Raw genomic sequence first — 144,179 nt, forward strand, 5'->3', positions numbered from 1 at the left:
ATTGATGGTAAGTATTTCCAGCCAGAAGTTCCACCAAGTTCTAAGATTTTTTTTTTTCCAGAAAGCCTTCAGCAGATGGCTCTACCAATGTTTTGAATCAGTGATGCTTTTTTGTTCGAGATCTTGGGTCCAAATGCCATTTCTAGATTCAAATGAAGCCACTGAAGACTAATTGACACAACAAAAAAATGTTTCTAGAGACTCAAAATTTTTGTTTTTCATGAAATTACATGTTTTATTTTACCTACCAACTGCATTTGTTTGTTTTCTTTTCCATGTTGAATGACAAGATCTTTTTATTCTTTTGCAGTTCTGCCCAAAGGAGTTCATTCAGCGTGTTACACTGAGGATTCACCTCAAGAAACATGAGAAAGAGCACGAAGCCTTGCGTGAAAGTACTGGTCCTGAAGGCAATGTTGAAGTCAGTTTAACCCTTGGCCATGATTTGCCTGAGGACGCCTCACAAATAACCAACAGTGTTCCTGAAACTATGGCTGATACTTCTGGTTCAAGCTTAATTACCAGTCATAATAGCGGAAACTCTATCAGAGACAACCTTAATGATCCCACTAGTTCAGATGTTAGATTAGCACAAAATTTAGTAGGAAGTGTAACAACATCAGAAGGCATATCTGTTGAGGGATTTCCTGCTGGAACAATAATTCTGGCACAAAGTGAAAATGAGGAAACAGGTACCACATATCAGTTTACTAGTGATCCTAGCACAGTAGTAACAGGTATGGATGGTGACTGCATAGCAATATTTGTACAAGAAAATCTGAATTAAAATTAAAATTTTAATTTATTTCACTTGAATGTCTTCCACAAAATATAAAAATCAGCATGGGACGTTACAATTAAAATGTTGAATTGTCATGCGATTGTATTACTCCTACTCTCCTATTTTATGTAGTAGTTCAAAGCAGAAAAAACTCTTCAAAGATCATGTAAAAATACTGCCTGATCAGTGAAGTCACTACAACTGTACTTAATTAAGTAATGTAGTGTCAAAGACATATGCTTTTCAGTCTGTGATGTGTGTATACATACATATGTGTCATATTAATGTAAACTACACACTTACTGCAGTATTGCTCATCTCTCTCTCTTTCTATACAAAGAATATCCAAGAAAGAAAGAGAGAGATAAAGAGAAAGGTAAGCAAAATCACAGTAAGTACATGGTTTAATGCGATGCGCAAAAAAGGGATTTTGACAAAGGAAAAATCTATTTCTGGAGAGGGGACCGTGTCACCCGGTGAAAAAGTCCATTCAGCACTTATTTCTAGGTAATTCCGTTGCTAGATACCAGAGAAAGCTAAATGAAATGCTGGAGTTACTACCCCAGAGCGAGCTCCATTAGATGGAGTCGTGTATGGAAAAGGGTGAACTACAAAAACACGGAACCTTATCCTATAGAGATCCCAAAGTCAAAAGTCCCACAGAGAGGTGCCGTTACAAACCCATGCACCACTCATGGACAGTATACAAATCACCGCTTAGCCTCATTCCATGAAAAAGCAACACCCCACCAGAATGATGTTTACTATGGGGGGACACAACACATGACAGGTGGGTCACCTGTGACACGATCCCCTCTCCAGAAATAGATTTTTCCTTTGTCAAAATCCCTTTTCTGGATCGGGTCCCGTGTCAGCCGGTGAAAAATTAACAGAGAAATAAATATCATTCTTAAACTGTAAGAGATAACAAAATGAAAGAGGAACAGAAGACCAAAGGTCCACCAAAAACTTTAATTGCTAGCAATAATAACAAGTAATGTACAAATGTAACTGATGGGAGCTTAAAATTAACATGACAATATAAAAAATATACTTAAACAAAATAACTATACAAAATTGAAAACATTATACAGTAACATAAATGTGTCATTTAAACAAATATACAGATAACACGGTCAGGTGATAAAGTCAAGGCATGCCTGACTGAAATGACTGTAAGGGGATAACTGAGGCAGTGGAGGAAGAATTGACTAGGAATCAGAAAGGGTACTAGAGGGAGGGACAACGTTCCCTGCCGCGACTGCTGAGAATTTAAGAGCTTCTAAGGATTTCAAATAGTGACGTTTGAAAACCAAGGGTGACTTCCAACCAGTGTATTTGGTAAGATCTGCAAAATTCATGTAATGGAAGTAGTTAATGGAGGTGGCCACAGCTCTAATATCATGAACTCTTGGGACTGAGTCAGTATTAGCCTGCTTGATGAAGTAAAGGATTTGCTGTCTAATAGCAGACATAGAGATATTACCCCCCCCCCTTCCCTGATAAAGAGAGGCCCAGATGAGATCTGAGAGGACCTGTCTAAATAAGCCCTCAATGTATGAACTGGAGATAGGGACAGGTCTTGAGGAAGGGGGAGAATTTTCCAAGGCGACCACCTATTCTGCGGATCTTCATTTTTGGCTAGGAATTTAGGGTGAGGAATCAGCAAAACCTCCCCTGATGGAAGGAAGTCGACATGGTTGGATTCCCTAGAGAGAGCAGACAGCTCTGAAATTCTAGCACCCGAAGCTAGGCTAACTAAGAACAACGTTTTCCTCAATAAGGAAAGGTAGGGACAAGACTGATTATCGATATCTGAGGCTAACTTCAACACGTCATTCAAAAACCAGGAAACCGTATGTGGATGGATTACTGGTCTCAGTCGTGCACAGGCCTTAGGGATGGAAGAAAAGTAAGGATCTGTGAGGTCAATTTTGAAACCGTACAAAAATACTTTCCGTAAAGCCGACTTGACTGTAGTAACAGTACTGGAGGCTAAACCCTTCTCAAACAGTGACCTAAAAAAGGAGATTGCCAAATTTATGGTCATTACTGTAGCCTCAGATTCTTTCAAAAAGAGTGCTAGCTTCTTAACTGCTGAGTCGTACTGCCGAAGAGTAGAGACCCGCTTATCTGATTCGAAGAACATGGTATTGAAAGGATCAACATTAGCATCCCTTTGAGCCGCAAATTTCATAAAGTCCACAAAGCCAGGGCATTTTGAATTTTTGAGGAAGCTGACACAGTCTGAGTTTGTACTACTTGTGTTAGTTTCGGACTGGGGATTTGGATGTGGCGAAGTTTCAGTTCCAATAGAAGTGGAAACCAGTTGCTCTTTGGCCAGTATGGAGCCACTAGAGCTACTTGACCCTTGAATGTCCTGAGCTTGTGAAGGACCTTTTAACAACAAGTTTTACTGGAGGAACAGATAAATCTTCTTCCACCTGTTCCAATCCAATGACATTGCGTCCGTGGAAAGAGCTTGAGGGTCCAGGTTGGGAGCTACGTAATGAGGAAGCTTGCTGTTGAGCTTGGTTGCGAACAAATCTACCTCCAGGCCCGGAACTTGGTTGCAGATCCAATTGAACGAGACCCTGTCTAGGGACCACTCCGACTCGAGGGGAGTTGTCCTCGATAGAGAATCTGCCACGACGTTCCTGACCTCTGCAAGATGAGTGGCAGACAGGTGCCACTTGTTTTTGCACGCCAAGGAGAAAAGTGCAATCATTACCTGGTTGATCCGGCTGGATTTTGAACCTCCCCTGTTTATGCAGTGGACTATCATGGCGCTGTCCAGAACCAGCCTTATATGAATCTTCTTGGGAGGAAGAAGCTTCTTTAAGGTAAGGAAGACCGCCATGGCCTCCAGAACGTTTATATGGAACTGGCGGAACATGGGGGACCAAGTCCCCTGCACTTCTTGGTGTTGAGAATAACCTCCCCACCCGCTTAGGGAGGTGTCTGTGTGGATAACCAACGCCGGAGGAGGAAATTGCAGGGGAACTGACTTGGACAGGCTCTTGACAGTCGACCAAGGCCGGAGTCTCTTCGTCAAGATGGGAGGAATCAGAAACACCTTGTCTCTGAGGCTGATATTTGCTCGACTCCGCCACACTCTGTTGATATCTTTCAATTTTGTCTTCAGCAACAGATCTGTCACTGAAGCGAACTGAAGGGAGCCCAAGACTCTTTCTTGGGCCCGTCGAGAGGCTCGTTTGGACTTGAGAAACTGTCTGGTTGCTCTGGCTATCTCTTTCCTCTTGGGAGGAGGAAGAGAGAGCTTGTGAGAATTCAGATCCCACTGGATTCCTAGCCATTGAAAACAACTGCTCGGAACCAGGCGGGACTTCTCCCTGTTTACACGAAAGCCCAAAGATTCCAGAAAGCCGACCACCACGGATGTAACCCTCCGGCATTCCTCGACGCTGGATGCCCAGATGATATAGTCGTCTAGATACGCGGCCAGCGTTATCCCTTGAGACCGGAGTTGTTGTACGACCGTGTCTGTCAACTTGGTGAAAATCCTTGGGGCTACGTTGAGGCCGAAAGGCATCACCTTGAAGGAATATGCCTGCCTTCTGAGCCTGAACCCCAGAAAGGGGGAGAACCTTCTCGCAACCGGGACGTGATAATAGGCGTCGGAAAGATCTAAAGAGGTGGTGACGGCTCCACGGGGCAGTAGGGTCCGAACTTGGGAGACTGTAAGCATCCGAAACTTGTCGCAACGAATGTAGGAATTCAGACGGGACAAGTCCAGAATTACTCTCCACTTGTTGGAACCCTTCTTGGGAACACTAAAGAGCCTGCCTTGGAACTTCAGTGTCCTCACTTTCCGTATTGCCTGTTTCTGCAAAAGATCTTCCACAAAGTCCTCGAGATCCTTGGTCGGTGTCTGATAAAACTTGACTGGTGGAGGGGGACCGTCGATCCAACTCCAATCTAGGCCCTTGGAAACTATACTCTGAGCCCAGGGACAGAAGGTCCACCGGGCCCGAAAATGGTACAGCCTCCCGCCCACTGGATGTATGTCATCGGTCCTGAGTTTGCTTCCTCCCTCTGGAGCCTCTACCTCCTCTGTTCCTGGGAGAGGAGCAGGGGGCTCCTCTTCCCCTAACATAGCCTCGGGGCCTGTTGCTTCTGGTTGACTGCCCAGAGCAAAATTTCCCCTGGCTTTCATATGAAGCATTGAAAGCCGGGGAGGAGATGTAGGAGGGGGCAGCAAGAGACTGATGTGACGGGTGCACCAGGACATACTGAGGCGGAGGTTGGGAGGAAGAGGTTGAAGGCTGATCCTGTAAGGGAACCTGGATGAAGGACTGAGCCGGGAGGCATTTGAAATGCTTAAATTTCTTGCCGGACTTTGGGGAAGGCCCGGCAAGATCAGGCTGCTTCCGTTTATAGGGCAGACCCCAACGAGAACGGAGACTCTGATTGACCCTAGCCGCCAGATAAGACTGCGTCAACTTCTTGTTGGGGGAAAAGATTAGCTCCCAGATAGAACTCTTCAGAAGCTTATTTGGTTCATGCCGAACTGTGGCTGCGAAAAGATATGCTTCTGGCAGGCCAGTCGGGCAGTCATAAAGTCAAACAGGTCTTGTTGAAAACTCGCCAAGAGAGATTTCGTCAAGACCTGGAACAAAGAATCTTCCCTATAAACCAAAGAAGTTGCTTCTGCCAAAGTCAGAGAGTTCAAAGACCTGGCGAGCCTATCCTTACTATCAGCTTCTGCTTTCAGGAGCGACTCCGGGATCTTAGGGAGCTGCTCACTGAACAGGTCAGAAGCGCAGTCTGGGTCAAGCCGAGTCACCGTAACGTATTAGGGGCTCCCTTCCAGAACTCGGTGCCCCCGGGAAAGACGAGAGATGTTGGGTCCGTCTCCGGAGATGAGGAGGGGTTTACCTTCTAAGCAAGCCTGACTAATCAGAGAGGCCACTTTCGAAAGTACAAGGAGGAAGGAGAATATCACCTAAGGTGAACATAGTGAACACTCCCTTGGCTGGTGTGAGCCTAGTGTTCTCCGCTTGCCACTCCGTAAGTGTCCTCATCAAAGACGACTGGGCTTGGTCCCTAGGATAGATAACGGTCTCCTTAGGGACTTTATCAGACCTGTTCCAAACCTCCCCCTTCAGCCTGGCGAAACCTGTGTAGGGGGATGTCAGGTCCGGAGGATAGAATTCCCATTCCTCCAGTCTCCTTGTGCCCAAACCCTCTATGGTGAGAGTACCTTCGTGCTCGGCAGCATAAAGGGCCAGACGCCAAGGATTCCCCAGATCGAAGGGAGGGAGAGTGGAAGGGTCAGGAACAGAATGAGACCTAGAACGAGGTCCGCTATCGGCCAGTCCTTGGATCAATTCCTGCTGTGACTCCACCTTTTCCGAAAGAGATTGAAAAGAATTGGCAAGACCAGAAAGCTTGCTGTCGACTCTCGCGTCGATTCTCTCAAGGAGAAGTTCGATGAAAGAGTCCGTATCAAAGGCAGGAGGAGGGGGAACCACTTGCCGCGACTGAGACTCTGCTTGTATCCCGGAGGGGGAGGCTGTACTCGTTGACGGAACGGGGCTTGCCGCCCGTGCCGCCGCCGGAGGGACCTGAGATCGACCTGCTAGAGTAGGTAAGGTTTTCTTCCTCACAGACTTCACCTTAGGGACAATAGATCCAGACCCGTCCGTAAGGTATGAGGATTTAGAGAAACCTTTAAAGGAGAAACGGTGGAAGAAGGAGAGCTAAACAGTGAAGAACCTGCCTCACTTACCCCCTTACCTGCTTGATGCTCCGGGACAATGTTCGGAGATTCAAGGCCGAGGTGAAGCTCCGCCGCGTCTTCAGAAACGCCTCCGCTCAAGGCCGAATCGTCTGGAGAGGGCTGGGTCAACTCCCAAATCCCGGCAATCAACGGAGCAGCAACATCGTCGGTGACTGAAGCTGTGATCCAGGCGCCGGGAAAAAGGACATTGCAAATGTCCTCAAGAGTATATAGGGATTGCCAGCTCCTACGTTGCATCCGAAGCCGCTAACCCAGACTTTAAGGGCCTGGAGCGAAGCATCGCGAGATTTGCGGTCAGCCTGCCGGAAGAATAACATTATTGCGGTTTACCGAAGGGGGGGAAATCGGTATTTCGTATAAAATACAGTTTGGCTAAAAAGGAAAGATGCATGACAACCTACCGAATCATCGATAGCTTGCTCGTAAAGAGCGTAACAAACATCACATCCGTCAGGGTGCCAAACTACGAGATCCCCTACGTGGACCGCACACCCGGAGTGGGATCTACAAACTTCGTGGCCGCTGGCCTGGTGCAGGGCTGCGGAGCACCCCTGTTCTTGGCAGCGCACCACCTATAAAAGTATGAGATTATGAGTACACCGTGTAAGGTGCCGGAGTAGTGTGCCGGAGCAACACATCAGTATATATATTAAAACCGTGAAACCTGCCGGAATGATCCGGAAGGCAACCGGATTAAAATAAAATCTCATACATAAAATACATAATAAACATAATAAATATACCGGAATTAGCCGGAGTAACATGCCTTAAAAGTATGTGACGGATACAAAATAAAATGGGAAGGTTAAAACTGTCCGGAGTAAGCATTCCCGGCAACTGAGAATGAAATTCTGAGACTAGCGATAACGGAAGACCGGTAAACACTAGAACCGCCGGAGCGGGAAGCAAGGAATGCGCCTCGAATAACAGAAAAGCGGACAGTGGTTAGCTAAAGGAAGGAAACGTCAAAGGTCCGGACACGAAGACAGTCAGGTGGAAAACACTAACTGGCCACGAGAGTAGGACTAAACTGGAGTGCCGCCTAATAAGAAGACACGCCGGAGAAAAGAGGCCTGACGTAAGGAAGGGAGGGATGAACAGACCAGGAGGAAGAATCGTAAAGAAGCGACCAGAGAGTGGGAATGCACAATCCGGGCGCTCTGGGCCCTCACGTCCACTCGCTGACTGAGATAGCTACCCAGCAAGTGCGAGAGAAGCAGGAGAGGGGGATGAACAACCTCCATGGTCAGAAGGGAGGGTAGAGGGGGGGCAAAGAAGGCCAAAGATGGTGGACGGGAGAGGGGGAAGCTCCCCCGGCCACCAGCAGCCCCTGGAGGGGTTATAGGCTGGTAAAGTCAGAGACCGTACCAAGGGCAGGCCAAACAATGCAGAGGAAGGGGACATAGGCTATAGGCTAAAGGATAGGAATGCTCCCAAGCCTTGATAAGTTAACAAGATTGAAAACGAATCAAGGGGAGAGAGAGCACTCGGGAGGGGAGGGGTAAGAGTGTGTCGACATAACCAATAGCTGGAAACTAACCTTAAGAAATGACAAAACTAGGGTAGGCTACGTGACGTTCCTCGCTATCCCAGCTTAACCAAGAGGCTTATTAGCCTAAGCGAAAAGCCGAAACAGGGAGAGGGAAGCTCTGCGACATCCCTGGCTATTTCAGCTTAAACAAGAGGCTTATTAGCCTACTCACGCGAAAAGCCAAACAGGGGAAGGAAAACATAAGATGAAAAGACCCCAGCCAAAACTTAAGGAGAGCGCCATATTGGAAAAAACGTACACAAAACACAATGATGGTCATGCGAACAAATATGAATGATTGACCACCCCCCCTTTTTTCATAGAAAAAAGGGGGGGGCAATAGCCTAATGCCCCAGAAAAGGTAGGATGGAAAAACTAAAGCTAACAACCAACCCATGATAAATGGATAAATAACTAAAAAATGAATATAAGAGGAGGACCAGACCCAACCCGATGTGGACGTGAAGGGAAATGGCCGCCCTCTAACAAAAGAAATATCCATAATAATCAACATATATCAAATGCATCCGAACACAAGGGCAAAGATTAAACAAATAATCTTAACAGTACCAATGAAAATAAAATTCCCAGAAGCTAAGAGAAGTGAAGGGCAAAATTAAGGCATGTTATGGAAATGATAAGAGGCGAATAGGCCCGAGGGGGTAGCCCGAAGCCTAAACGACAGCCTTCACTCTCGAAGCAAAGGGACACAAAAAGTTAATCAATCAAAATCACTAATTAGGCGTCACGAATAGGAAATATATCCTAAACATGAAGAGGAACAGTGAAAAAGATCGAAAAACAAGGCGACCCAAGACCGCGAACCTCACATGGAGGTCATGTGAGGCCGCGAGAGGAGATCGAGACGGGCGATATAAATCCCCTTAATTACTAGACTAAAGGGAAATAAGGAGCCTCAATCGCCTCAAAAAAAACTTAACACTGGTACTCAACTTTGATGAAGAAAGACCTTGCAGGATGCCATAATGATGAAAATAAGCACAAAATAAAAGGCACAACGAAAACACGTGTGACCGCAGGTGCTTGCTGAAATGGAATGCGGCTAGCGGTGATTTGTATACTGTCCGCGAGTGGTGCATGGGTTTGTAACAGCACCTCTCTGTGGGACTTTTGACTTTGGGATCTCTATAGGATAAGGTTCCGTGTTTTTGTAGTTCACCCTTTTCCATACACGACTCCATCTAATGGAGCTCGCTCTGGGGGTAGTAACTCCAGCATTTCATTTAGCTTTCTCTGGTATCTAGCAACGGAATTACCTAGAAATAAGTGCTGAATGGACTTTTTCACTGGCTGACACGGGACCCAATCCAGAAATATAAACTGAAAAATATATGTAGTAACATTACTGTAGTAAGTGCAATACTGTACTGCATTAAGTAATTTCAATAAAAATACTGCACTAGAGTAGGGGGGCCACAATAAATGCATACTTTTATAGCATGAAGCTCACATACTTACAGTACAGTACATGCAGACATGCACACATGAAAACTAAAACATAAATTACTGTACCCACAAAACAAAATCTTACCTAGAAGATGACAAAATATAAATGACTATGCATTAAATACAGAATAGAATAGAATATAGAATTTAGGCCAAAGGCCAAGTGCTGGGACCTATGAGGTCATTCAGCACTGAAAGAGAAATTGACATAAGAAGGTTTGAAAGGCGTAAGAAGGAAAACCTCACAGTTGCACTACAAAACAACTGTTAGAGGGAGTGGAAAGTAAGATGGAAGAAAGAGAATATGAACAGAGTTGCAGTAAAAAGAATGAAAGAGGTTGCAGCTAGGGACTAAAGGGACGCTGCAAAGGACTTTAAGTAATGCCTACAGTGCACCACGAGGTCTACAAACAGCACTATCCCCCTAGGGCATAATTAAACACAGCACAGTATATATGTAAGTTAAAATACCAAATAGTATTTGATAATTTACAATAGAATTTTGTGTAATCTTACCTTGAAGATGACAACTTAAAAGTGAATTGAGGCGCCATTGTGGTTGTGGTGACTTGGGACATTTTAGTTTGAGTCAGAATCACAGAATTCCATGGTATAAAACAGAGTAAAAAGGAAAAGTTTCAAATGTATTGGGTGTGGAGGTGATAGGCTGAGGCAACTGAACTTCTTTTACCACAAATCTTGGACATTTCAAGCATATGGTCTTGCACTGAAAAAAAGAAGCATGGCACAGTCACCAAAAATAAAAAAAATTCCTGTAAGGAATTGTTTAATATTTTAGATTAACATTCCTATCCTGCAGTAAACATAGAGTGAAGTTACACTCTTGACCACAGATCTTAGAATTTCAGACCTTGTGCTCACATAATGAGGCAAAGAAGCTTGTCCCAATCACCTTAAAAAGAATATTAATGTAAGGAACTGTTTTTATGTGTCTGGTTAAGAAGAATTTGCCGTAGTGTGACGCCTATTCTGAAATGCAGCACATATCATGCAATTACGCTTTATTTACTCAAACATTTCAGAATTTCTGAGCACACAGTTGCCAGATGAACAAATTCCCAAGTATATCTATATAAAAGATGTACCAGGATGGGGAGATGTAGTACCTTTTAGCGAGTTATACATTTTCTTTCTGTTTCCCTGGACTGTAGACATTACATACTTAAGGTTCTTTGCAACATTATTTTCAGCACTGAATGGCCTCATGGTTCCTAGTGCTTGGCCTCTAATCTAAATTTTATATTCCAACTCCAATATTTTTTGCACTTATTTTGGAAAACAATTACAGCTTAAATAATATTGTAAAAGATGAGAACTAAAACCAGCAACAATCCCTGAATATATTTATGGACAAATATATATGAGAAGTACTAGAATGGGGAGATGTAGTACATTCCCCCATAAAATCTCATGGGGAGATGATTCTCCTTTATCACTGAGCTGAGGTGTGAATGTTGCCATAAGAGTTGCCATATCATCATTTATGGCTCATTCAAAAGTGATATGAATGTTTTCCCACAAAATTCATTCAAATATCCTGGAGCGTAATAAGGATTATCACATGATATGTGCTGGTAGTCCTCCTATGCTGTTATTGCACATCAAAATATGTGCGCTGCTACGAAAGGGTTAAAATGCTCGACCTCCTTCAACATGGCCTCAAGGAAGCGAGTCTTGTGAATGGAGACAATTACCTCCTTAGTGTGCTCTTGCCAGTCAATTAACTGGCGCTCCATGCTCCAGCAGGACTTCTTTGTTCCTACCATAGCAGAGGAAGCATTCTTGATCTCTCCCTCAGTGTGTTGGACTAGCTCCAGCCTCCACAGTCTGGTACTCCTCCAAGCATACCTGCTGATGCAATAAACATCAAAAGACTGCAAGAATTTGGGAAAATTATCCAGACTCCAAGCCATAGATCTCAGACTTGGGACTTCCACATCTATCTAGGGCACTCACTAGGTCTTCCAGTTAACAGTTATGGAGTCAGACCAGACACTTCAGTGGGCTTGTGCTAGAATTTGGCTGTCTTGTAGCCTGCTCTATGAAAATTAGAACTTGGGTTTCCTTTATGTGACAAGAAGATTAGTTCAATATTACTGCAAGTAATCCCAAATATTAATGCTCTGCTCTACCCACTACCGATATGTCTTGTAGCCTGCTCTATGAAAATCAAAACTTGGGCTTTCTATATGTGACAGGAAGATCAATTCAATATTATTGCAAGTAAACCCAAATAATGCTCTGCTCTACTCACTACCAATAGATAGTCAGAGATAGGATGCTCCTTTGTATAACTCACATGCACACAGCTGTAGGGTGGTGAACAAAAGAGACATAAAAGGAAGTAACAGTCACCTTTCATTCACCTGACCTTACACACCTTGTGAATCTTATTCAAGAAAATGTTCGGTCCAATGGAGCTTGGGTAGCTACATGCATCCAGCAGCTGCCACAGGTCAAAAGGAGTAAGTATCCAAAGACTTGTTGGTGATATCCCTGAGGCAGAAGGGTGTAAAAATGTTCTAGTTACACCAAACTTGCCCTCTATACCTATTTACCAATCAGCAGACTGATGGGTCTACTTGCAAGGGGAATGTCTCTACATCATCTGGGAGCTTGGAAGTGCAACTAAAAGGAGTTCTTTGATCTGGAGATCAGATATTCCACCTCTTCCAGTATACTCTGCACAGCAGAAACAACAGTGAAGCCTTTGAAAGAAACCCAAGATTTTCTCAATGGAGGACACCTGGAGATGAGGAGCCCTGGTCACTTCCCTAAGGCCATCAAATTCACGGATGAGACTCATAACCTTTTGGAAGTGCCTTCCCAAGTCAGCCTGAAGCAGTTCTACATGCAAAGGCCCTCAGGTCCTACAAGATCCTTGTTTGACCAAGAAGGAACCTCAACCACAGCAGAAGAGGTAAACATATATAGGCCCAACCATGTGCCAGCTCAGTGGATTGAGAAGACCAATAATCATTTCCAAGTACCATGTAGGCAACTTATCAATGTGTGGGAGAAATCCAGATTTGTTTCAATTTTAAACTGTGTAAACAGGTTTCAGAAAGCTAGTTACAATCCAAGGGTGTCAGATGAGGCCCAAGCACAATTCTCCTTTTTTTCTCCCCTCTGACCTAGAGTCAGAAACAGATCCAGCCAGGCTGGCTTCACTAAGGGTTCTAGGTGAACAGCAGCATGTACCATTTTACCTATGCTGCGAGGCACCAGACTTAGCATGGTCCATGATGGTTCCAGACCAATCATATTACCAAGTTGAGGAGTGCCTTCATGCTCCTAGTAGTACAGGAACCAGTCATAAGCATATCCCAGGATGTACAACTCAGCTCCAAGCAATCAGAAAGGCTGATAGTCCAGAGAAGTGCAAACTATTCCTTCCACACCCCAAGAGATAAAAAGACAGGAAGAGTCAGGGTCAGTCCTCCTCTCACAAGAAGACTGAGCACATGACTGGGCACGTGCAGCCTTGTGCAGGGGTGACTGGTCTTGAGTGGATCATAACCTGATCTACTACTTCACAGGCAGTCAACTACTCATGCTAAAGTTCACTAAGATTGCTGTCACTTTTGGCAGATGAACAATGTCAATAGGAAAACTTCCTACCCTTCTAAGCCTTCTTCCTACACTTCTGCCAGTTCAAGGACAGAGAAGATGAGGAGGAAGGTGACGAGGTAGAGGAGAAAGATGACAGAGATGAAGTATCCCTGTGACTCTTCTGACCTCTTATGACCATGGGCCTCTCCAACCTCTCCAGAGCCCATTAAGGACGAAGTCAAGGCAGGTATCCCTGAAGGGACAGGAATGGTGGCAGGTGCTATTGAAACAGCAGCGACATGAACAACATACACAAGAGATATAAGGGTGTTCTTAGACAAGAGAGGCTACTACTATAATTGACATCCGTTTAGACTGAGGAGGGTGTAAAGCTTTTGGCTGTAGCCAAGTGGTCAAGAAAGGCCACATGGACCTGATCCCTTAAGAACTCAAGGGCAAGCCAAAGTGTCTATAGCAACTCCTTAGTATCATGAGGACACCTCAGAGCAGAGGAGGCAGAGGTGAGAAAAAAGGGTTAACGGAAACTCCAGGAACTACCATCACACCATCTAATGTCCATCTCTGGAAGAGTCCAAGCTGGTAAGGTACCATTATTCAAAACATAATCATACTCAGTCACAAGACTTACCAAAGTAATAAACAAACAATCAAACAACAAATCTACTTCAACAATGGAATTCCATCTAGAGTTCTAGACCCTAGTAGGAGCATAGATGACCAAACACTAGTGTGGACAAGGAAAAGGTGGTGCCAATGGTAAAGTGATGGGGGGGTCACCCACCCCTCACTCATCTGCTGCTAGTAAACTATTTTATTATCAAGCTTAAATAACTGAACCAACTTTCACTAAAGGTATTTCCATAAAAAGGTGCTGGGTTGTATCCCAATAGGAAAAAAATACTAAAAGAAATATACAATGTTACAAACAGCAGTAAAAAACAATAAAAAAAAAGGGATGACCAATTGTATATAACACAAACTCTTTGAATTATTTGTGATATGGAACACTCTACAGTAAGCAATTCTTACTTGTTGATAGAAATTTGAACATCAAAGTAGGGAGTCCTGATAACATCATTGCATAGCCCACACTTACCTCAGACTTGAGCTTTCAATAGCCAATGCAGTAGAGCATATTTTAACTACAAAATTCTCATCTGGCTGTCTGCCTGTAATGTGTCTGGGTGAGTTTTCCATAATAATGCAAACTGGGTCAGACATCACTAGTTTGGAGCAGCTCTTTTTATCATTTCTGGAACATGAGGGAGTTACCACTTTCTTCATTTAACTGTGGACATTTTTGGCAAAAAAATGGTTATGTTGTATCTAAGTGGAAGGTTAAAGCTCAGTTCTTTAAAACAAATAATGTATTGCTTACATCGTAATAATACCCAGCAAGCCCGTCTTCTGAATGTTACAGGACAATATAAATTTCAGGTGCAGCAGTTAACTTACAATGGGAGAGAAAAAGGTTACTTAAATCAAATTCTTAATTCCTAACTTAGGGGTCCAACTAATGAGAACATAACATCAATAACAAGATTTCTAATATGAACTTATCATCAAACAAATACTGCAATATAAAATATCCTGCACTCCTTATTTATGAAAATGCAATTAATTATTTTTAAGATCATGGTGTTCAACTACACTCCTCAAGAATACCATCGGCCACTCTACCATGTTCATTACAAGACTACCGTAAAAGATTTATTTTATAAATGGAAGCTCTGCATATACTTAAAAGCATGGCACACTTTGGGATTACTATAGCATTATTATAAACTAGACTCCCATGGGTGACTCTTAAGATTTTCATCTTGAAATAAAGGTGAAAAATACGAACAAGGTAAATTTCAAAAAGTTGAATAGTGAGGCGAGATGAGGCCAAAGAGAAGGGAGGGAAAGTAAATGGCAGAATGCAAAGCAGCTGGGAGACAAAGGGATGGTGCAAAGAACCTTTATTACTTTGCCTCACTATGGTAACCATTACAGAGTGACTAATAGAAGTATTAGTATAACATATAAGAACATGTACAGACAAAAGATAATTTTGATAGGCGCTAATTTACCTATAGAAGGTGCAGGGAAGAGAGAAAATGCAAATTTTAAAAAAACTTTCTACAAGGGGCTACATCAAAGGCAAGTCACAATGTTATCAAAACATGGGTGTGAAGTTGTCAAGACTACCACAAACATGCAGACCCAGACCTAGGAGAAGGTTGCAGGCTAAGGTCTTACAAGTACTTCCTTTACCTTCAAATAGTCCCAGTTTTGTAAGCTTCTCACATGCAGATAGGATAGTAGAGGCAAAATCCTGATGGTCTACCATAAATATTGACAAATTTGTCTCAGAAATTACCTGTACATCACAGTGCTCCATTTCATGGCATACAGCTGATATCAAGTACATAACAGTAAATACAGATGCTAAAGTAAATGACCTCCTACAAAAACCACATTACCCCATCATCCACCTGTAAAGATATCAGTATTAATAAAATAATAATACATTTACAGTATTTACAAACATCTATTCCATAGGAACAAGCAAATGTCTATTGTGGGGCTATCTTAAGATATGGGTACACTGGGGTGTTACCATTTATACAGTGAAATGTTTGTTTTTGTTATACTGTTTTAAAGTTTATGGTGAATAATTTTTATTTATAGCTTATTTTTCTCTGTATAAACATAATTTTTTTTAAGTAATTTATATTATTCATGGGCATACAAACTGAAGCCTTTTATGTAGAATTATTTCTCAGCACAAGCTGGAATCAGTCATTAAAATTTGGTACTAAGGTAGGTTAATGGTGTTGAAGGAGGGTAACTGTGGGAATATCTCTCTATCACCTGTTGTCACTAAGCACTTTTTCCTTCGGCATTAGGGACAAAGTGGGACAGTTTAATTTATGAAAATTTGGCTATAAAGCCAAGCATTGGGGCACTTTCAGCCCTTCAGTGCTTACAACAGTGAAATGAGGGAGCCGGAGTGGTTAGACAGCAAGATGGGAGAAAGGAAATGGAAAGGGAGGTAGAGTAAAAGGCTCAACAGTGACTGCAGCTATCTCCCTATAGGACAAAGTGGATTGGTTGAGGTGGGTAATTATAAAAGGCTCTGGTTTGTCTGCCTAGGAAAAATACAAATTACTTTAAAATTTGTTATTTGTTTGTATGGAAATACAAACCATTACCTTTTATATAGGAGACACTCCTTAGATGGGAAGTCATCTCCATCCACTGACTGGAAGTTGCAAACCCACCTAAACATGTTATCCCAATCACCAATGCGAGCAAGGGGAGTAATGACTCCAGTTACCTACTCAGTCTGTTGCAGGAATGCCAAAGCAGTAGGGCTCTGAGCTTAAGTGAAGGTATTGAGAGCCTCACTCAAGTGAGGAAATGTACAGAGAACAGCGATGCTACCTCTGTAAGGGTTACACAAGATGGAAGGTACCTGCATCTGGCTGTAGCTCTAACACTCACTACTTCCACTGTCTTAAAGGAAAGCACAGTGGGAGACATCTTAAAGACATGGCCCTAAGACTAGGTGATCAACCATTTACCTTACCTGTATTGGGCAATCCAGCAGGTATTTGGCCTTAGCTGCTGCTCTGCAGGGGAGAATGGGGACCAGTTACTGTATATTCAACCCCAAACTTACACTAAGCCAAGTACATATTTAGGTGAGTACTGGGATTTGGCACGATACATATACACGTGCTACCGGGGTCTAAGCGATGTCAGGCAGGGCAGCTGATCGAGGCTACGGCCTACCCCAATGCCAAATCAAAGTAGCTTCAAAAGAAGTCATCGTGCTTACCCCATATGAAAAATGGGAAAAAAGCACGTTAAACGAAGAAGACTATAATATCTGAACAGAACTGGGTGGCTGCACAACCTGTTGAGCATCCACCAAAGGTTGAATGAGGTGAAAGTCATCTGATGCTTTCATTACCTGAAAAATTTTAAAGTTCCTCCAAAAGGCAAGAGATGGTCCCCAAGCCCTGATTTTGTGAGCTCTTGCTCAACTAAATGAACGTCGTCCTCACGTTATGAGTCGCAAGCTTGCCTGATAATTCAGTGAAGGTGAAGAGAACAGGTTCTTTTAAGATAGTACCTTATGACTGCATCAGGTACAAAAGCAACTCCTCCAGGTCACCACAACAATTTCTCAGAGGGAAAGATCAAGAAACTTTATATCTCTCATCAGGAACTGACAGGTTCTGAGATTTTGCCACAAACTCAGGAACAAACACAAACATGAGATTCCTCAACCCTCTGAGTGCTGGGCTAGATGGTTTAAACCATGAAACTCCCTGATATGATTACCAAAGGTAAAAGTTAGCAAAAAACAATCCTGAGCATTAGCTTCTGGTCTGAGGCTTTCCCCAAGGCCTCATACAGTCCTTGGGTTAGGCTGTGGAGAATAAGCCAAATCCCACTCACAAGAACAAAGTTCTTGAGTAGAAAAATTGTTAGCATGGATAACTCTACTGACAAAGAGAGAGCCATATCCTTCAGTCTGGGTACCTAACTCGCAACAAACCAATAGCCTTTTACCAGAGACTGACAGGAGCTTGTCTTGGCAAAGGTAAATAAGGAGGTCCACTGAACAGAAGCTGCAACCTGAAAGAGACCCTTTCTATAACACTAATCACAGAATATGGTTCAGTTTCCTTGGTACACATTTGCAGAGGGACAATGGAAGTACCCAAACATTTCCCTCGCAGTTCTAAGAGAAAAGCCTGTCTCTCACAGGATCTGCTGGATAATCTCCACACATGAAACTAGAGGGAATGAACTGTCTGCTGATGCCTCTGAATGTGTGGCTGATAAAGGAGAATGGGCCAAATGGGAATCTCAATGTCCTGACCAGGAGAGTCAGCAGATCAGGATACCACTCTGTATGAAAAATTGCACACTTGTGCCTCTGCCTTGCCAACTTGCAGAGCAGAAGCAAAACACTTAACCAGCTTGTTGAGATATGTCGCTACAGTGATGTTGTCACTCACTGTGACTTAGTGACCTATCACACATTCCTGGGGTGCCTGCAGGGCTAGCAACACTACCATTTCCAGAATGTGTATATGCAGATGAGGTTCATATTTTGCCCAAACATGAAACAAACGTTTAGTCATATGCCCCAATTGTCTTTCAATGTGTCTGTGAATGGCTGCACCTTATGAGCTGAGAGCTCTGCAGAACTTCCACCTGAAACTTTCTGTTGTCCAGCCACCAAGAGAGATCCCCTCTGATCTCAATACTGTACTAAAAAAACATGAACTGAAAGAGAAGATATTTTGGTGCTATTTCAGGTGCCACTAAAGTAAGCACAGTTAGAACAAGTTTACTCAACGACGATACGTGACTGAGGACAACCTGCCAAAGCAAGCTGATTGTTCCTGCCAAGATAGGAACTACACAATCACCTCCCTGAGCCTGCTCATGCAAGAGTCAAAAGGAAAGACTCACTGCTACAGAGTCTATAAGCATGACCTGGTACTTTGCCTGTTGCTTCTCCCAGTTTATCACGATCTCCAGTACGTGACATAAGGAGAGAAGGCAGTCTCTTCTGGCTAATGCATCTTAGAGGACACTAGAACAAACTAACAAGCATATCCCTTGCAAATGGGCCCAAGCTGAAACAGGTGAACACTGTGGGGACACCCCAAGCCAAAAACACAGAGCTTTAAACTGGTAGACAGTCCTGTAACAAAGAGGAGGTACTTCCAGGCCTGATGAACAGGCACTTAAAAGAAAGTCCTCAGATCTATCAAAATTATGAAGTCAACCATGCTGATGCCACCCTGAAACAAGTCTGCAGAACAAACTTGTTCAATGGCAAGAGGCTGCTGGCCAGTCTCTAGACCCCAGTTGCTTTCTCCATTAAGAAGAGACGACTGTACAAGCCAACAATGGGCATTTGCAACTTCCAGCACATTTTTTTCTATCATTCCCTCCATCTCAGCCAATAGGGCTGGAACTCAAAGAGAATTAAGAAGATACATCTGGAACAGAACTGGCTCTTGAGTAAGGGATGCATGACAGTCCTTGGCATTTATACATTGCTGGGGTGGGGGGAGCATGATCACAGGCAAACCAAAGATCCTGTAAAATCACCACATCGGCGCCAGGATAGTGTTTCGGCGGCGCCATTAATTAAGTCTCCGCTGAGCTTGTTTTCTTTGGTGACTTCCCATTTTCTTCAAGCTCAATTAGTCACGCCTAAAACGTGCCAGGTCATGCATTTTAATCATTTTTACTTTATGCGTATTTATACAAATGTCACACATTGTGTATCACATGTTTCTTCATTCACAGGCATCAAGACTGTATCCATATTGTAGCTCTGTATGTTTTGTATTGTAATTTGTACTCGTTCACTGCATATTATTGTTTATTGTTTCGACCTCAGGTCACAGTCAATTCCATTGTCTCTCGCGGCCCGGCGTCAGTCGGGCCGCAATATAAGCTGCCTGGATCTGTAATAAAGTAGCAGTAACTTTTACCTGCTCGTTTCTTTGACACCTTACAGTGGTGACCCCGGAGTATCCCGGGCCATTAGTGGACTCACACGGCGACTTAGTCTTGGCTCCAGGATTTCTCCAAAACGCTCTTAGCGGCCTAAACACGGCGCTGTAACCAGCGTTTGAGCGTGCTGACTCGTCGGCGTACCCCACCAGCGTCACTAGCGGAACCACACGGCGCACGAAAGTGCGTACTGACGCGAAATACCCCACTCCAGTAAGGGGTCAAAGGAGCGAGCATGGACGCGGATATCCCCTCCTTCAGGCAGTTAAACGTGGACCCAGCGGACTCGGAGGTTTACCTACCTCCCATCACACCCGCGCCTGCCCCGCGCCGAGGCCCTCCGCAACTCCACACCAGCGCCCGAACACACGACGGCCGGGCAACACAATCGCGGGCCGCCCTCACCGTAAAGCTGCCCCGTTTACGCAGGGGAACCCATCGATGTGGCTGCGCAGGGTGGAGAGCCACTTCAGAATCGCGGACCTGGCGGACGAAATCCTACAGGCCGACACAGTGCTCAACGCCCTTCCGGAGGACGTGTACAGAAAACTCATCTCGCGAGTACCAAACACACACCCTCACATACAGCACCACAAAAAGTTCCTCCTCGGCTTGCTCCCTGCCCATCGCCGAGCGGGCCGCCCGTGCTATCGACCTTGCCATAAACCCACGCCACGACCTCAATTCAAGAGACGCTTGGGCATGGTCGTAGATCTCCTGTCACTACCAGACTTGGGTGGCACAAAGAAGCGGCAGGAGATAAGCTTCACACGGAAATCTACCTTCGCCAACTCCTCCGGAGGTACGCAACCAGATCGCTCACCCCTACACCATGCCTGTCGAGGACCTCATAGAGACGCCACAACACCTCACAGACTCCGTCAAAGGCTTCACAGCGGCTAAAACCGGCCACACAGCTGGTCAGCTCCGTCCAGCCTGAAGAGGAGGTAGAGCAGCCCGTCAACGCCATCGCCAACAGACGTCCACGAACCACAGCAGATGGAGGTCCCGGGCTTCTGTCGCTACCACAAGTGGTTCGGAAAGGACGCCCGAAACTGCCTGCCGCCCTGCTCATTCGCCCGTTCAAAAACGGGGGTGGCGGCCAGCAGGACAGGCCGCCATGGCAGCCGAAGAACCCAGGGCCTCAAAAACAGTAGGTTTTTACGTCCGCGACACCGTCTCCGGCAGGATGATGCTGGTCGACACAGGGGCCTTTAAATCGGTCTTCCCAGCATCCAGAGGACCGCAACCAGACACCAGACCGGCCGCTTTCCTGACGGCCGCCAACGGAACCCCCATCCTCTCCTACGGCACCAGGCTCCTGTCAATCTCCATCCTTGGCCAGAGTTACTCCTGGGACTTCATCGTCGCGGACGTAGGAACCCCACTCCTGGGGGCCGATTTTCTGGCGCACTTTGGCCTGCTAGTCGACGTGGGGCGCAAGCGCCTCCTCGATACCGACTCCTGCCGGTCTCTCCCATTAACGGCGGGACCCAGACCCACCATCAGCGCCGTCGCCCCCCACCAGTATGCACACCTACTGTCGGAGTTCCCTGAGATATTTAAGCCTGAGCTTCGCCAAGTCCCCGGGGCCCCAGCCAAGCACGGCATATACCACCATATAGTGACTAAAGGGCCCCCACATGCGAAGTTCCGCAGGCTTCCCCCTCAGCGCCTTCAGGAGGCGAAAAAAGCATTCATGCGGAGATGGAACAGATGGGCATCTGCAGGAAAGCCTCCAGTCCATGGGCCTCCCCTCCCACATGGTGCAGAAACCGGACGGCTCCTGGAGACCCTGCGGGGACTACAGGCGGCTCAACATTGCAACAGAGCCCGACCACTACCCTCTACCCAACATGCAAGACCTCACGGCCTCCTTTCACGGGGCCAAAATATTCACTAAATTGGACCTTCTTAAATCTTATTTCAGGTACCTGTTGCGCCAGAGGACATACCAAAGACAGCCATCATCACGCCCTTCGGGTCCTATGTGTTCGCCTTCTCCACCTTCGGGCTGAGGAACGCGGGGTCCACCTTCCAGCGGCTCATGGACAGCATCCTGGGGACCTAAAATTCTGCGTCTGCTACGTCGACGACATTCTCATATTTTCCAGGTCTCACAGCGAACACCAGAGACACATCAAAGCAGTCCTCCAGCGCCTCCAAGAGAACGGCCTCGTCGTCCGTTTAAACAAGTGTACCTTCGGCGTCCAGAAAGCAGAATTCCTGGGTCACGAGGTGTCTCCGACAGGCGTCCGCCCTCTTACATCGAAAGTAGCAGCCGTAGCCAAGTTCCCGACACCCACCTCCATCAAGGCCGTCCAGGAGTTCCTTGGGATGGTAAACTTCTACAGGCGGTTCATCCCGGGATCGCGCACACCACGGCCCCCTGACGGCAGTCCTAAAAGGCCAACCGAAGTCCCTGTCTTGGGGACCCAGCCAGCAGCAGGCCTTTTCCTGGACGATGGCCGCCCTCACCAAGGCAACCGCCTTGGCACACCAGGATCCCAAGGCCCCCTCCAGCTGACGACAGACGCCAGTAACGTCGCCTGCGGTGCTGTTCTGGAGCAAATCATCAACGGCGCCCCCCAGCCCATCGCCTTCTTCAGCAAGAAGTTCAGTCCCGCAGAGACCCGCTACAGCACCTTCGACAGGGAACTCTGCGCGATGTACCGCGCAGTTCGGCACTTCAAGTTCCTCCTGGAGGGGACGCCCTTCACAATCTTCACAGACCACCAGCCACTGGTTCACGCCTTCACGAAGCAGGGGACGCATGGTCTTCCAGACAGCAGCGCCACCTCTCAGCCATAGCCGAATTTACCTGTTCCGTCAGGTACCTCCCGGCAAGAAAAATCCCGTAGCAGACGCCCTCTCCAGAGTCGAGTTGAACGCAGTGCAGCTTGGTGTAGATTACCAGGACCTTGCCAGAGAACAGGCCGCTGACCCAGAAACCCCAGCATACCGCACCGCCATCACATCCCTCAAGTGGCGGACGTGACCCTCGCCCCGAAGGCCCCAGCCTGCTCTGTGACATCAGCACAGGTCAGCCCCGCCCTTGGTTCCAGCCTCACGCCGCCGCCAGGTATTCGACATAATTCACGGCCTCTCACACCCCCTCCGGCAGGACCACGGCCAAACTGCTTTCAAAAAGTTCGTCTGGCACGGGTGCAAAAGGATGCCACGGCCTGGGCAAAACAGTGCCTGCAGTGCCAGACCAGTAAGGTGGGTCGTCACACACAGTCGGGGGTAGGCGAGTTCCCACAGCCAGGGCGCCGCTTCAGCCACATCCACATCGACGTCGTCGGGCCCCTTCCCCATCAGGCAGATCCAGATACCTCCTGACGGTGGTAGACCGTTCGACGAGGTGGCCTGCCACACCCATGCAAGAAGCCACCGCCAGCGCATGCGCCGAGGCCCTGCTCTCCAGTTGGGTTAGCCGCCGCGTCCCGGACCACATCACAACCGACAGGGCCCGCTTTCCTCTCCGAGTTGTGGTCTGCCCTGGCTCAACTGCTGGGAACCACGCACCACACCACCACAGCGTACAACCCAGCGGCCAACGGCCTGGTCGAACGTTCCACAGGTCCCTAAAGTCATCCCTCATGGCCCGCTGCACCGCCGGACTGGAAACATCAGCTGCCGTGGGTCCTCCTCGGGTTGAGGACCGCCCCCAGAGCCGACGGCACCCCATCCGCAGCTGAACAAACCTATGGGGAACCCCTCGTGGTGCCGGGAGAGCTCGTGACGGATGAACGCCACTCCCCATCACTGCAGAGGCTCCGCGACGTGGCCGGCAAGTTCGCCCCTTGCAGGCGCTCATACATCGACAAAGCAACCACCTTCATGCCGCCACAGCTGTCATCCGCCACCCACGTCTTCGTCAGAGTCGGCGCCATCCGTCCACCACTAACTAAGCCCTACAGGGGACCCTTCCGCGTGCTGGAACGAAACAGCAAGGCGTTCCAGCTGGCACTCCCAGGCAAGGACGACTGGGTTTCCATAGACCGGTTAAAGCCCGCCTTCCTGTCGGAGAGTCCCGCAGCAACGCAGCACCCCTTCCGCCCAACTGCACTCCAGCACGCCCTCACCCCAGGCACGGCCGCCCCAGGAAGGGACCGCCCAACCAGCAGCCTCACAGGCGGGAGGCCCCTCCGTTATCTTCAAGGAGCCGGCACCCTTCAGCGTCCCAGCAGATACAGGGATTAGTCAGACGCGTCCCTCGTCTTGGGGAGTATTTGTAAAGTCACCACATCGGCGCCAGGATAGTGTTTCGCGGCGCCATTAATTAAGTCTCCGCTGAGCTTGTTTTCTTTGGTGACTTCCCATTTTCTTCAAGCTCAATTAGTCACGCCTAAAACGTGCCAGGTCACGCATTTTAATCATTTTTACTTTATGCGTATTTATACAAATGTCACACATTGTGTATCACATGTTTCTTCATTCACAGGCATCAAGACTGTATCCATATTGTAGCTCTGTATGTTTTGTATTGTAATTTGTACTCGTTCACTGCATATTATTGTTTATTGTTTCGACCTCAGGTCACAGTCAATTGCATTGTCTCTCGCGGCCCGGCGTCAGTCGGCCGCAATATAAGCTGCCTGGATCTGTAATAAAGTAGCAGTAACTTTTACCTGCTCGTTTCTTTGACACCTTACAATCCTCATAGTAGAAACCTGCTGTGGCGGAATTCAAAACCACAAAAAAACAGTACACAACACTCACCCTGGTCCTCGGTTGCTGGAAGATGGAGTAAGGCGTCCACGGTCGCCAACACAGCACACAGAACCACACAAACCAAACCAAAACAGAAAAACACACGACTCACGAACATACAGCAACAAGAACAACACACTAACAAGGAAAAACAACAACTCTGAATCAGCACACAAACAAACTGTTTAAGACCAAAAAAACGACTGACTAGCACTAGCTCTGACTCAAGACTGCCTCCAAAACCGAAAAATCCTCACATATATTCCACAGACAGACAGCGCCGTAAATAAAACGACCTCATCCCTCTTCCAACAACCGAAGCACTCACTAACGACAATTACTCTCTCTCTCTCTCTCACAAAACGTTGGGAAATGCTAAATAAAAACAAATTTATTCATCCCTCTATAATTCTCCCCCCTTTTAGCATTTCCCAACCAATACCTTTCACACTGCATTCAAATCGCCTTACGCAACACCCACGGATGCTCACTAGCAGGTCCTCTAGATCGCGTTTGCGGGCACGCAATCATTCTCTCAGAATCATTCTCTCTTCAAGCAACATTCAAATCCACATCTTCTCCTCCATTCTCTCTAAGATTCACGCTATCTTCTTCATTATTCCCACTCTCAATTTCATCCACAATCTCATCTATACCCTCTAACTCGTTCCCGAATACCTCCCCCAATTCTTCAACTAACCCATCCCATTCGCTCATTGACCTTTCCAATTCTTGCAACGATTCATTCATGCTTTCAATCACTCGTATATTACTGCTACGCTCTCTTACTCTTACACTTTCGCTCACCTCCAACCGTTCACTAACCCCTACACGTTCAGTCAACTCAGTTATATCAAACCCGCATGTGCTATACATTCTATTCATACCATCCCATTCATCCGTATTACACGCTTTATCACTCATTTTCACTTTGGCACTCACACCCCTATCACACAACTTACGATCATTCCGTTCACGTATGTTCTTCCCTTTCTTACGTTTCCTACCATACTCTATCAAAACAAATTGCTGATCCTCATGCAACAACCCCTCACGTACATGCATCACACGCACCGCTTGCATCCTGGAGGACCCACCCATTTGAACCCCCTTCACACTCAAGTTTCCCGAATTCGCTGTCACAGTCACCCTCTTTCGTCTACATACACTTGATACATGCCCTTCCATTCCACATTCGTCACACTTCGCTCTCGGTTCTGAACACATTCTCGCCTAATGCCCATTCTTACCACAGTTGCCACATATTACATTCACTCGGGTACCCCTACAACCATTAGCAATATGACCCACCTATCCGCACCTGTAGCATTTAACCCCCCTATCTTTCGTACACTCCCTTACCAAATGTCCCGATTGCCCACACCAAACACGCTCCTAAAGCCCACCTACACTCATTCTTTGTATGTCCTTCCTTTCCACATCTAAAACACTTCGCTCGACTTCCACTCATCAACCTTCCCCTTTGTACACTACTATCCCTAACCCATCCAACCCGTTGTTCCCTTACAAACCCACCATTCATCCTCACTGGCACCTCCACATTACTTGCTCTTACACAACTATCTATTACACTATCAGCCATTCTCATTGGGCCCCTCAACACTGCATCCCTAAAGCTTCCAAACTCTGGTACTCTCTCATCTACCCCAGCCCTTACACTTACACTTCTGCTCTCTTTTATAACCCTGTCAAGCTCATAATCTTCTACAATTTCCAAAATTTCTCCCCAAGTCAACCTTTCATTCGTCCATCTTTTCTTCTCCTTCCGCTTCAAGTTCACAAATTCTCTAACTGCATCTGGCACTGTCCCTAACAACTTCCGTACTAACTCCTTACATTCATCTATCCCATCATCCCCAAACTTCTTCCTTGCCAACGTCTCCAGCCTACAAGCATACAGTGACAAGGTTTCCCCAGCTTTCATTCTTGCCTCATCAAATTCATTCTTCCTCTTATACTTAACACTCGCTTTCATACGCCTTGCTTGCTCAACTAGTCTAGCTTTCACCTTGTCATACTCAACATCTCCCACACTCATAATAACCTTATACATATCAAGCAAAAACCCAGTCAAATATTCTCCTAATTCTCGTGCCCACACTCTCTTACTTCCCCCATACTTATCCTGACAAAACCTTTCATACTCCCTAAAGAAATCATGCACATCCCTACTTCCATACTCATTATACTTTTCACACTGGGGTACCTCCCTCACATACATAGCCTTTCTCACTTTCACTCCCACTTTCGCTACTTTCACTCTGTCCTTTCATACCCTCTTCCGAATACAAAGAGTCTACTTCCGCACTTACATTCATCTTACTCATTACACTCTTCTTCCCCCTCTTTTTATCCACTCACCCACATCCACCTCATTATCACTACTGCCTTCACCCTCTCCCTTCTTTCCTGCCTTTCCCACTTCCTTACCCTTCTTACCAATTTCCTTTCCCTTTCCCTTTTCCCTTTTTCTTCCCCTGACTTATCCTTACTTTCCTCTGTTCCTTCCCTTGCTTTTCATTCCCCTTTTCCTTACCCTGCCTCTCATTCCCTCGTTTCTTACTTCCTATTCCCATATCACTTTCATCACTCACGCTTCCATTCACTTCTTCCTCCTTTTCTTTCTCTCTTGCCCCTTCACACGTTCCAGAGAACCTGCCTCCAACAGCCCCTTCTCCAAAAACACCCTTGAACATACCTTTCACCATCTCTTCCACACCTTTCATCATTCCCTCCAACTTTTTATCCATCCTCTCTTCTGACTCTTTCATCTCCCCTTTCATTTCTTCTTTCGCACTCCTTAGCATTTCCCCCATCTCCTCCAACTGACTCCTCAACTCCTCATTCTCACCCCTCAGCCTCTCATTCTCCTCTCTTGCCAGCCGCAACTCCTCTCTCAACCTCCCCAGTTCCTCTTCCATTCCCTCCAGTCACACTACTAGCCACTAATCTCAATTGCAGCTGCCCCACATTGGGCGCCAAATATTATGTGGCGGAATTCAAAACCACAAAAAAACAGTACACAACACTCACCCTGGTCCTCGGTTGCTGGAAGATGGAGTAAGGCGTCTACGGTCGCCAACACAGCACACAGAACCACACAAACCAAACCAAAACAGAAAAACACACGACTCACGAACATACAGCAACAAGAACAACACACTAACAAGGAAAAACAACAACTCTGAATCAGCACACAAACAAACTGTTTAAGACCAAAAAAACGACTGACTAGCACTAGCTCTGACTCAAGACTGCCTCCAAAACCAAAAAATCCTCACATATATTCCACAGACAGACAGCGCCGTAAACAAACTAACAACCTCATCCCTCTTCCAACAACCGAAGCACTCACTAACGACAATTACTCTCTCTCTCTCTCTCACAAAACGTTGGGAAATGCTAAATAAAAACAAATTTATTCATCCCTCTATACTGCTGCATGTGAATACACTGTTTCTACACTCATGATCCAGGGACTGTAACACACTGAGCAAGTGGGTAGCACTGGCTCAACTATTTGTGTTTCTGGAGATATTCAAAAAGCCAGGAATAGTCCTCTCACCCAAGACTGAGTAGCAAGCATGTTTAGTGACACCCATGCTGGCTCAGCCAACAGCAGACAAACACCACCAACTCCCAGAGACTGGGAAGAGTGCTTACCCAAAGTCTTATGGGCATCTCGGATTTCTTCTAATTCTTTGGGAGGAAAAGTGAAGATGAATACAAGGAGGAGGAGGAGGAAGAAAAGCACTTTTGCTAGAGGAGGGTCGAGCCTCCTTAGTGGGAAAGCAGGAACAGACAGTACAACACAATCTTCTTCATTATCCGAGTCTGAGTGATAGAGGCACACTGCAACAGGAGGAATTCCTGGGATGTTCAGGGCCACATTTTCCCAAATACTTGATCAACAACAATGCCAATCCTAGAACAGTAGCACAATTATCAGTACACAAAGTGGTGGCATGTAAGGCACTATATAGGTCTGGGTCCCACTAGAGGAAAGACTGCCCTGGGTACCTGACTCATCATAAAAACGTAAGGTAGGCCCATGCCTTACCAAGCATACCCTCACCTGACCAAGGAGGAGCAGTATAGGTAGAGGCACAAGAGGGAGGGAAGCAAAGAACTAGGATTCAGTGGTGTCACCCGAGAGTATTCAAACCCCCTCCTGAGGACAACAGGGCACACTTCCTATCCTAATTCTCCTTGCTGTACCTCTTCCATTGTAAGGAAAACCATTCAGTGTACGTATCCTTATAGGGGGATAGACAAGAACAAACCCTACCCCTATAAGAACAAGATCATTACGGATCAAGAATACGAGGAGACATACAGTGCCAACACAAGCACTCCAGTCCCTCACAATGCCTTTGTATGTGGTTTTTTCCATTCTCATTAATTTGAAAAATGAATAAAAACAAAGTTTCCAAAACAGTTAGTCAAACAAGAGTGCCCCAAAGAAAAAGTACTTTTTGACAGCATGTGATCAAGGGGTATTCCCCCAATCACAACCCATAACCAGTTACCAATTTTCAATACTCTTAATAAAAGGCACGAGTTTATATTTCCATAGGAACAAATTTACTTTGCATCAAATTTTTTTTATTAGATGAAATTCATCATTAACTTTTCCTTTTTATTTCCATAGATGAATACATAGGAGCACAAGTGCATTGCTCTGCCCAGGGTGTACAATGCTGTTAGATTGCCCCATTTTATTGTGTTTATGCAAGGTCATTAACTTTTCATAAACACAGTATTGTATAGTCTCTTGGGGAAAACGACAGCTTTTGAAGAAATAAGAAACCATGACAAATTTTTAAAAAAATGTTATGTACACATACAAAAGTGCTATTACTATTAATTTAACCAGATCATATTTGTACAGCAAGCTTGAGGTAAAACTGACTTAGACTCATGATTTCTGCCAAGGAGGTACCTAGGACTCATCAGCTTGCCCTCGCCTTAAGTCATGCTTCAGTATTGAACGTTTGCTAAATGTACTGTATGTTAGTGAACATTATGACAAAAAGACACTGCCTCACAGACCTTTCCAGCTTATTTTCCATGGCAAAGCTTTGTCCCCCTATGCCCCTTTGATGTTTATTCACCAGGACCACTCGTAGCAGCAAGCCAGGCACTTTTAGTTGGGAAGGATTCAGGTTATGCCCCTTTCATCATAAATTGGCATATGTAAGCGCACATCCTGGAGTACCAAGCCTTTGCACCTTTTGTGCTCAGTGGATGTACTCTCGAGTCAAAAGCTTCCACTGAAAATCCATTACTTATGGATATGCGATTTTCAGCCCGACTAGACTCCTCCATCTGTTTTGGGGACACTGACCTTTCAGCAACATTCACCTTCTTTCTAATTCATCTCCCTCTACATTGTGACTCAGTGATGATGATAATATGTTTTGATCATTAAAATGACTTTCTTTACAAAACCCATTTATAAATTCCAGTACCTTCCTTTATTCCCCAAATTCCTCATGGAGAGTGACTTAAGAGTAGCATTACTTTCAGACCGATGGAGTCAGCTGGCATATGCAGTGAGGTTTCTTCTTTCAAATTTAAGTCGGTGCATGTGGGTTTGTTTTGCAAGGTTAAGGCTAGTTATATTTATAAAACTGCACAGTACTGTATTATTGCACTAACTTTGTTTTGCTCTCTTCTGTTTCACTAACCTTCTGTCCTTTAATATTCCAGTTAGGTTCTCTTTCCTTCTGACATTCACTTCATGTACTACCCTGCACACTTTACATTTTCATGGTTGAACCAAACCAGAGGGCTGACAAAACCTCCAAGGTCTAGCCTGAAGTGTTTATTCTTCATAAACCATTAGATCTTTGGCAAATGAAAACTTGAAATGCTTTCAGCAGAATGAACTAAAATATCAGTTGTACAAAAATTTAAAAATTCTCTGAATTTAAAACTAGCCAAGGTATGTACCTTTTCTTCAATTACAGTATACTGTACTGTATAGGCTTATGATGGCTTAAAGCTTCATGTGGAAAAACACAATGTTTTGGTGTATTGCTAAAAGCTCATTTTTTTTAGTAACTTTCTTTAAAATTATTTTTATGAGTTTGTTATCTTGAACTCAAATAATTATACTTTCTATCATTTTGTAGTTGATCCAGCCCACTCTAATTTAGCTCCATATTCTGGCCTCAAGGATTGATTAAACTGAAGCTTTTTAAAATTCACAATTGAGTGAACTGAAAATGGAGACCAACATTTTTTTATTGTATTTTGGACACAAAATATAATAAAACTTGAGTACTTTATTCAGACCACAGCTTATTTACTTAGCTATTCCAGGAATTGTTTTTATTAGTAACAATTTAGATTTTACGTACAAGGAGCTGGATCATGTGGGGTATTCAAGTATCCATGCATCAAATGAATAACAAATTCTAAGGCAAATAAAAATTACTTGTGTTATTCCTTTTGATGAGATGAAATTTCATATTGCAAAATAGGTTATATTAACCCTTAAACGCCGAGCCTCTATTTACAAAAACATCTCCCGTATGCCGGCGTTAGGGTGAGTTAAGCGCCAAGCGGAAAAAAGTTTTTTCAAATCACAGCATGCTTAGTTTTTAAGGTTAAGTGTTCATTTTTGGCTCATTTTTTTGTCATTGCCTGAAGTTTAGTATGCAACCATCAGAAATGAAAAAAAATATCATTATCATATATAAATATTGAAATATATGACCGCAAAAAAAATTTTTTCATATATAATTTTATACAAATCGCGCTGTGAGCAAAACGGTTAAAGCTAACGGGTTATTTTGTTTTTCTTTGTATTGTACACTAAATTGCGATGATTTTGGTATATAACAAATTGTAAAACGATCAAAGCAACACAGAGAAAATATTATCACAAAATGATGCATGAATTCGTAACGAACGGACGTATAAAAAAGTTTTTAAAAAATTCACCATAAATTGAAATATTGTGCTAGAGACTTCCCGTTTGTTGAAAAATGAAGCTAATTGATTGAATATTACTAGACTGTAAGTGTTTTTAGCTTACAATTGCAGTTTTCGACCATTTCGGTCGAGTTAAAGTTGACCGAAAGTCGAATTTTTTCTATTTATCGTGATTTATATGAAAATATTTCAAAACTGATAAAAGCTACTACCATGAGTTATTTTCTGTTGTATTGTACATGAAATTGCGCACATTTTCATATATAAAACTTTATGTAACAACTAATATAAAACTGTGCAAATATTACGACAACGTGACAAAAGAATTTCTGAGATGTTCGGCCGAGTTACCGCGCAGACGTAAGGAAAATGTTTTTTTCAAAAATTCACCATAAATCGAAATATGCTAGAGACTTCCAATTTATTGCAAAATGAAGGTAAACGATTGAATATTACTAAAATGTAAGAGTTTTAGCTTCCAATTGCGTTTTTTGACCATTTCGGTCGAGTTAAAGTTGACCAAGGCTTGAAATTTTGGCAGTTATCGTGATTTATGTGAAAATATTTCAAAACTGATAAAAGCTACAACCATGAGCTATTTTCTGTTGTATTCTACATGAAATTGCACACATTTTCACATATAAAAGTTTATGTAACGACTAATGTAAAACGATGCAAACATTACGACAACGTGACGAAAGAATTTCTGAGATGTTCGGCCGAGTTACACAGCGAGATGTAAGGAAAAAATTTTTTTCAGAAATTCACCATAAATCTAAATATTGTGCTAGAGACTTCCAGTTTGTTGCAAAATGAAGGTACATGATTGAATATTACTAGAATTTAAGAGTTTTAGCTTACAATTACGTTTTTTTACCATTTTGGTCGAGTTAAATTTGACCGAAGGTTGAAATTTTGGCAGTTATCGTGATTTATATGAAAATATTTCAAAACTGATAAAAGCTACAACCATGAGTTATTTTCTGTTGTATTCTACATGAAATTGCGCACATTTCCATATATAAAACTTTATGTAACGACTAATATAAAATGGTGCAAACACTACGACGTGACAAAAGAATTTCTGGCACGGACATAAGGAAAAAGTTTTTTCAAAAATTCACCATAAATCAAAATACTTGTGCTAGAGACTTCCAATTGGTTGCAAAATGAAGGTAAATGATTGAATATTACTAGAATGTAAGAGTTTTAGCTTACAATTGCATTTTTTTACCATTTCGGTCGAGTCAAAGTTGACTGAATGTTGAAATTTTGGCAGTTATCGTGATTTATATGAAAATATTTCCAAACTGATAAAAGCTACAACCATGGGTTGTATTTTGCTGTATTTTACATGAAATTGCGCACATTTTCATATATAAAACTTTGTGTAACGGCTAATATAGAACAGTGCAAAAATTACGACAAAATGACGAAAGAATTTCTGAAATTTTTAGGCCGAGTTACATGCGGGCGTAAGAAAAGTTTTTCAAAAATTCACCATACATTGAAATATTGTGCTAGAGACTTCTAATTTGTTGCAAAATGAAGGTACATGATTGAATATTACTAGAATGTAAGAGTTTTAGCTTACAATTGCGTTTTTCGACCATTTCGGTCGAGTCAAAGTTGACTGAAGGTTGAAATTTTATGTAGTCGACGTACGGTACGTCCACTTGGCACCCAACAGACAATTTTAGTCGACGTATGATACGTCCAGTAGGCGTTTAAGGGTTAATATAACATCTCTAAAGCCCAACTACAAAATTAAAGCAGTTCAAGCCTTCTGTTGGAATACGGAATTCCTAGGTCTTCAAGATGTTAATCATTAACCGATTATTAAATATAAAAAATGCCAGGAAAAAGGACAACTAGAGAATTGCAAAGAATGAAAACTTATTCATACTAGCTGCTATAAGAGGAAAATATTGGAAGTCATGTAAAAATATATAAATGGGTCTAAAGTATTAGTACTAAATACCTCATAACTGATGCACATTGAATTGACATCAAGTAATCTCTTTTCTTCAATGACAATTTACCATCACTACATGGATGTATGACAAAATACCATAGTCAAGTTTCTAACACCTAGACTACTCAGTACATCCAAAATTTTGAAGAAATGAAGTATGAGAGCATACCATGACTACACCTAAAAAAACAACATCCACCAAATCTTAAAATTATTTAAAATCAATTTGTATTTTCCCTAGGTATACAAACTGTAGTTTTCATAAATGGAGTTTCTCAGTGCCAGATGCTCTTCAGATGTTGTTAATGAAAAACAAAATCCTATCTGGTTGGTCTACCTTGGCCAGTGCTCTCATCCAAAATCTTGAACAGACATTACTGCATGTCAGATTATGCTTTTTGCAGACTTTTCCTTTGTGCATACAGTTCTGCATTCCTTTGGCTAGGCCCTTTTCCTCTTCCAGCTCAGAGTGCTTCATGGTAGCATAGTGTTACAGCTTTATTGTTTTGAATGGCTTGGTGTCATGTGCGCTTTGTGTTCTTTGTTCATGGTGTGTACCCACTTTGTTTGCAAGATGGCTACCTTGAGAAGTCAAATTTACGTTTTTGCTTCGGATTACCCTTACAAGAAGTTTGTCTCCAGTGGTAGTAGACCCACACTGTATTTCCTGCTGAGGTAAAGAATATACCAATACAACGTGTGGTGCAAGGCGTGGAAAATGCCACAGTGGAGTCTTTACACGAAACATACCGATACAACATGTGGTGTGAGGGGTGGAAGAGGCCACAATGGAGTCTTTACAAGAAACAGCGAACGAGCAAAGGGAAGATACTTTCCCCAAATTCTTTTTCCATCCCTCCCCCTCCTCAGTGTTTCCCCACTCCAGAATTCTCCATGGAAGCCATATCAGCAAACATCAAGCAGGTGCTTTGAAATTTGCACCAAAAAACACTCTTAATGAAAATGCATAGGTTCACATCCCCACAGGAACAACACAGTATTCATTTGGTGATATTTTTGGATTTTGCCAAAACTAAGGTTGTGTATTTGGTGTTGCTGATCCTGGAGGAATACAAAGCCTCAGAACGTAACAACCCTAATGGCATTAACAGTATGTGTTAGACCAGCAATTCTCCAAAATCACAGGATTCAAGACAAATGTTGTCAAGAATCTACTTTGTGTTTGTGATCACCAGCTCAAATAAAATACTTCTCTTGGTGCCCTTAAAATGAACAGGGATTACAAGACAATTTAACCTAGTACTAAAAAAATCATAAACCTTGTAGGATAATGAGATGCAACAAGAATCTATCAACTTTAATAAAGTATATCCATACTTATACAATTTAACATCAGGATATTTTTAGTCTTAGAACTTCCAATTAAAGGCACGCTACTAGAACCATTTTGGACGCTACAAAGCCAGATCAGCTGGATATCAATCAATTGAAGATCAAAACTTCCCATAACTGTCACTTTACCGTAAACACTGAACTTCACCAAATCCAAACAAAACTCACAAAAGTAATTATTTAAAAACAACTATGGATAATATAAAAATGAATATTTCTTTTTGAGTTCCACTTCCATGGCAAGTGTTAATGTATATAAGGGGAAGTCATGGAAAGCAGAACAATCAATTATGTCTTGACCTTCAAAATGTTACTTGGTTTCCTTTGATGACAAAATAGCTTTTTGAGTTTTGTTACATAATTTTGATCAAATAAAAGCCATAAGTGGTTGGCTGTGGTGGTAACTCTGGCTTAAGTCCCAAAATAGTTCCTTATCTTTATTAGCACTTCATCTCTGAATAATCAAAAGGTAATTAAGAAAATCAACATATAATTTGGGTGAACACCAAGGAATTTGGTTTAGCTATGGCATTCAAACTGAGGGCAGCAATTACTGGAATGCAGTACCTCTCTGAACCACATTACAACTTATTCATGTTAATAAAGATGTGATCAGTTTCAGACATATCATTGTACTTCATTTTCAGAGTAACTAACAAAACTTTGAAGGGTAACTAACAAAACTTTAAACGTAAAATTCATAAGTAACAATACACAACTGTGCTTCTTCAGAGAAAAATGATTTTGATACAAATAAAGTTTGATATATCTGAACCACAACCAACCAATTATGTAAAAAATAAAAACTTTAAAATAATGAATTATTTAAACATCTGATAAAACAAATTTCCACATTTGAAAATAAAGCCCTATCTGCATTTATATATCTTTAAACTATTCAAGCTATCATTACATACATAGGAAAAATAATGGCAGTGAATGTGTAGAGAATAGCACAGACTATTATGACTTCATATCTCTATTGGCACAAGTTTCACAAAAACTTACTTCCACCAATGTAAATATTAATGTAATTACCCTAGTTTGAATTCCTCTGGAACAAGGTTGACCTTGAAAATTGGGGGGGAGGCAAGCGTCCAGCTATGCCCCTTTTTAGATTGCTGAGACAAACATTCAACCTTGAAAGGACCTTTCAAACTAAAGTTCTCATGTCTGGGGCCTGAATTGCACACAATTCTAATACCCTCTTGTTTGTGATTTAGTAAAGCTGGCAAGTGTTAATTTTTTTTTGTTCTAATATTTAAAAAAAAAGCATCAAAAGCAAAAATAAAAAAAAGATTGACCTCGTCAGACAAACCACCAAGATTATTTTCTATAATAATCACCAACCACAATAAGCTAAAATCTTTTAATCAGAAGTTTAGAAAATTTTGGTATAAACCAAATATGCACATAAAAAAAAAAGCTCCCAGTTACCAGGTACGCCTCTGTAGCTCAAACCTTCAAAAAACATTTCACAGTCCCATTCCAAGATCCCCTAACAAACATACTTTACTGAAAATACCATATGCATGCCATGGATCAAAATTTCACTTTGGAATCTCTTCATGCAGTCTTTTTCTACACAAAAGCACTTCACTCATTACAAACGAGAATCTGAGATCTCATTTACGACAAAATCAACATACAGATATTTAAGCACTTTCTCTGACCCCCATCCCATTTGAGACAGACACTGTCTTAAGTAACTGCTATATAAAAACTGGCAATGACAACATTCAATCCATAGCAAACTGATACAATGCATTTCAGTCACCTCCCCATACACCACAATTCTTACAGCCAACATTCAACACTGAATGTATTTTGATCACTATCTTGTAAACTCTGTTGGTAGTCACTAGTCACTAAAGTATGCTCTCTTACATTCCTCACATTTCAAAGTTCCATAAAATCTTCCATGCCAACTCCTTAACCAATATTCTTAATAGCAGATCAGCTAGTTTACCCCCATATCATAGCTGTTTCAATAAACCAAGTGCAGCTCTGCGGGATGGTGGTCTTTGTACGTAGCATTGGAGGGGGATCAACTAATACTATAAAGGAGAAATGAACCAACATGATGTCACTTCTCTCACATAACACTGCACTTCTCTTGTTGGGACGTTCCTTCTGTTATTCTCTGAAAAAGAATAAAAAAAAAAATTAATGAATCCAACAGCATACAGTATATCTTTCTCCTTTGAACAGCTGACTCATCACCTGCCATTTTACATGAACCTAAAAGCAGCTGTCAGTTAATCAAACCCAAGTTTTAATGATGTGAAAAAATTTTCATTTTTTTCTGAAATGGTTAACATAAACTGGATTGATGACTTGGCATGAAGCTAGCGCAAGCTCAGACTTGGGAGCAACTTCCTCTCATTACTTACGAATTCAGGAGGAGCTCAAATACGTGGTAGGTAGGTAGGTGCTTTAAGCGAGGATGCAACCAGTGTATAGTCGCGATACCTCCTCTTCCTGCCGAGGGGAAAGAAAAATGAGGTCATCGGGGACACTGTGACGTGAACTGACCTGATCTGATCCCACAATAAATGGGAGCCCAAACAAAGACACTCAAGCACTTTATTAGAAATCCATTAAAATCAACTACAGTGTACAATGGGCTTATCCCTGACAGCTGCTCTCAGTGTAAAGGAAATTACAGTAATCAAGTCTACTTGACAGCAATTCAAAGATCTCACATTCCACTCTATAATATCACCAAAATTTAAAGTTAATCTGTTAAAGAGCTGGCTGATACGAAACAATTAAAATGGCCTTCAAAGATTGCTTAAGGCTGAAACTAAGTTAAGATAACAAGGAAAATGGCCTCCAAAACACAGATGTTTTCAAATGTCAGGTAAGCAAGCTTAGTCAAATGAAAAAACCTACTAAAAGACAATAAATTAGGAAAAACCAATATTCCTACATGAGTATTCTTAGATTTTCGGTTGTGGTTCACAGAAGACACAACTTATATAAGAATTCACATGCCAACAGTAAAATTCTTATAAGCAACGGATGAAATTGACTGTTACAATGTAATTTAGTATATAGTATTATGTAACTTTACAATAATTTAAGTTCAAAGCAATGTTTACCATTGTAATTTAATTAAATCTACATGAAATTCAAGACAAATTGCATTTCCTCTTCTGAATACAGTAAAATTATAAAAGCTCAAAGTGCACTGGTAAAGAAAATCAATCTCAAAAATAAAGTTGGAGTCTATTGCATACTGGTATGCAAGTATGTGTAAAAAATAAAGAAAAGCAGTTAAAAGTTCTGGGATGGTATGCCAACAAAGTGTGGCTACCACAATAGCCCTAAAACATTTAGGTCACACACCAGCTTAGAGTGGAATTTGAGATAACTCGTTCCACAAGAAAGGGGGGGAAAAATTCTAGGACAGAATTAAAAACCACAAGAACATCTTAAAAAATACAACTAACATTTGACAAGTTTACTTCAATAAACACAATACAATGCTAAATGAGCAAGACTGGGAAAGACAACTAGGAAGAGAATTTTCAAACATTGCATTCACAAAGCAGAGAGAGAGAGAGAGAGAGAGAGAGAGAGAGAGAGAGAGAGAGAGAGAGAGAGAGAGAGAGAGAGAGAGAGAGAGAGAGAGAGAGAGATGACACTGTTGATGAACAATCAAGTTATTAATCATTCCTATTTTCTCAATAGAGAACGAAACATGATATATTTATTCTAAATTTCATTTATCAATGCACAAAAGTTTTCCATTAACCACTAGTGATTCAAACGTCTTCAAAATACTGTAGAATATTTCCGTACAATAAAGGACCCTTCTATGATTCACTACAGATTATCCACTGAAAGGCTAATGTATGAGAAGTTTCTATTTAATTTTTCTTTAAGATGTCATTTAGTTCTCAGTATTTTTCAGCAACTAACAATTATACAAAATAACTTGAAATTCCTTCCCTTAAGCCTTGCTACTTCTCTCATATTTGGACATTATAAAAAAAGAAAAGAAAAGTGGACATTAAAGTCATAAACAGGGTACGAATTCTTTACCTAATTCTGCCGTCAAATTTATTGAGTATTTTGTTTGTATATTTTCATAAGTTCCTATGCTTAAAGAAAGTTTGATTAACATTTAGCTAACCACACTCTCCTCATGGACATCACAGAAACATAAAAGCACTAAGAAAGCTACAAGACCACAGGGGAATGAGAGAGAGAATCATAAAGTTTAGGTTACAAAAATAGGCACTGAGGCACTTTAAGTTAATCAGTGCTTATGACAATTCTGACGGGGAATTGGAGTGGTTGGAGAGCAAAGCAGATCCAGAACACAATGAGAAGCTAAGTAGTACAAGGATGTGATGGAGAAACCGGGAGAAAATCCCAGTACAGTGAACCCCCCGTATTCGCGGGCATGTGTACCACACCCCCCGCGAATAGCTAAAATCTGTGAATACTTAGAACCCCTCTAAAAACACTTAGAACTGCCCATTTTGATAGTTTTAACACAAGAAAAACCCTATAAAAATGCTTATACCTGAGTATTTAAATAGTTTTATCACAAAAAGTGCATTTATTCATGAAAATTATATGAAAATACAGTAGTTAATATTTCTCAGTGAAAAATACTGTGAATAGGCAAACTTTCTGCGAATAATGGGTAGATATGTTCCACATAGAAACCCGCGAATGTGTGAGTCCGCGAATACAGGAGGTTTACTGTATCACAAGAAATAATAGTCAGGCTGGACAGCAAGATGGAAGAAAGTGATAGGTGATGACATGGATTTACTGGGATCAACTATAAGCAAGACATATCTTTCCTTGATAAGAAAAATATAACTTCTATCAAAGTAAAGGGTTCTAAAACAGGAAAATATAACTTCTATCAAAGTAAAGGGTTCTAAAACAAAATTAAAAACTAAATAAAACCAACACATTTAATGTTTTAAGGTTTTTCATTAATCACGGTAAGCCTAGACTATGGCTCTTGATGTCAAGCACAAAGTGAATACAGTGCAGTTCAAAAGTCTTCAAAATACTATAGAAAATTTCCATACAATAAAGGACCCTGGTATGATTCACTATAGATTATCCACTGGGAGGCTAATGTATGAGAAGTTTCTATATAACTTTTCTTCAAGATGTCATTTAGTTCTCTATTTTTCAGCAACTAACAATTATACACAATAATTTGAAATTCCTTCCCTTAAGCCTCATTACTTCTCCCATATTTGGATATTATAAAAAAATGGACATTAAAGTCATAAACAGGGTACCAGTTCTTTACCTAATTCTGTCAACAAATTTATTGAATATTTTGTTTGTATTCTTCATTACTTCCTATACTTTAAAGAAAGTTTTATTAACATTTAGCTAATAACCATACTCTCCTCATGGACATCACAGGAACATAAAAAAAATAGGAAAGCTACAAGACCACAGGGGAAGGAGAGAAAATCATAAAATTTAGGTTACAAAAATAGGGACTGAGGCACTTTTAAGTCAACCAATCCTTAAGACAATTATGATGGGGAATTGGAGTGGCTGGAGAGCAAAGATGATCCAGAAAATGATGAGAAGCTAAGCAGTACAAGGATCTAATGGTGAAACTGGGAGAAAATCCCAGTACCATAAAGAAATAATAGTTAGTTAGGCTGGACAGCAAGATGGAAGAAAGTGGGAATGGATGTAAAGGAAGGAGAGAGAGAGAGAGAGAGAGAGAGAGAGTTCTCTGTAAAAGGTGATGACATGGATTTACTGGGTTCAACTACATGCACGACACATGTTTCCTTGATAAGAAAAATGTAACTTCTATTGAAGTAAAGGGTTCTAAAACAATAAGTTAAAAACTACATAAAATCAACACATTTAATGTCTTCTATTACCTATTCAGTTACATCAAGTGCATAAAGGAGAGAGAGAGAGAGAGAGAGAGAGAGAGAGAGAGAGAGAGAGAGAGAGAGAGAGAGAGAGAGAGAGAGAGAGAGAGAAATATTCTGTACGACTTCAAAAGCTTACATGCTTACATAGATGGAAAAATGAATTTAGCAAATAAACAATGTACTAATTCAAATCTGAAAGGGTCATTTCAAACACTACCACAACTACAGTACCACAACTGCCAGTTAGATAGCATAACACTAAATGCCATAGAATCACTGTTTGAAGCAACACTACCCATGCAAATAAATTCAGGACTTCAAAAATGAGATAGATACATCTGACCACACAAAGCAAAGAGTTAATATGGTAAAGGGCTTCCTTGTTTGGGATACAGGATCGGTTCACTAACAAGTATGTTAAGATATGAAATTAAACATATAAAATAATTATGTTAAACTTATGATAACTGAAGATGTCTAATGCAAAACTGAGCCCAACAATTATAGCTATCCAACACAGCTAAACTTCAAACTTAATAAATATCCATTATAAATAAGGATTTTAATATGGTACATTAAATTTAAAATAATGGAAATGTAAACAGGAGGTTATCATTGCAGATCAAAATTATACTTTTCAATGATTCACTTACCATTGTTTTTTGCTCCAATTTCTCCTCTGCATAATCACATATGGTCATGTGCTTGGAATTTTCGACACAAAATTTCTCAAGACTTGCAACCCCACCTTCTTGTGAAATTCACTTGTAATAATTACCCCACATTTTTCTATAATTTATGAAACCTTAAATTTTCAAATGTATAAAGAGCACTAAAAACTAGTACCAATAAGCCTTAAAGGTAAATTATGAAATAAAACCATTCAAGAACTAAAAAGTATATGTGATAAAAACTTTTAAGTGAACATGCATGGTGCACAATCAGCTGTAAACCTAATGAAAACAAACTTGAAACTATAGTACCCCATAAATGGGGAATATACAAATAAAAAGACCTTCCTACTCTCAATCATACTCTACAACACATACAGCAACTTCTGGCCATTTACCTGAACAAAAACATGTTGCTATTCGCAGTAAAATAAAAAAAAAAAAAAACTAAATTTCCTGACAAACAGTTCCCTATCTGCATTACTTGAAGGAAAACAAAATCTCAAATCTGACTTTTAAGTCATCTACATGTGCCTTGTGTTGTATGCTTTAGCAATGAATAATCCTTCTGCAGAAATAGCAATGCTTTTTGTGTTTTACCTTTAATCCATTCCCTTTAAGCTCTTTCTATTCTACTATTAACCTTCTTGCTATCATTACCAAACCACATATATGAACAAATCTCTTGGGTCACATATTTAGTTTGAACTCACCAGGTAGAATTACTTACTAGCCCATGAAGAATGTAATATGAGTACTGTACTGTGTATCAAGAGTATTTCTGATGAAAACCTAAAAATTAACCTTACCTATATTATATTCTAACATGGAACATGAAACAGTAGGTTTATAGATTCCTAATACTCCACATAACTTGATCATTTAACTGCTTTAAAAGAGCAAAGGTTATTGTAACAAACAATTTACCGAATTGTCACTTCTTTATCTCAAGTAACTTAATACTACCTAACCTACCTATCAAACAAATCACCTAAATCCATGAAAATTTGTGTACTCCTACGACAAATGAATTATACTCTCAAAATATGGTTCCACTTCAAATATTTAGACTAGAAAATGTGCTCTAAACATATGTAAAAACCATATGCAAATCATTGAAAGCAAAGCAAATAAGCAAAATACAAAAACTTTACACTATATGGAAGCTGATCAAATCATAATAACAGTAAACATTGGCAATACAATAAAATTCACCACTATTTAGTGAAGCTCTCCTTCCCACACCTTTATTTCTGAAAAGTGGGCAGCCTCAAAACTACACTGAAGCATCTAAAACTTCCAATACAATGCAGAATACATTTCAGTGCATAAAAGAATGAAGAGTTTTATCCAGTCAGCTAAAAGCTTCAATGAATTTATACAGCTGGCAAAAAAAATTCAGGTATATTTTCATAAAGCGAATTTCTCCCAAGTCTTTTAATGCTAGTCATGCAATCATGCAGCAGCAGAACCTAAAACCAGAGCTCCATTAAGACAGCTAACTGCAAAGCATCCAGAAGCAAGCTGCAACAACCAACATAACTATACCTTTGACTGTGAGAGCTCTCCTAACTGTCGTTCTACTGTGAACGAAGAGCTTTCACTGTCTTTCTTGGACTCTCGAACTGCCAATTCCTGTGAAAATGTTTTGCCTTATTTCACAAAATTCAGGATGCCTTGCTGATACTCTATCAACCATTCTTACAAAAAACTCAGTCATTTCATCAGTGATATTGCCAGCTCAGTGGTCTGGTTAAACTATTTTAACAAAAATTCATCAGTGATGACAATGAGCTTCATATATGATTCTTGACACAGTTAATTTCAATAAAGTAAAATAGTACCTTAAATTATAGGTTTCAGAGGACTTCTAAATTTGACATCATACCTGTGGAAACTAGTCAACTCAGGACAAGCAACTTTCCCACAGAAGTGATGGCCGTTTCTCTGGCATGTGACCGACCACTCAATTAAAGGGGCAACTTTTGCATACATATGTTAAAATAACTGTTAATCAGAATCCTGTTTCAAATATTCTCAATATCACATAGAGGTAACGGTTATCAATATAAATATAAAATTCATAGCATGTTGTCATGAAACAATTTAACTTAGCAGTCTGGCTACTGTACTGAATAATACATAGTGGTTAAACTACATTTTAACAATAACAGTTACAATTACAGCCACAAAACCAACCAACTCTACATTAAAATTTAAATCTAAATTTTTACATGTAACAATAATCACTTCCAAAATTTCTGCATGTGCCAATCACTTTCAAGTAATAACAAAACTAAGAGGATCATAAACATGGTATACAGCACAAAGTAAGTGTTGTATCGCTGACATACATCTCTATAGTATATAATTTTCTTGAGAATCAATACTGCCTTTACAATCCTACAAATTCATTGAATGTTAAGCTTCATGAAACATATTTTTAAGCTAAACGAGGCCAATACTATACTGCCTTTTGTACATAGATGCCCAAGATCACTAAGCAAAATTGTTTCTATTCCTAAATGACTTCACCCGCCATAACCAATAACCATTCAACTTTCTGAATTTTACCTTCATTCAAAGTTTTAATTTTACTCTCATGAAAAGCCTATTTAGTATCCTATTCTCAACAACTTCTAACAATGACATTAAGGCATGTCAAACACCGAGTATACTCATTTTTGTGTGTGTACATCTTCCACTACAAATTGCAAAGTAAATCCACAGCAACTAAGTTGACAAAAATAAACTGATTAAACCTGAACAGTATAGTCCCCGCCAATTCATATCAGGCATAAACTTAATAAAATAACAGCAAAGGTAAAACAATGCCTACTACTAACTGTAGCCAACAAATTCTATCATGCTATTCATACACAGCACCTTGTATGATAATTCCAACTTTTACATACTGCTTTTTTAGTTCTGTATTTGAAAAAAAGAATAATAAGAGCAAATCATGGTTAACTATACTGCAGGCAGTCCCTGCTTACCAGTGGCATTGGTTAATGGTGTTTCGGTGTTAGGCTGGCGATGTCGTTAACTGGATTTTCGGCACCAATCTCCAGCTAACGGCATCAGTAAATGGGGATTTTGGCACCGATCTCCAGTTAACAGTGCTGTTAAGTGAGGATTTCGACGCTGATCTCTGGTTAACAGCACCATTAAGTGGGGTTTTCAGAACTATTATTGCTGTTTTATGGTGAGCGAACTCGGCTGGGACGGAATCCCTGCCATTAACTGGGGACTGCCTACCTAAGTTTTGAGAACCATCCTTAAGGCTACATATAGTATTGCTTACTGTTTTTTATTTATATTCAATAAAAATTTTTCTTATAAAAATGTTATGTTAGTTATTTGGCCCAAAAAATTACTAATTAGCCTTTGCAGCTCAATTTGTTATCACATAAACCTGAAATGTGGCTGACATTTTTAATTTGTACAGTTTCTCCAATCTTTACAATGGTTCTCTAAAACTGCATCTTGCCAGCAACTCCCCTATACAGTATTTGCCATTCAATAACAGAGGTAACATTTTTAATAATAATAACAAAAGAATATCATACATCTAAGTTGCAAAGCAACTGATGTTCAGGAGGAAGTTCAAGTCAGTACTGGAATAAGGTGTAGGGTGTTTGAAGGTTTTGAATTCCTTGAGTAAGTCACTTCTAGTTCTGATCAGACTTTTAAGCATGGTCATGGCAAACATAATTATGATTTTTATAAAATAAATTTTTTAGGTACTTACCCTCTATCATCAGCTTCATCTGCGGCTACTGGCACAGGTTCAACAAATGTTAAAACTGAAACACTCACTAACGAAAGTTCCCAATAGTTACTCCCCAACCCTATGGAGGGTGAGGGTAAGAGCAAATGTTTTGGTTGTTCATTCTTCCCTTAATATCTAAAGAGAGGAGAGGAAGGAATCTCAGTGATAGTGGGTAAGTACCTAAAAAAATTTTTTATCATAAAAACAATTATTTTATGAGGTGAATGTTAGCTGACTCTAACATTGAGTACTGGTGAAGGGTAAGAGATTTCCCTATAACCAAACTATGAGATGTTAGAAATATCCTTATTGCTGCTTACCTGATGCATACAATCCCATGGCAAGTTCTCGCCAGATAAGGATCTTTCAAGTGAGGACCACTATTGCAAGGAGGTGGAACGTGGACCCTGAATATAGCCATTGGTTGAGACTGCAACGCGGGTGGCAAGTTTGGCCTCTGTGCCTCAGGCCTGCAGAGCTGATGAGAGCTAAAACCACAACTGAACATTATCCCTAAAGAGTTACCGCCTACCCAAATGAGTTGCTGTGGCATCTCACACCCAAAACACCATCACCAATTTTGCCCGCAAAAGGGTGCCTCTTGATCAGCTCAGGGTAGCTTTCTCCAATAAGGAAAAATGGCTCTGCAACTTAAGTCCAACATTATTTACTCTAATCACCTTTGCTTGTCCTTACTGAAGAGAAACAAATACAACTAAGCATAACACTGCAATCAAAACTAAAGTAGAGTATGATATTGCCATGTATGAGCTCCAATACATGAGGTTATTCACTTACCCAGGCAGGGGTTGATAGTGAAAACCTATACCTGTTCGTAACACATAAGGGGAAGACTAGTAGAAACCTCCTATGCCGCAACTATAAGTGCTAGTGTATGGCAGACTTCCTATTGGATACAGATAGCCCTTATGCAGTTAGCAGTGAACACAGAGTTACACCTCCACCGTGGTGCCAAGACTTGGCAGTCTAGAGAGAGGTGCTGATGAAATCTAATCAATATAGCTGTTGCTCTGACATTGTGCAGTTTCACCATTAAGAGGGGACAATTCTCTGGAGACAACGAAATGGAGTGCTTCCAGGATTAAGGATTAATAAAGACAACCATGGCAACTAAGACCTAGGAACCTGTGCATTCTTGAAGGTGCAAAGTAGGTTCCTAAACTGTTTCCTTAATGGTTAAGTTGGGATGTATAAATCCCTACAGCCCTGACATGGCATCAAAGAAGCTCTTTTTTCTTATGACTCAGTCTCTAAAGCAGGGATAAAGAAAAACTCTTGGAAGAGCTTTGGTCTCGACATCATCTTAGAATGAAAGGATGCAATAAAAGAAGAGTTCCACTCCAGCATGTGCACACCCCACTAACAAATATATTGCATGTAACACACTTACTCTTTTGGTTGAAGCCAAGGCCACCAGAAAATGTGTTCTATGAAAGAGCCTTGAGAGAAACCTCTCTCTAGGGAAGAAAGGAGGGCAATTAAGTCATCACCTTTTACCTCCCATGTAGAGAAATCATTGAGCAAAACCAATGAAATTTTATGAAAATAATTTATTACCATAAGTATACAAAAGTGGAAAAAATTTATATTACTTAAAGGAGTGCCGAGTTATGGCACTGTTCCCTTGTGGGAACACTGGGGACTATGTGTATTTTAGTGAATTTTTAAAATTCATACATAAACATTATAGTAATCGTTTTTCCTCCTTCTACCTGGCAAAATTTGAAGAACTGAAATAAAAAGCCAATTTATTTGTTACATATTACAGGTGTAGCCCCTCACAAACAAATTATTTTGACAGTTTGTGGCAAGTTATTGCACACTCTGTACCTTTATCAAAATGTAATCAAACTAGGCTTTTTGGTACATTGGTATTCTTACATTTTTCTTGCAAACACCTTATCTTCCTTGCTTGCAACTCTGCTTTATATGGCCACTACCATCATAGCGAATGACAGTGGGTAGTTTTGTCATCTTACTTTGGCCAATGTGTGTGTGTGAAGCTACAGACTTCAGCAAACAGAGCATTATTTCTCTCCTGAAATCCTGGTGGGAAAGAGTATCCTTCGCAAGATGGTAATGCAAACGCCAAGCAGCAACCACTGACAAATTAAGAGCATTGGAAAACTGTGGCCAGTACCATTTCTTAGCCCTAATCCCTGGTCGATATTTGGCCAAAAGACGATCTTTTAGATCTACTCAGCCCATTCCCTCATTGTATTTGTGTACAAGATATGGCTGTTCTACCTTCGTTTTGGGTTAATTCTTTACACAAGTAGCAGCTTTATGAAGGGGCAAAAGATCTTGTGGTTAACTGGAATGGTCACAATCCAGTTGTCATTCCACTTACACACAAAATTCCCTCCATCACAGCGAAAATCAAACTCTCCTCTCGCATTTTTTTCATAACTGCATTTGGTTTCATCAACTTGGCAGCACCAGCAGTCCTATTATTTCAAACAGTGCCAGGTAGCCTTGATGTTCTACTCAGCAAGGGACTTCAACAGAGCATACGATGTAAAGAAGTTGTCAAAGTACACTTCTTGTTTAGTGACTGCTGAACAAGACTCAATGGTCGACATCATGTCATTCATGACACAGGTTCCAAGAGGAAGTTTTGTCTGATCGGGTTTATTGCCTCTGTAGAGCTTTAGCTTATATGGGTAGCCATCACTGCCACGAGACGCCCATATCTCTTAGCCAAATCTAATTGGCTTGCCTTGGATGGACATTTTTGCCGAGTGTCAACCACAGCATGGCACCATGCATTCATCCAAGCTGAGCTTCTTATGAAAAATACTGTAACTTTTGAGATTTTCTTTCAGGGTTGTGTAGATGGGCTCAATTTTGTCTAGTTTATTTCCTTCTGGAAGACTGTTGTTGTCGACAATGTGTACAGGACTTTGAAGGCCTGAAACCGGTTGCAAGTCATAGCAGAAGCAACCATTGGAACTCCAAGATCAGGCCGAGTGGACCAGTATGTGGCATGTGGTAGCCGGAGAGTAAAATGCCAAGAAATGCCCTAACTTCATCATGGGTGACACTGAAATGCAATAGGTTTTTGTCCATCCTAGCATGCAGATTCATATGAGTAACAATTACGTCCAAAATAGATGGGGTGAAAATACATGTCCAGAGCTGGTATGGGGAACAATAAGCTACATCAGGAAAAGACTCAAGTGCCTGTATGGGATCATTTGGCAAAATATGCCTAAATTCACACTTCTTTTTCCAAAATGAGGTGCGAGATAATATAGGCAATATTGGATGATACAATAACAATGTAACCAAACAATACTATTGCATCATACATTGGTGAAGCATGCTCCAGTGTTACAAACCAACCTGATTGTGATGAGTGTAAACTTTTGTATATGTGTATGAGCTTACCTATGAATGGATGTTTATATTTGCATACATCAGCATATATATACACATGTATATACATACATACACATACATTTTATATATATATATATATATATATATATATATATATATATATATATATATATATATATATATATATATATAAATATATACACATATATATAGTGTATGTATGTATATATTTGTGTATATATGTGTACACATGTATGTATACATGGATGTATGTATATATATATGGATAGATGTTTGTATCTATATATGAATGTATGTACGTATGTGTGTGTGTGTGTGTTTGCCTTTGTTACTGTGACATGACAATGTTCATTTTAGGTAAATTTTTGTTCCCATGATCATGGCGTTCCCTTGTGGGGACAACCAAATATCAAACGTTCTTGCAGCTTTATTGTGATTGAAATTTTTCCAATATATAATCATGTATCTTCATTTGGGTCTGCTAAGTGCTAATAATACCCAAACAAATCAAACCGTAAATTTGTTACCAATTTGCTGCTCTTCTAACCCAAGAGACTAAAAACGGCAAAATTTACTAAAATGTCCAAAGAGAGCACTGCTGTTTGCAGACAGTCAGAGCAAAAGTAACTTCATAATGTCAGACCTTGGCCTATACTGTATCGCTAGATTTTAATACTTTTCAAATGATTTTATTGAAACACGGTGAAATCAAGGATATAAATTATGTTCCCACATGGGAATGCTGGAGGAAAAAGGTTAAGCCAACAAATAGGTTCCATAAAAGTGGCTTGGCAGAGCCTTCAGCAATCCATTTGAAAACCATGAACAGTTTCACTTACATCAGCATGGATTATACCCTAGATGGAGGAAACAGACAATCCTCTGGCACCTCTCAAGAAGTGCAGCCACTTACATTGTTAATCTTGCTAATATTGGTGTAAAGACAAGGACTTGCACCATAATCTATACAGCTCTTGCAATACCAAAAAAGAAATTAGTGGGCATCCCTAGATGACTTACAAGTCTCTGGAGCTCAGGAGCTAGATGACAGTTCAATGCGGTTAGGCAAAGCATCTCGATATTTCCATAAAGCTTCCCCGTTCCCACCAGAGGAAGCAGATTATCTATGGAGGCAAAGCCTAGGAACTCTACTGATATGTGGAAGGACTGGGAACCAATGCTTCTTCAGCCACCAAAGCACAATTAGAAACATGGTGGAGTCCTCCATCCTAGAGTACCCCCTTCAACAGCAGAAACATAGGGGAGGCATACACAAATAGGCTTTTCCAGTCTTGAATCATGTTTACTTGAGGGCCAGGAACTGGGAAGACATACACCAAACAGAACAACCAAGGGAGAGTACCCATCCTGGATGACTTAAAATGCTCACCAAACACAGTCAACCAGGAAACAATTGAGGCATATGGACAATATTCCTCTCCACTGTTCATAGGCTAAAATCCTCGTGATGGCCACCAAGGTTCCGAATAATGCCTCCTGCCTTCTAAAAGCTATAAAATGCATGGCTGAGAACACAGAGATCACTTAAATCCCTTCTGGCTAACCAACAACTCTTGCAGTTATTAAGAAGACTCGCTTCTCCTGGTCACCAAACCCTTGAAACAACTGGTTCCCAATAACCACTCCCCAATTCCCATCCATGGCAACTGAATACAGTGAGAAGTCTGGGTTCAAGGTCTCTACGGACTTTCCTGCAAGAAGCAATACTATGGACAAACACCAATAAAGAGAAAGGATCAGTTCTTGGCTCCACGGCTACAACTCATGGTCTGGCCAAGTCTCTCTCTGTGACCATGCACTGAAGAGGTAACATCCAAAGTCAAGCACTCAGAACTAACTTCTTGTATGTTGGAAAACCTTGAACAGAACAAAATCAATCACCATGCCCAGGAAGTTCACTCTTTGTACAGATTCCAGAGATGACCTGAAACTTTCTCAGTAAGCATAGGGTTTTGCCAAGCCCAGTACAGGCTCTCTTGCCCTCATGCAAACCCCTTGGGCTTCACGAAAATAATCCAGTCATCCGGGTAGAGAAGTAACTTTACTAAGTAAAACATCCATGAAGGGGATAGCACCCTAGTGAAAACCCCACAGGCTAATCAGACTTAGGAATCTTGAAATATATTGGAGGATATGCTCATCCCCTCTTGGCAGATGAAAACTGGATCCTTGCTGCCAAAAGGACACTTCTTCCCTCCTGTGCCCGGAAGAAAGACAGGGTAAAGATGTAGAATTGTCTAAAAGGTGTTTATAGTAAGAGGAAGAAGAGACGTCCCTTAGTGGCCTGGAAATACAAAAGTCAAATCTGTTCAGTGCAACTTAGCCCATTACGGAGACGGAAGGGGATATACCTTAGGTTCCAGCCTAGCAAAACCTAAGGGACCTCGAATCCTGAACTAATGGTTCCTCAGAGAACACAGGAAATTTGCTAGCACAATCTCTAATCAGCCTCTGAACAGTTCATCATACTACCTGCTCTTCATCAGCATCTGAGACAAATTCACAAGCCGCAGGTTCATAAAGTGAAATCCTTGTGAAGCTGAGGTGGCAGCTTCAGAACTCCCTGCTCCCTGAGATGAAAGGAGTTTCAACTCCTCTAAAAAGGAATTAAATGGAAGCAAAAAATACCTGTTTCATACCATCCTACCCTGACACTGAGGTAGCAGGAGAAAAACCCAAAAATTCTAGAGCCGACCTCGAAAAACTTAGCTGAGGGGAAGATACTCCAGTCTGCTCACTACTGAGACAGCAGCAAAGAATCTGCTTGATTAACAGATGAATACGCTGAAACTCGGTGCTGAAAAGGCGACCAAGAAGGCCTAAAAGGGGCTAGAGAATATCTGAATCCTGCCTTGTAGACTGGCAAGCAGCCTGAGGCATCCTACAACAGATCGCAATCAGTTATCTGGCACAGATGAATCGCTACAATAACTGTGGGACAACTGGGTCAAACACAAGAACTAGACCCATTATAACTGTCCTTATGTGACAGCGATCTAACACTGTCTGTGGAGGACTGAAAGCAAAGGCAGGAGATAGAGCAAAGTCCTCGAACATCCTGGGATGTTAGTCCTTGTCTCAAAACCCTGTGATTACCAGGTCTGTCGGCAGGGGATACCGAGGGGTCAGACAAGGCTGCATCCATGGAGTGGCCAAAGGAACGAGGGGACACCATCAAAGCAAAAGACTCAAATGGTTAAACAAAATTCAATTCTAGAATTCCCCAGGTCAATATCTAATTGCATTAAATCTAGCCAACTACCCTGAGCTGCCATTTGGATGTAGAAGAATCTATCTCTACAAGAGAAGACACTATATACTTATCTCTATCTTCTTGACCAGGTGTAATTCTAAAGAAAACCTAGATTCATGACTGTTCTGTTTACTCTGTCCTCAGCCTATCTTTCTCTTCTAATTCGGTAATTTATCATCTCTGTCTCTCCTGTAATGATCACCAAGGTTGTCAGAATCACAAACCACCTCTTGATGATCCATGCAAGTTTGTGTGTACGTACATTAATTTCGATAGGGAAGATAGAGAAGAACCCATACTTGTACTGCCAATTACAGACCAAAATCCATAAGATCCAATCATTAACCAAGAAAAAACAAAATTTACAGCACTTGTCAAAACGGCTAGCTATGTTTTTGACAAGAGAAGAATGAACCACCAAAAAATTCACCGTTTTACTCCCACTCTCCACAGGGTGGGGGAGTAACTACTGGGAGTGTTCGTTAATGATAGTTTTAATTTTAACACTGTCGAACCTGCACCAAGTAGCCGCATTTAAAACTAATAATAGAGGGTAAGTTTCATCTTAAAAATACGAATTTGTAACTGAGTCTGGCTACTTACATAGAAGGTTGTCAGTGGGTTGCAGGATGCTGACGAATCACTGCCTAGTTGAGAGTAACATTTCGCTCTCTGACTGGTAGGTGAGATTTTCTTTTAAGCTAACTTTTAGCTCTGATGGTTACCTTGTTGGAGCTTTGCTGAGTGGTGGGAATGGTGCTGGCTGCTTTCCTGGAGAATATTTTGGTTGATTGAGAAGTAGCTCTTGATTTCTCAGCCACACTGATGTTGCTCATACCCAAGAATAATTCTTGTACTGTCTACTCTCTTGGTGTTGGAGTAACTACCAGGTCCATATTAAAAGGGAGCGATGATGTTGGGCAACAAGAATGTTTCCTTTATGTTGTCTCTCTTAGTGTTGTAGGTCACTTAAGAGAACAGAAAATGCATTCTAGGCCATGAGTAATTGACAGCCACCACTCAACCAACCAAAACATTTGCTAGGATATAACAGCAGCTGAGTCATCATACCAGGAAGACCCAGAAACAATTCTAACCCCTACTGACCACCTTGACCACCTTGTATGTATAGAACCAGACTCACCATCACAGATCAGTCTACTTGTCTTTTGGTAGAGAGAGAGAGGAGAGAGAACCAAGAGAAAGAGAGAGAAAGAGAGAGAACATCCAAAGAAGAGAGAGAGAGAGAGAGAGAGAGAGAGAGAGAGAGAGAGAGAGAGAGAGAGAGAGAGAGAGAGAGAGAGAGAGAGAGAGAGAGAGAGAGAGAGAGAGAGAGAGAGAGAGAGAGAGAGAGAGAGAGAGAGAGAGAGAGAGAGAGAGAGAGAGAGAGAGAGAGAGAGAGAGAGAGAGAGAGTTTAAAAAATTTGCTGTACTTTCCACAAGAAGTTGAAGATAATATTTCTAAAGTTGTGCAGGGCCTTTTTCCTGACTTAAAAAATATGCTAATTTTAGCGAGTTAAATATGTTCTATTTTCCTTATTTCGTAAAATTACAATTACAGCCCACAACAACCTTACAGATAAGAACTTATGTAACAATCCCCGAGTATATCTATTTTAAAATATTTAGATGTACTGGGATGGGGAGATGTACCTTTGAGTTGTAAATGTTCCAACACTTTTTGCACTTCACTTTTCAACATTACAATTACAGCTGACATATCATAAAAGACCTAAAACCAACAGCAATCCCCAAGTATATCTATAAGTAAATATATACAAGGTGTACCAGGATAGGGAGATATAGTACATTCACCCATGAAATCTCAAGTCACACTAATCTCCCTGTACTATCCTGATCTGAGGTGCGAGTGTTGCCACAAAATCATTTATGGCCCATTCAAGTAATATGATTGTTTTTGCACAAAATTTGTTCAAATATTATGGCCAAAATAACAATAGGCACTCCCCAGGTTATGGTGGGGGTTCCATTCCATCAGCCTGCCATAAGTCAGAAATAGCCGCAACCCGTCATTGTAACAAAAATTCATAATGCTGGCAAGTTAAGGCGCTGTAAGCTGAGTACGGAGCCATTATGGTGCCCAATTTATTTATTAATATATTTGAAGAAGTGCTTGAAGTATGGCTTCGCCATAGGCTGAGACAGCCGTAACCTGAAGACTATCTATAATCATACGAGGTGAACTGGAGTTTCAAATACAATTATTGGGGATCAAAAGACCCCTGCAGTCCATAAGGTTTAATTTCTGTAAACTCGGCTAACACATCCAATCATTCACTGATTTATGAAAATGAATTTCTATTTCTACAGCAGACATTTGTTTAATAACATCAAGTTATGGTTATTATTATTATTAAGCAGCTACAAACACAGCCCTATCTGATGAGGATATATTTGTCATTAATTCATATTTTTTCAGTTAAAAATATATATCAGTGCCAATTACTATAATTTCCAAGAAAATTAGAGATGTTTTGAGGTGATTTCTCAATAAATTCCATTACTAATCAAGTTCATACTGATTCATATACAGCAATACCCAGAACTTGCGTGATTTGAGTTGCACGAATTCACAAACACACAAACTTTTCATTGGAACCTAACTAATCATCATATATGCGTTTTTCATGGACACGCAAACATTTGTAAATACTGAGAAACCCTGCAAAAGTGTTGTTTAATTTTTTATGTAATTTATAAGCTTTCAAGCTTTTATGTGTAAATTAAATAAATAATAAAAATAATAATTCTCTCTCTCTCTTTTACTGAGATGAGAGCATTTTTATGGTACGTATATATATGTTCATTAGTTTTGTATGATAAATTATTTATCTAACTACTAATTTTCAACTATTAATACAATTAAATAATACTAATAATAATATAACTGCAATTATAAAATTTATACTATGTATGTGATTCATATTTTAAACAAACAAATACCATTCCCGCATCTTTGGTGAACTCGCTCGGGGGATTGTTGCCAATGTCAGGTCAAAGGATTCCCAAGTAATCTATCTCTCTCTTTCTCTGTCTCAGTAATAATTCAGACATAATTCCACTCCCTTAACATAAGGACAACAATTCTCTCTCTCATTCGTAGTTAGCGCTCTCATATTTTCCAACTTATTATTGTTTCTCTGTACAGTTGACCCTTGTTACACGATTCAAGATACTGCTCCTCTGCTCATCGCGTACCGTTTTCCTTTTTATTTACCAAAGGTATATAAACTTTTCATTTATATTTTAACTATAAATATATACTGTTCTGTATCTATACTGTACTAAACTGAAATGCTTTTAACTTGTAACCAATTTAACTTGCGCACAGTATATACCGTCATTAAGAAACGCTACTGTCTGGAAGGGTAGGATATATCATAGACAATCAGTGAGCATTAACAGTTTTACTTTTCTGGTGCCTGACTGGTAGCTACAGTACAATGCTTTGTACGTTTTTTATGAAAGAAAAGACAGGACAAAGGTAAACTTTACAAAGACAAAACCTGAGTTACTGATTATTGTTTACATGGAGAGAGAGAGAGAGAGAGAGAGAGAGAGAGAGAGAGAGAGAGAGAGAGAGAGAGAGAGAGAGAGAGAGAGAGAGAGAGAGAGAGTTGCCAGTTCCCTCTATGCAGTGTAATTCTATCCTCGAGAGATTAAAGAGAATAATTTTGTTTTAAAGGGCTATGTCAACGTAGCGTTAGTAAATATCTTCTGGGGGAAAAAAAAAGTTGCTAAAGAATCTCTGAACCAACAATTTTGCACTCAAAGTAATAAGAAGGAATTCATTCTATTCTTCATGTAATCAGTAAAATGCACACCACTAAAAAGTACATATTGTATTCAAAACACATTCACTTATGTCATTACATAATCGCCAGCTTCTCTGAACAAAATGTTCTTTCTCAGACAGAATACAGCTAAAACCTAACTGGCTGGCTGGTTGCCATGGAGATCTGGCCAATGACAGTCGTCACTTCTGTTCTGTTTATAGATGTCGTGATGGCACTAAGTTTGAACATTGCCATGATCAGGATTATTTGACTGCTGATGGGAAAAATTACTCAATAATTTGCTTTATATAATTATTTCTTCATGAAAACAAGGATTCAACAATAATTTAAACTTTAATATAGTGGTATGAAAAATCCAACAACAGTCTGCCGTGGTGATACGTCATCACTTGCGATTCCTATTCCCAGACCATCTTCAGATTTACGACTGCAAACTGATGATGTTAGTAACAATAAAAAATAACCCTTTCCAAGATCGATATGATGAAATGTATTTTATAGTCTTACTGTTAAATTCACAAGTTGAATTACAATTATTTTGATCATGTATATTTTCGCGTTTTACAGAATGTTTTTGTTGAAAACAAAATGTGTTAGTGAACTTATGGTATTATTGTCCCACTATCTTATTATTGATGATCTTAAATTATCTCACATTCATTTAACACTACTGTATATTAATATAAATAAACTATACAGGTAGTCCCCAGTCATTGGGGACCCAGTTTTACAGCACTTGTCTTGCGACGAAAATTGGCAATTTTCGGCGCTGAAAATCACCGATTTCCACTTACTGGCACCAATAATTGGGTGGTGGCATCGATACATATCTAACAGAGGTGCCAATAACCAAAAATCGGTGCCAGTAAGTCCTGAAAATGGCTGAAAATCAGCAATTTTCGGTTATCATCACACCGTCAGAACGGAACCCCCGCTGATAACCGGGGACTGCCTGTAATGGCTAAATAACTAAAATGAAAAAACCTGGAAAAAGGGGAAAAAATGTTTTTGCTGCAATAATGATGTTTGATTATGCTACTGACCCCACACTTCTGAAATCCAAAAATTCCAAAAACCGAAACAAGAGTAAAGGGTTGTGTACCTGTAATCTAAATTCCATGATCTTACTCTTCATTTTAGAGACTCCACTTCTTTTTACTTAACAATTATGCGTTCGTGCCTAGGCCTAGGCATCTACATGTGTGGCTGAACTCTATAATTTTCATCATGTTTATTCTTCATTTTTCATCTTTTACCATGAGGTTTAATTCAAACGTTTCTATATTGCTTTATTATTCATACTCTTTATAAAAATAATGGAATCCAGTATATTTATAGGTATTTCTAGGTATATATATAGATATCGCTGGTTAAACCAGACTATCGGCTAAGACGGAACCCCAAAATTAGTCCATCTTAATGAGGGTCGACTGTACGTCTTTACCTATACAATAGAAAATTTTAAATTGATCTAATTTTACCTGTACTATCTACGAAGAGTTGTATTAGTCCAAATAAAAAACACTTTGTTCATGAAAAATCATTTCAGAACAAAGAGAAAGAGACATACTAGAATAAAGTAGTTCTTAAAAACGAGGTTGAGAAGACATCAAAACAGATTGGTCGGAAGGGTGAGAAAGAGAAATAGTATAGCAATCTTCACACTCCTATATTTTTATGCCAACCATTTGTTTATTTTTTTTAAAGGTAATGTACTAAGCTAACTTTTAAACGAAATTACAGTAACTTTACTTTAATTTCAAAGTTATCTTAATACTTTGGCAGCATGATTAGGGTCATATTTAGTGTTTAAACTCTAGAAATAAGCATTTGTTAGCATTTTTAGAGACCGTGTCATATTTTTGCGAAAATTTGTTTTGCATGAGGAGCTCTGGAACCTAACCTCGCGTAAGTTCAGGGTATGACTGTATACAAATGAGAAAAGGTAAGCACACAATACGTAAGGCACAGCTAAAGGGTCTAAGAAAGTTTCTTCCACAGCTGTATGCTTTTATTTAACCCAACAAGATTCAGGGGGGGGCCGGGGGTGTTTATGGCTGCCGAATCACGATGATAATTTTTTAATATGGTAACCTTTTTTTTCTAACTGAAAAACAAGATTGTTCAGTATGCCAAATGACGCAACACTTGTGGTGTAAGTCTCCACTTATGAGAAATGAAGTTACCCTCAGCCTCAATGGGGACGTGGACCAGATCAGGGAATGGTGTAGTCACAGTGGGGTATGAGGCTGAACTACAGTAAAACAAAAACACTACTGGTTAGCAGAACTCGTACAAATTTCCCACCCCATCCTCCCCTTCAGATGGATGGAACTTTGCTGTATGAGTCTGAAGCTTTAACTATTCTGGGTATAACTTTTGAGAAACATATAATGAAAGTTCCAGCAAATGCTGCACTAAATTTAGGTATTGTTTGTAAGGCCTCAGATATTTATAACTGTGATACAAACAATGGAACATGTTTTAGGTTGTTTGTGCTTCCTTTACTAGAATACTGTTCTCTGGTGTGGATGTCTGCTTCTGCCAGAGATTTCTCTCTTTTAGATAGAGTGGTTTGTGGTGGTAGGTTTCTGTTTCCTAATAGTAGCAGTTATGACTTGGACCACTGATGGATGGTCTCTTGAGAGTCACTTTTTCATGAGTTGTATTTCAACATAGGTGTTTCATATTCACAACTGGTACCTGATCCTCTCTACCTGCCGACAGCAACCAGATTCGCTGAACAGCAGCACCAATATGCAGTAAATGTGCCTTGCTGTTGAACTTCTTGGTTCCTGACGTCCTTTATTCCTCACACTGTTCGACTGTGGAACAGCCTCCAAGAGGATGTCATGCAATTGGAACTTCATTAGTTCAAGCAAAGATGCAAATGCATTACTACCTTAATACTATTCTCCTTGCATTTAATACATTTTTATCTATTATTTCATTTTTTTTATAAGTGGGATCTCTTATGTACTTCCCTTTACTTCCCCTTACTTCTTCCTAATGAACACCATAATCTTTGGAAGCTTGAACTTTTAAGTCAATGGCCACTGCGGGCTTTTCCATATGAATAGGATTCATCTTTGAATAATAATAATAACAATAATAATAATAATAATAATAATATAATAATAGTAACAGTAATATAATAATAATAATTATGGTTATAGTGTAATTCTGAAGCCAAGTACAGTACTTGTACTCTTATTGTGATAAGTTCTAAACGTATAATAAAAACGAAGTCAAAACCAAACTTTAAAACGGTGACACTTACATGACTGCAACTGACATACCACCTTGTATGTCTTTTGATGTTTCTTGCCTGATGTCTAATTCCATATGGAAGGCAAAGCCTTTCCATTAAAATGTAAGAATTTTGTCTATAAGCGCTTCATAATGACTCCTTAAAAAATCCTTATGTAAGCTTGAAGACTAACAGTTACTTAATTTACCCTCAGCTTTTTAAAGAAACTAACCCATCTGGTAAGTTTTCAATAACTCTTCTGTTCTGACAGGACACCTATCTATGGATATAGTTTGACAAACCAATCCTAGAGTATAGTGGACTGTCAGTGTAGATACCACCATAACCATCCATGATTTCACTACTACTGCTATAGTGACAGCATCTGAGGGGAAGGTAGAGATGCTGTCAAAACATCTTATGATTGCATTAAGGGGAGGGGTGAACGTTCCTAAAACACTTTAATAGCCCATACCCTTGTCGTAATGAAATGGCCTGCATAGATGCAGGCCATGTTTACACAATACATATAGTGAATCTCAAGTCTACTCTTGCACAAATATAAAACTCTTATAATTTTACCTTTCCTATTCTCATCTCTCAACACACCTAGGTGCATTTATTTACCTATACTAAGTATTCCCAAAATACTTAGTGACTTGAGCAGCTGTAATTTGTTTTCTGTAGCATCAAAAGTATTAAGAGCAGGCACTGTGATGAGGATGAGATTTTTATATAATGAAATAATATACACAGTTTTCCCTCTTTATTACATGATATCTGTCACTGTCCCTCTTTACTTTCGTTTCTTTCCTCATAAACTTTTGATTTAAAAGAGTGACATGGTATGGCAAGGAAGGTCAAAATCTTCAGTACATCTTAACCCCTTAACCAGTCTTAGTCTGGGTCTGCATGCATTTACTTTCCTTGATTGCTTTGTATATTAGCTAGCTGTAAATGACATTTTGTACTGTGCTTTAGTGAATATACCCATAGGTAAAAATATTAGTTTGTCAAAATAACAGCAAAAAATTTCTAAGTCTGAAAAAATTCTGATTTATAATTTTGAAGGCCAACTTACTTGGCAAATAAAAGCCTTCACCTGCAGTAAACCCCAGATTTTAATGGGTCGAGTTACATGCCAGCATGTGGTAAGACTTGATGAATTTTTCTGGCAAGGGACCAGTGTTCCAATTACTTATACAATGTCACTGACTTTTAATGGTGAATTAAGAGGTCCCAATAACAACTGGTTCAAAAAAAAAAAAAAAAAAAAAAAAAAAAAAAAAATAAAGTATATATATATATATATATATATATATAATATAATTACTTATACTTGAAAAGGTAGCTCCCATGATACTATTCGGTAAAATTTTGAAAACAAGTATCACACACTTCTGGCACAAAAATATAAATATCTTACCTCACTGGTACTCAAAAGCTTTGTAGTCATACTATCAGCTACAGCCCATTTTTGGTTCTTCATTACTATGGTAAGAGGGGGTTCATGTGTAGTCTCCGTGTCGCAAGACCATACTGTAACAGTTGCACCACCTGGAATCTTGGACTTGGAGTGGAACTTGAAAATGGTTTCAGCCTCACCAGCTGTTCGAATGATTTGGTAGTTACCAATGGAAATATCCTGTAACAGATGCAAATGAGAAACAGGTAAGCTAAGCAATCTATACAGGCTAACATTTTTCACAGAACAAACCTTCCGTACTGAAAAAGAAAATTTGGAATGGAGTGGAATAAACTGTAGAATTTAGCCCAAAGGCCAAATGCTGGGACCTATGAGGTCATTCAGTGCTGAAACAGAAACCGAGAGTATAAAGGTTTGAAAGATATAACAAGTGGAAAACCTTGCAGCTGCACTAATGAAACAATCGTTAGGCAAGGGTGGATAGCAAGATGGAAAAAAGAGAATACACATGGAGATACAGTAAAAGGAAAGAAAGAGGTTGCAGGTAGGGGCCGAAGGGATATTGCAAAGGAAGTAATGCCTACACTGCACTGCATGAGATGTACTAATGGCACTAACCCCCCTACATGACAAAAAGAAAATCTGTATCTTAAAAGTTCTTGCAGGGTACCTTAACTTGGGCAATACCAAAATCTAATAAGAGATTATATACATTAAATTTTTTTTTACAATAATACAGTACATTACAAACTTTTAATAAGCAAGAAAGCAAGATTCATTTATAAGCTTTCCTATTTATATTCAGTTAAAGACCAATTTTTTTAGTGAAAGAATCCGTAACACTTGGAGAGCTCGAGTCCCTTCTGATGCTCCATAACACTTTGGACAGTCTTCACCATAATACTAGCATTCAATTCTTCAGAAAATTTATTTCAACTTTCTTTACACTCCCTAATTCTCTTAGACTTCTTTATGATGGCTGAGTTCTTCAGTCCAGGCATTAAAATATATGTCAGTTTTTAACATATATTTCAGTGGGTTATCCTTTAATAAGATACTGGATGTTTACCTCACAGCCACATTTTGATGTATTATGCAAATTGAAATTGAGCTAAAAAATTAACAATATGCAAAAATTAATTACCTTTTCACTTTTATTTTGTACTTTAACAAAATTTCCTTCTGGGCAATCTTCCACAAGCTCCAAGTCACCGGATGACCTTGCTGAAGTCTGGAACGATGACTTTGTGACTACATCTTCTTCAACAACAGTTCGTTTGCGCTTTAACCCTCGTATAGGTGTTCGTCGAACTGGGGTCTCTCTTTCCGATGATGTTGCTAAAACACGACTAGTGGATATGTTCAGCCTGCAAACCAAAACTCATGAATTTTACCACTGCAGCATATTTAAGACTCCACTACACAGAAATCCAGGGTCTCCCAGAATTTATTTTCTACTTTGCTTAGATACATCATGTATTTATAATCCTGCCTTTGTCTGAATATTTCGTAACAAAATAAGAACATCTAAACATTATTACAACAAAAGTTTAAACTCTTACAACAAATAAAAACTGAAAAAGGGAGGGGGAGAAAGGGTAATAGTAGTTTCAAAGACAAATTTTCCCAAAATTTTATGCATTCTAAAAGTGAGATTCCTACCTTGCTTCTTCTGCTTCCAACAGCTTCCTATACGCTGCAATCTCCATGTCAAGAGCAACTTTAATATCCATCAGGTCCTGATATTCCTGAAGTTGCAAGTTCATCTCATTCCTTAATCTCGTAATTTCTTCCTTCAGCCCAAAGATCTCCGTTTCATGACTGTCTCTCTCACTCTCCAACTGGTTTTCAAGATCTTCAACCCTTTTCTGCAACGAAAGATTTTACATTAAACAGCATAAATTATATCAAAGATGTCAACTGCAACCAAAATACTCAAAGCCATATCAATGCATTATACATAAAAACAGTTACTTGCAAAAAACTCAAACATTAAAATTTTGTATAATGTGACCAATGTATATATATATATATATATATATATATATATATATATATATATATATATATATATATATATATATATATATATATATATATATATATATATAAAATCCACAAACTTCAATCAACTTTTGAAAGGAATGATTTTTGACAGATAATCTTACCTCTAGTGTATTATTATTACTTTCCAGATAGGTGAGGCGGGAGGTCAGTTCCTGGACCTTGCTCCTAGCCTCCCTCAAAGAAGCACTGAGGGCATCGCTGTCACCTGCTGTCTGTGCTTCACGTCTATTAAGTTCATCGATCTACAAAATGTAAAATTCATATATTATACAAAATAAACACTGGCAAACAGTTTCAGTTGTATGGTTAAGGCGAGTAAAAAGGAAAAAAATTGTACATATGTAAGTCCTGTGGGAAAGGTGAAGTTAGTGCTGTATGCAACTTTTCTGAGAGAGAGATACTGTATATATATGATATATATCGTGTAATGGGAAGCTCACATCACAACTGTGGAAGTGATGTAGGAATGTATTGCATGGCAGGAAAATACACCATACTCTAGAAGGTCAAAATGGTTCAGCCATGTGCTGAGACAGGATAAAGAGCACTTAGAAAAACAGTAAATATGGAAGTAGCGAGAAGAATATATGTAGAAGACCCAAGAAATCAAGTAAGGGGATAGATGAAGACCTAGAGCTAATGGGGGATAAGGCAAGGTGCACAGGATAGAGAACAGTGAAAGTAACTCATCTCATGTCTAACCTTAACATGTTAGTCCAAAAATTTCAGTTGTAAACACTAATTATAAACACTTTCAATTCTTTATACATTCTTGTGTGATAACCAAAATGTACACTATAGGTTCCATAATGACGTTATCATTTCTGTTGCCTCTATGCCACAAAATGCCCTTTTTCTTACCTTTGTTTCATATAAATATTCAACCTCTGTACGGTTATTCTTCAGCTGCTCCTCGTATTGCTCCCGAAGCTCCTTGAGTGCCTCTTGAAGTTTGGCTTCATACTCAACTTGCAAGCGGCCATCAATTTCAGACATTTCAACTTGTCGCCTCTTCTTGGACTCTGTAATTTCTTGTTCATACACCTAGTTAAGTAAAATTTCATAAATTAGCAGCACAAAAGAAATATTAACACATTATTCTGCACAGTTACAAGTTAAATCATCCCAGTCACACAATATTCGAGAGACTGGTTCACCCATACATTATTATTTTTTTTGTTCACCCATATGACAATGTTAAACTTCCAGATATCAAAAACAATGAAATAATCAATGGACCCCTAATTACTATACAAGTATTATACTGTATAAACCATAGATTGCCATTCTAGCCAGATTCTACACTGACCATACCTGTTGCTTGAATTGCAGTTCTTCCCTGAGTGACTGACAACGATTTTCTAAATCTACCCTCATCAGCGTCTCACTCTCCAGCTGTGCCTTAGCTTCACTAAGCTGACGACCCAATCGAGCCACTTCATCACGAAGATCCTGTAAGAATGTCAAAACTTCATTTAACAAAAAGCATATTGATTAACTTTATTAATTGCTAACCAGTAAACCAAAATTCTAGGCTACACAGTTCAATGACCTTAAAATATATGAGAGAGAATGTATGGTTAAGGACATACAATCAACAAATTTATTTAACTGTTGGTAACAGAAGTTACTGAATATTAACACCATACATACTGCAGTACAGTATATATAACTGCTTTTCCACTTAAAAACTAAACAAATTTTCTTTATCATTACTAAGTCCACTAATTTTATTATGGTAGTTATTGTGAGACTAAAAAAAAAAAAAAGCAACAAAAGGCTCTGTGTACGAAAGTGCTTATGCATACCAACATTCTACTAAAAGCTCCAGCAATCTTGCCACTAAGTTTTCATCAATAATGAAAGTAAGAAAATGCTATTAAACTTTGATGATGAAGAATACATAGGACCAGTCTTTCACAAATCCTAACACTTCAGCTACTTTCTCTGCACTACCTACTGTATAATAATGCCGAGTTGAAAACAGAGTTCACCCCTTCAACACAAAATTTTGTTATCTTCTATCCACATCCTGCTGATAGAATATGTCTTAGCAGGAGACATATACAGCAACAGCCTTACTAAAAAAATATAGTGAAAGATATTTTGGATTCCAGTTCTACAGCCTTATATTCACAGTTGAAAAATGATTAAATACTGAATACTGGGAAAAACCATGAATATTGAAAAACTAGCTACTCAACATCATTAACTATACAAAATCTCTGAAAGCTACCCACAACCTGCCAGCAGGTTAGTAAGCTTCAGGTTACCCTGACTACCCTTAGTTGTATATAGAACATATGTTCAGTTCATGAAAAATCATTGAAGAATGCTTAACTAAATAACACCTTTAACACAAAAGCAAATTACTAACCTACCTGGTAAATACACTGGACAAGCAAATAATTTCCTAATCTTTTCTCCCTTTATTTTGTACAAAGATAAAACAAACCTGATAAAAGGATATGCCTCGTCTCTCTTGCAAAACCATTGTATTTGTGGACAATTCTTGAGGCCAATTCACCACTTCAATGTCGAGACTAGACTGAGAACTTCCTGACACCTAAGCCACGACACTAACAAAGGCACCACCAACCAAGGTGTAATGCATACCATTCCAGCCCCACCTCTTCTTAATCTGATGCTACTATTTTGCAAATAAGTCTACTACACTGGTAATTGTTACCATTCAACCCCTGTATTTATTGTTTTCTGATATGACACCTTTTTCCTGTACAATTTTTATATAAACCAAATTTAGTTAGCAGTTAGCATTCACAATAACACAAATGCTGTCTGCAATAAAAATCTACCCAATATGCCAACCACGTTGTTAAGTGATCATATTTCAACAAGTTTCACAGTTGGTGATCTTGACAAACTGGTTTTGCTTAAAAATCCTGTTCATATATAAATGGAACAAAAAAAAAAATATATATATATTTTTCACTTTTAAGCAGGTTAAATCTACCTACTCAAGGATTTCCTTATTATGTATGAACAGTTTAACCACACCACTGAGTTTAACATTAACTTTCACAAGGGTTTGTCCTTAATGCATATATTAGGTCTTATTTACTCCTTACAAATTCAATAAATGGATAAAACGAAAACCTTAAAATACTGACATTTCTTTCTAGGATTTGTTTCCGATACTGATACACACTGTTGATTGAGAGTTAGATAATCACTTAAAGATATATTTCAATGTAAATTTTATTTGATATACAGAGACTGGGTCCTGTAAGTTATTCATCAAACATCCATTGTTTAGATGAGAGTGAAAAATTCAAAGAGCATATTACAGTATTTTAATGTGGCATCCTTTTTAGAATGAACACCACACCCCTGAAGCTTTTAATTTGTTATTGTCAGTCTAATTGTTGAGAGGTACAGATATATTTGATCTAGTCATGATGATTGCAGCTTTGGCTACTTTATCAGCATCTTCACTTCCTTTAATGTAGACAAAATTGAGTACAATTTGCTACCTATGATTATTATTCAGTTCTCACTTGTATCTTTCAACCCTGTCAAATTTGTTTATTTCACAATTGCTGCAATGAAGACAATTTTGTTTAGTTTTCTCATGTATATCATTCCTTGTAGTCCAACACTGTACAAAACTGCATACTGTATAAGAAAAACCACATTAAAAACAAAGTATCAAATTATTAATTCCATTAGATCCAAGATGTTTGTCAGAAAGACTTAAAATTGTACTTTTTCTTTTCCTATTCCCATTCAGTCCTCAAATAAAATCCATTCAAAATACAGTACTCATTACAAATTTCAGTCATATCTTTTTAGTCAGCGAGTTTATTTCCAATATTAATACGTGATTCTTCACGTTCTTTTAGGAAGAATTAATCAAGGTCATTCTTTGACAAGTTCTGCAACTCTTTTCCAAAAATCTATCCTATTGCAACAACCTTTTATTTTCCCTTTTCCATTAGTTCAATTGGTTTGTGTTACTTGTCCATTTTCTGTAGTTGTCAAACAGATCAATTACAAGTCAGGATATCAATTGTGTCTACATCCAAAGTTCAATACCTTTCTCAGTCCTATACTATGGTCTATCTTGAAAGGCCACATCATTTCATTCAAACCTGGTTTAAATCCTATTTTCTCTTTTTCAATAGCACAACTGCACTTGGAGGTCTTTATCTTTGAGGCTTCAATCTCTGCTTGTTATATACTTTTAAAAATCTATATGGTCTAAATTACTTAAAAATAGAGCTATGTTAATGTGGAGTCTAATACTACGCAATAAAGAATGATAAAACTTCACTCCCTGAAATTAACACAATTATTAACCAATAAATGGACCCACTACAAATTTGTCATTAGCAAAATGAAGAGCATAAAAAAAAGGCAGTACTGTATATGATTAGGAGGGATAAATTTTTTTTGACTAAACTTGTTACTCAACTTATTTTGAAAGCGTTGTGGGTCCCTACGACATGCTCAAGTCAAATTTAATGTGTCCTCATGAACCACAGAGCATGTCTCAATTGAATTAAAAAGGAAAAATGAATCAAACTGCAACATATTAACGTCAAAGCAGAATAATATCAATTATAGAGAACTTACCCTGAGCTCTGCAATAAGTTTTTTCTTTTCAGCTTCGGATGCATTTAATTTGGCTGTAAGGTCACTAACTTGTCCTTCCGCAGAAGTTAATGCTTTCTCCACAGCTGACAGTTCACGCTCTTTTTTCAATAACCTGTAAGTCCATGTAGTTAATTACTAAGCAAATCCACAAAAATATAATAGTTTCTCATAAAAACAAATGCAACTGATAATGCAAATCATGTGAGAAAAAATTTCATTTGTGTTAATATTAGCTTTAATTACAATTTTAAATTACAGTATATCTCTCTTCACATTCAGTATACTATATATATATATATATATATATATATATATATATATATATATATATATATATATATATATATATATATATATATATATATACACACACACATATACAATAAATTATAACTGTAATTCAGACTCAAGTTAATCATTCTGTTAAAAGCTGTACATTTGCAAACAGCAGCTAATCTGAAATTTTATATATATATATATATATATATATATATATATATATATATATATATATATATATATATATATATATATATATATATATATATATATATATATATATATATATAATATATATATATATATATATATAAATATATGAATATAAGAAGGCCCATAAAACACTATTTAAACGTTGAAACCATATATTTCGGCACTAGCTTCTGTGCCCTGTTCACTGGTAGAATATGGACAGGTGGAAAGTTACAATGGTATATATACAAAAACATAAAGGTGTGGCCCTAGGCCTCCGATGCTATGGAGGTGGCGTTTCTTAAGGAGGAGAATGGCCAAATTCCCTAGTGGTTTTTGGCCTCATTAGCTCCCGTTTGGCGATGGATCTGGCGGTCGCGTTTCCTGGGTCATCTTCTTCATGAGGGATTTGAGGATTAAGGTGTCGATGTCAACCGATTTCCAATGTCCTCCTGACAGGTTCATATTGTTGGTTTGATTGATGATAGCAGATTCCAGTATCCTTCTTTTGTACGGACAGCTACTTTTGAAAACCAACTCTGCCCCACTCCAGTTAATGGCATGCCCTGTATTTCTGATATGTAGGAAAATTCCCGAACTCTCCGAGCGTAACGTGCTGATCTTTTGTGCTCTGTTATTCTTTGCGAGAGCGATCTACCTGTCTCGCCTCGTAGATGTCCTGACAATTACTACACGGTATCTTGTAAACTCCGGCTTCTTCCCTTTTGTTATTTAAGTATACGTTAATGAGCGAACTCCCGATGGATTTGGGATAATGGAAAATGAAAGGATTGTTAGGCCTGAGTTGCTCGGAAGCCTTTTGGATGTTTTCATCGTGATGGAAGCTTTATTTTGTTGTTGAAATCTATTTGTCTGTTGTGAGTGGGACCTTTATAGCATATTTTATTCGCTTTGTTAATAGCCCTCTTGATAATGTGTGTGGATATAGCAGTGGCGTTAGGTGTTGGCGGATCATGTTAAATTCTTTATCCAGGTACTCATTTGAACATATCCTAAGTCCTCTGAGGAATAAGTTGCACCCTACCATGATTTTTACGGAGACGTCGTGGTAGCTAAGAAATGAATGTAGGAGACAGCGAAGGTGGGTTTTCTATATACTGTAAATGCATACCTGTTCTGTTTTCTTATGATCAGTACATCTAGGAACGGCAGTTTTCCGTCCTTTTCCCATTCTGTTTTAAATTTTATGGTAGGAACTAGCGAATTTAGCCTATTAAAAAATTCATTAAAGTCCCCAGCTATTGTCCCAGAAAGTAAAGATATCATCTACGATCTAAGCCAGATCATATTATGGGGTTTGATAGATGACAAAAGTTCTGTTTCAAATATTCCATGTACAAGTTTGCTAGAAGGGGTGATAGGGGACTTCGCATGCTACAGCCAAATTTTTGTTTGTAAAATTACCATTGAAAGAAAACACATTGTCAGTTACACAGAGGTTGATAAGTTTTAAAAGTTTTATCTATGCCAAGAGGAAAATGGTCTTCATATGGTTGTAACTTCCTCTCTAAGAAAGACAACACGTGGCAATCGGGACTTTGGTAAATAATGACTCGAAAATCTAGGCTGAGCAATCTGATGTTGTTTGAGGGATGTTTAAACTATTAAATTTTTGTATGAAATCCTCTGCATGTTTGACGTGGGAGGATGAGAAGGTTCCTAGAAAGGGTGATAACAAGTCTACATGAGCCATTTTGATAATTTGTACATGAAAGAGCCCCTGCTAGATATTATGGGGCGTAAGGAATCCCATCTTTATGTGTTTTCGGGAGGCCGTAAAAATAGGGAGAGAGGGTTGATTACCTTGAATGTGTCTAGTAATTCTATGTCTTTTTTTATTGCCCCCTATGGTTCTGACTGATTTGTTAAATTGAGCAGCAATATTTGTTGTGGGATCTTTCGTTAATTTGTCATAGGTCTCCGCATCGTTTAGAAGTTCTTGAACTTCATACAAAAATTTAATAGTTTAAACATCCCCTCAAACAACATCAAATTGCTCAGCCTAGACGTCGAGTCATTACTGTGCAAAGGGGAGATCTGTGGGTCTCTTTCTCTTTCTCTCTCAGGACTTCAAATGTCCTGCTGTAATGTAACAAATATTTTTGTAGTCAATGGTCACTTGTAACTTTTAACGGTTTAATTCCTTAGGAAATGTGTCTGAGTCATCTGAACAGTGTATTTTATTGAGTGAAGGTAACGGTGCCTATTAGTAAGTGTAACAGGCCTAAAAAGTGGAGAAGTTGGTACCAAGGTATTGTAACATAATCATTGGGTTTTAGTGCACTAAAAATATTTACAGTGGTTATATACAATTATTCTATTTTTTCTTTTTTTAATACTTTTTCATGTTGTATGTTTTATGCTTTACCTTTTGAAGAGTTTTCATATACATGTGGTGTGTTTACTAATGTCTTAATGCTTTGCTTTACATTTTGATATTTTCTGTTTTTTTTTGCAGCGTATTTCTGTCTCTTTTGTATTCACATTTTTGTTTGATTAATTTAGTTGCCTTATTTTGTTTAACACTTGACAATTAATTTACTTGTATTTCTTCTCAATCATTATCCATTACCTGACAACTTAAATTTTATTTAAATAAATTAACAAATTAATTTCTGATTTAATTTTGACTGATGATTAATTCAGACTTAATCCAATTTTGCTTTGTTTTCAAGTAATAAGAAATTTCCCTGAGACTGTTAAAGTCATGTATAATCTTTGAATTTAGAAATAAATTTTTATATTTAAAATTGTTATATCAGAGTTTCATTTATTGACCCAACAGAATTTTGATTTGAATTAGATACAGAGTGGTAAGTGAGATGTTTTCCTTCAAGTAACTGAAGTGAGCTCGAACCAGGGAAATACTTAAGACTTTTATAATGTTGTTGGAGTGATGCCCTTTGATTTTACCTCATACCTGTTTTAATGAACTTATTCTGCTTTCTTGCACAATTGTTAAGTTTTATAAGAGATCACTGTTACCTTTAGAGAAATTAGTCGTTTTGTATTTGTGATGAGGGTTCAGGTGTTTAGCTGTTGTGAGGTAACTATAATTGTCGGATAAATGGTAAGTTTGGTAATCAAATATCAAGCACTTAGACAACAGGTGTAATTTGAAGACCAGACACTTGGCACTTTGTCACATTATATATATATATATATAAATATATACAATGTATCTATAGTGTATATATATAATGTATATATGTGTATAATATATATATATATATATATATATATATATATATATATATATATATATATATATATATATATATATATATATATATATATATATATACAGATCCCGGTTTATATATCGATATAAATATATTCATCAGAAATTATTTCCTGGCTTCAATGTTTCCAGGGTTCTATCCGACGGAAGAAATATGGCCCCAAAATGGCAGAATAATCATAATTTGAAGGTTTTTGATGTAAAACTTAATAATAATGCAGTTTACATCGTTTTCAATAAGAGCATTAAAAGTAAGGTTTTCTTATGATTTTTGACGATTTTCGATACGATTTTTCATACATATATACACATACAGAGATATATATATATATATATATATATATATATATATATATATATATATATATATATATATATATATATATATATATATATATATATATATATATATATATTTCTGCTGTTAAGCCCTCAATGCATTTATTTGTAGTAATATAAGACTGACCAAGACAGGGAAAAGTCTTTGTCCAGCAGGGTTCGCGTAGACAGTTCAAACTTTTAAACATTCGTTCATAGCAAGGATAAATAGCATTAGGGATTTAACCCCCATAGGAGAATTTCCATAATCAACCTTATGATAGGTGACCTTAAGCTTTCTTTACCTGTTCTGTTTGACGGATGTTTTGACAAGATTTCAGACCCTGAGGGCATGGGTGCCGCGCCTGTATCTGACCCCAACAAGGTCAAGCAGAGAGAACCAGACTGCCGTCAACGGACGCACACCCTATGCGTCTCGGCTCCTTATTCTTTGTCTATAGTCTATGTTACTAGTGAAGTGGCGAATTCATCCCAGAACTTCCGATCGTCCGTTGATGTGCAGCAACCTTCGTATAACGGTAAGTCTGGAATTTTCGTTCAAAACTTCGTCGAGTTACTCGTATCTTTCCCTGTATTTCCATTTCCCTTTGTCTCACCCTTCTGCCACCATAAACCAAGCATATTGTTTTTACGGAGTCTAGATTAAGTATAATTTTTATTGTTTAGCGTCATCCAACTATTCCTGTGAAGTAACTAGGAATCAGGGAAGGTTAAGCAAGTCATTTCAAATGCTTTATGCAGCCGTGTCTCGAATCCATTGTTCGGAAGAGCCGTTGTGTTTTTAATACCATATTAACGAGTAGAGATTGACTGCCTCCGAAGTCGGGCGACGTTTATCGTAAAGTCCTTATTCACTGAATATTCTCTGTGTCGAGGTTGTTTCCTCGGCTGGCGACCTTAATCCCCTTATAACAGCTGACTTTGAGGTTAATTTGTAGCTTCCATTGACAGGTTACGTGTTTTTGGCATGTAGAGCCTTATAAATTACGTAAATCAATTAATAAACTCATCAGCCAAGCCCTCACACATAACACTGGCGAGCTTGCTTAGGATCTAAGTAATTTAGAGAAAATCTGGAGAAAAAGAAAATTAATTACAATTAATTCCAAAGAGAAAAGCCAGATGTTTCATTTAATTTTACTCTTCCAAACAAGGAGACAGCACAAGGCATAATAATAATAATAAGAATAGTTAGAATACCAGCTATAATTAAGAATTAGCGTACATATAGGAAAAAGTGTGCCTTGAGAGCAGAGCAATTCATAATTTACAAAATCTCAAGAAAAGAGCATTTACGGTGTTCGGATATCGTGGGTGCATTCCAATGAAGGTCGTAGGCAGAGTTTCCACATAAGTGTTAATATTATGCTATTTTCCTCGGCCAAGGACAATGCATGGTATTGATTTCTTGTAATGAGTCAAGTTGTCCGATCATGCTCGGAGAGCACGCATCACGTATCTTAAAGACCGAATTTGCGAAGTTCATTTCATTTCCACAAAATAGTAACCGCATTCGTAACTCCCGATTGGCATATTGTGTTCATATAGCATTAATCATTTCGAAACACCATGTCATTGAAAGAGTAAACGAACGGAAATAGTTAATTTTACCATAAAATGTATTTTTCAGTAACGTAAATTTACCCGGGCCGGACGTCAAAAATAATTCTCGTTCAATGTCTGCACGTGAAATACGTTAACAAAAAGACGCCTAGTATTTTCGTTTTCCATCCTTAACGTAAAATCCTTTAAAGTGTTGGGGTATTTAGATTAAATCTGGATGCCTGCATTTGCTTAGTGCGTTGAGAGGAATTCGAGTGCTTTGTGTAATTGACTTGCGACAAACACCCACCATTTTTTGTATTCTCCCGCGAGGGGTTGTTTGAAATTGTTTTGAACTAACGGGATTCGCCCGACATTTTGGAGGCTTAGTCAATCCTTCCTATGTCTGCCATCTTAAGACCTTTATTGTCACTGTTTGAGAGATAAGTCACCTGCCTCAAGCCACTTCTTGGGACTACTTCCTTGGGTGCAGTAGATCCACCTCGCAATATCTTAGCCAGACAGACTTCGGCAGATAAAACCAAGGTATAATTTAGTCAGGGAACAATAGGTCTTAGTCAGGATTAATACAGATAACAAGTTCCTGTACAAATACCCGACGTAAAGAAAATCATATAAAGAAAGAACTTACAATTTTACTCCAACTCATTGTAGACGTCAACTGGTTAAGATTGTTAAAGACAATCCTCTCACTGCGAGACGACGTATCTGCATTTAATTAACCCTGCCAATTTGTGCACTTAAAAAAAAGCTTAATTACCGTGATAAACTGTCGGTCACGAGTGAGGCCTGTTACTCTGACCTAAGCAAAACACTAGCTTTTCACCCTCTGAAATAGAAAGGGGTTTGGGACCAGCCACTCACGAGGATCTTTAAAGAAAAACCAACCAAATTCACTTTATTCCACAGTGTCAATAATTTGCAGCACTGTCATCAACTGAATAAACTTACTTCTCTCTCTCTCTTTTATTTTTCCCCTTTACTCTCATTCAATTGTTACACTCTGCCGGGGTAGAGTGCATTTCCTCCCATATAGCCTAGTTGGACTCAAGTAAAGGGTTCCTAGGAACACATTGGCACCATAGTGCCACCAATTAAGCAACTAGAGAAATAAATAGAAGCAAACAAAAGGGAACACGGAAGAGAAAGTCCTTCTGGTACCTAACCTGCACCAGTATCTAAGGATACTGAGTGCCACCAGTGTGACCTTTACACGGCACACCCAACCACAGTACCACCTTTTGAAAGGGTGCCACATCACTGAAGGGACACTTCCTCGCTGCCCAAGTACGCCCAGTCGACCCGGTTAGACGCCCTTCCCCAACAGAACCATGGCAGCCGAGAATTATAAAGCCTCCCTGGATCTGGGGACGGCGGCAGGCCTCACTGGCTCGGAACTTACCACCTGGGTCAAGGAGCAAGTGGACGACTTGGCCAAGCAGGAGAAGGAAGGAGGACTCGAACGGCGAAATTACGAAGCCGAGCAGAGGCAGGTAGATGAAGACACAGAAGAAAGGAGACGACAGCATGAGTTAGCCTGCAAGGAAAGTGAGCTAGCTCTCAAGGAGGAGCAGCTCGAGCTGGAAAGAGCAAAAATAGAGAATGCCAAAGCTATGGCTAGACAGCACGCCTCCAGCCCCACACCTGCTGCACCAAATGCTCCTATTTCGAGCATCAATTCCCTCATCCCCAAGTGGACTGAGGACGAGCCAGAAGCATGGCTGGAGGAAATCGAGGCTCTTTTCGATAACTACAGTACCACGGAGATGGAGAGGGCCTTAATACTAGCCAAGCATATGGAGGGAAAAGCCAAGGCAGCGCTTTGCTCACTGGAAAAGAGCCAGAGAGGCAACATGGTGGAAGTTCGTAGAGTCATTACGAAGGCCTAGGAAATAACCCCAGAGAAATGGAGACACTGGTTCCAAGGTCTTGCCAAGGAAGTCGGCTGGTCCTGGACCGAATGGGCCTGTCACAAGACCCAGTCTGGTACTGGCTGGTTCGACTCCTTGGCCTGCAATGTTTGAGGATCTTCAATCGGACCATGCTAGAAGACCTTTACCAATGTGTGCCTGGGCCCCTTGCTGTATATCTTAATGATAAGCAGCCCACCACACTTATGGAAGGCTGCCGCATGGCCGATTCGTGGGAAACTTTTAACCAGTCTCACAGCACCTCTCAGAAGAGCATCGTTTCGCCTGCCTACCTCTCGAACTCAACTCGCCCGAAGAATGGACTGCCAAGCAAGCCTACGTGCACCCACTGTAAGAAGGTGGGGCACACTGAAACTGAGTGCCGATACAAACTAGACACCAATAAGCAGCCTACTACTACCAGCCAGAACTCCTCTCCTGATTCATCCACTCAGCCCACTCCTCCAACAGTTACTGCAGGCCACCGAGCCCATCCAAGAGGCCAGTGCAAATCCTGGTGCTACCAGCCACTACAATGCTGGATCTCCGGCCTGTCCACATCATGTCCCCACCAAAAAGTTCGTCAACCTCATTAGCACCTCATTCTCTGCGGCCGGGCCGCAATAGATCCTTTACCACGAGAGACTGGTGAGCCCAAGTGCCAGCCGGTGCCATGGTTGACGAAAAAACCCGGTGGGAAATGAAGTGGATAGAGGGCCACACCATTACCATTCCCACAGTCAAGCTCCAGGTCACAACACCTTGGGGCACGTTACCACACCGCCTTGGCGTGGTGGGTGGAATTCGGCCCGGAGTGGACTTCCTGTTGGGTCGGGACCTTCTCTGGGGAAGCCCGTCACCAATGCCACTTCGCAGCCACATTACCACCTCCACCGAGGCCGCGACTGTAGGAGAACCCGATAAGGACAAAACCCCACCTTCCGCCCACCAAAGTGGTCAGCGGAAGGGGCACACACTGAACCAATCTCGGCCTCGCCCTATCCAGTCGCGAAGGGCTGGCCCACAAAGAGGTCCTCCCTCTCCCCGAAGAGATATTCAAGAGTAGTACCGCTGCAGGATGTGCAAGCGGACAGGCCACTCCACAAATTGGGAGGGCTGCCCAAGTAAGCAACACCCAGTGGACGCCCCCAAACAATACTCTCGGAGAGGCTAAGACCTCCTGCTGGGGCAGGAATCTCTGACGCAGCAAGATTCAAGTCATCCGCGAGGTATCGTACCTCCGGACCCCTTGTCAGACATGCCTGACCCTCAACTGATGCCAGTGCCACTTGCAAGCACTGAGCAGTGCCACGCTCCGTCCGACACGGACGTTGCGCCATCAGTTGAAAAGGACCCTATGCTGGGCCTAAATCATGTGGTGAATCCTCCTCCAGGAGATTCAGGATTCCCCACACCATTGATCATCGCAACCGGAGAGCCTCCAGCACCCGACACTTCTTCACCAAATCTGACCCCAGCGGATGAACCCCTGGAGGATCAGAATGTTAAACCGTCTCTGGAAGACCAGGAACTGGCCTCCTCGGACGCAGAAGTCGAGATCGCTCTCGCTCCAGTTGTCGCAGCAGCCGGAGTAGGGAGCCCTCCTGTAGCTTATGAAGTTAACCCTGACTTCACACCCGCTAGCCCTTCAGGCATTTCCCAAGAGTCGGTGCCCTCATCACCTCCTAGGCCTGATACTGATAGGCCTTGGATGCCCTACCATCTTAGAGTGATCCTGGCCCCTTGCCCAGAAGAGGTAGCCAGTGTGATCTCTTTTTCTTATACATAGCCTGGACCACCTTAAGTATGGTACAGTGAACCCTCGTTTATCGCGGTAGATAGGTTCCAGAACTGGCCGCGATAGCTGAAAATCCGCGAAGTAAGGGCACCATATTTACAGTATTTATTTAACATGTATTCAGACTTTTAAAACCTCCTTTACATAGTACTGTTAACAAACCACCCTTTACAGTAATGTACAGATATCTACAATACGTACATACAGTACACAGGCACAAATGATAAGCAATAAAACAGTAAGTGAACATAAAAAAATAGAAAGATTGTTATGGTGCGTACTGTACAATTGTACAGTATTTTACTCACCACGATAGAGTTGGAAGTTACAATAAAGCCCTCCTCGTATGTACTGTTAACAAACCACCCTTTAATGTACAGAACACTTAATGCATGTACAGTACCTAATTTAAAACAGGCACTAATATTAAAATGTTAGAATATTAAAGTATATAAAGAAATAAAGATTGTTACTGTACCCACCATGAAAGAAGTTGAAGAAAAACTTGAATGATGATGGCGATGAATTTGCTGCACAGTAGAAATGATGATGATGAAGCTGATGATGTCTTCTACTGTGCAGCCAATGACTGTATTTTACGTCTCTTCAGACTGAGGTGTCTTTTCCTGGGACACCTCTTCAACTTCTTCCTGGGACACTTCTTCAATTTCTTCCGAAGGCATAGTAGCAGGAGGAACTGGCTCTTTTTTTACGAGGCTGGAAGAACATTGTGATCGGAAGTTGCTGCCGCTGCTTCTTTTTTCGATCGAAGAGCATCCTGTAGGAGTCATGTCTTCATCGATTTTGTTGCAGAACTGCAGAGAACGAACCATATCCTCGTCCCATTCTTGTGACAATTCTTTCAGCTCCTTCACTAGGTTGCAGAGCTTGGCAAGCCGTTCTAATGTTAAGCCTGTTTCTTCGACAACTTCTTGGGTCTCTTTCTGTGGTTCATTTTCTTCCTCACTGGCTGATTTTGTCAGGTCTTGAGGTCTCTATATAGTTAGCGGCTGGGAATGGCAGTCCAACAACTCGTCAACGTCTTCCGTCGTCATGTCGCCAAACCCGTCACCTCCAATTATCGCAGCCAACTGCACAGATTTCCGTACTGCAGAGTGTTGAATCTCGCAAGCGTAAATCCTCGCCGTCGTAAACAATCTCAGACCACAACTTCCTCCAGCTCGCGTTAACGGTAGCAGGTTTCATTTCTTGCAGTGCCTTCTGGATATTCTGAAGGCATCGTGGCAATTGTGTACTGCCGCCAGTACGCCTTCAAATTGAATGTTTCATCCTCATCTTCTTGGGCGGCATCCACACACGCAACGCAGGTCCGCCAAGGTATTCTTCGTGTAGAGGGCCTTGAACGCCTGATAACCCCTGGTCCATCGGGTTGAATTAAGGGCGTTGTGTTGGGTGGCAGGAACTCAACCTGAATGCCCTCATGCGAAAGATCAGTCGGCGTGTCCACCAGCGTTATCCAACAGGAGAAGGATCTTAAATGGCAAGCCCTTCTCTAAGAGATATTTACTGACTTGTGGGATAAAACACTGGTGGAACCAGTTGGAGGTCAGCATCTTCATAATCCATGCTTTTGGATTATGCATCCAATAAACGGGAAGGAGATTCTTATTTTTATTTTTCAAAGCACGAGGTTTTTTCACTTATAAATAAGCCCTGGCTTTAGCAAAAATCCCGCAGCATTGCCACACATCACGAGGGTAACACGATCTTTGAATGCTTTAAAGCCAGAGGCTTTGGCTTCTTCTTTGAACAGGAAAGTTCGCGATGGCATTCTCTTCCAAAACAAACCCATCTCGTCCATATTAAAGACTTGTTCGGCTTGTATCCACCTTCAGCAATAATATTCTTGAGCGTCTCATTCGCGTAAGTTTCAGCAGCGACCGTGTCAGCGAAGCAGCCTCGCCATGCAGGGAAATGCTTTTCAGGCGAGCGTTTCTGAAACTTGGCGAACCATCCTTTGCTGGCGGTAAAACGTGATATGTCAGAGGCTGGGAATCAGTGGATGTCCCTGTTTGAGGTTCATCTACATCATCTTCATCGTCTTCCTCTTCTTCTTCAGCGTGGTCACCATCATCTTGAGGTTCCTTTGCTATACAAATTCTCATACAACCTCAAAGCCTTGGTTTGGATGGTGTTCAGTATCCAAGGCTATTTTCTTCTTCCGGCAGTCGGCAATCCAGATTGACAAAGCACCTTCCATCGGACGATCGTTTTATTACGAGCCTTAACAACTTGCTTTGCTGACTTGCTAAAGGTGATGGCAGCCGTCTTCCTAATCTTCGCCTCATCCTTCTTAATGTAGCGAACGGTGGATTCATTCACTCCAAAATGGCAGGCCACGGCAGCGTAACGTCTCCTTCCTTCAACATATCGAGAAGTGTCACCTTCTCAGCAATCGCCATCATTTTTCCGTTGGCGTTTAGGCTCAGTACCAGCCTTAGCAGAAGCAGAACGCAGGGAGCCATTGTAGGGGTTAAACAAAGTTAAAAAAAGTTCAACTTCAAACACACACTGTCACGCACAGCACTGGTAATGTAAACAGCATCTATCTACCGAGAGAGCGGAAACGGCGTGGCGGCGAGAAGATGCTGCGGTCGGAGAAACGGTCAAAACACCAATCACAGGCGAGATTACAAAACTTGGGAGCTGATTCATTCATCTATCACCAATGGAACCAATCACAGCCCATCTTACATGCTAGTTTCAAATTCAAATATACTTTACGCTATTTTATGCTTTTTTTGTTGTAGTAGTATAAGTTTATTCGAGATGTGATTTTTGCAACAAACAATATTATTGGATGCAGTACAAAAGATTCATGGAAAAGATGCACATTCATTACATTTGTATTTTATAATTAGTATATATGTAGCCATCAGCAGCCTTACACCATTCAAATATGACTGTCAGACTGCATCTGATTGGCATTTCATGTTCAGTTTAATTTTACTAGTACTATAATGAATTATCGTATGATCACATTCTCTTTTTGTTTAATTTCATTTTGTACTGAATTATATGTCATAATGCAATGAACCAACAGTACTAGCAGATATTAATAATTGTTAATGGAATTAATGAAATATTTGGGTCTTCATATATCGCGACTGTTTTTGAAATTTCCGGAAAATCCGCTATATATTTTCTCTTATAATATACATACGTAATGGAAAAAATCCGCGAAGTCGTGAATCCGCGATAGTCGAACCGCGAAGTAGCGAGGGTTCACTGTACATCAGTTTAGTAGCCTGGTTCCTTCCACTTATCATCAAGCGACAGTAATCACGTAAGTAGTGTAACTAACATCAGATAATCTTAACTACTGTGAAAAGAGCCACTATGCTCATGACACACATGGCCTAAGACCTCAGTGAGGCAAGCATTTATCATATGAGGCAAACCTCATGAATTAACTGGTAATTACTAATTGTATTAAACACAAGAAAATTTGTAATTCAGTTAGAACATTACCTCTTATGTTGGTGCTACGGTCAGGTTAGGATAGGTTAGGCTAGGGAATACCATAGAATGTAACACAAGGCTAGGTCTAAAACAGCACGATTGTAGGAGGTAGCATATAATAACCATAAGCACCTTCCAGTACTGTTAGAATTGGGTAAAGTAATGATGGAAGCTCATATCCTATCTAGGGTTAGGTAGATCCGTAGCTAGGTAAGCTACACAGGACAAATCTGCTCAGGGGAGAAGAGTAACCTAATAGAGGCAAACAGCTTGCTTAGTACAGACCTTCACTCCCGAAAAGGGAGTGAAGGCCCTCTTAAGGGGGGGGAGCTTTTATAAATATTTCTGCTGTTCGCCCTCGATGCATTTATTTGTAGTAATATCAGACTGACCAAGACAGGGAAAAGTCTTGGTCCAGCAGGGTTCGCGTAGACAGTTCAAACTTTTAACGTTCATTCATAGCAATGATAGGTAGCATTAGGGATTTAACCCCCATAGGAAAATTTCCATAATCAACCTTATGATAGGTGGCCTTAAGCTTTTTTTACCTGTTCTGTTCGACGGATGTTTTGACAAGATTTCAGACCCTGAGGGCATGGGTGCCGCGCCTGTATCTGACCCCAACAAGGTCAAGCAGAGAGAACCAGACTGCCGTCACGGATGCACGCCCTATGCGTCTTGGCTCCTTATTCTTTGTCTATAGTCTATGTTACTAGTGAAGTGGCGTATTCATCCCAGAAATTCCGATCATCCGTTGATGCGCAGCAACCTTCGTATAACGGTAAGTCTGGAATTTTCGTTCAAAACTTTGTTGAGTTACTTGTATCTTTCCCTGTATTTCCATTTTCCTTTGTCTCACCCTTCCGCCACCATAAACAACCAAGCATTTTGCTTTTACGAAGTGTAGATTAAGTATAATTTTTATTGTTTAGCGTCATCCAACTATTCCTGTGAAGTAACTAGGAATTAGGGAAGGTTAAGCAAGTCATTTCAAATTCTTTATGCAGCCGTGTCTCGAATCCACTGCTCGGAAGAGCCGTTGTGTTTTTAATACCATATTAACGAGTAGAGATTGATTGCGTCCAAAGTCGGGCGACGTTTATCGTAAAGTCCATATTCACTGAATATTCTCTGTGTCGAGGGTTGTTCCTCGCCTGGCGACCTTAATCCCCATATAACAGCTGTCTTTGAGGTTAATTTGTAGCTTCCATTCACAGGTTACGTGTGTCCTTGGCATGCAGGGCCTTATAAATTACATAAATCAAGTAATAAACTCATCAGCCAAGCCCTCTAAGTCCACATCAGGTGAGTGAAAACCAGGACTTTGAACAAGTACTTTCATAGTTTATTCTACACTTTCAAGTTCACACTGAATACAAAAGTTGACAGAGGTTTATATACAAAAACAGAAGGTGGGGGCGGGGTTACAGTTTGTTAATCTGGGCAGCATGTTCTTTAAACAACAAAGACAGGGACAAAGGATCAAGGGATAATCCAGGGTGGAGATTAACATTCCTGGTGGAAGTAGCTTCGATGAAGACAGTTTCTATATTTCTTTTACAATGGTCGTTGACCTTGTAGATGACCGTTGACTTATCCCAATTAATCCCATGGCCTGTCTTAAGGCAATGATCCACAATGCCATTATTCGATAAGCCTCTGGAAATGGCATATTTGTGTTGGGAGCTTCTTACTTTTAGTCCCTTTGATGTTTGACCAATATAAATCTTACTACATTCTTTACAATGAATACTGTATACAATATTGTTTGAATTGGGTGGGCTATTCTTAGTTTATTTCTCAAAATATTATTATATTTAAATACTAAGTTAACCCTTTAACGCCGACTGGACGTATTTTATGTCGACAAAAGTTGTCTGTCGGGTGCCAAGTGGACGTAAAATACGTCGACTACAAAAAGTTTTTTAAATATTCGCGGAAAAATACTTACAGGCCTCGTTTGCAAAAAATTTTAATTCACGTGCCTTGAGGGGTGCTTGCTGGGAGTTCACGGATCATGCTCTTGTTTTGTTTACAAGCATGACCCAGCTGCGCATGCACGAATTTCTTTCTTATCCCAAAAGAAAGCATCAGCTAACTCTGCTGAAAATCTCAGAAATTCTTTAGTTACTTTGTCGTAATATTTGCACCGTTTTCTATTAGCCTTTACATAAAGTTTTATATATGAAAATGTGCGCAATTTCATGTAAAATACAACAAAAAATAACTCATGGTTGTAGCTTTTATCAATTTTGAAATATTTTCATATAAATCACGATCGATAAGTGCCAAAATTTCAACCTTCGGTCAACTTTGACTCGACTGAAATGGTAGAAAAATGCAATTGTATGCTAACCCTTAAACGCCGAGCCTCTATTTAGAAAAACGTCTCCCGTATGCCGGCGGCGTTCAGGAGTTATATAGCGCCAAAGCGGAAAAAAAGTTTTTTTTTTTTTTTTTTTTTAAATCACAGCACACTTAGTTTTTAAGATTAAGAGTTCATTTTTGGCTCCTTTTTTCCTCATTGCCTGAAATTTAGTATGCAACCATCAGAAATGAAAAAAATATCATTATCATATATAAATATTGAAATATATGACAGCACAAAAAAAATGTTCATATATAATTTTATACAAATCGCGCTGTGAGCAAAACGGTTAAAGCTAACAGATTTTTTTTTCTTTGTATTGTACACTAAATTGCGATGATTTTGGTATATAACAAATTGTAAAACGATCAAAGCAACACAAAGAAAATATTATCACAATATGATGCATGAATCCGTAACGAGCGGATGTAAAAAAATGTTGTTTTCAAAAATTCACCATAAATCGAAATATTGTGCTAGAGACTTCCCGTTTGTTGAAAAATGAAGCTAATTCATTGAATATTACTAGACTGTAAGTGTTTTAGCTTATTGCAGTTTTCGGACCATTTCGGTCGAGTTATATTTGACCAAAGGTCGAATTTTTTCTATTTATCGTAATTTATATGAAAATATTTCAAAACTGATAAAAGCTACAACCATGAGTTATTTTCTGTTGTATTCTACATGAAATTGCACACATTTTCATATATAAAAGTTTATGTAATATTTTCATATATAAAAGTTTATGTAACAACTAATATAAAACGGTGCAAACATTTCGACAACGTGACGAAAGAATTTCTGAGATGTTCGGCCGAGTTACAAGGACGGACGAAGGAAAATGTCTTTTTTTAAAAATTCACCATAAATCGAAATATTGTGCTAGAGACTTCCAATTTATTGCAAAATAAAGGTACATGATTGAATATTACTAGAATGTAAGAGTTTTAGCTTACAATTGCGTTTTTTCGACCATTTCAGTCGAGTTAAAGTTGACCGGTTGAAATTTTGGCAGTTATCGTGATTTATGTGAAAATATTTCAAGTGATAAAAGCTACAACCATGAATTATTTTCTGTTGTATTCTACATGAAATTGCGCACATTTTCATATATAAAAGTTTATGTAACGACTAATGTAAACGATGCAAACATTACGACAACGTGAAAAGAATTTCTGAGATGTTCGGCCGAGTTACATGCGCAGAGCGTAAGGAAAAAGTTCTTTTTTTTTTTCAGAAATTCACCATAAATCGAAATATTGTGCTAGAGACTTCCAGTTTGTTGCAAAATGAAGGTACATGATTGAATATTACTAGAATGTAAGAGTTTTAGCTTATAATTGCATTTTTTACCATTTCAGTAGAGTTAAAGTTGACCGGTTGAAATTTTGGCAGTTATCGTGATTTATATGAAAATATTTCAAAACTGATAAAAGCTACAACCATGAGTTATTTTCTGTTATATTCTACATGAAATTGCGCACATTTCCATATATAAAACTTTATGTAACGACTAATATAAAACGGTGCAAACATTATGACAATGTGACGAAAGAATTTATGGCGTGGACGTAAGGAAAATTTTCTTTTCAAAAACTCATCATAAATCGAAATATTGTGCTACAGACTTCCAATTTGTTGCAAAATGAAGGTAAACGATTGAATATTACTAGAATGTAAGAGTTTTAGCTTAAAATTGCGTTTTTTTACCATTTCGGTCGAGTCAAAGTTGACCGAAGGTTGAAATTTTGGCAGTTATCGAGATTTATATGAAAATATTTCCAAACTGATAAAAGCTACAACCATGGGTTGTATTTTGTTGTATTTTACATGAAATTGTGCACATTTTCATATATAAAACTTTACGTAACGGCTAATATAAAACAGCGCAAAAATTACGACAAAATGACGAAAGAATTTCTGAAATTTTCGGCAGAGTTACCGTGAGGACGTAAGGAAAAAGTTTTTTTTTCAGAAATTCACCATAAATCGAAATATTGTGCTAGAGACTTCCAATTTGTTGCAAAATGAAGGTAAATGATTGAATATTACTAGAATGTAAGAGTTTTAGTTTACAATTGCGTTTTTCGACCATTTCGGTCGAGTCAAAGTTGACCGAAGGTTGAAATTTTTTGTTGTCGACGTACGGTACGTCCACTTGGCACCCAACAGACAATTTTAGTCGACGTATGATACGTCCAGTAGGCGTTTAAGGGCTAAAACTCTTACATTCTAGTAATATTCAATCATTTACCTTCACTTTGCAACAAACGAGAAGTCTCTAGCACAATATTTCGATTTATGGTGAATTTTTGAAAAAACTTTTTCCTTACGTCCGCTCTAACTCTGCTGAAAATCTTGTAAGAGCCTGACGCCGTCTCTTCCAAACACGTGTGTGTTCGTCGTCCATCGGAGTGGAAAAGACAACAAGAGCATCTCGTTTTCTTTCCCTAAAGGGAACGCGATTTCAACCATACAATATTTCCGTCTGTTTCTCCCTTACCATTGTTGTCTTGATGTATATACAATCACCACTACTTGCATTGCCATGCAAGCATTCTAATCATGTACTCATAATGTTCCAACGAATCTTCTGTATCAAACTGTGTGTATGTTTCTGTTTGTGAAGACGCCAAACGTCTCGCCACTCCGATGGACCACGAACACACACGTGTTTGGAAGAGACGGCGTCAGGCTCTTACAATCTCAGAAATTCTTTAATCACTTTGTCGTCATTTTTGCACCGTTTTATATTAGCCGTTACATAAATTTTTATATATGAAAATGTGTGCAATTTCACATAGAATACAGCAAAAAATTACTCATGGTTGTAGCTTTTATTAGTTTTGAAATATTTTCATATAAATCACGGTAAGTGCCAATATTTCAACCTTTGGTCAACTTTGACTCGGCCGAAATGGTCGAAAAATGCAATTGTAAGCTAAAACTCTTACATTCTAGTAATATTCAATCATTTACCTTCATTTTGCAACAAACAAGAAGTCTCTAGTCCAATATTTCGATTTATGGTGATTTTTTTAAAAAAACTTTTTCCCTACATCCGCGCGCGCTAACTCTGCTGAAAATCTCAGAATTTCTTTAGTCACATCGTCGTAATTTTTGCACCCTTTTATATTAGCTGTGACATAAAGTTTTATATATGAAAAGGTGTGCAATTTCATGTAGAATACAACAAAAAATCTCATGGCTGTAGCTTTTATCAGTTTTGAAATATTTTCATATAAATCACGGTAAGTGCCGAAATTTCAACCTTCGGTCAACTTTGACTCGACCGAAATGGTCGAAAAATGCAATTGTAAGCTAAAACTCTTACATTCCAGTAATATTCAATCATTTACCTTCATTTTGCAACAAACGGGAAGTCTCTAGCACAATATTTCGATTTATGGTGAATTTTTGAAAAAAAAAAATTTTACGTCCGCGCGTTACGAATTCATGCATCGTTTTGTGATAATACTTTCTCTGTGTTGCTTTGATCAATTTACAATTTGTTGTATACCAAAATCATCGCAATTTAGTGTATAATGCAATGAAAAAAAATAGCTCATTAGCTTTAACCGTTTTGCTCACAGCGCAATTTGTATACAATTATATATGAAAAATTTTTTTTTTTGTGCTGTCATATATTCCAATATTTATATATGATAATATTTTTTTCATTTCTGATGGTTGCATACTAAACTTCAGGCAATGAGAAAAAAAGGAGCCAAAAATGAACTCTTAATCTTAAAAACTAAGTGTGCTGTGATTTTTTGAAAAAAACTTTCTTTCTGCTTCGGCGCTAACTCCCAAACCCCGCCAGCATACAGCAGACACTTTTGTAAATAGAGGCTCCGTGTTTAAGGGTTAATATCAATAGCTTTTAAAATAGGTACTGCAGGTATGAAATTGGGATGAAATGGTAAACAGAGAATATTCTTTAGTTCGTTGTTAACACTGGTTGGATTCTAATATGACTTTCTTGCTTTATTTTTACAAAGTTCTAAAAAATATGCAGGGTAACATAATGAATCTCCTATTTTATCAATAATTTTAAACTCCTCTTCCAAAAATTCAGGACTACAAATTCTAAGAGCTCTAAGATACATACTGGAAAATGTTGACATCTTAATTTGTTTAGCTTATTTAGAGTAAAAATGAATATATGACAAATTATTCGTGGGTTTCCTATATATATTAAAACAAAAATTGGTGTTATTTCTAACAACTAAGACATTCAGAAATGGTATACAATTATTTTCTTCATATTCTATTGTGAATTTTATGGATGGTACAAGACTATTAATTGTTTGCAAGAAATCTGGAATATTCACATTTTCTTTAACAATACACACACACACACACACACACACACATATATATATATATATATATATATATATATATATATATATATATATATATATATATATATATATATATATATATATATATATATATATATAGATGGGTAATTCAGTAATTCCTGCTTCTCACTACATACACATATATACACATTTACAGTGGGGTAGATTGTGGTAATAAATATTTTCTCTCACCAATGCTTTTTTTTTTTTATTTAATTTGCTGATTAATCTTCATATTCATTATCATAAATTTTTATATTGCTTTGTCCTTTTTGTACCAAGTAACAAAAGCTCCTTGCATCCTTTTCTATATGCCAGTATTGTACTGTAATGAGTAATTCCCTCATTCTCATCCCCCATTTAATGTACCCCAGTCAATTAATCCCTTGTATTGTGCACTACATATCTGATGTTAAAGCCAACTTGATTTGTTCGGTAGTGTAGTGTGATAATGCAATTTTATTGGTGTCAAATCCTTGAAATTACCTGGTTATTAATTGTCTCTGCAAACATTCTAATTATCTTTATAATGAGACATGCCACTTTATTAAAACAGTGACAATAAAAAACGTAGGGTCTTTCTTCCACGAAGGTGTGGGGGTATTCCACTTTAAAAACCTCCATACCCACTGCGTAATGGGCTCAGAGTAAGGAGACGATTCCAATGGACAACTAACTACTGTATATCATGAACTATATTTACCCTAATAAACCCCAGCCTTTGCTTCGCCTCACCAACCAAAGCCGGAGCTACCCTGGGGCAAGTTTGTAAACCTGGCACCCTACGATGCCTTCTTTCTGCACGCTCCTCCTCGCCATGGCTTCCTTTGGAGTCCTTATCCCACTCCCAATACCTTCCTTCCCCCTTTGGTTCCGTCTCCTCAACCTCACAGGATCAGGTTACCGACGCCAACGCCAACTGCTACGGTGCCATCCCCACCCACTCGCACTCACGCACACTACTATGGAATCGTTGCATCTAGGAACATTTCCACTATACAAAATTCTTGTAACAAGGTGTAACGCTCCTTTGTTTATAGGTATTATTAGGTGACTGTCCCATTTTAAACTGGGTTTTATAAGAATAACATTTTAGATCTTATTGATGCAAAACCCAAACATAACTAACGTCAGTTTCACTGAAGACTATATAGACTACAGCACTACTGTAACACTAGCTCTGGTTTTTATACTTTAGTTGTATAATAATCTGAAAAATTTACGGCTTGATTCCACTCAGATCATAAATTAGGCTACGAAACTACAAGTTTAACCCTATTTTTACTTAATTAAAAAGTAACATGTGTTCTGATGCTATGGATGTCTGGAGTGGCAAATTTAAGCTCCGGTGCACAAAAACGAACTGTACAATACAAAGAGCGGTTCAGTTATCGCACATTATTTTGTATATATACAGGAGGCGTCGCTTATCATCTTCCTACATACAAAACAACCAGTGACGTCAGAGCCTCCTCGACTCCTAGCACTTCCGCGCCTAGTCGCTAGACTTCTAATCCTGTGACTCAACTTAATAAAACAGACGACCGTTGCAATCTGTATACACCCCTCCCCCCTCATCCAATACTGTAAGAGATCTAATACCACTCCCCTCTCAGCCTGCGCCCTTCGGATGATAAGTCCTCAACAGTTGATATGAGTCACCCATGTGGCATAATGAAGGCGAAAGAACGCTAGCTCAGGACGCAACTGGCGACGCGTAAGAAGAGCGGCCACCAACGCTATTGCTGAGAGTCCTAAACCAGATTTGAAAGCAAAATACAATGCACTGTGTTATTACTACAAGTTAAAAAAAAAATTCCAACCAAGAATCCCTTTTCATACTTATATTCTTCACTTCAAAACGTTTTTATTCCAAATAAGGTGCTTCTTATATTTTAAAATTGTGTTTTAGTGTTTTATCGTCAGTATCGTAGCTCCTGCAGAACAGGAGTCTTTAGTTCTTTTTTAAATTTGCTTCCTTCTTGCATGATATTTACTTCAGGCGGTATGTTGTTGTATAGTCTTGGTGCGCAGTGTACAAATGCTCTCTCGCCTGACTTAAAATTTGTTCTAGGTTCAAATAACCTATATGCTTCACTTATATGTCTGATCAGAGTATTCATTTCAGGTCTAAAGAAGCTAAGCAGTTTCTCAGGTATGTTGTTTCACTATATTTTAGTGCTTTAGACTGTAAGAAGTATTTTATATTCTATTCTAGCTTTTACCTTCATTCTAAAAATATACGATGGATATCTAGTCTAAAAACTGATCACGTGGGCGCAACCTCCTCAGTGTCAAATGGACCATAATGTAGCGCTCCACAAAATCTCTCAGGTTCTATTACGGATAAAAATCAAATGTAATTTCACTATGCAGTACACAGGCATTTTCAAATATCAACGAAACCAATAACTTTTAGGTAAATGTACAGCGTATACAGAAATAACTTACTGCCGATATAGACTGTAATTAAAATGTAGAGGAATGTTAGAAATGACCTGTAATCTTCACTGAGCACAAAAGTACTCTCTATTATGAACTACTAATGAAAACCAGTGTTGGTCACACCACCAAACTTGACCATTCTGTCACATACAGCAAGGTCCTTGCCATACCAGCACGTTCCTACATCATACGATTTCCTTATTCGGAAAAATTTAAAATCTAGCAACATGTGCAACTCAAAACTAAACTGACGCGTGAACAAGTCCTGGGTCAAAAATACAAACCAAGCGACTTAGTTTTTTCCTTTCAACACGAATAATCATTTTCATGCTCACTCGTTAACGACCAGGAAAGATGTGGATGACGGCAACCCGCATGAAATGCTACCCTACAAATCCCCGCCAACCAACCACCTTGACATTAATTGCATTCCATTTCGAGCTCATCACCATCTCCGAACATGGGGGCCTGTTTCCGTTTAAATTTGAAAATGAAGGAAGCTGTTCACGTTACACTAGCTATGATTTTCGTGAAGAACAAGTGACATGTACTGTTCGTTATCATTCTCTGAAATCCTGATATGCACATACCTGTAAACTTCATAAGCAATAAGTAGTCTTTATTAAGTCACGTTTTTACAAGCCCTACACGCACAGTAAATTAATTAATTTTAAACTCCCAAAAGAGCAATTATTCTAACCGAACTATAAATTCTTCCTAGAACCTTAGCTCCTTCATTTTATGACCTGCTCCTCTCAAGCCATTTAAATTTACATTCACGATCTTCCGTTTCTTTTGTCATTCGATAATTTCTACCGATATTCTATTGTTGTCCCTTTAAAACAGAGGTGGGGGGCGGGGGAATCATGCCAAGTGAACGAACGTCTGAAAAAGGTGAGCCAAAAACACGCACAGCTGGGGTCTGTCTTCACCATCCCCTGGCGTATACGGGAAGTGGGAGAGGGCGGAGAGGAGAGAGGAGGAGGGAGAGGAGAGGAAAATAAGGAAAAAGCACCCCACGCGTCTAGAGCTTGCTCTCTCTCTGAACGGCCACCAGCCACGGTGCGTTCCCAAAACATCCCCCCCACCCCCCGGCACAACCACCCCACGCCAAGCTCTAAACGCCCAACCTCCCCGTTTGTCCTCTGCCCAGACACGCTCCCGCCGTTGCCAAGAGTCGCTGTTTAATAAGTAACATTTCATATATTTCTTTCGCCAAGTAACAGGGAGCCCATGGAAGGCAGCTGCTATCAGAGATTATCTAGATTACTCAACAACTCAGTCCAAAGTCGTCCGTCATTTAAACACAAACATGATGAGCATCGGCATCGATCGATAAGCTTTTGTTGCTCAATAGTTCAGGGACAAGGAATTCAAGAGAGCCCAATGAAAGAAGCGCAGACATGGAGGGCAAAAGGACATGAATGGATGGATCCTGGCCGACGAGAGAGTAGTACGAGTAGTAGCCTACGCCACGACTACTATCGGTTGTACTCGGGTTCGGTGTAGTAACACAGCCGGGGGAAGAGAAACATGGGGCGAGAACCAGGGGTTATTACTACGCATACAACGAAACAAAAATGATGGTATCCACAGTCTCGTTAATTACAGAAGGGGGAGAACCAGTCTAACCATCGAGAGGAGAGAGAGAGAGAGAGAGAGAGAGAGAGAGAGAGAGAGAGAGAGAGAGAGAGGGAGGGAGAGAGAGAATCAACTTAGCTGAACCGGCCTACATGACCGAGAACTTCCTCGGTCAAAACTCGCACCGCTGATGGGGGACGGGGGTGACGTACAGCACTATCAACTGCCATTTTTACGATAGCCATTATCAGAAGATACCGCCCACAGAAAGACACACATTCATACACCCCTGTATGTTGGATACAACAGCATTAAAATTCAACTGTATCTGTAGATATATAATCACAATTACGGACTGAGGCTTTTTCTTTTGAACTTTAACACAAGAAATTTCCACATGGTAACATTTGGCAAGGAACAAGAATGAGGCTAAATCAACATGCAGGAGAAACCGTCGATAATGTCAGCTAATATGAAGAACTGGTGACTCTCCAGTTACCTCTATATACCTACTCTTTCCTCGATGTCACGAACTATTCCATTTAAACATGAGAGAGAGAGAGAGAGAGAGAGAGAGAGAGAGAGAGAGAGAGAGAGAGTTGGATTGGAAGTTCGCAAATAATCATTACTTTCAGAAATAATAATAATAATAATAATGGTGAAGAAATCCAGTGATGTAGATGTACACCACTGGGGATTTCTTCATTTTAGTGACTCATGATATTATGAGATTTTTATGAATAATAATAATAATAATTCTATGTGCTGAAAGTATCTGCAGCTGGGAATGAATTTGCACGACCTAATGGTTAAACTTCAGTTGGAAAAAAAGAAAAAGAGCCACCGTTGTGATGGTATTCTGGTCAAGGTTAAAGTAGACTGAGAAAGCGGCAGAAGTGCTCTTGCGAGACGTCACATCATTCCCTTGCGAGACATGAATATGAAATCAAAATTCCTTGTTGAAACAGTTGCTTGCATAGCTAACCACGGAAAATGTGCCGCTCGAGGGAGCCTTTAGCAAGGGTACTGCAACGTGGGGGAAAAATGATTAAACGGGCAAAGTATAAGTATGGAAGATAAATCAATAGCCACTGTGAAAGCCGCTCTAATCATCACTACGGCCGCCTTGAACTAGGGAAGACGACGCCAGGACGCCCCAACAATTCACCATCACCAACAGCTAACTCCCACCACCACCACCACAACCATCAACAACGAACCCCGCCCCCTCTCCTGTACAAACCGTCTGCAAAAAGAAATGCGTTCCCGAAGTGTTGAGACTTCACCCAACCGTCTCTGCATTTCATGCCGGTAGTCATTAGTCGGCTTCCTGGCCACTAATACTCCTCCCTACCACGTTGCATAAAATGACAGAATTGTGAACCCCAGTTGTTTGCCAAATGGAGAAGTTAATATAAAACGCGTACCCTATGTGCACAATCGATTAACATCGTGATACAGCAGAAATATACCGTACATTCACGCACAACTGGCGTGCACTTACGCTGTCTAGTGCACGTAAAAAGGCGTGTACATAATTATGCTGTTCACAGAACGTAAAAAGCGTGAGCACATATACTGTCGACTGTACGTAAAGTGACGTGCAAGTAAGCTGTGCACTGCAAGTAAACATGCACACAACTTGCTCACCGATGTTGAAATAATTCACAAGCACGGGAGACTCGTCTCTAATAAGCCAAGGGTGAAATGAATGCAGACAGAGGCAATTCAAGGCAGCACACAAGAAGTTAATGTCACTTCGAAGGGATTGCCTACGATGCACATAACCCAGCAACAAATATGAACTGGCAATGAGAGCCAGTAAGCTCTTAACTGGAAAGAACTGGTGGAAATGAAAGGGTATAACCTCGCAACACTCAATAACTGGCAATGAGAAAGAGAGAGTAAAAAAACAGCTGTCTTGCCACGCCCACTTCCATACAATCAACCACCTGGGAACAAACTTACGCAACAACCACTGGGGCGTGTCAACACTACAGCGGTCGGAAGATGACGCTTTGCCATAAAAGGAGTATCATTTAAACCTATTTTAAATGAAGCTGGATTCCAAAATAGAAAGAAAACCATGAATGTTTGTGCGTTCTGTAATGGCAGCATCGAAAAAGAGCATTGGGTAGCGGAGCAGTATGTGGTGCCCTCCTTCAAGTATTCCTGCCAGGTGTCCTAACGTACATCAACACTCCTCTCCCATCATCTCTCTGATATACTCAATAAGTAGCCTGGGAAGAAATGAATGGCGAAGAATACCATAGGGCATAACTTCATCTGAAAGCAGATCTTCCGATAGAGGTATCCATTGAGACAACTTTAGCCCGTACAAAATTAAAAACGAGTGGGGGAGGGAAGGCGGTGAATGATTACATTAATTAAGACCCTACGCCTACATGCATGACGTCATAAGAACACCAGTTAAAATTCCAACTAATTACTTTTATTTTTAACACAGGCATTTTCTTACAAGAAGTTTGGATAAGTGAGAAGTATACAACTCCTTAGTACACAACAGGTCAATCATACACTGCCAGTCACTCTACAAGCTAAAAATTCACCCAGTTGTACAGGAATCTTCTCATGAACGACCAGCCTAGGTAAGGCTGCCTTACCATACAAAGAAAACTAGCCGCCAACCAACAGACTTATTGTGCAATCGGTAAGAGCTTCAGCGCCCACAGGGCAAATACGTGGTCTCCATGGGTACACATCCTCAAGCACTGCAGCCTAGGTTACGCTATTCTACGAACGGAATAAAACTCAACATTTGTACACTTGCCAAATTCACACCTAGGTAGAACGACCAAAATGGGAAGGCTTAAACCAAAGCCCACTCAGCAGCCATAAGACAAGGATGCTAAGGACCGTGTAAGTATGGAAGCAACAAAAGGATTTGCAGCAGTGACTCAACCCCGTGGAGAGCGAAAAAGGGCGGAAGTCGTTACAAGCAAAAAACATCTCCGCAAACGGAACCGGGTGTCACTGCCGCCGAACTGATGAAGAAATAGTCCTTTAGCTTATTTCTGCTAAATACCGCCCAGTAAACAAGCTTTCAAATAAAGCTGACAAGCATCACAACGTTTGGCGAAGTTCAGCTGCGTGTCAGTCACTGACACCTGCTCTTCTTCAAGACTAAATGTCAATTTAACGTAGCTAAAAAATATAGCAATTTCCTTTCCTGAAATAAAAATAATTTATCTCAAGTATTTTAATAAGAAGCAAAGGCTGTTACAACGGGTCCTGTTTGCAAAATGTATCACCCAATCCCATCACCATCTTAATGCAAGGCGGATACTCAAGCTTCATCCGGCTTTTGGCGACCGCTCAGAGCTCGCACCTTAGCTGGGTGAATAGGTGCGCTACGAAACGTAACGAAGTTTCGTACAGAAACATCAAGAAGCCTTAAGATTCAAAGAAGACTCTTTCGACTGTTGCCCTCATTATGAACATAGCAACTAAAGCCAGCACAGCCACACCACAAACACACTCGAGAGAAAAATGAACAAAAAAACGGCAAGGTAAAAACGTACGACACGACCTTGGCAACTTCAGCCTTGCTAAATTACTATCAATCTGTCATACCCAAGGTCGTCTAAGAATAACTAGAAACTCAAGGGCCCATTTCAGATGACGTGTATCGTGCTACTTCAAGAAATCAACTTTATACATGAAATCCGATGTATATGAATAAATATACTATATACACTGACTTTGATAAGGGTGTAACAAAATGAAAATATATACTACCTTGATAAGATACAATTTGTTACTTACTATAAAACCACATAACCACACGCGATCAATATCAAGCGCATTTCAGATTGTTCATCCGGTTTACGCAAGGGTTCAACCCGCCGTAGAGTCCCAAGGGGATTACCAGCCTTACGAAGGGCCCCACATGAATGAAACCGGTATGAATCGATGCGATGACGTCATTCTCTCACCGGGCAACAAGAGTTACTTGAAACAGGGTTGATGGGGAAAGGGCACCTACCTTTTTGTAGGCTTCTCGGCTGCGACAAACTAAATTCCTCATCCCATATCACTAAAATCTAAGAATTTAAAAAGACCTTAGCAGCACTGTTCAAGCGAAAAACGGTCACCGAGAGAAATGATGAGCCAACAAAAGTTTACTCCATGGGGAACAAATCCCTTAGGTAACGCCCTACGCAACATATTATAATCGGAACTTGAACAGATGCCAAATTGCTTTTTGTTTTCTGTACCTCTGAAGAACGTGCTTCCTTGGCAAGGAGGACCAAATCAATTAAGTATAAACCAAGCAATTATAAAAAAAATAATTTTCAAATGAATATAAATTATATGCACCCTGATTTTGCATTTATATGGCTAAATACTACAAGTTCTACCTAGGTGGGAGCGTAATCTGAAAAATATATGCAATGCGTACGCTCTATTTCCACAAGTATATTTTCGTTCATATGTTCACAGGTAAAATGACAGTAGTGACGAGTATAGTGGTTGCTTGGCAACCATTTGTTGTGACAAGCCTATTAGCTGGAACAAGTGAAACATTAAAAGTACTAGTCCAGCACACTTACCGTAAATTAGAAACCCTTTATTTATAATAGCCATCCAGCTCATGATCTTTCTCTAACGAAACAGAGTATATATGAGTACCAATGCAGCAACATATACCCTTCTGAGTCTTACTATATTCCTTATATGCACATATGTACTTACAGACTTTAGCCTAATCTCATCTTTAGAATGTTGGCAGAAAAATTCCTGCAAATACGTTCAAAGTTTAACTCTCCTCACACAGTCAACAATAACTTGAGGTTGCTGAAAGTGCATAAATGGGGGTCTGGCACGTCTGCAGTATGTACGCTACCATAATACAGTATAGCACTAAAAAATCATAAATATATCACCGTTCAAATTTTAAATGACTGGCATGCGAGCAAGAAAACACAAGTACCTTAAAATGTTAACTTCTTTTCCCTAGACACCGGTTTTCACCATTTTTCATCAATACAAAATGTCCGTTAAACCTTTTGTCCATATTTTTGTTCTCTACATGCCATGTTAAATTGTCCCTCGGGTATATTACGCGTACTACTATCACTCAATAACTTTTCTCATTAATGGCTTTTTGTCCACTTCCCTTGCACTACTATTTTTCATTATTTTTATGTTACGTGTAGCTTTATTCCTTATTATTGTTTTCGTACTGTATATCATCCGCGTTCTGTAGAGTATGACCATAAGCTGAAATACAATACTTTATGACAGTTATACTAGCAAGTTTGCAAGGTCATTATACATCAAATTACATTAATGTTCAGGATTTTCTTTGTTAACATTATAACACGCCATCGTGGAGTTCCATACCTGTAGTATACGTGCTTGCACTTGGAAAACATCAATACAATGGACTCATGTTATCATCACCATGAAGAAAGTGAAAACATCTGCCTGGGTCTAAGAGTCAGAGGAGGGTGTAAACACAACGGTCAAAAGTGGGCCAAGTGGGCAGATGGGGGAAGGGGGCATCAGACGCAGTGGGACGAGTGGTATGCAAACACTAAAAAGTAATGGCTGATGCTAAACTGAGGCCGTGCGTTCCCATTTAAGTAACTAATGGGCAGATGCTTGATAGAAAAGGGGGGGAGGGAGGGGTCACAAAGAGAACACCACTCTGAGTAATAAAGCGTTCATATATTGCAGGTGAACAACAATGAATCCAAGCTTTGCAGTGAAGTTTCGTTGTTCTATCACTCCGAGATCCGATATAAGGAAATATTAATCAGCGACTTCGCTGCAAATCAGATCTACCTTTCTAATTATTAGGAGCAATGCGACTTTCAAGACATCCGGTTTCATGCTAAAACAACTTTAACTTTATCAACAAAGTTCAGTTGATAGGATTCTGAAAAGGTCCACCTTTCAAACAATAATCTTGCATCCAACCTCGACAAAATTACAAACACTTAAAACCATCATAATCGTCTTCGCTATTGGCTATAACGTAAGGCAGCTTCCCTTTCATGTGACCTTGGCAGACTTTACTGATCTCTTCAAAACATTCACCTATCGTAATCAATCAAATATAGAAGAATAGTCTAGCGTAATATTACAAAAGATCTTTATCACAATTAGTAACGGTGACTGTATGATATTCCCCTTTAGATAAAAAATAACAATGGCGGTGTTCACAAAAACGAACAAATTGGAAACTAATAAAAGAACTGCGTTTAATAGCAGATGGGTTTACAACCGCTAACCACCGCTAGGCCAAGACAAACTCGAGAAAACCGTTATTTAATGGTTGAACATGTATAAAGAAATTATTATTAACTATATTCTTCAGGGTCTTTATTTACAAACCGGCAACTGTCCCACAATCGAATCCTGCTCCTGCCACGTCCACTATGGGGTACCCCTCAAGGGTACCAACACACATCACATAGTAAAAATGACTATACAATTTCACAACGAAGGCAGCACTATATGAACCAACAGTCGTATATGCCTGGAAACAAAATATGCAACAAGTACATAAGTAAACAATGAACCCAGTGTTTACAATGCTCTCGAGATTTGAATTTGAACCGGCCAGTCAGTTCACCGCTCGACAGGCGACCAATCCCATGTGCTCCCGCCAATGATATTCTCTCTCTCCCTCTCTTGTCTTCCTCCTCCTCCCACTTGCCACACCATGAAGAGATACGCATCCACGCTTCGACTCAATATATTCCATATATAAATACTCCACTTCATGGTAACATTTCCTAACTGAATTTAAAATCACATGTTTGCATCAAATTCTTCAGACGAAAACTTAAGAAACATTTCCACAAAGCGTGACTGGGTGTTACAACATCCAAATTAAAATTCATATGATAACCGAATGCAGGCGGCCATGGTCTAAATAGTCAAAGATTGAACAGGTGTAACAAATCTAAGATGGGTCATGGTCAGAGAGAAGCAGATTAAACACCGAACGCAAATAGAATCCCGAGTTATGTGTGATACATGTGGGGTATATGTTTTAAGTCCTGGGAAAGTGTTTCTTACCGGGTTATTCCTAGAAATGCGCGGCTACAAGTCAAGATCACAATGAGACAGGAGAAAACTATAAAAAATTATAAAAGAGCAAATCAGTGGGTTATACACAAACCCCCCCTCAAAAGGGGTGTCAAAAATAAGCAAGGAAGTCAACGCCTTCCAACTCAACTAAAATATTTGGTCTATATATTCTCGTGTATAAAATGTTATCTGGAGATGCAGGAACCTCAATCGACTCGGAAAGTATGCAGGACCGTCATCAGAACGCTAGGAAAAGAAGAGAGGATATGGTAAACGCCACTAGCAGTGGGGAAGATGACCGTGGGGTAGTGAGAAAGCCAAAGAACGCGCGAGCACGCTAGAATGAGTGAGATGGGTGGGAGAGTAACAGTCTTGGACTAGGCTTAAAACCAGGGTCCATCACTATGCTACAACTGCGTAACCTTGTGGATATGCTAATATCCGCAGGGCCAGTGCAGGACGGAGTTTGCACAAGGAATACATGAACACTCTTCCAAACACGGAAACCCTTTCGGTTATTAAATATCGTCCCTATCATTTTCAAGCCAGAGCAAATATTATTCTAAACTGACTTCATATATTGAAAGTCATACATATATAACCCTTATCAACAACAGATAAAATAATCAGAATCACCTTCCAAGCAGTAAAAATTAAGCAATTAATAATTATAATTACAAACGACATTTAGTCCTAACCTTCTACAACATAAAAATATCGTAAAAGAGCAATTCAATGAGAGAACTTTAAGACTGCCGCGCATAATTCATCAGAGGAACTCTCATCCCGGCTTTTACATTTCGCGAAGTCACGATCAAATGGAGTACGTTCTCTCTGAGGCAATCACTTTTATCAAAACTTTTCCGATAAAAAAAGAATATTTTGGGTTTCGTCGTCCAACTGCGAAGTAGAGTTCAACAAAACGTTGCTCATTTGATTAACGAACTGATTTTCTTAACATTTAAAGAGTTTTTGCCGCATATTCCATGTCCCTTAGTTTTTGCTTCTTCAAGTGCATGAATCTTTGGAGCTTCTGTGTGAGATGTCTTCAAAATCTCAAGTGATGGAAATTTAGACCAGTATGTTCAAAGGAAAAAATAACATGACTTACTGTCAAAAACAAAATCCAAGTATGAGAGCTCAACATTCAATTTTAAAGCAAGGTATATTAAAATAGCACAACTATACCCCGGCAATTATTAACAATAAAACTATTTAGCAAAGATTTAAATGTCTAAATATAACGATTTAGCCACTAATTACAAATACAGGAACAGCACGCGATCAAGGACAAACAACCGGCTAACAATCTGCAAAATACTGAGCAACAACTAAACTGATCACCTGGAGAACGTGTAAAAGACAAGGAATATCCTAGCATCGTAACTCCAAAGATCACTGATGCCGATACTATAGTAGCAATATTAATAAAAAAGAATTTAAGTTCAAACTCAAAGTAGCCTATCTGGAAGTCTGGCAGTCGGAAAAAGACCAAATGCACTGAAACGATACACGATTCACAAACGAACTAAATAAAAGGTTCCTTGGAAATGAGAGATGAATGAGACAAATTTAAACTTCAAAAAACTCTACAAGAGTGGGGATAAAATTTAACCTTTGAATTACGCATTTCAGAGCTGCCAGACGGGCGTGGTTCCGTGAAAACAGTGTTTAACCCTTGCTTTTTATGGAAGACCCCTCAGAGAGAGAGAGAGAGAAAGGGGATATCGCCAATTCCTTCGTTAAGAAGCTGGCAATTAGCTGTACTGTAACTTTCATTATACTGGCAACCACGAGCAAATGAAATATACTTAAAAATTACCTCACAAACACAAACTGTGTGTGTGTGTGTGAGAGAGAGAGAGAGAGAGAGAGAGAGAGAGAGAGAGAGAGAGAGAGAGACTGTGGGGGAGTGGTAACTGGTACTGTGGCATACCTAACGGATGTCATCACCGCCACATTTGTATTGTACACCTGTGTCCAAAATCTTATACAGCAGTATTTCAGACAAATCAAATAGAAATCAACAATAAACAAAGTCTTCAACGACACCGAAAGTACAATTAAATATATACGTACATATTAGTTACAAAATGTTCATTATTTATAATGAACATTTTGTGGCTATAAATGAACCCCAAACATCTGTCAGAACTAACAGACAGTTACACAGGCATTGCCAGCTAGAGATGATGAACTTCTCAACTAAAAAGAACGGAAATACGATAGAAGAAGACCGAAATATTCGAGCCATAAAAATGTAACGATTTCCGGAGCAACAGAGAGAGCATTCAATCCCACAGATGTCGCAAGCGTATCCAGTACGTCACTACCTGCACTTGGTGATGACATCATCAACACGTCAGCAGCCATGTACCCATTCCAAGAAATTTATTCCTGTCCGATTTTTTATTTCTGGTATCCTTGCTGGGAAAGTAACAGAGGGAATAAAATGTCAAAAACCTCGACAAAGATATTAATGGTATAAGTTATGTCTAAAATAAGTCGACTAGAAAACCGCCAATCATAAAATTTCAATCTGGCCCATACTTTCTGACAAGTCGCAGGTTTAAATGGTACAAACACTGAACCTCGCAAAAAACAAGTTTCCAAATAAAGCGATGTGAACCAGGGCTATGCACATTATTGCACAATACGAGTCGACCAAACGTGTCCATGACGTCACTCAGAGTAAACAACGACGTCACCTCTAAATGAGTCTCATGCTACCCACACACACGCGGAGATGTAGTAGCGACGGGTTGGGGGTGGGAGTGCTGGTCTAGCATTGCTTCAACAGACTTCTTAAATATTTCTGAATTATCGCAATACCAAAAATTAAGAACAAGTCCACTGAATCTCATGAAATGTCATCCATTTAAATCAGTTTACTTGTAACTATTGTAAGTAACACATCTACACACACTTGTTTGTTTAAACTTCAGAAAGTTCGTCACTGAAAACTTCAAGCTTCACGATACCGTTCATTGCCCGCTTGATGCCAAAACGTGTGTGTGTGTGTGTGTGTGTGTGTGTGTGTGTGTGTGTGTGTGTGTGTGTGTGTGTGTGCGCGCGCGCGCGAAATTGGTTGGTATATATTCCCCTTCGCAAATCTTTCGTGAAACATTCAACATAAAAACTGTCTCACATCAAGCAACCGCCCAAACTTCCACAAGGAACGTTGCTTTATTTGACGCACCTTTAGCATGAGTGCCAGTAAACCCTTCCGCTCACTGAAAACATATAGCATTAAAGAGTACTGAACAAGAAAGATTTGAAAAGAATTGTAGTGTGCTGCTTTGCCTGCCTAACTTTTCCCGAAAATAAATAACGAGGGAGGAAACCGACGCTGGAGAAAAGGAGCAGGAGGGAATATACTAAAACACAAACGATGACATGCTTCCTTAAGTTGAAAAAAGTGAACGGCAACACTTCAACGGCGGGGTATTAATGGACTAAAGTGGCATTAATGAACAAGTAAATCACTAGGCACTTATTTATATACTTCAGAATCTTGGAGTGGGTGGATGTGTTTAAGGATTACTTCAAGATTTCTCTACAGGTAGGCAGCAGCAATTTCTTGTGCACGGGATCTTTAGTGAACCAAAGTCTATTTTGTCTAGAGTTCCGCAGGGTGGTGCTCTTGGTCCACTGTTAATTTTAGTGTATAGAGGTGATATGGTTGTCAGACTGGAAAACAAGATTGTTCAGTATGCCGATGATGCAACACTTGTGGGTGTAGCAGTCTCCACTTACATGAAATGAAGCTGCCTCAGCCTCAATTGGGACATAGACTGGATCAGTAAATGATGTAGTAGGTGGGGTATGAGGCTAAGCTCCAGTAAAACAAAAACACTATTGACTTGCAGATCTCGTAGATTTCCCACCCCATTCTCCCCTTCAGATGGATGGAACTTTGAGGAATGATTCTGAAGCTTTAACTATTCTATGTGTAACTTTTGACTCACATCTAACTTTTGAGAAACGTCTAGTGAAAGTTTCAGCAAATGCCGCAAGAAAGTTAGGTATTGTTTGTAAGGCCTCATATATTTATAAACGCAACCTGTTTTAGGTCGTTTGTGCTTCCTTTACTAGAATATTGTACTGTTCTCTGCCAGAGATTTACCTCTTTTAGATAGGTGGTAGGTTTGCTTCCTAATAGTAGAAGTTATAACTTGGACCATCGACGGATGGTGTCTTGTTTGTTACTTTCTCATAAGATGTAGCCCACTTCAACAGTTCTTTTACATTCACAATTGACCCTTGATCCCCCTTACCTGCCGACAGCAATCGAACTTCTCAGTTCCCGAGGTACTTTATTCCTCACACTGTTGGACTGTGGAACAGCCTCCCAGAGGATGTCGTGCAACTGGAACTTTGGAAGTTCAAGCGAAGATGCAGTGCATTACTACTAATACTATTCTCCTTGCATTTTAATACATTTATATCTATTTATCAATTTACTTTTAATAAGTGGGATCTCTTCTTTATGTATTTCCTAATGAACACCATATTCTTTAGAAGCTTGAATTTCAAGTCAATGGCCCTGTGGCATTATTCCATATGAACTGGTTTCATTTTCTGAATAATAACAATAGTAATAAGCGAAATCAAGCAAACTTTACAAAGAAACAAAAATATACGACAATACTGTGCAAGCAAAGAAAGAAAGCCCAGCGGGGTAGTCATGTCTACTGGAAAACTTTACGCACAGAACGTCTTCCAGCAACCTGAACACTATATGCCAAAGATTGAAAGAAAACCACAAGCAATCTCGATGTCTAGCAAATCTGACATTTATACTTAAAAGCGCAAATGTCCCCTACCTAATAGGTTAGGTGTGATGTGTTTTTTTTTTTTTTCGAAAATTACCGTATACAGAATTAAACATGACTATAATTCGGACGGGCGAGTGAAAAAAACACCACCCTTAGTGTAAAATTACACGAGTCAATGAGAAGGTTCATCAACTCCCATGATTACCCGACCCTCGCCTCACGCTCGAGCACTCTAAGGCTTCTCACTCCCGACGGTCGAGATTATTATTATATTTACCAAGGATAAATATTGTCATTTTCATTCACGAACAATGAAACCTCTTCAATTAAATAACAATGGCAATTTTACTGAATGACGGGGTCTGTAAATGTAACGGCTTGTAAAACATTTTAATGTAACGACTTGTAACATATTTTAATGTAACGGCTTATATATATTCTCGGGAGCACCTGCTTTCTTCAAGTTTTTGCAACTTTTTTTTACCAGAACAGAGAGCAAGCGTCACTGAATATGTTAATAGATAAAAAAGAACACATTCGGCAAGAATATATGTCTAACAAATCCCCGTGACGCTGGCGACCCGATTCCAAGTAGGCTACAATGATTTCAATGAAATACCAAGTATACTAAGACTAACTCCCCATACTTTATCTGGCCTAACAAATCCAGACTGTAAATTCTAAGAACATGGTCAGGTATCAGATCGAGATATTTGACCTACATTCATCTCTTCCCGTACGATGAAGGATTAGTGTTATCTTATCACGTAGTAAATTGACGAAAAATTATGCGGTCCGTGTACGCGCCCTTCCGTTGATATTGCGTAGTAATCCCTCTCTCCTTGAGCAGATTGTGATCCCTCATATCTATAGATGGCCTTACCTCGAGTTCTAAGACCAATAAAATGTACTCTAATCCCCAGCCTCATCGCCGGTTTCATAAAATGAAAACCTACACAACACGACAGGATTTACAAAATCCATCCAAATAACGTATTGTTCGGAGAGTTTGGACTCAAGTACACAAATGTATAATGTCAATTACCGGTATATAGTTGATGGGCACTCACTGTAGCTTTAAAACAATCATTTTCATTCTCTAATTCTCAACAGAAAATATGCTTCTTAAATAGAAGATAATACAAACTATCGAAGACCTCAACAATACTATGTTACTAAGTACACTACGTACACGCGGTCTAAAAATAACCATGACATAACCAGACAAGTGTATACCGGCCGGAATTACAACAGGCTTCAACAACATATTTTCGTAGCGCAAAGAAGCGGACACTTCCGAGGGATGTCCAGCATATTTACTGGCAAAATATAATGCTCACTCATTTCCTGTGGCCCAACTCATTAAAAATACGGAAAAAAAACAAATCGTTGATGAAGAGTACCATATGAGGTACTACAAAACTCGTCGACTGGAATAAAATATACAAAATACTTTGCAACTTACACCATTGCTAAGCAACCGTGAGGGAATTACAAAAGGAAAAAGGCACTAATTTTATAAACTGCATGTCCGATAAAAACGTAAAAACTAGTATAAAAAATCCTACTACCTGAATGACAGGAATAGCGGGTACACATACGCAGGCCATACAACTGCAGATAAGGTCGACATTCCGGTACAATTGCATAATACCTTGACTGTTCGGCCACCACCTCACCCAGCGAGTTGTACACAATAGCCCTCTTAGCCGGTACCACCCCCTACCACCTCAAAACGCAATGTTTCCACATCAGAAATTTAAATTTCCTTGCATTAATAGCAACCTCCTTAAGCACCTCTGATTTACACAACTTGAAGGAAATGTAACCACAGACTGTATGACAAGTAATAATTTGATATTAAGGTTTGACCACCTCCTATCCTGAGCCTGCTAATATGGAAAGATACAAACGACAAAAGTTGCAATCTTAAATTCATAATGGTGTGCTATTAAAAATGTTAAGGCCGGAAAAGACATGGGAGAGAGAGACATTACAGCGCCTTCCTGTCGGTAGTCACCCGGCATTGTAATAAAACATCACTACAAAACGATTCCTGAAAGCTAACAAGAACTCGAATCTAAAAATAAATATGACGCTTCGCCACAGTATCCTGTAGTACTTGGGCATATCTAAAATCTCTCAACAAGAAAAATACCAAATTACTCTCAAATGCTTAGGCCTCTAGTACACACACACATATTAAATATATATATATATATATATATATATATATAATATATATATATATATATATATATATATATATATATATATAATTCACGAATGGTGTGGCAGCGCAACGAGCAGCCATAACATCCATGAACATTTAAAATGTGTCATAAAAAATCTATTAAAGACCCCACGCAATTTTCTGAAAGCTGAGTAGACTTCTTAATAACTGGACCATTGGACGCCAAGACAACTTTACCAGAATAAAGAACCTAAGTACTCTTCGTAAATAGCATACTTTCATCAATGGGACAATGCCAACCATTACTCTGAGCAGTTAGGAGTAAAGGAAAGATTGCCAAGCATTCCAGGTTTGTAAACAATGATACTGTACTCCAACTATGTGTCTGCAAGGCACTAAATAACTACTCGTGACGTAATAAGACGCAATGTCTTAAAACTGCCAACCGGTAGGCAAACAGCTCCGGGAAAAAAAGAACACCTGCTGCTTAAACTAATAAAGGAACATGGGCAAACTCCAAAGAAATGAATAGAGCTCACGAGATACAATTCCTACAAAGACAGTTACGGTAATATGTTTTTTCCATGCCAAACCTACTGTACTTACAGTATTGCATATTCAAAATTCATGCATCTTTAAAATCCAACTTATTGGCAACAGAGACGAGGTAAAATAGCGCTTTCGAATATCCACAAATAACATCTATTTTTTTCAAATAATACTCCTTCATCAGTTCTGAATTTAACATGAAACACACCAGATGTGTTCGTAATTTTCCCCAACAAGCTTCTTTACATAACATCTATAGAAATATTTAGGGTTTAATGGTGTCTATGCATTCCATAAAGTCAACAGTCATTCAGTTTTTGCTAATTCAATTCATCAAAACCAGTGACTATAATTGCACAACTTCCAAAGAACGAAAAAAAAGTTAATGTTAAACATTTCCCATTTTTCATGATTTTAAAGTGTCTTTTAAACGCATCCAAAGCGTCTTCCTGAAACGAGAAGTAACTTAGGCCGAGAAAACAATAAACCTACAAAAGTAGTGCTCACTGAATACTGTACGCTCACAGGGAGGTAATTATAAATAACTTGAGGCAACTACAACGTTTTAGCAAAAAAATTTTGGGTGACTACAAAAAGTTTACGCAAGGGCCATACTTTAGGATCAACCTTAAACCTAACACCTGTGGTAAACAAGATAAACTAGCAATAGTTTCGTTCCGATTTACCAACTCTGCTTACTTATGGTCTGAAACCCCCCCCCCTATTTTCTATACTATGAAATAGTTACTCAAGATTTTTGTGTACAAACACAATTCATTTAGCTTAGAATTGGGATCCTATTCCACACTCTCATATATGTGCTACGGGAACAAATGTGAAAAATCAACCATATAAAAACCCTAATATTGTTTATTTATAACTTTTTCCAGAGAGAGAGAGAGAGAGAGAGAGAGAGAGATAACTTTAATAACTACTGCACTTGTATCAAGTACATTTATAATCAACTACTACAGTAACCTGGTACAACTCTGAAAGGTCATGACGTTTTATCATCACTATACTGGGCTTTGATTTGATTTAAAAAAAATATCAACTGGTCTCTGAACCTTAAAATCACATTAAATGGCTGCCATAAAAGTTCGTGTAGCCCAAAAAGTATGTAACAAGTTAAACACCATTACTATTGGTACTAGTACCTGGGTCCTCTTCTAGCAGCATAGTAATTAGATTTTATGATGCTGGCCAACACATCATTGTAACTATAACTATTCTGATTTTTTACTGCAATGCTTGATCATTATTGTAAACTGCACCTTACAGAATGACATTTCCTTTCAAGACGATATTTTCAGTAATTCAATATTAAAAATTATGATCAATTTCCCCTGGTAAGTAACCGAAAAAATGTCTTTAAGCAAAGGAAATTTCAAACATTTGAGCATTAACATTCCCTACCCAATGTTAGGGTATATTAATGTTCCTTAGCAGTCCTAAGGCAGTTGTTTGCTCATCATATGGTATAAATGCTTGAAATGACCCAATTCAATAGGACACCTGATCATAAAGTACACCACATCAAAATGCTTGATTATGGCTGTCCTGGTCACTATTCATGCTAAAATAATGAGTATAACATTTTTCAAGTTAGTAACCTATCAATCATAATGAGTCCACAGACTTGTGGAAAAAAGCCTGAGATGTTGCTTGACAAACTACATTTTTATTGCAATTCTACGTTCAGCTCGGGATAATCTGGGTTCCACAGCTAAGGTAAAGCTGGATTGGAGGTGGCAGATATATATTCATTCATTTATTAGTGACCATTCTCTCATGGTACCTGAATAGCCTAGGACAAACCTAATATACTGGCTGAGCTGAGTACAGGCTCTAGCCTAAACAAAACTGACCTGACCTGACCTAGCCTTACTTACGACTCTCTCGTATGTCATATCCTGGAACCAATTTTGAAACCTTAACCTGCCATGGAAGATAGGCTGGCTAGCCTATGCTGGCATGTCAGCTTCCAGATGGGGAATAATAATTAACCTACTTGATGATGAATAAATTTATATCCTGTCACAGGCAAGTTAATAATTTCATTTCTTAGATGAACATAGCTAATGTAGAATCTTTTTTGTTTTTCTCTACCTATTTGATAAGCTTCTCTCTCACATATTAATTGGGTACAGTTTTTGTAACACTTAAAATTACCAAAATTTCTTAGTTAAGTTAATGTATAACTTCATTATCCCCACATTTCCTTCTGATAATCAACAAGATTCTAACCATCTTCTGAGAAGGAAAGTCATAAAATTAGTATAGTATTATGAGACTATAACATTTTCACTGAAATGTCATGCTCCACATGTAACGTTGGGTGGACATGAAAAATCTAGGCCCTATTGCTCAAAAACACTGGAAAAAATCTTGGAGAACTTGAAGTGTACCTTGACCCAACATTTTGTGTCTCCAGTACACACTTGTTAGTCTCACACACAAAAAATATTCAAATCTGTTAAGGCGCAAATCTCATGAGGACCACCCTTAAAAACTTGTTATAAAATTTCACAATTACAGGATTGCAATGCATTACATTACAAAATTCCTTATAGTTTCATGCTCTCAGGCTAAGACTTCAAGTTTTTAAAATTCAAAGAGAGAACAAAGATGGCAGCAACGACTACATAGACTATGACTCATAATGCCATAACATAACCTATGTAATGAAAAAAATTCATTAAAACTGGTAAAGCATTCATTTCCACTATGCTATCTCTGCGAATAGGCCCACCACATCTTCCCAACTGTGACAGGAAGAAAAGGAAAGGCTAGTTGTTTATAAAATCCTGGGGTTATTAAGTTAAGGTTGGATCAGGAAGTGTCCCTGTAATTACCAAAGGCAGATTTCCCAGTGTTTTAACAAATACTTTTCCATCGATTTTATATGAAACAAAAATGAAATGTGCACACATGTTAAGTACTGCAATTGGCCCCTGCATACACTATGGTTAGGCTGCATCGATGCAACGAATCGTTTGGTGTTCTATGTCTTGCCTAGCTTTATTTCAGCTGCAACTAAAACATGGCTTTTGCCTAGGATATTTCTAAGTAACAGCTCCGCACAGACTGTATGGAACGGTTCCACGAATATGAAAGTCATTAGGGTGCCATATGTTCAAGAAGAGATTGGCTAAGAAAATCTATTATAAAAGGAACCATGCTAACCTAACTTGACCTAGTAGACAGTGTTACTTAGCTGGGGGGGAGGGCTCTGCTCCCAGTGAAGGAAACTCCACTTCCTACCAAACGTTCCCCTAGAATATAACACTGCGAATGTACAACAGCACTCCAGGATGGCCAGCATACAAAAACATAACCAGTTCTGAGGTTAATTACAGTCGACCAACAAAAAATAACGGTAAATTCTTGATAACTAAAATACTATATAAAAAGTCAATTTCCAAGGTAATACCTGATGCGGAGCTCTCATTTAGTTCTACCTAGGCCTAGTATGGCTACTCCAGTTGCGAATCTTCTTACTTCCAAAATGTTTACGCAGAGAGCAAATATTTTCCTTCTATCTGCTGACTTCTCCTGAATTCAAGTGTACTTCCTGTTCCCTCGCATTTATACATACATCACCTTTTCCTGTAGCCTAACATATCTCTCTTTGCTGGCTGACTTCCCTAAAGCATTGAGCCTCCTTGGGTTTAGCCTGCAAGTCAGTTGATTCTGTTCATAGCCTAATGGCTTTCAGCTTGGGATTGACGAAAGAAAAGAGACGCTAACCTAAATTTTTTCTACACACACCACGCTAGTCCTCACCTAACCAAACATATGCTTCGGTTATGAAAGTAGTTAGGCCTAGTCTAACCAAAGGGAATGTTGGGGGCAGGGAGACCTTGGTATTGTGGGCCACGTGAGGTTCAAGAGGGCGGCTGAAGGCTAGACTACCAAAACTGGAGGTCAGGGAGAAAGGCTAATAACGGTGATACTCACTTCAACCTGAGGTCCTCGTTATCAGTTTTCAACTTGCCAACGTCGATCTGCAGCTGGGCCTTTTCCTTGGCAGTGTCGTCCAAGAGCTTCCTGGCGTCACTCAACTCCTGTTCGTAGAGTCCTTTCATGGACACCACCTCCTTCGTCACCGACTCCTGGATGGTCTCGACTTGCGTGCTGAGGCGGTTGTTCTCAAACTCCAGCTGTCGCACCCTGTCGATGTAGGCTGCCAATCGATCATTGAGGGATTGAAGTTCGGCCTTTTCTTGAAGTCTGGACAGCCTGGTGGGGCTTAGCGGCGAAGAGCGAACTCTTGAAGTGCTGCCTGGGGTGCTCGTACTCGGTCCTCCTGTAGGTGTTGACCTGCCGCTACTCGTGGAAGTGGTAGTGACCTGCGTCACTTTACGCGTCATACGAGTAGCCATGATTCTTAAAAAATCACAACACCGAAAAACGCAACAAAACTTTACACAAGATACTTCAACCGACAGCGATCACTCACTACTGGCGGCTACCACAGTACCCACACTGTAAACACACCGATCAGCGTCCACACCTCTTTAACGTTCGCCGGTATGGCATCTGTGCGACTGCCAAAATCTTGTAAAATATATATATTTTGAATTTTTTCTCATAATATCTATCAACATTCAACATCTCTTTAGACTAAATATTTGTATTTTACTTTATAGTACAAAAGTGTGTTCTTCCAAAAATGATAAGTACTTTGAATTGTACATTAAATTTCATTACTGGAACCGCCAAGCCCTGTGGTCACGTGACTTTAGCTTGGCGGCCGCGGCAAACATCTCTCCGGTGGTATTTCAAGGGATGATATCATTCCCAGTCTTAACACCACATGTTCGAGCCTGCTTTTATCCTGCCTTTTAATTATTATATTTAAAAATCTACGACGATTGAGATTTTGAAAGGTAAAGATGAAATCGTTAATAAACGTAATTGCAAAATAAATTTATCTCCACATGAACACCAAGCCAACCTGCATTCTTTTTATCGGTGAAATTAAATGAAAAGGTTCACCTATATTCACACTTCTAGTGAAATAATTTCAAATTTCAAAATGCCTGTACTGGTGTTAGCGGTTACAGCAGCTGCTTTCACTGTAACAAATTTTAATTAGGCACATGAACTAGCATCCTGATTGGTGGAAATTTGGTTTTCTGCTACTGTGTAATGGTACGTTCTGTACGATTAAATATACATTAATTCAACCCTTCCGTATAAAATTTGAGTTTCCATTTTTTTCATGCACACCAAGTTGTTTTAAAATTCTATGACAAAATTCTAAGATTATATAAGCGTTATTACCAATAAACATTTTACATAAAAAACTAGACTTCCTGGCTTTAAGTACCCATTCCAAGGAGGCCAATGCCGCCAACGCACAGCTTCATATATATATATATATATATATATATATATATATATATATATATATATATATATATATATATATATATATATATATATATATATATATGTGTGTGTGTGTGTGTTAAATTAGTCGCCTTTACCAGTACCTTCCATTTCCAATAGTACCAGTCTTTACAACTGACGTGACGTGAGTCACGTGACAGTGGTTTAGAAAGCCCCATCACGGCATGATGGTGATATGGTGTTCTGCGAGTACTGAGCCAACTAGGGCATTGCTGCTCTTTTTCTTTGGGTCATTATGAGGTCGAGAGGTCAAAATGACTAGGGGCTCTCGGTCTGGTGTGGTAGTGATGGTTGCTGCAGCCATTTGTCTGAAGTTTTTGAACACCTCTTATGTCGGAAATTCACCAAGTAATTTGTTCCCCAAAGCTGGGGAAGTCTTTAAGCTTGGGAAAAGAATTTCAACCGGTTATCTGCTCGAAATAGACTATTAAAATGGCCGTTACATTTTTTTTTATTCACAGGGTCTAGGAGGAAATAGATTCTAATTTTTATTTATTTTTTTGCTATTGCCTGTTCATCCTTATTAAAAATAATTTTCTAACACAGGAAAGATTAGCTACTTCGTCGAGGACAGTCTCTAATCCTCCAAAGGGAACTAAGGGGTTAAACGCTTTCTTGTCACAAGTTTACAACTCTGCCTGGTGTAATGTAGTGTTTTTGGCTGCTAATTGAGAGTATAAAAATAAAAATGAAATATATTGTCACAGGACAATTCTTATAAACATTACCCAGGTTGTCTACTTCGAGATATATTACTCCGCCGTTGCCTTTCCATCTCCACGCCGGAAGACACGGTCAAATTGGAGGTTTTGGGGTACAATGGATTAATGATCATTCAGAAGGCTTTTCTATGTATATAAAGTCGAATTCAGGCAGGTAAATGCCGAGCAAGTTCTGTTCAAAAGGTTTCACCTTGCTTGCGTAAAATTACGTTTAGAAATCGTTGTCTCTTAGAATCAGTTCAGCATTCTTTCATATATGTCTGATATTTAGCTCAGAAATATCAAAGAAAATACTATAGTTGCCGTCTCCTGCTGAGGGCAAGGTTTGACATATTAAGTTTTCCCTTGCTTGGCGATTTCGGAAGCTTCAGTTCTAAAGGTAAACTCCAACCTCCATTCAATTTAGTGGGCAGAAAAACCTGACCAGTTTCTTTGTGGTGGTCGTCAATGAGATATCAGTCCAAGAATGAAGGTACACCTGCTGGGATAGAAAAACTACCCCACTACTATCACGCAGTACTTCCTTGCACTATAGGCCCCACTCCACCAAAGGGTTGGGCCATTGGTGGGGTATTAACAAAAAATTCTTATTGTTAATTGAAAATTTTCTATAAAAGGTATAGGCAAAAAGAATTCACTGGTTATAACTCTCGCAGCGCTTGTCTAAATGTTTCTTTCTTATAAAATAAATAAGGTTAATTAATCTTATGCAGTAAATTACAGCACTGTCTTCTGCTTTTCAGCTTAATCCCTAGTCAGGACCATTGTTTCTTGCGAGTTTTTGAGGCGTTTCTAACTCTCAGAGAACGGCTCATTCCATAATCCCTATTTATCTTGGCTGAGGAAAAATAAAAGCTTTACAAAACTATATTTGTAAATGTCGATAATGTCAAGAATGTGACAAAATTTCTTTATGGGATTTTTGCCTAACACTTACTCTCTGCTGAACGGAATTTCGGCAAAGTCAGAAAATATGTTTATTGCTAGAGATGTGTCGCATTCTCTACAGACTGGAACTGGGTCATGAGGGGAGGCCATAGAGTAATCTAGTCTTGACTGGGGTGCCAAATTCTCACACTGAATACGCTACTTTTTTTCTTTCTTTGATGGCCACCTTTCACTTTTATTTCTTTTTGTATCAGTGATGCCCAGTTTTCACTTTTCTTTCTTCTTGTATCGCTGATATACAGAACCTAATGCGGGTTCAATCAAAGCAAGCTTTAACTTATCATTGCCGGTTTTATTATTTCACAGATTCTGTCATTTGTACTTGAATGGACTTCAGTGATGTCATAATATAATTGTTTACAAGAATTTTTAGGACTGGTCTAGCCTCGATTGTTGCAAAATTTGCAGCTTTATCAGCATCTCCATTTCCTGCATGAGCAGAGGTCCATCTAATTCAGCATTTAAATAAACTTCATGCAATATATGGGCGTATTCGATCTCTTGGACTAGGGAATATTTTACAGTCATTTAGGAAGGAGACCCTCTCATAAACAAAGGTCTATTTAAAAATTATGGATGAGGCTGCCAGAATATTTTGGGAATATTAAGGACAGCACTTTCTAAGTGCTTCTAACTCTCTTCTAGAATTACTGAATATCACAAGCTTTTGCAAAGGCCTTTTTCTTAATAATCTTCAGAGCAGCTAAGACAACTAAAATGCAGGCAACTTTGCTGTTACAACTGAGGCTACATTAGGTAAAGAACATCGAGTTTTGCTCTCTAAAATCATGATAGCAAATTGCACACCAGTAGCAGATTTGTACCTGTCAGCAAATATTGTACATAAAGTGTAGACCTTTCTGTTGGATACGTTTCAGTGTATGCTCTTCAGACTTTCTCTCAAGTAAGTGTAATTTTTTTTCATAGGAAATATACCTGGACGCATATTCAAACAGAACACATCTCCCAAGAAGGAGGGAGTTCTGCTGCTAAAAGGTTGTTGTATTTAGGTTTAAAGTCCCAGTGAGTCCACTGGCTCTAATGGAAATGGGCGATAAATTATTTTTTTAGTTTTTGTAAAAGAAAACCATTGAGATGGCTATTTGTCTGTAAATCTGCTCTTTTCTGTCTGCCCTCAGATCTACCGAGGCTAGAGGGCTGCAAATTGGTACGTTGATCATCTACCCTCCAATCATCAAACATAGGAAATTGCAGCCCTATTGCCTCAGTAGTTTTTATTTTATTTAAGGTTAAAATTAGCCATGATCATCAGTCTGGCACCAATATAGGTGCCAACAACAAAGGCCACCACCTGGCTGTGACTGAAAGTTTCATGGGCTGCAGCTCAGAGTTTCAGGAGTCATGGCTGAGAGTTTCATACAGCATTATACACTGTACAGAAAACTTGATTGTGCCGAAGAAACTTCAAGGCATTTACTTACTTGTTTTTCTGGTAGGCGAATCACTCGCTCGCATCTTTATAGTTCCAAATAGCTATAAAATCACGGTGTTAGAGGAAAGCTGCCCACCTCTTGAATTCTATATGAATTTGCTTTGATAGGACTTGAAAGCTTCAGTATACAGTATATTCACAGTTCCTTATTGCGAATTGAATTTGAAGTTTGTAAGGCTGACTTTGGAACAGATCCATAAATCTGGCTTCCATAAATTCTATCAGGTAGAACTGTTACCTTATGAAATAAACAGGACAAAGGCTATCTAAACTAAGATGTGTATAAAAAAAAATGCCAAGGAATTTTACAAGTTTAGCTTAAGCACTTATGGCGGCTTCTAATCTTTCATTCAATTTCTTCATGTCTTTCTTTAAATCTTCAGCTGAAAACAACTTCTGGACTAAGTCAACAGCCTATAAACCAAAGAGGGCCACAAAGGGAAATCAGCCTAGAGAGAGAGAAATTACAGGAAAAGGCCTTCTGAATTTCTTATTTTATAAACAGCGGCAGCAAATTAATGTTCGTTGCTGGTTGCAAACTGGACAGTCACATAAAATATGCTTTATAAACATGATTTGTGTTTTTCTGCAGTCTGGGATTGGGTCCTATAGATATTCATTAAATACCCTTAGTCAAGCAAGTGTTATCAGTCCAAAGCCTGATATATTACAGTACTTCACTTTGGGATTTTTTATTAATACAGTCCAACAGGTAGTTCAATAAATCTGCAGTGGACACATTAGTTGAGACACAATCTGAGTTGGAATGAAGACACTACTTCCTTTGGAATAGAGTTTAGGCCAAAGGCCAAGCGCTGGAACCTGAGATCATTCAGCATTGGAAGGGAAATTGGGAGTAGGTAGGTCTGAAAGGTGTAACAGGAGGAAAACCTTGCAGTTGCACTATGAAACAATTGTTAGCAGAGAGTGAACAGCAAAATGGAAGAAAGATATATGACTGGAGGTACAGCCAAAGGAATGAAAGGGGTTGCAGCTAGGGGCAGAAGGGACACTGCAAAGAACTTTTAGTAATGCCTACAGTGCACCCCGTGAGGTGCACTGATGGCACTAACTCCCTACAGGGACAATTCCTTTGCTACAACAAGCAAGTCCAGCCTTTACCATTTTTTTCCATTACCTTCCATGATCCACTAACTAATGACATAGTTCTGTAACTGTAAGCTTCACTTGACTCTACCAGGTTGAAGTATTGAAATAATCATGGAATTGGAGAATATAATACAAATTTAGGCCAAAGGCTTATGAAATGGGCAGTAGAAAGGTTTGAAAGGTGTAACAAGGAAAACTCGCAGTTGCACCTTAAGTCAGTTGTTAGGATAGGGTGGAAAGTAAGATACAGCAGGTTCAAATTCTCCTTTTGTAAACTTATTAAACATCTAATTGAATTTTGGCTACTAATTCTGCAAATCATTTTGGTAATACTGAATAGCAGTTATTTTTTGTATCATGGATTATTTGCTCAAAGCCAAGCAGTACGTGCATTGGGGACTGGAAGAAGTACTGTTTTTTCTCCATAACTTTGGTCATAACTTTGTGAAGTATTATTTCCCAGTTGCCATTCTCCTCCTTATATCTCCATTACTGAACTTAGCACATTGCTTGAAACATATTTCAAAAATAAAAACAAAACATGGGATTGACCTTCCTGTAGACTTACTTTTCCTCTACCATTAGGACTTGGGATATTTTTTCCTGATACCATTTTCTGTTTCACTGTTTCAGTAGTCTGAATTTATATTTGAAACTGGAGCAAGGTAAAGTTTAAAAATTTGGGCAGCTATGCATAAAGACCCCAAAAGGAACAGATGAAAAGTAAAAAGCAAAATGCACTGAAGCTAATGAAGAAGAGACCAGTGAAAAAACCTTTAGTACATTGACAATATCACAAAACATTGAAGGGACCAGTGAAAGAACCTTTAAAACCATTGATACCACCGACAGTGTCACAGAACATTTCAAGTGGTAACCTCCTACATTGTTCCTTGTGGATTTAGCCCTACTCTCTCCCCTCCCACCATTATTGTTTTTGTCAATTTTATAGGGTTAGATGTTAAGTGACTTCTCTTCCCTCTCTTCAGTCACGTGCTCTTTCTGCCCAAAATCTCATCTGGTCTATGTTCATATCTACGGCCTTTTTTTCCATGACTTCCTGGCTACTCCTACAGGTCTTTGTTCTGTTACTCCCATTTCTACTGGTTTGCCTATTTGCCTATGTTAATTTTCAGACCTCTCCTTTTCATTTCACTCTCCCTAATTTAAAACTTTTTCACCTCTTCCTCAGATTTTCAGTCATCTCCAGAAAGCAGCTCCCACTGGCCCAGTAACCTGTTTTCTTTCTCTGTTTCCCCAAAGTCCTTAGTTACAGTAATGAAAAAAAAATATGTATACAGTATATATATTTTTAACCAATAAAAAATATTTAAAAGCCTCAAACTGTAGCCCTGATCCCCTCATCCCCCAAAATGGATTAAAAGTTTGAAAGTGCTTAAACTATTCCACAAGTTATCTGCATTCAAATTAATACAATTCAGAAACAAAATTCTTTAACAAATCCAGGCAAAAGTACAAACCTGAAAGATGTTCAAGGCTAGAAGAAAATAAAAGGATGCTAATTGACAGTATTTTAACCATAGGAAATGAAAAGCATAATTTGGGAAACATATCACCATCTTATGCTTAGCTAAAAGAATTTTTAAATCTCTTCCATATCAGTATACCATTTTTTTTTCATGTTTACAACCCATTTACTAAACTGTACCACCTTTGAAACAACACCAACATTATGGGTATTAAATGAATTCCATAGCAAAACAACAGACTGGAGCCCTTCTGTGGGAGAAATAAATAGCATATCTAGAATCTCCTTAAAAATTACTTGGGTGAAAATGAAATGCACTTCTAAGCGGAATAATGGCCCTGCAGGGTCCATCTGTTTATTAGGACTGAACATGAATTTCTAGAGAGCTCCTGGACCTCTCCAAAGGTCCATTGTGACCGAGCATTGATCCGCAAATCCTCCACCACTCACACCCACCTCACTTGACCAGTGAAGCTATCAAAGTGGCTGCGGCACTGAGGAGTCCAGCTCAGAGTGGTCACCCCTTCAAAAGGTGGCCTTCTCTTATTACAGATGTTTCAGCTTTACTAAATTTGAATTTGCATCAGGAACAAAACTTAAGTCTCTTTTTGCATGGTTTTGCACTTAAAAAAGTTGTGTAAAATCTTTTTGTTTTTCTCAAACACTGAAGTTAGACCACTGAGAGCTTCCTCTTCTAATATCTGGGTTATCTGACACATCCAAATTGAACTGTAATCTTTTTTTTTTTTTTTTTTCTTTCAGACAAAATGTACTTTTCACAAATCAACTGAATATCAGCACAGACTGACTGTCCCATGCCACAGCTGTCCTCTGGATCACACTACTACCTTGAAAAAACAGGCTGACAGCTCAATGGTTGGGGTAGCTGACTTGAGCTACGTGAGCAGTTTTACTTGCAACCTGAAAAAGTGGACCAAAACATTTTCCCCAAAGGGCAGCTGGACTGATGATGGCTCTAAGCCGCTCTACTGGTCTTGGCGGCTTGGGCTGAACCCACTATCTTGGTTCACAACACGTACGGCAAAATGAAACACAACATTCACTTACATCAATGGTGCAAGATGCAGTGCCTGGAAGCTATCAATTAACCATAAATGATCTTTAAGTACTGTACCACACTTCACTAGGATTTGTAAGTACTATAATAATACATTCTTCTATAAATAAACAGAGGAGGAGGAAAAGTTGTCAGATAACTTGCGACACAGAAGGACAAAACTACACATCACATTACCATCTCGGAACATTAGCCACCGCCACCAACACACCACCACCACCTCACCATCACCGGTACCTCCTCCTCCTCCTCCTCCTCCTCCCCGGCCCTGCCCCCTTCTCAAAGAAGGTTAGGATTTTCTTTGCTAGATGTTACACTCAGCTACCAGGTACTGCAACTGGCAACACATTTATCAGTACCAGTCATATGTTGACTTTTGTAATGACACAATTCAAGATCAAATGGTTTTAAACTATTTCAATACTAGTAAAGCAGAAACAGAGGCAAAACAATGTGACACTCAATGCACAAGAAAAGAGAGGGAAGCACATTTACTGATGTATTGAGACTGGTCTCCAGTTCAGCTCTTTCAAGTATCAGCACAAAATCATCACACTGAAATGGAGAACACTTTTGTGGATAAAAGGTCTGGTTTGCTAAAGTGAATATGCAATACTGTACTGTAATCATCTGGCATGTTTAGCTCTTGATCACAAAGTTAAAACAATCATCATAACAGTAAGAATAGTACTCAAACAAATACAAACAAAAACCATCAACAAAAAAATTGAAACCTATCTGAAGAAAGAAACAAAGTCAGACAATGGCAATGCTACTAACTTAAAAACAATACACCTACCATTACTTGTATACAATTTAGTGAAACAATTTTTAAAAATGAGAAATAGCAAAGAACAAATCAGAAACAATCCTTGACATCAGGCTAATGCAGTTATCTAAATGATCATGAGTGCCTAGGTAGTCTATGCAAAGTGAAGTCTCTACATTACAGCCAGTATACAATGGTTGCCATCTCCCTAAACAGACAAGTGTGCTCCCCATCTCTTTCACTTGTTTACACTACAGTACTTTATTCTAGGCTCAGTGAGGGTCCCTTGTTTATCTCTCTTCCCCAACTGACAGAGGGTGAAGCTCATCTACACCAAATATGAATGTCACAAAACAAAATACAGATTTACCCTTCTGGAGTGAGTTTGTAACACAACTTGAAAATATCACAACATGGTCAATATCACAAAGATAAAACATTTGTGCCTTTGGTTCCAAGAAATTACAGGAAAGCAAGAGAAGGACAAATCAAATATTGGGGAAATATTATGCAAGAGATAATCCTTTTCTTCCATACAAAATAAACATTTCATCTCATTGAAGAAAATCCTCCAAATAAATCTTAGAAGTACAAATAAATATAAATATTGAACCCTAAATATCTTATTAGTACAGCAGGGCTTCATGGAATTAGATACAAAAATATTGATTTCTATGAAACGTGATTTCCCATGAAGACGCATTTGATTCAAAAATAACATTTTAGCCGTCACTGCATCTTGACTTAAAAAAAATAAACATCAAAAACAAAAGAGACAAGTAAGGTGAAACATAGGAAAACCTGCTCTTCAAACATAAAGCTATTTTACACACATACACCAATCAGTTTTGAACTACTAATCTGGTAATTAATAGTAATAAAGACATCAAGTTATACAGCAAACACACTTGTCCACAGCTCCCAAGTGTCCACTTGGGACCATCTACCTTACAACATCACCTGACCAGAATGAAAAGTCACTCTAACAAATGCCATTCTAAACTTAATTTTCTTAAATTGTGCACAAGAGGTGAGGGAAAATTCTGGTCACAGTCCTACTTTAGCCACACATATCTGAGGGTAATTTTAACCCACTGAAATCCCCCACTGAGCAGTTTGACAGGATTACACCACTAAGAAACATTCGAGTATTATGCGCCCATAGAATGTAGGAAAGAAGAATGAAATGGTTTATTTAGGCTACAGAAAATTGCCTTCATGATATTGCGTCTTTCTCCATCTTAGCCCTTACCCAAAACCGGTAAACAATGTCCCTAAAAACTCAGGAGACTAACATATTAAATATGTACCTAGTATACTGAAAACCTGTTACATTAAAATGTAAATATGACACCAAAGGGAATAAACAAAACTCACTTGAATCAATTATTTTCAAACAGAGCATCAATGTGAGGTTTATACATATTTCAAATATATGAAATATCTTGAAAAAAGTAATTAATAAATGTATATGTGCATACTACATAAATACAATACCAAGTGAATGCAAATAACCTTGCAAGTGTATTCATGTAATCATGTCTGTGTACCCTGTACACAGTAAACAACAAATCACATTTTGGCTACCAAAATTATTGGGACTTATTCAAATCAATTTGTAAACCCAAATTTTCCAGATGACACCCATAATGATGTATCTCACATATACTACTAAAAAAATTACCTTGTGGCTTTGCCTGATAAGTTTATGTTGTAAGTGCCTTATCAATTACATCTACTTCATAGGAAGGTTTTGAGAATGTTGATCCCTAATCAATGTTTAATATACAACTATATATCCCAATAATCACAGAATAAAGGTTGTAGTATACTGTACCACTACTCACTCTCAAATAGCAGACAAAACTTTTTTTTTACTTTATCAAAAATACAACACAGCAATCAAAAAGGTTAAAGCAAAACAAATATATTGATAGCTTTAAACACAACTGTATTCAAATACTAAACTGCTCTGAGCTTATGCTAATCATATAGCCTTCACTGACCCTTCACTAATACAAGAAATGGCGAGATGGATTTCCAAAACGGATAAGAGACCACTAAACACCTAATCCAAAACTGTAGCTCAAGCACTAAGTATTTATGAGTTAGTATTCCAAAACAAAAATTTACTTCTAATACTTAAGTTACTCAAATCTCTCAAATTCCTGCACAGCTAGCATTGTTTTCAACATTTCTCTCATGATTCAACTTATGAATTTTTACTTTCATTCTGAAAACAAAGTCTATAATGTTGACAGAATAGCTTATCCTGCATTCCTTAAAACAATTTGTATGCTTTCCCTTTGTTGCAAACAGCAAAAGAATCTATACCACCGGGTAGTTACAGATCTTATGCACGAATAAGCTTTCATTAATTCTCACGAGGACAAGCCAAGGAGTTTTGGCTAATGGATATTAAAGTTTGAAGAAATAAACATTCATTAAGATATTACCTGACTGATATCTCACTGCCTGTTATGTAATTCAAATTTAGGAATAACATTTTTTCATAGTCACCATCAGCTTTACAAGATGACGGATCCAGTGGGAGTTCTTATAGAAGGTTTACAAGGCATATTTGATGTGAATGAACAGCTTCTATGCAAACATCAGGAAAACCTAATCATTGCCATTAATAGATATGTATACTCTTCACAAAAAAGCAGTAATTAGGAAAGTTACAAACAGCTGACTATGAAGAAACAAGAACACCTCAGAACACTTCCCAAGAAGCACATCTTAACCTGTAATTTATATGAGCATACACAATGTGAAATAAAACTATATTAAGTACATGAAGATACCAAGACTATTTATAAAATAAGATTTGAAATTTCCAAGCATCAGATGAAAACCACCATAAAACCTAATGATAATGAAAACAATGTTGTGGCACAATATCAATTTTACATGTAAAATGGTAGGTAGAGATCAAATTAACACTCGGGCCATTTTTTTGCATAAATATGATTATGCAAAATCCACAAAAATTTTAATCTAAATGTTCTCTTGGGGAAAACGTCAGATGGAGACGTACTTGAGGGGTTAATCCCCTTTTTGAAAAATTTCATTTGCTTTTGTGATAGCAATCATTTCATTTAGAGAGGAACTAAAACAATTTGTACTATGGCACTTACTCTATTATAAATAAAGGTTGACTATTTACAGTAAAAGCCACATGGCTTCTTTCCTATGAAACGAATTCCATGCAATGTGTGTCAGAGAGAGAGAGAGAGAGAGAGAGAGAGAGAGAGAGAGAGAGAGAGAGAGAGAGAGAGAGAGAGAGAGAGAGAGAGAGAGAGAATCCTGAAAATGCAACATATACCTATAAAACATCAACTCTAACTCAAAGTTAAATTATCTACATAACTGTCCCCACAGAGAAAGCTAAATGAAAACATCTGGGAAACCATTATTATGAATAAATTATTAGCTATAACTATCTACATGACAAGTAATGAATAATCTTCCAGTCTGTGGTACATTTCACACAAAAAATTAACCAGAGTAAAGACTTTACATGGTTCAAAATTAAAATTTGTTTGTTTGAAGGATGAGCCTTTTTTATAAACAATGCACAAGCAGATGCATGTTCTGCCTTCCAAACCTGAAAATGAAAATTAGTAGGCCTTCATTGATAAATAAAACCAGTAAAAATTCTTAACTGTTAAGAGAGAGAGAGAGAGAGAGAGAGAGAGAGAGAGAGAGAGAGAGAGAGAGAGAGAGAGAGAGAGAGACCCTGGGAACTGTTTTAAAGTGCGCTTATAGCAAAATGTCCTTGAAAATCTCACAACTGATGCTCTGCTGTGAATTTTGTTACATAACATAAGTAAATCAAGATCAACCAATTGCCTTTATATACATACTGTACTATGATTATCAATATCTCACTTTACTGCCTCAACATAACATCTCCCTATATGCAAATAGGAGAAAACTACCTTACTGCAGCAGTAACAAATGTTTACCAGTTTGGATATAGCCTGCCTGTCCTTGATGCACCCTTATAACAAATGGGAAAATCCTTCCTCTCTTATCAATAAACTGTTGTTTAATAAGAAATCGCTCCAATAAGCGTATCAACTGATGTCCACTTCTTTGATAAGAATGAAAGCGAACAATTTCTTACTTAACATAATTACTATAGGCCATATCCAAAATAGTTTCACATTTCAGGTACAAAGGAAGGCTCTTTTTACCACAACATAATTCTTCAAAATGCCTTGCTATTTTATCACATTTATTTTGAAAAAAGGTTTCATTCCTAAACAAATAACATGAAATGGAATACAAACCAAAAGTAAATTTTTCCATAGAAAATCCCAGTCACAGAATCTACTAAATTTGATTCAGCTGTGTGTTAACATCCAAAGTTTTATGAAAAATAATTAACATGGTAACCAAAATTATCTTTGCCCATACTTTGAGCTAAAAAACAGTAAAAGTTTGTCTCTGATGAAGTAAAAGACAGAGGATGAGAGCAAGATATCAAGAGTTCTGATATCACATACCAATATGGGACAGAAGGTACATCACACTGAGAGTCCTAACATTAGTTAAACAACTCCAGTGTAACCATGTGGATAAGTGTATATCAAATTGAAATACTATGATAACAAATAATAAAGGATATTTAATGCTGAAAAAATCAAGTGAACTGAAGAAATGAACAGGGAAGAAAAATTACCATTAACAAATACAGTTAGAATCATGTATGAACATAGGAAAACTATTTGTAACAGAACAAACCATAGAACAACCAGCAAGACATAAAAAAAATAATAAAAAAATCCACATATACACAAACATAAATGCATACAGACATACATACTTGCATATTAAAGTTGAAGCAACAAATCCCAATTTGAACAAAACACTAGCATCAACTTTTAATCAGCTGCAGACGAGATCTGTACTCAAGAACTCTGCCTAGAAAGGCCACCACTATCTTCTATGGTACAAAAACCCAATGAGTGGAGAGAGGTAGTAACATATCACTCCATACACATAATGTGCTTCAGAATATATACTGATATTAAGAGCACAAAAAAAAAAACCAAAAATAAAATTTCTGGTGATTAATTTCAAGATAATCACATTGAGAAATGTGATTTCAAGATAATCACATTGAGAAATGTGACATAAGCAAAGTCAACCATGTTCAAAGGTGTGGTTATGACAGTTATTAAAGAGTTCTATATTCAAGTAATGAAGCTGAAAGTTACAACCTGGAGCCAATTGCTACTTCAAATATGCTTGAAAATCTAGATGTTTAACACAAATAGACACCAAAACAAATCAATCAACTTACAAAACAGTTGCTCATTTTATTTTGACCTTGAATGTTCTATTATATCTAATTCTTATTTTATTAATTAGTGTTCTTGTTTTATCCTTTTATTTTCTTAACATAAATTTAACACTAGATACCAAAGAAGCCAGCAAGGAAAATGTTTTGTTATAGAGTATCATCAACTCTGGAATCACAGTGCTGTACTTGGAAACCAATTTATAAAAATAAACTAAAAGTATGGTAAAAAGAGCCAACTTTCACAATCTGTATAGATTGAAACATGAAGCGCTTATGCAACAATGCCAATTCTAAATATGATTGCTTATATTTATGCAGTATTAAACAATCAATTGTTGAAAAGTTATTTCTGACACTTAACAGTTCAAACAGAAAATTACAAGAAAAGGGGTGAAAGATTTGTAAGAAAATACTTATGACTGATCACTGACCACCTTATTTTTAAAGACGTAGGTTGATTTCGTCCTATTCCACCGTATTAAATGAAAATATTTGGGGTATGGGTTGCTTCAAAAAATTTACTGTTTCACTGGGCGACACAGGCTAGACAAAGCAAATAAGAATGCAGAGGACAAAAACATGATAACCTAAACTTGAAAAAATTTATTCTATTTGTTCTAACAATTAGAATACCATCTTCGCAAATAAAATACCATAGTTTTGCCTCATACACTTACCCCAACTCTACATGATTTATTCCCATTTTTACTTATGCTTCAGAAGTAACAGTTCCTTTTGGGGTGTAGACGCGGGCATTGGGGTCCAGTGTTGAATGCTGTGGGTTCTTAGGGGCTGGTGGAGAGATGGGCGCAGGTGGAGAAGTTGTGTGGGGACGGGAGTGGCTGGAGGGAGAGAAGCCCAGTCCACAGAGATCCAGTGATGTTTCCATCAGGCCATCAACCATAACCAACGATGCTGTGGGATCCATGGGCGATGATGTAACCTACAATCATGCAGACATGTCATTAACATAGCTTATAAGGGCAGTAGAAGTTTACAAATTACTGTGTGTGGTTGCTGACATAAAATATGACAGTATATATTTTCTAGTTACTGTAACTATTCCTCAATTAATTCAAAAGTCTTTGAAGACTCATCACACATTTCCAAAATAATGTTACTAAGACAAAGAGCGTTTAACTGGAGACACCACCTGTGGTAGCAGTTTGGAAGTATAGTGAACAGGTGTGGTGTCCAATGATGTGTTTGGGAAGCTTGTGGGTGGACAGACAGCCAACACTTCAGCAATCTTGGCCTTCAAATCCTCAATTTCCTTATCCTTTGTGGATACAAGACCTGTAAAGATCAAAATTAAATCTTTATGAATATAAAGTTTCAATAATGATATATATTTCTTACTCACAGCATTAGGATCAACTAAAAGCATTGAATTCTATTATCCTAGCTATTGTTACTTGGTGACAGATGAATATATATTTCTAAGTCCTCCATACCTTGAGAAATTTCCAACTGACGTTTTGCTTCTCCAAGGGCAGAAAACAAATCTAACTTGACCCTGGTCTCTGCTGACAATGAAGTCTCTAAATGTGCATTTTTGTCTTGCATTGCTGCCAGAGCAGACATTAAAACTTCTGTATCATTCTGAGTATCTTTGTACTGCCGTAGAGTTAAGTTTTCACGTTCCACTGTACGCACTCTGTCCTCAGCTAATCTGTGATCTCGCCTTAATCGTTTTACCTCAGCTTCCAGTTCACTTCGACGGCTGCGACAAGACTCGTTACACTCACTTTTTGCATTTGCCAGAGCATGTGCTCGGGCTTGTGCTTGTTCCTCAGCTTTTTTCTGGCGTCTCTCAAGCTGCGCCACTTGATTTTCGGCATTTGTGCGTGCACGCCGCTCTTCTTGTAATCGCCTCTCTAGCCCGCTAATGGTTGACCTATCACTTTGGCGAGCTGTCACAAGACCATGAAGTTTATTTTGTAAATTATCATTGTCTTGCTGAAGCTGGTTCATCTCCTGACGAGTTATTTTGTCACTTGATATAAGTGTATTTATTTGGTTGCGAAGCTCCTGCTCTGTTTGTCTTGAAGCTTGCAAATCTGCTTTCAATCTCTTTATGTCAGCCTCCAACCTGAAAATGTAATTTAAAAAAATATAAATGGTTCATGCAAAACAACAGCTTATTAGTTTTATTTTGAGAGTTAACATTATCCTACACAAGTCAGCTCCTATTCAAAGTACAGTAATTATAAAAATGGCTTGATGTTGGCAGCCTTTACCATCCAACTTCAGCTCCTATTCAAAGTACTGTACAGTAATTACAAAAATGGCTTGAAGTTGGCAGCCTCTACCATCCAACTTCAGCTCCTATTCAAAGTAATTACAAATATGGCTCAAAGATGACAACCCTGACATACTCATACTTGTCACTGAACAGCATTTAACCATTTTACTCCTCCTGTTCTCCACAAACTTAATGGGTTGGGTATTCGGAGCTTTTTATTTTAAAAATATTTTTTTATAAAAACACTGACTTAAAAAAGAATTTTATCATCAAGAAAAGAATTATAAAAAAAAAAAAACAGAACTGGCTGATTCTTCTTAAGATCCATCTGAAAGCCCCTTGGAATGAAAGAAACATCTGAACCAATGACTCACACAAACTTGCTAAGGAACTGAACTAATGGCTCTAAAGACAAACTCATTAAGCAACTGAACCAATGGGTTTAAAGTAAAAGGGTAGACATATTCAATTGCCCGGAATCCTGATAAGAGGATTGTAATTAATATAGCATACATGCTAAGCCCTCAAATTACATTAAACTTCATAGGATTAATCCTGGGATGGTGAATGTATGATGTCTGAGAACAAGGCCTGAGCACTGAGGTTGACAAGGATAATCAGTGCCATGGTAATCCTATGAGTGAAAAACATAACCAATGACAGTATTTACTCATTATTTAAAACAGTGGCAAATAACCTTCATAAAAGTATGATCACTTGTTCATCACATTCCCATAGTAAACTATTGTGAAAATTGTTTGGTAACCCCAAAATCCAATTAAGATTTTGTCAAGAGCCCAATTTTGTATGTAGCACCTCAAAGTGTGCAGTTTTGCAATTCTTTACATCACCACATGCTCTTAAGATAACTTGCCCAAAGGGAAACTGTAGTCTTGTTACCTGCTTCTTAATATATCTTGTAGAGAGGAAGATCCACCCCAATTTTCACTAGCAAAATTTTGAAAAACATAAAAATTAGGTGGCGACACTCACAAGTTAATGGTTATCTTTTCTTTGGTGCGCTACTAGCATTCAACTGTTTCAATGCATTAAAGTACCGTGACTTCAGCTCATGCAGCTTACTGGTTATTGTAGTTTTCAGTTTACTTTTCTGAGACTTTTTTTTAATTTAGCTAATTTACTACTGAATAAGCTTTTCTATTGTTGACGTACAAGTGAACTGAAAAACTTGAACAGGCTACAAAGTAAAGTATAAGGTATAAACTGCCAAGCTGTGTTGCATCAAATTTCCTTGGCCGACAGTGTCTCAGTGTGCGAATGGATTGGATACTGCTGGTACTGTATTTAAACATCTTGATAGTACTGGATGTAAGACAACACAGAAATCTTTTCTAATCTCAGATAAAACTTCCATGAGATACATATCATTCAACCACAATACACGACCATCCTCTGCTATGGCTGAGGGGCATGAGGTGTCATAGGACTGAAAGCAAATGACCAGTGCTACTCCAAACATCACGGAAGTGATCACAGGAGGAGTTGCTCGTAAGGGAGGAGCTTCTCTGAGGATGACAGCTGACCCAAAAGGATCTGTCAAAATCACATCTGTTGTTCCTGTCAAGAGAGGAACTGTGTTGATCCCTACCTTAACTTTCTGGCATGCCAATTTGCAAAGAAGACACTCACTGCTTCTGTGTTGATCAGCAAGCCCACAGACTTTATCCATTCCTTGGGCTTGAGGGTCAGATTTCCCTCATTTTATCACAACTCCCAGGTCATGACAAAATTACAGTATACAGTCCCAATCTCAATGCAACTGTACCTTGCAAGACATCTAGATCAGCTAATCATCAAGGTACCATAGCAGACAGACCCTGAGGTCATGAGCAAACATCTGTGGAGCAGTCAAATGTCTGAAGTACAGGGCCTTAAACAGGAAGTGTGCCAACTACTGTATACAGTAATACCTCGAACTTGTGCGATTCGAGTTGCAAGAATTCACAGACACAAGAATTTTTCATTGGAACCTGACTAATGGTCATACACGAGTTTTTCACAGACATGCGAACATTTGCGAACACTGAGAAACCCAGCAAAAGTGTTTGTTTAATTTTTTATGTAACTTATAAGTTTTCAAGCTTTTATGTGTAAATTAAATAACACTAAATATTATTAAAAGTAATTTCTCTCTCTCTCTCTCTCTTTTAGAGAGATGAATTTTTATGATACATGTATACAGGTATGTTTATTTGTATGATAAACTTTTTACCTAATAATAAGTACTAATTTTCAAATAATAATAATAATAATAATAATAATAATAATAATAATAATAATAACAATAATAATAATAATAATAATGATAATAAAACTTTAATTACAAAATTCGTATTATTTTGAACAAACAAATTCTTCCCTCATCTTTTGTAAGAAGGAGGTGAAGGCAAAAGCTGTCAGACATGTCATTTAACATGACAAGAAGGAGAGTGTTGCAAATCAGTGGTCAAAATTTTCTTGTAATTCTCTCTCTCTGTCCGTAATAATTCATAAAAAATTTCACTCTCTTAAGTAAGGACAACTGTTCTCTCTCTCTCTCTCTCTCTCTCTCTCTCTCTCTCTCTCTCTCTCTCTCTCTCTCTCTCGTTCGAAGTTAGCCAACCTGACTTAAACAGTTTGTTGTCTCGAATTGTGCAAGATGGTGATTAATTGTTTATAAATACAGGTATTTGTCAAGTTACCACGGGGTTAGTTTCTTGCATGCAAGTCAGAAGTCAATTTTAATGTAAATGGGTTTGCAATTCAGTCTACAGGTATATATAAGTTACCCCATAGCCTAACTTCTTTTACCTACAGCCTACCATGGTTTTATCACTGAGTATATTTGTATACAGTAAATTCCTTATCATTCTTTACAATAATGATTATATTTATTTGTTTTACTAAGAATTCAGTAAATGTGCATTTTTACATTGTTGTCTTCCCTTACCATGAATTATAATAGTGAGTATTGCATCACTCATCATGTGCTGTAGACTACTTTTGTGTACATAATTTCCCCGTGTTTAGATCTAGCCTTCATGCAGCGTTTCACCCTACACAGACACAATTAAGTTTTTTTTTTTTTTTAATGGGTATCATACTAGGATGTTGTGCAGTTGGAACCTCAAAAGTTCAAGCGAAGATGCATTGCATTACTATCCTAAAAATTCCACCTTGTATTTTAAAAATCTATTTATATTTTTAACTATTGGCTTGTTCCACTTGAATAGGGTTCATCATCTTAATATAATAATAATAATTTCTTCTGGTTTGCTTCTGTAGCTCCAATCTCTGGTTGCTAGTTACTGTCGTTGTGGTGGTCAGTTGCTGGATGACAACCTCCAAGTACCTGACCGTCCTTCCTGTCGATTGGGCTGTATACCTGGCTGCTGGATGAAGTTCCTGTTGTCAGAGGTTCCATTTACGTTGTTGTTGCTTATTCTTTCATTTCTTTCCATCATTGCTGAGTTTTGCTATTTAACCCATAGCTGGACCCTACCCCATCGGTACTCATTCCTATGCAGCTGAGAAGAACGAGGAAATTGTGGTAACGATCCTTTCCCAAGGAATCAACGCTGAGGAGAGCAGTCACCCATCCAAAGATTGACCAGCCCCAATGTTGCTTAACCAGTCCATCCAGGAGCTAAACCACTCTGCCACAGCACAAGTAACTACAGGCCTATCACCTGCCTAACAATAATGTGGAAGATACTAACAGGTATCATCATTGAAAGGCTATACAACTACCTAGAGGATACAAACACCATTCCCCACCAACAAAAAGGCTGCAGAAGGAAGTGTAAGGGTACAAAAGACCAGCTCCTGATAGACAATATGGTAATGAAGACTAGTAAGAGAAAGAGAACCAACCTCAGCATGGCATGGATTGACTACAAGAAAGCCTTCAACATGATACTGCACACATGGCTGATAGAATGTTTGAAATTTTATGGGGCAGAGGAAAACACCATCAGCTTCCTCAAAAATACAATGTGCAACTGGAATACAGTACTTACAAGCTCTGAGATAAGACTAGAAGTACCAAATCAAGAAAGGAGGCAACAAAATTAACCATCTGATGTTCATGAACGACATCAAGCTGTATGGCAAGGGCATCAAGGAAACAGATACCCTAATCCAGACTGTAAGGATTGTATCTGGGGACATCAGGATGATGTTTGGAATAGAAAAAAGTGCCTTGGTCAAAATAAAAAAAGGCAAAGTAACAAGGACTGATTCAGCTACCAGACAGGAACAGCATCAAACACATAGATGAGACAGGATACAAATACCTGGGAATAATAGAAGGAGAGGATACAAAACAAAAAGAGATGAAGGACACGATCAGGAAAGTATATAAGCAGAGACTTAAGGCGATACTCTAGTCAAAGCTCAACGCCGGAAACATGACGAAAGCCATAAACACATGGGCAGTGCCAGTAATCAGATACAGCACAGGAGTAGTGGAGTGGATGAATGTTGAACTCTGCAGCATAAACCAGAAAACTAGGAAACACATGACAACACACAAAGCACTACACCCAAGAGCAAATACAGGCAGACTATACATAACACAAGAGGAAGGACTGTGTCAACATTGTGAGCAGAGCACTGGGGCAATATCTGAAAACCAGTGAAGACAAGTGGCTAAGGAGTGCATGGGAAGAAGGACTGATAAAAATGGACAAAGATCCAGAAATATAAAGAAACAGGAGAATGAAAAACAGAACAAAGGAATGGCACAACAAACTAATGCACGGACAGTATATGAGACAGACTACAGAACTGGCTAGTGATGAAACATAGCAATGGTTACATAGGGGAGAACTCAAGAAGGAAACACTAGGAATGCTAACAGTGGCACAAGATTAGGCCCTATGAACTAGATATGTTCATAGATGGAAATAACATCTCACCCATAGGCAGGAAGGGCAACATGAAAGATGAGACCATAAACCACGTAGCAAGCGAATGTCCGCCGCTTGCAAAGAACCAGTACAAAAGAGGCATCACTAGCAAAAGCCCTCCACTGGAGCCTGTGCAGGAAACACCAGCTAGCTTGAAGTAATATGTGGTGCAAACACCAACCTGAGGGAGTGATAGAAAATAATCAGGCAAAGATCCTCTGGGACTGTGGTATCAGAACAGGTAGGGTGATATGTGCCAAAAGACCAGACATATTGCTGATTGACAAAATCAATAAGAAAGTATTACTCATTGATGTTGCAATACCATGGGACACCAGAGTAGATGAGAAATAAAGAGAAAAAATTGATAAGTATTAAGACCTGAAAATCGAAATAAGAAGGATATGGGATATGCCAGTGGAAATTGTACCTATAATCAGAGGAACACTAGGCACAATCCCAAGATCCCTGAAAAGGAATCTGGAAAAACTAACGAGGCAGAATGCAACCTGGAACCCCACACTATAAAAAAACACCCAGTCAAATAGGATGACTGTAATAGGCAAAAAAAATAAATAAATAAATAAATAAATAAATAAAAAATTTAAAAATAAAATAATAATAATAATAATAATAATAATAATAATAATAATAATAATAATAATAATAATCTGCACTCAAACGGGCTATAGAAGAGACCTAAACTCTGCTCCAGGGATTGGCTGCAGGTCCCATCACAGATACTGAAGGGACTTTAAAGGAAACTGCAGAGTGAATGAATAAATTCAGAGCATCGTTACTGTTTCTCCACCACCTGGACCTTGTACTTCAAAAAGATCAGGGAGGAAATCTGCATTAATGCTTTCCCAAGAAAGATTGCTCTAGGCTGAAACCTGTTTCTAAAACTCACAAATGGTAATCCAGCATCTCAAGACCAGGTCCACACAAAGGTTTGTGAACTTGTATGAGAGAAAGGTCAATGTCCCTACTGCAACCAACCTTCAGAACTTTGCCTGTCTTCTTCAGAAGATGCACCACAGAAGGAAAAGCCCACAATCCCAACGAATCGAAATCCAACGAAAATGGGGCTTGGAACAAACTCATGACTATCAATCCATGGTTCCTACTTTGGCAGCTGAGCAAGCAATCCCTTCTGTATACATGATTTCCACAGGAAGGTTGTAAGTCATCCCAAAGACTGATGAGTTCACTCAAAAGGACACGTCTCTGCATTCTCTAGGGTGTAGTACCCCCACTGATGTGTCAGTGGCAAGGTAAGGATGTGGAAATTCTCTGATCTAGAAATAAGAGAATTCACCAAATCCGGTATATTCAGTGCAAGCAGACATTATGACAGACAAAAACAACAGTCAAACATACAGAACAAAACCCAAGGTTCACTTATTGGAGGACACCTTCCTTAACCTCTCAGAAATGCCTCTCCAACTCAACCAGTAATTGTTCCATGGGCAAGGACCTCTCAGGCAATAAAAGGATCTGCTATTGACCAAGAATGACCCTCAAATGAAGTCATGGGAAAAGACAGATTAACCCAAGCCAAAGCCTGCTAGAAGGACTGAAAACTGTTTAGAAGAAACCCAAGAAAATGAGTCATGATCTGAATGTCAAAGATGACCAAGCTCAATTACATTCTCTACCCTTGAACCTAGAACAGTAACAGAACTAGACAGGCTGGCACCACTAACCGATCTATAAGCCTGGCCATGCTAACAGATCCAGGTGAGTAGGTGTGCTAAATGAGTGTCCCATACTGCATGGTACCTGACCAGAAGAATGGTCATGCTCATGAGTCATGACTGCCTGGGAGCATATCAAGAACAGGTCTGTGGATGTACAAAGCTGGTTCAACAAAATGGGACGGTTGATATTCCTTGGAAGTGACGACTCTTCCGTTCCCACCTCCTGAAGGGTACAAGAATATTAGAGTTAAGGTCAATCCTACTCTCCTGAGAGGACATAATAGGTGACCAGGCATGAACCTGGTTTATGCACTGTGGATCAGTCATGTGCAAGTTCTTAAATATGAGCATCCAATCCTCCAACAGTCAGCTACTTCTGCAAATGGATCCTCTTATCATCAACACTTCGTAGGACAGCAACATCTGCACAAAGAGGGTTGCCTTCCTGGTTCTTCATACAATTCCAGCAATCTGGTGAGGAGGAAGGTGAGGAAAAGGAGGGGAAGGGTGAAGCATACTTGCATTTTTCTGAACTCTTACGACCATCAGCCTCCCAGACGGAGTAGAGGCAGGCATCCCCAAAATGGCAGTAGCTGCCAAAGTATGAACAGCTGGAATAACAGGAACATCAACAATGGTGGTCTTGGCTGAAGTGGCCACTGCTAAAGCAAAGGCTACAGTCTTGACCAAGGCATGTATTGATATCTTAGTTGTAACCATTAAGCCATCTTTAATAACCCCTTATCCTCACTAGGATACTTCAGAGTAATAAGCACAAGAAAGACAGAAGTGGGAACAGAAGGGTCAACAAAGCACCATGAAAAGTCCTTCCAACACTCCATTCCAAAACCTTCCATCTCAGTCAACATCCAACCTGAGCATACCCTCCTTAGACTAAGTAAGGAAAGAAGACAGACAGACCACATAGCAGTGGAGGCAGAGGGTTATTGCAAGGAATCACCGAAGGCTAGGCAGGGAATAAAGAGGTGCACTGCCCTCACATGACACCAAAGGAGGCTTCTTAAAAATTCTTCTAGGACCTGAACTACTCCTACTAGGCAAGTGATGTATCTGAAAAGTCAGTGTTAAGCCAATCTCTGCTATGGTAACACACAGAATAAGGATCCATGTTAACAGGTGTTACAAAGAATTTACACAAGGTCAACCCCTGAATATCTTCACTGATCATGCTTCCTCAAAGGATAAGAATCAGGTAATATCACTCATACAAGCCATACACATTATCAAAATGCAAGTTAGTCAGCAAGATGAAGGGATCATAGCAGTCTTCCTTAAAAATAAAAAAAAAAACACTTACAACAAATGCCTTCAACATGGAGGGAAATCCATTCATCCTGCAGCAATATTCCACCTAAGAAAAATTGATTTCCTTATTTCCTACACAAGTGAAGGGATGAAATGGATGAGGAAAATTACTTAATTACTCATGATGAATGAGGTGGTTAGCTGCTGAAGACTCAGGATTCCACAGGAGTATGAATGGGGCTACTAAATGACAGCTGTAACTGTTATTCTTTTGAATTGGGATTGAAGTGTCAGGATTTTACTGACCATATAATTGGACTAATTACAAGAAATGGGTTTGTAAAGAAACAAATATTAAAAAATTACTTCATCTTAACAGCTTACTATAAAACACAAACATTAATTCAACAAATAATCTAATCTGGAAGATGTCTTGTAACACTGAGACCTTCTTGCAAATGTTAAAAACAGTGTGCACAGATGACTTTTGTGGTTTGTTGTTGTAAAACTACCACCACAAAATCATTCTATTTGGAAAGCTAAAAGGAAGGGGAACCCAAGGAATGGAAAATTAAAACGAATTTTACATCATCTTTTGTTCCTTTACTAACTATTTCCCACCCTTTTCAAGCACACCTATCCAAAAATTCTTCTTAATTTACTCTGGACTTTCTAATTCAGCCTAAAACAATTATAAAATTTACACAGTAATCCTGAAACTGCAAAATCTCTTAATTTTTTATATATTTTTATTACATTTTTTGAAAATTTTTCATGCCCTAATATAATAAAAAAAAAAAGCAAATGAGGAAGAGAGAAAAGTGAAGGACCATATAGCTTTAGAAGGGCAGATCTTAGAATAGGTGGAGCATTTCCTTTGCCTTGGGGGGTGGGGAATGCATGGATTCTGAAGAAGGTATTGAAAGGGCAACAAGAAAATGAATGGCATCAGCCTGGATGAAATGGAAAGACATTGGCAGATTAATGGAAAAAAAATCCAGTAAGCAGACAGAGAAGTAGATACAGAAAAAAGACATACAGGTATATTTTCATAGGGTTCAACTATGGAATACCCAGATTCATGACCAGAGTACAGGGGGAAAGGAAGATACACTATAAATGAGGAAACGGTGAAAATGTGTGTGTCTCCAGTAACTGAAAAATAAACAAATTTGAAAGATTAAGATGGCCTGGAGCATGCACTAGAAAGGATAAGACCACTTCATTAGAATACCAGTAGGAAGGCCCAGTGCATCATGGGGAAATGGCACACACAGGAACCTGGAGCAGGAGGAGGCTGGGGAATGAATACAGAGGACAATGGAGAGAACTTATTTCACATCTGTATTGTGCTACACCTAGCACAATACAGACAATACTAAAGTTTTCTACAGAATCCCTTCAGCCACCAGCTGCAATGTTCTCAGCCTTTTACTTTTCATCTGTTCCCTTTAGTCCCTCCCTGCCAAGTTTCCCAAATCCACCCAGTAAGGGAGTCTAGGAACATTAATAGTCTATTTAAACTAGAGTAAATATCAAATATCTACAACTGATAAAAGCTTACCGTATAATGCTGACAGTGTCCTCTTTAGACCCATGCGAGCTATCTTTATTATTTTCTTTATTTTTGTTTTTCTTGTCTCGGGAGGTAGACCCGCCACCTCCCGGACCAGAATCTCGAAGATTGTTTGTATGTGATCCTGGGATCTTTGCCGACCCATTACCCTGAAATAACAAAAATGTAAGTACAGTAAGCTTAAAATTATTTCTTTATATATCACAGTAAGCAAAATGTACAAGACTTGACATGCAACAATCCCCCTTACAAACTGCTGTATCAATTACATATATCTAAATCTTACCATGATGCCCCCTGTGGCCACCACAACCTGCAGCTTTGGTGATATACTTTCTAGACATTTTTCTTCTTTACATGAAGGATGAATTAAAGTCAATTTTATTTTTATTTATGGAAGTCACCACTCAGAATTATCAAGTTTTTGACAATCTGACAAGTGTAACATTACTCTACAAAATCATGCAATAACTAGGGTACCAGACAGGGACAAACAGCTGTTAATCGAATCAGTTGTTTATGTCAGTACTTGCTGCTGTCTATGCCTGTGTTTTGCTGACTGGTAGTCATTGAAATATCACGTAGTTGCTAATTATAAGAAATAGTAAAGAAATATTAGGTAAGCCAATGAGTTTGGTAAACCTGGCTGAATGATAACAATTTGTATTTTGCCCATCTATGTACTTGTGAATAGATAAGTATGCAAATGCATTGTATCAGGTGTGTAGTCTACCTTAATGCCATGCAAATGTGTATGTACTCTTACACACACACACATACACAAATGTGAGTAGGTATAACTAAAGAATCAGCTATGTTTGTTTAGTTAAACTGTCCAGTATTGTATTGTATGTATTTCTGGAAGCAATTTGTTTTGCAGTTATATATCTGAAGCTGAATAAAAGAATAGATACTTTAGACAAAAATATCAATATACCAATTAGGATAGGCTAGTAATTATTTTAATTGTAATTGCTGTTCACTGCAAGTTAAATGAATTGGTCCTGGGTACTGTAGACTATTTACCATTCTTTGTTACTTACAGATTTTGTTACTCAATGGGATAGGCAGACCCCCAAACATTCCGTTAAGTTGAGGAGCCATGTTAACAAACTGCTGTCATAAATAGTTACAGTAAACCCCCGTACTCGCAGGGGATGCGTACCACACACCCCGTGAATAGCTAAAACCAGTGAACACTTAGAACCCTTCTAAAAACACTTAGAACTGCCTATTTTGATAGGTTCCCAAAAAAAAAAAAAAAAAAAAAAAAAAAAAAAAAAAAAAAAGTTTGTTGGAAAAAAGTAAGAAATACCAAAACGTATCTCGAACATAACCTAGCCTACGCTAGGGTATTCAGTGCCATGTACTGTATACATATATGGTAGCCTAGCCTACACTATAAAATATACTCTTTACATACACGGTATAGTAATTATTAATATTAGCTAATTCTGGAGGTTCGTGCAAAGTGACTTATGATAATTCAATGCAAAGAGAAATTGAATAACAAACAAGAATTAGCTTAGTCTACACTAAGGTATACTGTTTACATACACGGCAGCGTAGCCTACATTATACTCTCCTCTATATTCACATATCGTATTATACAAACGTCAACATAACGATATGCATCTTTTCCGTGGATCTTTAAAATGTTATGCCTTAATTCACTTTATCCAATAATATTGTATATATTCTTATATTGCTTCTGTATTACAAATTGCGATCATAGCGATCAACATTTTGGTTTGGAAATATTTGCGCGGTGTTTATTTCGTCGTGTTTAATGCAGTTCAGAGCGCTTTTTTTGCTTCTAGTTAGCGTAAATGTATCTCTAGATACTTTATTTATATGGGGCAAGGTTATTTTTCGTTATACAAAGTGTTCTAAAGTCGAAATATAACTAAAATATGTCTCGTTGTGAAATTAATTTATCTATTATTTTCGTTAGTAGATGATGATGGTCGTTTGGGGGGCGTTTGTTTTGTGTAAAACAAATTCAAGATTCCATTCGCTATTTTCACTTGATTTTAGCATAATACAAGCTTTACATATTTATCATTTATCGGCATAAAAATAACAGTAATGTGTTCTCTCATGCCCTGTAGTTTTGATTAAAATACTGTATCTCCCATTTTAATTGCGATTGGGTTTCATCCATGTTGCCGATGCACAATAATTTACAGTGTATTCATTAGCAGCTTGAACATTGTTTTCTCAGCTTCAGCTATAACTTGAAGCTTAAATTTAGCAGTATATTTCCTTGCTGATCTTTTATCCACACCGAATAAGGGTATAATGTAAAAATATACCAGTCCTATTCTACTTAACGTCATTTGTGCCACAACGTACGGGTAATTGTTTATTAACATACGATGGTTGAAATACCAGGTAAACGGCTGTTGTTATCCGATTCGGTTGTAAGCAAAACAACAGTTTCTTGGTCGGTTGCTTAAGGTTGTACGCATTTACGCAAGAGTATAATGCTGCTAACAATTCTTTTATCATTCTCTTTTACTTTTTTAACTAGAAGATGGGGTAAAGAGATGGAGGAAACGTTGTCTATTGTAATTTGGTGTCTCTCACTGCCTGATTACGCTGCTGCCTGGGCCCGCACGAAATTTAAAAATATTTTACAAATAATATCGTGGTATTGGTATTAATTGCTTACCCCACTGCAAAATCGAATTATCGTAAGGTGAATTATCGTAACTGGAGCATTACCCAAGTATTTTAATAGTTTTATCACAAAACGTGCATTTAGTCATGAAAATGATATGAAAATACAGTTTTAGTGAATATTTCTCAGTGAAAAATACCGCAAATGGGCGAATTTTCCGCAAATAATGGGTAGCCACGTTCCAAAGAGAAATCCGTGAATACGTGAGTCCACGAATCGTCAGAACGCGAATCCGGGGGTTTACTGTATTTTCATCTAATCTTAGTGACTGCAGTTTTGACAGCTTTATTAGCACCTTCATTTCCTAAAATGCCTACATATGCAGGGACCCAACAAAATCTAATTTGTACAGGCTTCATATAATTTGTGGAATGAGAAAATTTTAAGCAAATGGATTTCAGTTAAAATTCCAAAGGTTAATTATAAGCGATGGGATTGTCAAAAAAAAAAAAAAAAAAAAGCTACACTCAATGGTTGAAACTGAATAGATTAGAATACAGAATTTAGGTCAAAGGCCAAGCGCTGGGACCTATGAGGTCATTCGGTGCTGAAAGGGAAACAGGGTAGAAAGGTTTTAAAGGTGTAACAGGAGGAAAATCTCACAGTTGCACTATGAAACAATTTGTTAGGAGAGAGTGGACACCAAGATGGAAGAAAGAATATGAATGGAGGTAAAGTAAAAGGAATAAAAGGGGTTGCAGACAGGGGCCACAGGGACGCTGCAAAGAACCTTAAGTAATGCCTGCAATACACCATGTAAGGTTCACTGATAGCACTACCCACCTACGAAAATGGCCTAGATTGACACTATTTTCTTTTGCCTTTAATTCCATGCCAACTGCTTAACAATGCTTCTTATCTAAAAGCACTAAACAACTAATAACATTTGTATGACAACTTCTATCTAGTGAGATAATACTGACAGAATCCCAGTTATTGTGCAATACTCATTTCACATTATTATTATAAAATATTAAAATAGTTAACTATTTTACCAATGTCACACTGCCTAATAACTTGGACCTTTTGTTTCATTAGTGTCAAACTAAGGGAAGACTTTCCAGTACAGGCAGTCCCTGGTTATTGGCGATCCGGTTTTACGGCGCTTGCTTAGCGATGATGATAACCGGATTTTCGACACCGATTCCAAGTTATCGGTGCCGATCTCTGGTTATCAGCGCTCATCCTTGGTTATCAGTGCTGATAACTGGATACTGGTGCCGATAACCGAGGATCGGCACTATTATCGCCGATTTTCGGTTATCATCATGCTGCCGGGAACGGAACCCCGCCGATAACTGGGGACTGCCTGTACTGTTTTAAATATCAAGCTTCATAATTTTCATTGATTTAATGAAGGCTGCAATATCACCTTGAAGAGTCACACTCTTCAGCCATAATTTTGCCTTATACTGTACTAAAGCATCTTACTTCCCTAGACTAACTGCTTATTCTTTCATCTTAACTTTATTCACATATCCTAGCACCTTTTTATCTTTCACCACATGTAGGCACTAATTTGTTCTGTAATAATATATGCATATCATGAATAGATATGTTTATTTCATAATGCCAAATGACATGACAATTCTTCTAGAAAGAAGAATGTTTACTATTATCAACCCTAATGTATAACATTGTGATGAAAAATAGTTACAAGAGAAAATGTAAAGGGTGTAAAAAATTACAATAAATCTTTTCCTTACCTGAACTGATGTATTGACTCGTTTCTTTTCTGTTTCCACATTGCCACCAAGACCTGAATTTTGAGTGGTTGAAGAACCAATACATGGAGGACTTCCCCCAGTATTCGACTTGGCACTTTTATCCCTTTCAGCTTCACTTTCATTGAAGTCATTCACTGACCTTGAATTTGGCCAACTAGAGGAAAAGGAAAACCTTAAGAGCAAACCCAAACAAAATAGGTGAATCAGTCTCAGAAAAATAATGTTATCACTAAATACTAAGTTATCACTAAATAATGTTTGTTACCTACATTGAATCACTTGTTTTGCTGCTGCCTGATCAGTCTCTATATGATAAAACCAGTATGATTATCAAATGACTTCCATTGGTGAGGTAAACTAGCGTGTTAAAGTAACCATTTAATTTTTTATTTCTGAGTTTTTATGAGTGCTATTATACCACAGCCCCTACTCAAATCAAGAAGGATAAGTTAAACATGTAGTTTTTTAAAAATATTTTCATATTTACCAATACTTATAATAGCCCAATTTCGTGGTCAACTAACTTCCAAGAAACTTTAACCCTTTTAAAAGAAAAAGATAGTTAACAGACAGGTGCACTAAAGTATTTGAATGCACTGCCTCCTCAGATCTCTGGAGTCTCAGAGCCAGTAGGTTCACTCCTTGTATAATATGAACAAATACCTACAAGAAGAATGAGGAGAAAGAGAGAAGGAGCTCTGAATTATAAATAAGGGGTTCATATAAGTTTTTTTGAAAAAAAATGTAATTCTTTTCATACTAAACCCATGTAGCTGTTTGTATCTTGGGGCACAAAACTTACTGGTTTTGAACCAAAACAAAACACTAAGCTGCCAGCATATCACTGAACTGTACCTATAACCTTCAGTTCTTTATAATACAGATATAACATAAGACTTTGTTAAACATTCTGTACATTCTACTTGGCACTACCACCAACATCAATTACCATGATATTTGCCTTGTTTAACCTTCTTCATGATGATACGCTAAGTTTGAGGGAAAATGAGAAATTTCCCTGTAAAATGTTCCTATTCTAAGGCTATTTACCAGTATCACCAAACAAATTTATTATTGTGTTGCAGTACTTCTGGTATTATTACTTCACTTTACTCCACAGGCCTGTCTATCGCTGATTAAGCGACAGATAGGATTATAACTGCCACTACAAGGCTAGATGCTCAGGTGGTTCATGTGAACAATTAACGGTTGTTTCCTTTATAGTTATGTAATTTGTACATATCTGAGCAATACAATAAAAGAGCCTTGTTAAATTGTAAAAACACCAGTAGTAAAAATGCTCTTCAACAAACATTACTGTAATGAAAAAAAAAAAAAGTCCCAAGTCCACTCCAACCAGTCGTCCATCAGAGAGAGAGAGAGAGAGAGAGAGAGAGAGAGAGAGAGAGAGAGAGAGAGCTTTGTAAACAGTACCAAGCTACAAATAAATATCCTGGAAAAAAAAAGCATAGAAGTAAATGAAACACCATACAGGCATAAGAACCACACAACATAACAAAGAAAATAACAACTTCCCATGTGTACCACACATGTTCATCTGCTAATCGTGTACCGAGTACTTTGAAACACCATACAGGCATACGAACCACACAGCATAACAAAGAAAATAACAACTTGCCATGTGTACCACACATGTTCATCTGCTGATTGTGTACTGAGTACTTTGCACTGTAAGAGTAAGAATGTAAACTCACTGGTCTGGTTATACTATGTATTAATAATGATTATCACTCTCTTCCAAATGCTTGCATGAGTCTCTCCACTTCTAAGACATGTGCTCAAAAGTAAGAGGGCAAAGCTGTACCCGGGTTGTTTCCATTGTCAAAACCTGCTAGAAGAAGTGATTAATGCGCAAGCGCAATCCACCATATTGTCGACAAACAGACCTGCACGGAGACTAAGAGGCATTACTTACTGCTGGTCAATGCAGGATGATCCCTTGCCTAAATCCCATGCATTTTCGTCAAGGAAGTTGGATGGTTTTGAGGACTCAACAGCAACTACCAAAAATAGGTTTTTCCATCAAAACCTGTTTTTTGATGGCGGAGTTGCTTGTTTTGTCCTTAAGGAGCTTTACAAAGAAACTGACACGTGACAAAAAGGCTTAAGCTCCCAAATTTTAACCCCAAAATTCAAACCCCATTCTTCATTCCCAATACCCCTCAGGTTTTAATAACAAAGATAAAAAAACTAAACAAAAACTTATGTTTTAGGGTGAAGTTCTACAGTGACTTACCCAACATGCTGGGTTTGGTTGCAGTCTTGTAGCACCTTCCCCCAGCGATAGTTAGCATACCCACCTGTCAGGGAGACCCCTGGTTTTCCGTTGTAGCGCCTATGGGGTTTGGACTGACCATACCACCTACTGATACACAGAGTAATCCAATTTGTTCTAGCTTGTGGCAATAATGTTTTAAGAATACTGTCGCTGATGACCACCCTGTACATTCAGAGACTTCTTCAAAAGAGAAATTTCTGAAGGCCAACAACGTACTTACTTTCCTCATATAATGTGACCTAAGAAAGGAGTTTGGATTTGGTTTTTTAAGGAGGGACACTAAATTTATTCTTAACTCTTGTAAAGAGAGAGTGGTTTATTTGTGCTAGGGTATAGGACGATCGGATCTTCTGAGATATTTGCTGTGACATCTAGGTAAACCTTAAGTGCCTGAACTGGGCATAATGTTTTGTCTGCTAAATTGAGTTTTCTTATCAGAATAGATTTCCTTCTTAAAGGATTCTCATTCTTGGCCAAGAATGATGGGCCAGGGGACAAAAATAATTGATAATCAGGTGTTTGCATTATGTATCGTCCCCATCTAAGACAGCCCAGTTCACTAATATGAGCTCCTGATAACGCAATAAAGATCGCCTTTTGCAGCATGAGTAGTGGTTGTATTGGGTCTGCTGAATTGAGGGGCTGATAGAAGTCTAAACACCTTGTTCAGGGACCAAGTAATGGGAAGCTTTTCGGGAGAGGGTCTTTGTAGTGCAAAAGACTGCAGAAGGGAAGTGGCAATTTCTATACTAGAGTCAATACCAAATCCATAAAGTAAGGGTTCCATTAATGCTGCCTTGCATGCCATGATTGTTGTAACTGCAAGACGTTTGTCTTCAGAAAGGTATATATCAAAATTTGAAAGTGTTTCCATAAATATCTAAACTGGGCTCTCAGTATGGATATAATCTAACCATATCTTCCATACAGACAGGTATTGTTTGACAGATGATGTCCGTAGTTTTTGCACTATACTCAGTTTTTTTTACCAAGGCACATTTGCACCGACTCGCAGGGGTGCCCTTTTAGCTCGGAAAAGTTTCCTGCTAGCTGATTGGTTGCAAATATTTTGTCCGAATAGCATCATTGTTTTCAAATAATTACCAAGTAATGTGAATCGAAACTTATTTACTAACCTAAATTTCTCCCTCAGATATATGTTTTGTCAATAAATAATGTTAATGAATATAGAGATTATAAAGGATTGTGATGGGAAGTCTAAATTTAATAACAACACCATAAATGAAGTCAACGACAGGAGCTTGCTTTCGGATGCACGCAGCATAATTTTTACTTTTCACATATTTTAACACCAATTGGGATAAACTACACTAAGCATAAGAAAAAGGGATTTTGACAAAGGAAAAATCTATTTCTGAGGAAGGTCCCGTGTCACCGGTGAAATTCCATTACAGCACAATTTCTAGGTATAACATTGCTAGATATACCAGAGAAAAAGAGCTTTCAGGAAAGCTGGGTTTACTACCCCAGTTCGAGCCGTCTTCTAGGAAGACGTCGGTATAAGGAGGGGTGAGTGAAATACCACTACCACGAAACCTGCTCGAAAGATCTCTCCCTATCAAAATCCCGAACAGAGCGGTGAGCCGTTACAGCCCCACACCAACACCCGCCAGGGCGGCGACACCAGCGCCACCTACCTCATTCCATTTTCTAGCACGTGAATTCGCTGTTCTTTTGTGTGCTCGTCTTCATTTTATTTGAATTTTCTTGCATCTGTGATGGCGTCGAGCAGCTTTACCATTTCAAAGTTAAGCACCATCTTCTTGTGGGGTTTTGTTCTATTTTTTGGCTGTTACGGTCTCTCGTATTTTCATAAATATTGAGATCTTATTATGTCGCCACGTCCCCGCCAGCCATGTCGACCAAAATGAGGCGAAAATCCTTCTGTTCTTTCAGTTGGAGTTGTCTCCTGTCGTTATAGATAGATTTTGCCCCCTTGGTTCCCTTCCTGGTGGTTCCTTGCGGTGGCTCCCCCCATATGAATTACATTCAATTGGCCTGATCGGCCTTTGTGGGAGTGATGCCCGTCTAGGTACCCCCCAGGTTGGGTTCCTGTTTATTTTTGGTCTTGCTAGGCTAATTAATTTTTGCTTGAAGATGGTGCTCTCTTTTAGTTTTATTTTTATTATTTTATTGGGTGGTTTACCTCGGTGTGCTGGCGGCAGCCTCAGATCTAACCGCTTCCCCGAGGTAGGCTACGCTCTCTATTGAGCACTTTTTAGTTTTTTATGTGTGATGGTTATTTTGTGGAGTAGGCTTGTTTGCTTCCATCCCCTTGCCCTGGGTGGGGAGTTCAGGTTGAGGGAGTTTTGGTTGCTGTTTCCTCCGGGATCGTTTTTCGGTGGGCAGAGTGAGCCCCTTAGTTCTCTTCCTCCATTTGGGGGAATCAAGTTCTTTGGATGTGTTTCCTCTAGGCTAGTCGCCCCCTTGCCC

The 144,179-nt window shown here is 39.1% G+C and overlaps 3 protein-coding genes across 7 annotated transcripts in view; 1 reads left to right on the plus strand and 2 right to left on the minus strand.

The window, feature by feature from the left end:
* LOC136831408 (zinc finger protein 585A-like) overlaps positions 1–876 on the plus strand; it is a 77,151-nt gene extending 76,275 nt beyond the window's left edge. Inside the window, exon 4 of the mRNA XM_067091796.1 lies at positions 311–876. Within this exon, the coding sequence (XP_066947897.1) occupies positions 311–787 (477 nt within the window). The 3' untranslated portion in view covers positions 788–876. The remainder of the gene's footprint in view (positions 1–310) is intronic.
* Positions 877–34,632: 33,756 nt separating this feature from the next.
* LOC136831406 (lamin Dm0-like) lies at positions 34,633–109,579 on the minus strand. 4 transcript variants are annotated; one of them, XM_067091790.1, is made up of 11 exons: positions 108,979–109,575; positions 66,825–66,957; positions 63,543–63,680; positions 63,090–63,272; positions 62,330–62,470; positions 61,824–62,029; positions 61,306–61,528; positions 60,162–60,380; positions 42,786–42,872; positions 37,075–37,162; positions 34,633–36,824 (listed from the first exon to the last, which is right to left on the minus strand). In XM_067091790.1, exons 1-10 carry the CDS (start codon positions 109,401–109,403, stop codon positions 37,118–37,120), a joined length of 1,800 nt encoding a protein of 599 aa, XP_066947891.1. In that variant the 5' UTR covers positions 109,404–109,575; the 3' UTR covers positions 34,633–36,824; positions 37,075–37,117. The 4 variants fall into 4 exon arrangements, with proteins under 4 accessions (XP_066947891.1, XP_066947890.1, XP_066947894.1 ...); XM_067091789.1 differs by lacking the exon at positions 37,075–37,162 and having other exon boundaries at positions 108,979–109,579; XM_067091793.1 differs by lacking the exon at positions 42,786–42,872.
* An 11,641-nt stretch (positions 109,580–121,220) lies between these two features.
* Positions 121,221–144,179, minus strand: part of LOC136831407 (macoilin-like) — a 130,535-nt gene continuing 107,576 nt past the window's right edge. Inside the window, exons 9-13 of one of the 2 annotated variants that reach the window (XM_067091794.1) lie at positions 139,406–139,598; positions 135,005–135,165; positions 124,774–125,411; positions 124,473–124,615; positions 121,221–124,262 (exon numbers count right to left, since the gene is read on the minus strand). In XM_067091794.1, coding sequence (XP_066947895.1) covers positions 124,029–124,262; positions 124,473–124,615; positions 124,774–125,411; positions 135,005–135,165; positions 139,406–139,598 — 1,369 coding nt within the window. In that variant the 3' untranslated portion in view covers positions 121,221–124,028. The remainder of the gene's footprint in view (positions 124,263–124,472; positions 124,616–124,773; positions 125,412–135,004; positions 135,166–139,405; positions 139,599–144,179) is intronic. The other variant, XM_067091795.1, reaches the window with a different exon arrangement.

The sequence above is a fragment of the Macrobrachium rosenbergii genome, chromosome 48, assembly GCF_040412425.1.
Source record: "Macrobrachium rosenbergii isolate ZJJX-2024 chromosome 48, ASM4041242v1, whole genome shotgun sequence".
Lineage (NCBI taxonomy): Eukaryota > Metazoa > Arthropoda > Malacostraca > Decapoda > Palaemonidae > Macrobrachium > Macrobrachium rosenbergii.

What these genes read in the sequence shown, in the direction of transcription:
- LOC136831406 (XM_067091789.1), bottom strand. Translation starts at nt 109,403, where the DNA reads ATGGCTACTCGTATGACGCGTAAAGTGACGCAGGTCACTACCACTTCC. An exon ending in AACTTATTGCAGAGCTCAGG is followed by an intron (nt 63,681 to 66,824) that starts GTAAGTTCTCTA and finishes ACATTCTTACAG; the next exon opens with GATCTTCGTGATGAAGTGGC. An exon ending in TTGGAAGCAGAAGAAGCAAG is followed by an intron (nt 61,529 to 61,823) that starts GTAGGAATCTCA and finishes TTTGGTTTGCAG; the next exon opens with GCTGAACATATCCACTAGTC.